We start from the raw sequence: 144,179 nt of genomic DNA on the forward strand, positions 1-144,179 counted from the left end.
AGAAAACATCGGTAAAGGTCTTTAGATATCATGCAATCATTCTAAAATACAAACTCAAGTTAGATCAAGCTTTCAGACAAGGGTAGATGAATTATTCTTTGCTGACACCTAAATATTTTTTAGCTGTACAAGGTGTACTCTAAGTAATGTATTCAGTCACATTCATGGCTACTGAGACCAGCATGTCCTTGAGGTTAAACTGCAGCAATTGCAACTGTCAAGCTCTGTTAAAAATTCATTGTATTGATTTGTCTGACAGCAAAGACCCTCTGGTGCCTTCTAAATGCTACTTTAGTATTTGTTCAATAAGTCACAACATTGCATTTGAAGGAAGATAATCATTCAATTCCTCTTATTTTGCTCGAATTGTATATGGAGACTGGATTGATCAATAGATCATTTTCCTCAGGGGACGATCCCTGCATTTGAGTTAAACTAATGAAAGCTGTCGTTTGTAAATGGCGACAAATTCAAAATCCAGGCCATAGCACATTAGTGTTATGTAATAAGCACAATAGTGGCATCAACTAATCCAATTATGTCCACTTTAAAAAATAACATATACAACCATTCTACTGTGTTGAGATTTAGAAGGCATCATGGCAAGGATTATGCAATCACTCTCTGTACAGCCTTTAAATCCTTGAGTTATTGATATTGGACAAAGTAGGTGGACTTCATCAATATGTGTGCCAATATAGTCACCACTACTGAACTGTTGGTATACACCAAAAATGAGGAATGGGGTTGTTTATTGATTACATGACAAATAGCAACCTGTATTATCCTGTGTTTTTATGAAATATCATTCGACCTGATGTACTAAACTTAAGATTTTACATTGGTTTTGTTTGAAATTAACATCTGATGTAATCAGTGGTGAAGTTACCAGTGTTGAATCAAAACTATATGCAGTTTACAGCCCATGATACAAAAGACTGTACCTAGACTGTACATTTTGTAGGTTGCGAAAAGTGGAGCCAATATTGACGTGCCCTCAAACTGACTACTCATTAATGGCCACAAGAGGACCATTCCAAAAGTTGCAAAAATATGTGATTACATTTAAACTTGTCAAAAAATAAACTTCCTCGCCCCTGATTCATTTCTTTAATGTATTGTAAGTTAATCTTTTTCAATACAGTATGATGTTTTCGTTTAATACATAAAAGAAGTCATGCAGGGCACGATTAACTGGTATGAATGAGATTCTACCACATTGACCAACAACATTACTGTTCAGTGTTCGGTTTCTTCTAAAAGATCTGGGTAAGATAAGGGCAGTTTCCAGGTCTGAAAACTATTAAAGGCAAAAGGTACAAGCTGTAGACTTAGGCTTCAAAACAATACGAACAAATGGGTGATGTCACAGTTTCTACATTTAGCTAGTGTAGCTAAACATGCTGCATATATCATCCTATACCCTGGCTCCTTTTAAAGGGTGATTAGTAATGGCTGCCAGAATAAGTGAAGTTTCATACATTAACTGGACAATTAATACAATATTTTTTTTCTCTTTCCTTTGCTTGAAAGCAATCAAAAGGAGAGAAAACAGTTAAATAAGTAGCAAGGTTTTAGGTTATAATTAGTATGTGTATCAATCGGTATTCTTCTCAAAAGGTCCATCAAAAATACCAGGCTGCAGCCTTCATTTTTCCCTCAGAGTTCTTCCATCTATGTTATCAAATCCATACAACGTTCATATTATAACAGTCAGGGAGAGCCATTAGAATTTTCTCTGCTGCCACTGCTCTCAGCTGACTGACTGGGTGGAAACATTGGAGTGTCGTGGTGATTATCTTTGCTTTGCACTTGTCTGTTGTCAAGGTGACTCAATTTTCCCCGTCCCCTGTCGTGGTAAGTATCAATAACTGGCACCAGTCCATTGGCCATGCCCTGGCTACTTATTTTGGTTAGTCTGTCCTCATGGTGCCTTGTTTTAACCGGCCTCTGTCTGTCATCTTTGTGATTGTTTTTCATTGGTGCAGGTCCGTTATCATGGAAACCTGTTCGTATTGGCACTGGTCCATTGTCTATGTGACTGGCTTTGACTGGCATCAGCCTGTTGACCTGATACTTGTTGCAGATGGAGATCTTATTGGCCTGCAGTGAGCGTGTGTAACGTGAAAACCAGTCCCTCTCAAATGAAGCCCGTAGCTGATCCACCACCGTAGAGTTTCTCTCCTCGACACCCTCAGGCTGACTGATCACCAGGCCAACTCCTGCATTAAAGGCAAACTCATTCCCCACCCAGTCAAGGTTACCTGTCAGCACACAGAGTGATTTTAAGATAAAGTGATCACATCACATGTCATCATTAACTTCAGATAAAACAAAAGAACACACCGACTGACTGAATAACACATTTTTTAAAATAACCATATGCAGTGGCGACTTGTCATTAGGGGCAGGTTGGGCACAGCCCCACCTATTAGAGTCAGAAAGAACTGTGCAAACAAATCAAGTTATCATTATTTGTTACATATTATGTCATAAGGTATTAGATATGATAATCAGGTTCGTCATTTGCGTCGGATTATTTCTATTTTATTTAATTTTTAACTAAAAATAAAGTTTAAATACTACTATGTGTCTGCAGTCGAACTACGCTGGCCGGAGGGGCAAACTCGGCATGCGAGTGTTTGTCTATGTAATTTAAATCTGATTAAAAATATGACAAGTGGGGCTCACAGCTCGTAGCCCCACTGAAACGTCATGCGTTCTTTTAGATTTGATTGGCTGATTATTCAGAAGGGACCGGTTGATTGGCTGTCTGTCTGTGACTGTATCGATGAGTTAGTCCGCAAGCGGGAGGATTTAAAAGCTAGCGAAGTTGTGAAGATAAATAAAGTGGATTTCTTATTGGAGCACAGTTTTGAAACCGTGAATTAGCAGGAGGAGTTGGAGGTAAAGTGCAATGAGCATTCCAACCGATGGATATTGTCATCCCCCACACTGCCGGTAAAACAAATTGCGGATTTAATCTGGATTGGTTCTCAAAGAAAAAGTGGCTAACAGTTTGCACCGAGAAGAAGGCCGTATTTGCTATTCGGCGAGGATGGGCTTCAACGATTTGAAACATCTTTCTGAAAGGATCTCAAAACATGAGAGCAGCGGGAGTCAGTTGGACTGTGTGGTGAAACTGGGATTACTTGGAACAGTAAATGTGGCCACTCAAATTGACAGCGTTGACAGACGTTACAGGCGATCCATTGAACAGCATAACGACAGGTGGAGGAGAACAGGTGTGTGCTCATTCGGATAATCACATGTATTAAACTTTGTAGAAAATGCAAAACGGCATTGCGGGGCCATGACGAGTTGGCGGACAGGCATTGCCGTTGTTGTTTTTTTTGAGACCATGAGTGAGGGTTATTGGAGGCTTCAGAGGCAGTATGACGCTCAGCCCATCTTCAAAGGGACATTTAGCACCATTCAAAACAAACTGTTTTTGTTTGTGGAAAAACAGGGAGGAGATAGTCAAACAAATGGGCGAGACATCCTTTGTCGCTGTACAGACTGAAGAGACAACTGATGAGAGAGTGTTTGTGTCAGAGAAAAAGTGTGTATATGAGGGTGTGTGTGAGAGAGTGTGTTGTTTGTGTATGTTTGTAAAATTTGACAAGGCACTCTGCATAGTATTTTTTTTAAACCATAAATGACCTCTTGACATTTGTAAAATTAAAAAAAAGGGGCATCAGTCCCTAGAGTACTGTCAATTACCTTGTTTATCCTATCATAAAGGGATTGTGCCCCACCAATTTTTCACACACAGAAACACCACTGACCACATGGTATAGCTTCAGAAATGTAATAAATCAAGACTACTCTGCTCTGTGAAGTTCCTTGTTTTAAAGGAGATACAATTTTATATAGGAATCACTGACCATTGCTCTGTTCACTCTTTGAGTGAAAGATGAATTGATCGATACCACTTTCATGTCTTTACTTCAAGTACATAGCTGCAGAAGCGAATAGCTTAGCTAAGCAGAAAAACTTAAAGCAATTGAAAACAGCCAGCTTTGCTTTCTCCATACTTCAAGAAGTATGACTATCAGCACTTTGAAAGGGCACTAATGATTACCTTGTTTCTTGAACAACCAGTCCATAAAACTACACTTTTTGACCAACTTGAATCATGCAAAAATACAAACCTGCAAAGCTACTTATTTGCTTGAAATTTATTTGACTCTAGTGCTCAAAGCCATACCTACATGTGCCACAAAAATAACATTCTATCCCTACACCATTTTGCAAAAGCACTGCTGCTGCATCTTGGGCTATCGATGCCCGACCCAAGAAGGCAAGCTGGTACAAGCAGCAGCTTAACAAACGTTTTTTCAAATTGCCTTATGTCAATCAGAAGTCATTTTCTTATTAAGTAATCTTCTTAGTAGTATCTTCTGGGCAACTGCAGTTTTTCAGGGATTCTTTGTTGCTCATTTTATGATGAGTAGCATTGCTATTGTTGTTATTGTAATATTTTGTGATCCATTTTGACCTTGTTTTGTGAAAGTTCCTCTTCCAAATAAACTTTACTGACATTAACTTTACTTGAACACAACAAATGGAACTTTTTACAACTTCTGAGATGCTTCCAGACTTTATGTCCAGATAAGCTAAACCTATTCTTGGCTTTTACTCTGAACTTTAAGCACACAAAAGTGTTATCGATCTTTGTGTCTCACTCTCCTAAAGAGGTAGCTGTATTTCCAAATACCCCGAACTGTTCTTTTATATTAACACAGGAAACAATAATAAATACTTGTCAATGAGCTCACCTAAATAAATGGCCCGCTCTGTGACCATAAACCTGTTGTGGTTTATTCCCTGGAGACTGCCATCCCTCTGCTCCCTGGGGCTGAAGAACTTCTACAAACACACACACACACACACGCTTTGAACAATGAATAAGTGTATCTGCATAGGATAAGTGATAGTACACAGTGGCCTTGTCCTTACAGCTTCAAGTGAGCAGTTGGCCTGCTCCATGCACAAACTCCTCAGGGACCATATGAAGTTGAAAGTAAGTGGATGAGTCTTTTCCCAGCAACTTATCAGCAGACGAACGCGTACCTTCCTCAGGATCAGAGCCTCTCGGATAAGGCTGTCGATACGAGACCAGTACCTTGACATAGATGCACACAAACGTGGGAACACAGCCAGATGGACACACAGGCAAACTGAGTTCAAATACTTGAACCAAAGTCACCGATCTAAGATGATAAAGGCTGGTCAAGTCATTCCAAAGAAAGAAACAGCATTAGGTTGATGCTAACCTGTGAGCATTGCTGCTCAGGAGGGGCATGTAGTCAATGATTGAGATATATATGAAATGGCGAGCCTCCTGTATGACTCTGGAAATGGCTTCAAGATCGCTGCTGCGATCTTTTGGGATGAAAACATCTGGGGAGCTCTGTCATCAGAAAGGGAATGAAGACAATTAGGATGTGTTGTTGGGTTATTACGGGATATTCAATGCCATGATGACAGTTTACACCTCTCTAAGGAAACACAAATGGTCAGAGCATTGAAAATATACACCTTCATTTACACAATTCTCAAAATAACAAGTGAACAGAAGAATTAGATTTCATAGTTGTCTCGTACATAGATGTCACTTAAAAGCCTTGACGATTCAGCTTTAAAGCTCCTGTGAGAATCCTTTGGCTTGTGTTGATTTTGGGGACCCCAGTTGACAGATAATATTTCTGGTTTTGTCCCGTACACGTGCATGTAGTGTTTTATCCTGCTTTTTTTTTTATTAACAGTCATCATGACTCTGTGCCATGGAAAGTGTAAACAAAGGCGGTTTCTGCCGAGTGCTATTAATCACTTTGTTTGACACCTACGCTGCAGCAGCACTTTCAGGCATTTATAATAACATTATAGAAATATTCTATATATCATAGCTTATGTTGCTTCTCTTGTTTGCTTTTGTAGCAAAGGAAGAGACATCAAGATTCATTTCAGTCTGTTTCCTAACTGGCATATTCGAAGCACCTGCTCTAAATTTGTGTTTTGCATCAATAAGAATCTTTTAGAGATGGACAGATCAACCTTATTTTCAGTTTTCTGCTGCACTTACAACAACATCACTATCACTCAACTGCAGGAAGAAGACACCACTGAAAGACACAATGTCCTGAGGAATGTTTGGATAAAAGAGTTACTGAAATGATCCATCTAAATGGTGATGGCCGCACTTAAATGTTTGACATACCCTTCTTATTAAAACGGAATATCTGTGTCTAAATTAAGCAGATTGTCACAGCTCTGGCTGTGATCCTGTTGCCCTGTGTATTCCTGGTTCCCTTGTGTCTCCTCCCCATGTGTCTATCTGCGTGTGTCTCTGGAGGGTTTGGCTTCTTCAAAAAAAAAGCGCCTGGAGACTACTCACACCTGAAACTCATCTTCTCATCTGCCTCAGTACAAAACCCTCGTTTGAACTCGACTCATCGATAGAGGGCTCTGTCTACTAAAGTGGTAGCTATGATCGGCTGCTCTTGACATTTGTTAGTTTACTTCCAGTGTCTTTTTCAGTGAGTCTTAACAGATTTTTTATTTTGTTGTCCGGTGTCATCTCCTCCTGTTTGCTGTACCTTCAAACAACTCAACTTATTCTCTGTCTGCCTACGGCACCAGATTAGATTTATCAGTCTCCTCCACTCAGTCTTTATACTAGCCAGCCAGTCAGCCATCCATACCAAGCCTTGTAATGAAACCTCAAACCCTTCAATTTTGCTGTATTGTCTGCTTTAGGGTCTAGACCGTAACACTGATACTGTATTCTCTGTCTGATGTCAAACTCAGCAGGCATTTTGACTGATTTCATACTTTCACACAGGAAAACAAACTGTGTCTACAGATTGTATTTCTAATAGCTCATAGTCCATGCTCTCAAAACGCTCTGAACAACTCACCTCCTACAATGAAGCAGTCTTTTTTGTTTGCAATACTACAGTGACATTTTTTTAATGCACCAAAAGTCCAATGTTACTATGTTATCGACGATATTTGATCTGAGTCATCCACAATCTTTCTTTCCATTGACTGAATGCAATAGAGTCAACCATTGAACGTTTGCTGCATAGACATAATAAGCTACATATGTGTATGATGGTTTTCTTGTCATAGTTTCAATAAACCCTGACATTTTATTCAAACTTAAAGGGAATGAAGAGAAAGGGAGAAAAAAAAGATTGGCAGGTGTTTCCTTGGGATTCTGTAAAGTAAGAATGATGCTGTAACTGTGACTCACAGAGACGTAGGCTTGGGCTTTTGTACTGTTCAGAGTGAGCTCCAGTGGTTCATCCCTGTTGAAGAGGGCAAAGAGCCGCTTGGACCAGAAGGAGGGGATGAAGTCTCTGTACTGGAGCCCCCAGTACAGACTGAACACTTTGTGGAGGTCCAGAGCCAGACAGCTGCAGTTATACACCAACACACCTAGCTCCTTCCTCTGGAGAACAAAATCTGTGTTAGACGACCAAAGTACCTGGAAACAACCAACGTTTACACCAACGATTGTAAACAAAAAAACAAAAACAAAAATCTTTAAAATGTTTTTGTAAAAGAATAATTACATTTCCTATTGAATACATAGTGCCCTGTATGTATTTACTCTTTCAATACTCATATTTCATACACCAAAAAAAGCCTTTTCCCATGTCAGGCCAAACTGTCCACAAGTGTCATCCAATCACAGACCATCATCTATCACCAAATCAACAGATGGAAGTAAGAAGACGCTGTAGTGGTTGCTCTCTTTGTTTTCAATCTTCTTTATTTGCTCGGTGCTGATTTTTCATTTCCAAGAGGCACTCTTCAAACTTCAGTTCTCAGCTTGTGCTTTCTAAATTGTCTTCTTTCTCTCTTTTACTCCCAAATGTATTCTCTTCCTACAATGTTTACAGGATAAAAGTCTTTCTCATAGAGCATACAGGAGATCACTATTTACTGGAGTCAAATTTAACACAATTCTTTCCTCTAAAAACAAACAGGCCATATATAAATGTGCAACTATTTTTACATTAATACTATGAAAACAAACACACATCTGGCCTACAGTAAAGACTGCACACTGAATGTAGGGATTCAAACGTGTACATTTAAATAAGTTACACGTTTATAGAGGCATTAAATATGTGTCCTCATATGAATGAACAATGGTGACCACCTTGAGATCATTGTAATTCATCCTCCTAAATCAAGGCCCCGTAAAAACTTTGTGTGAGCACCACAGATGAAGCTGCCTAACAAAGGGTGCCATGCTTTAATGAACCATGCAGGTAGCTCAGCTTTGAAGAGAAAGATGAAAGAATGGCCACTGTCTATTTTTGGATGTCAGATCACCTTACATGCCCCAACAAAAGACCTTCACCTTGCCCCTTCATCCTTTTTCTACAACTTAGAGAAGAACACAATATTGTCATGGAACATGTGCACAGATCTAGTTTCACGAAGTGTGTTGCAGTAAGACTCATAACTTGTTCACAGGTGTGTAAATATGTAACTCTTTTTTTGGCTTCTATTTTTCAGGAGATAAAAGACTTAACACTTTTTCAATGAACACAAAGGCTTAATCTTTTAAACCTGTATGTAAATCCATGTTAGTGAGCAGTTCTTTGTTAAAAATAATCCATTTCTATGACAGGTCTGGCATATTAACATGATGTTAAACAGGTATGCCTATACACAGATGTGTTCATTGATGGTCAAAATGAAATACAACTTTAAACATGCCGTATTGTCTACAATGCCATGGCTTGGCTACAGGTTGCCTGGGTTTATTTGTTGGGTTGGATGTACTGCCAAATCTTTGAAAAGAACAGTGGAGATGACTTTTGGTATTGAAATGACCATCGAATTCAAGGGCAAAAGCCCTGCTGGATGTTCCTGTGGTCAGCATGCCAATACATAAAACCAGAAAAACCTTCGACTTCTGTGGCTCAGTGTTTTATGATGCTGCAAGTTTTGACCAGCTCGAGCATGTGTGATAATCATAATGTAAAATTGTTAAGATTGAATATATATTCTATTGACATTCTTCACAAAAATGGCCCAGAATCTGTACCAGTTTAAAATCATCAAACACTTTTCACGAGGAGATACAGAACTTATTATTTGATTACATCTCATTTAAATCAGTGAGATACAACACATTTGTCTCTTCAAGTGTTATTTATAAATGTGAAGATTCACATAATTCAGGTTGCATTTACGAGCATGACATGTTTTCTTGCCTCTTCCAAAGCCTTGTTTATGTCTATAAGACAGAGTAGATGGCAGGAAATGTGTGCTGTGTGTGCTGTGATTTGTTTGATGGATCTTACATACCGTGGCGAGAGACCTCCAGTCCATGCTGCTGCTGCCGATGTAGATATGTCTCCTGTCGACAACCCAGAAAGAGGAGAGGAGGTGGCCTTTGGTCAGCGCTGTCATGTTCACATAGTGGATCTCAGCCTCTGGTAATAATGATTAAGTAAGGGAGAAACAGATTTAGGGTAAAATGAAGCAAGGGGAAAAAAAACATCAGGTAGTTACATGTGAGGGAAACAATAGAGATAAAGAGAGAGTTGGGTAAGGCAGAAACAGAATCAACAAAAAAAAGAAGATGGAACAATAAGGTATGCAACCAGAGAGTTAAGCTGCAGCATATTTGAACACATAAACACAGAATGTGTAACACAATGTGTGAGAGTGCGTGCTGACTGTATTTGGCGAGTGTGTCGAGCTCAGTGGAGTTGATCATTCCGCTGGAGATCTTCAGCTGAATCCCTTTAGCGTTCAGCCCCTGAAGTCTGGACAGCAGAGCTTTGCCCTGCGGGTAGACACATCAAAAAAACCTCTGCAGTCACATCAAACCTATTCACTGTACATTTTCATTAATACTGTGGCAACATCAGCAAACATTCACGTGCTTTATTTGTGATGCATTGTCCAGAGATCCTTTGTGCGCAGTCAGCAATAGTTTTGGTTTTGATCAAGTATTCATGCCGAAGAGATAAGTAGTGGTGATACCCAAATGGGAATGGGGTCAAATTAGCTTCATTTAAATATCCAGAAAATCTTTTTTGCAATAGGCATATAACTTCATACATACCTGTAGCAGGAGACATTGATTTATGTATAATGTCAGCTAAAAAGTTTAAAGAATTAACAATTTAAATTGACACATCCAAATAGGGGTAGTCCATTGATTTTACAAATCAAGGGATTTTGACATTTTGTCATCAAATTCAGTTTGACTGTTTACGTTGCCCTGACCAAAAAAATATTTTCAAGTTTTTAGGTATGATCACATTATCTAAGGCACCCAGAGACATGCACTGCTAAGACAAGTGTGTATAATATTTTGCTACTCTCTTGATAAGGTGTCACTTTTTCGTAGCAGAGCTTCAGGTTGTTCTTCTCTGCCCCGAGGCTTCTGAAAGGAGTGATTAATTTCCAATTAACTGTCGTGTGTGTGTGTGTGTGTGTGTGTGTGTGTGTGTGTGTGTGTGTGTGTGTGTGTGTGTGTGTGTGTGTGTGTGTGTGTGTGTGTGTGTGTGTGTGTGTGTGTGTGTGTGTGTGTGTGTGTGTGTGTGTGTGTGAGCTCTCCAGGCTACTGTCAATAACCAACCATCAGTTTAAATCCTAAATAAATAGCTCACTTCAAATAGCCTGACAATAGTGCAGAATAGCTCTTTACCCACAAGTTGCCCCATTTAGCTGACACAGAATATTCACACAGCAAACCATTTAATCTTGAATTTCCCTTTGAAGATATAATTAATAAAATAAACTGTAGCTGTGCATTTAAAAGTCAAAGCTAAAGCTGCACAGCTTATGCAAATAATGTACATGTAGTTTACTTTGGACTTCATTTATTTTTTACAGCTGAAGTTGCTGGGTAATTTTCAGATTATTTTTCTCTCAGGAGACCATAACACATTTCGCCTTTCTTTTTATCATTAAAAGGAGAGAAATAGGCCAGTTCAGAAAGATTTATAAAAGAGGACACACATTAAAATAGTAGAATAGACAAAAAGTTTGAATGAACATCACAACTTCTTAGTCTCTGTTGGCTTGCTCTGATTTTACCTGTCTGGCAGCGGGCTGGAAGCTGGATTCATAATCGGAGGAGTTAAGAAGCCACAGCGGCGAAACTATCTCTACAGCCCGGATGGCGTTGTCCAGTAGGCTGAACAGACCCGTTGAAAGAGGGAGGTAGGATGTAGAATTGTCAAAGAAGGAGATGTCATCTGGGATGTTTTCAACAAGCACTGCCCTGTGAGAGGTAATGAGGAGAGAGAAAGAAGCTATGCCATTAGCTATGTCATTAAGCTTTGCCAAAAAGAAATTATAATGACACAAGACAAAAGAAATTAATGTAAGTTTCACAGTCTTTCACAAAGCAATTATGTTTGTATTAGTGGCAACATTATAATGAGTTTGGGTGATGCACCTTAAATGTAGTGTTGCTAACAGTACCATATTTCTTTGGATAATTAGGATAGTTTGCTTGATGAGAGTTATTACAATTTCTTGACCATATAGACTGCATCAAGGATTATTAGATCTTGAACAGGATAAACTATAGGTTGTTTTTAAAAAGCTGGCAGCATGGTAGAATCAGTTATAGTCAGTGAAAAATGTCTCATTTTGGCTGCATTCCTGTTGTTATCTCAAACACACTACTCCCTATGGTGGAGCATCGTAATGAAGTCATCAGCAGTCAAGAGTCATAAATGTATGTGTACATAAATGTATATGAAGCAGGACACATAAATAAGACGGAACCAATATTACAAGTCATACTGCATTCACATGCTGCTAAGATGGTTACAAATATTGTACAAAGAACATGGCTTACATTTATTTATTTAAAACAAAACGTGATGGCTGTTTCAACCATTTGTGTTTTTGTTTATTTTCTCATTTCTCAAGACGTGGTGCTAGACATGAATATTTCATTAATAGCATTGAAGGAAAGAACAGGCAACTTTTTTTGATCCGGTAGATGTCGCACTTGAGTGCCAGCATGAAGCCAAAACAAAGTCCGCCACACTGAATCCATATGCTCTCCTATAGTGACGCACCTCCAACCCCTATCCACTCACGTTTGCACAAAACGTAAACACTATCAGACATCACGGCAAGCGCAACTTCTGTGTCTCACACATTGTAGACAGTCATGACTTAGAAAGAGGACATTGTGGACTTCAGCTTTATTAGTAAATGTTGCACATTCTTCCTTAAAAATAGTAAAAACATTGCTTCACTTGTCTTGCAGTATGGGTTAATTCTTTCAAAGAACTTCGAGGTTAGTTTATGAGGACAGCGTAAAGCAATTACGTCCTAATCTCAAATGACAAATTACATGAAAAAAAAAAACATTCGAATGCACAAAGCATGAACCAATAAAAGGTTTCTGACAATCATCTCAGTATTTACTTTCATCTGCCATGGTTCTTTATGAAATGTGACAAGTCAAGTATCAACATTTATATCGTCTTTGCTGCTCAACAGGGTGGTTCATTGAAATGTTTCCTGAATATTCCAACACCACAAGAATGCAGGATTATATCCAGATGATGTAGTGAAGAATACATTAACTATTAAACTACTCTGCTTTAAATTGCAGACTAGTCAGGTACAGTAGCTCTTTAGGTCCAGACTGGGAGTTTATGTATGTAAGGTAAAGTATTGCATCACAATGTTTTGTATAATTCACCATCAATCTCCCCGCCAATTTATCTGGCTAAGAATGACTCTGAGCTAGTGATAATATATATATCGCTTTTTCCATTGTTTTACCCTCACCAGGAAGCCTGAAAATAACATGGGGCGTAACCACTAGAGTCAACAGATTAAAGTAGCCTAGATCTGCAGCCACACAGAACAACAAGGCTGGTACGAGGCTCCAGCACTCACAGCACACTCTCTCTGCATAATACTGTAGCTTCAACACTGATTCCTGTCAACTGGATTTTCAGTTGAGGGAGGTTGTTCAGTGAGGGTGACCAGCTTAGATTCAATATCTGCAGCTCCTCTGAGTTTGATTAAGTCTTTGGGAAAAAATATCATCCACGATAATGCAGAACAACTTCTGTACAAGGATTTATTGACTTCTAATCAAGGGGATGACTTTACAATTAACAGAAGAGCATGGGCTAAAGGTTGCTTTCAATAAGTCAATCAATTCACCAAATTGTAATTTTATATGTCATGACAATAATATATATAATAATAATAACTAACATTTGATGATAATATATGATGGGCAATATTCTGAGACAAGGGAGTATAAACTTGGGGCATCAAGTCTCCTGGCAGTCTTAGCCTATATAGTAATACACTAGGGGTCGGTCCAAGACTGAGCCAGCACTTACTATAAGCTTCATCAAAAAGGCATTAAGCATTCTATTACTGTAAAAGTAGGGAGGGGTTCTGCCTCCCGGACCCTGACTTCTTCGGTGATTTCAAAGAAGTGGGGCTAAAGGCTCTACATCCCGTACTACTTTTAGAAACTTTAGTCACCACAAAAAAAGCCCACGTTCTGCATGTGCAGTGTTTTAGTAGGATGACAGGGCACTGTGAGCTCTTGAAGAAATGGTGGTGTATTACCATACCTCCTTTGAAAAAGAGGTTTTTAACCTCAGTGGGACTTTTCCTCGATAAATAAAGGGAAAAAAGGACAGGAGTGATGTGGTCTATTGAGGGTCCTCTTTTCATCCCATGTCAGAGTGTGTGTTATCTGCACCGCCAGGAACGTTGTGCTGCTTACTCTCTTCACTGCTGTGCCATTGATGAGGAGTGGTGTGGGCTTCTGCAACAGTCAACCAGATGTTTTGTCGCGGATGAGGCCCACTGCTGTTGTGTCGTCCATGAAGTTAACGATGTGGTTGGTGGTGGACCTGGCTCTCATGAGTATCCGGGCAACTGAGTTCTGGACCAGTTAAAGTTTACAGAATAGCTTGAGAGGTAGACCGGAGAGGAGTTGCAGTAGTCTATACGGAAGGCGACCAGGGTATTGACAAGGATGGCGATGCTATTGGGTGTGAAGAGATAGTTGTAGACGGTTAATGTTGTGCAGGTCGAAATCTGCTGACCCGAGTGATATCACTGATATGCGCTTCGAAAGGACAGAGTGCAACTGAGGATGACACCCAGGCTCTTTACTTGGGGGGAGGAAGGGACTGTGGACTGTGTCGATTTTTATTGCAGAGATATCAGACTTGGCCAGAGTGAATTTGGATCCATCCAGGAGAACTTCAGTTTTGTTGCTATTGATTTATAGAAAATTACGAGAGAACCAGGACTTAACTTTTTTTTTTTTTTAAATTATATCTTTATTTCGAATGGACAGAAAATGACCACACATCAAGCATACATATCAACAAAGGTAATGACAGATGTCCATCCGGTTTTTGTTTTAAAGTACAATAGAAAAGGGAAGAACAAAAAAAAAAAGAGAGAAAACATGAAACCAAGAACAGAAACCAGGTGAGGGGGGGTCACCCGCCGCCGCCATCAAAAAGAGAGACATCGAAAGACATTCACGGAAATAAACATAAGATAGTGATACCAGTGATATTAGAAAAAGTCTGCTCTCTCGGGGGTAATAAAGACAATCCAGTTATTCCAGATCCGATAGAATTTGTCCCTTTGAATTTTTAGTTGATAGGATAGTTTTTCCATCTTAAATATTTCAAGAGTTACTCCAAACCAATCCTTAATAGAAGGTAGAGTCGGACTCAACCATCTTCTCGTAATCGTTTTTTTGCTTGCCACCAAAAGTAACTGTAATAGTTTTATTTCACTCCTGCGTTCCAAAAAAGAGACGCGACCCAGATACAGGACCTCGAAGCTCAGAGGAACTTGAGTGTTAAAAACCTTACTTAGAGATGTCTGAATACCCCTCCAGAAGACACCTAGTTTGGGACAATCCCAAAAGATGTGGTAATGATTAGCCACAGTCGAGCCACATTGTCTCCAGCATGGCACATGTTCCCCTTTATACCTCTCCTGATGTGGTGTCCTGAAAAACCTAATAATATTTTTCCAACAATGTTCCCTCCAGCTCATGGAGCTGGATGTTGACCACTGAAAGGACCATATATCGCCCCACGCCTCCTCAGATATCTGGGTCCCAGATTCTCTTTCCCATTTACCTTTAATGTAAAAAGTATTCTTATTACCAGCATGGGACAGAGCAGTATAGAGCTTTGAAATCGAGTTAGAAGGGGTCATGGTTAATGCATTCTTTACAATGTGAAAAAATTCTGATTCAACAGCTGAGAGGTTGACCAATTTACATTCATGGACAATATATGATCGTAACTGCAGGTATCTGTGGAAATCGTTCTGCGACAGGCCATGTTTGTCCTTCAGGGTCTCGAAGCTGTGCACAGTGTTTTTCTGAGTGAGTGAAAGGAGAGTAGTGAGACCATGGACCGACCATGATTTAAAGCTAGAGTCGTGTCTGTTAGGGAGAAAATCTGAATCATGCGCGAACCATCTGAAAGATCTCAACATTTTATATATATCACAAGTATTTATCACTTTCTGCCAGACTTGAAGAGTATGATTCACCCAAGGATTCCCCAATCCTTCCAAGCGAGCCATAAGACCCCTATCCGCTATCACTGCTTGGATGGGAAACTGTTTAGATAGGCTGGACTCCAGTTCCTTCCATCTAGCTATATATGTGTCATCACACCAGTATAGGAGGGGAGCTATTTGTGAAGCATAATAATAATTCCTTAGACAGGGGAGACCTAACCCTCCACTTTCCTTGGCCAGTTGAAGGGTGGTATATTTAATCCTTGGTTTCCGGCCCTGCCAGACAAATCTGGAGATCCATTTGTCCCACTCACTGAATTGATTATCAGACACCTCCACAGGCAAGTTCCTAAAAAGGTAAAGTAAACGGGGGAGCACATTCATCTTAACTGCACTTATCCTAGAGCTAAGGCTCAAAAAAGGGACCAAGTTCCATCTGTGTAAATCTGCTTTTATACTTGAGGATATTGGCTCATAGTTTGCCCGGAAGAGCACTGAAAGGTCTCGTGTCAGGTGGACACCCAAATACTTAATACTCTCGTTTTCCCAGTTTACTTTAAATTTCTCACGTAAATTCGCAGAGGCCACATAGTTAAGAGTCATCACCTGAGTTTTTAAAATGTTAACTTTATAGCCAGATAACCTGCCAAAATCAGTCAAAGTAGACATCAATTCTGTGAATGACTTCTCCGGTTCCCCCAGACAGACCAACACATCATCCGCAAACATTGCTACTTTATGCTCTATTCCTGACATAGTAATGCCCTTGATATTTCGGTTTTGTCTAATTAATTGGCCTAGTGTTTCAATAAATAAATCAAAGAGGAGTGGCGAGATTGCGCACCCCTGCCTGCATCCCCGATTCAGAGCAAAAGCTCCAGAAAGATCACCATTTACCTTGATGCGGGCCGAGGGTCTGTCATATAACGCCTGGATTACTTTAATAAACTTCACCTGAAAACCAAACTTCCCCAGTACCTTATACAAAAAAGCCCATCTAACAGAGTCGAAAGCCTTTTCGGCATCCAGACTCCCTATAATTGATTGAGGCCCCTCTATATGAATTTGACTTAAAATGTGTAGTACTCTCCTAATATTGTCTGACGTCTGTCTCTGATGAATAAAACCAGTCTGGTCCAAATCGATGAGAACAGGCAGCAGCTTCTCCAGTCTGCGGGCAAAAACAGAGGTGAACAGTTTATAATCCAAATTGAGGACACTAATTGGCCGGTAATTCCCACATTCTCGCCTATCTTTACCCTCCTTAGGGATAACAGAGATCGTTGCCTCCCTCCAGGAGGGTGGGATTTCTCCCTCCTGAAGGATGTGATTAAACGCTCTAAGTAATAGTGGGACTAGTTCTAACCTCAAGCAGCGGTACCATTGAGCATTATACCCATCTGGCCCAACTGCCTTCCCCAACTTCAGTCTGGTGATAGCAGCGTTAATTTCCTCAGCTGAGATTGGTTTTATTAAATTCTCATTCTGAGATTCTGAGAGTGAAGGTAAATCAAGGGAGCTAAGAAAGGTATCAATGCAATGTTCCTCAGAGGCACTAGGTTGTGAGTACAGATCCCTGAAGAAAACCTCAAAACATTCCTGGATCTTTTCCAATTTAGTTTCCATGACATTAGTTTTAGGATTCCTGATTTTGTGTATTGTACTTTCCTCCTGTTGTTTACGTAGTTTGTACGCCAGATATTTTGCTGATTTCCCTCCTATCTCATAATATTTTTGTCTCAGGAAGGTTAAGTTCTTCTGGGCCTCCTGTGTGTAAATATCATTAATTTCACCCTGTAATTTCCTAATCTCCTGCTTAATAGCGGTGCTTGGGTTGTCAACATCTGCTTGTTGCTTCAGCTTTAAATTTGACTGAAGCTCAGCTAGTTTTTGCCCTTTGATTCTCTTCAGGTAGGAGGTAGTGGAGATCAATTTACCCCTCATTACAGCTTTAAGCGTATCCCATAGTATAGTCGGTGACACCTCCCCTGTGTCGTTAATTTCTAAAACCTCTTTAATGTCTTCCTTTATTTTAGATACTATGGCAGGGTCATTGAGTATATGCGAGTTGAGTTTCCACAGAGTATTTCGATTTTTCCTTGCCACCTGCAGAGAGACATATATGGGGCTATGATCAGAGAGATCCCTTGTTAGTATGTCACAGTCTCTAATCCTAAATCTATCCACAGTAAACATAAAAAAGTAATCCAGTCTAGCATAGACTTTAAATGAGCTTGAATAGTGTGTGTATCCTTTGATAGATGGGTACCGCTCTCTCCATATGTCTATTATCCCCATTTCCACCATATAGGAGTTTATTTTCTTCAAGAGTGGGTTAGTCTGAGTCGTTGGATTAGAGGAGTCTAGTTTGGGAACAAGCCTAAAGTTGAAATCCCCCCCACAGATGACCGTGCCCGGAGAGTCCAACATCAGATCAAAAATGTTCCTATAGAAAACCCAGTCACTCCCAGGCGGGGCATACACATTTAATATTGTGATTTCAGACCCCTCTATCTTGCCCGTTATCCTAATAAATCTGCCCTCATCATCACTGACTTCTGAGATATGTTCGTAGTTAAGTGCACCAGAGATAAGCGTAGCCACACCCCTTTTATGTTTAGATTTGACGGATGAGGAAAAAACGTGTCTAAAACCTTTCCTTTTCAACCTCAGATGGTCCGCTCGTGTGTCTCTTGAAGTAAGGCAATGTGAGCTTTTTCTTTCTTTAGTTTAGACAGTATCTTACTCATCTTTACCACATTCAAGACCCCATTCACATTAAAAGAAATTATTTTCACTGGCTCACTCTGCATGTCGTTGTATTAACTGAGCACACCACAACCCGGCAGCGGCAGGCAGACCCCCCTCGGAACAATAACAAGTACCATGAATAGAAAACAAACAAAAATAGTTGGTACATAACTGAAGCATGAACACTCCTAGCCACACTTCCAGCAGTGGACCACTTCCACTGCTTCCCTTTGTCCTTGAAGGAATACCCCTATTTACTCCCTGAGGTAGGGGGCCTTCCACTGTGATGGCGCCCTTAGAAAAGAGAATCCCCACCCATTTTAACTCGACAACCGTTGCATCTCACCATGTCGTCCAGAACATAACATCATATCAGTTCTCTTCCCGTCTATATACTTGCAGCCTCTCCTTGTAGCCTGCAGCTCCCTGGTTCTGCCGCGGCCGCCGACCCCCGACCCGACTCCAAGACGACCATCTCTGTAGTTTCTCTCTAAGAGTAGCCGGTGGTTTAATCACAGTCACCGGGAACCCCCGACTCGCCAGGTCCGCTGTCGCTTCCTCCACCGAGTTGTAGGTTTTCGCTCCATCCTCATAGAACACCTTCAGACGAGCTGGATAGAGGGTCCGGAACCGCAGATTCTTGTCCTTCAGGATCCTCCGTGCATCTGCATACTCTTTCCCCATAGCCATGATCTCCGGAGGGTAGTCATGGTCAACATTTATTTTATTATAGTTCCACATAAAACCTTTTTTCTGCCACGCGAGCCTCAGCACTTCTTCTTTGACTGTAAAGCACAGAAATTTTACCAGGATCGATCTGGGCTGGGACCCGACTGGAGGGGGAGATGATAGTGCTCTATGTGCCCTCTGGATCTGTAGTGCTGTTGAAGGGGGGATGTTGAGATTCTCCCGAAGTATTTTCTCCACAAAGTGGGTCATGGTTTGTGAGCTCGATTCCGCTCCTTCCGGGACCCCGTACAGTCTGAGTGACTCCTTTCTTGAGTAGGCCTCCAGTGATGCCAGTTTAAAGTTCAGTTTTTCTTGCGATGTTACAAGCTCAGAAACTATTTCGTCAGTTGTTTGCAGCTGATCTTCATGCACAGCAACCCTGGTTTCTATCTCGTTGAGCCTGGCGTTTGTTTTGTCCAGCTCACCTCTAATGACCTGCAGTTGTGACTTTGTGTCTTTTCGGAATTCTTTCACCTCTCTTCCAACTCCTCTTAGCTCTGTCAGTATCAACGTCAAGCTTACCGGACCGTCCTCGTTCTCTGTACCGGTATCTTCAAAGCTCGGAGCGGGGGAAGCGCCGCGGCTAGCCCCGGGGGAGCTAGCGTTAGCTTCCTCCGTTAGCTGCATTTCCTCGTCTTCAGCATGCTCGAAAGCTGACTTTCTACCTCTTCTGTTCTTTTTGGACGTCATCTGAGCCCCTTTAACCTCGTTTTCAAGTATTTCGCTGGTCAGTTAATGCACTTTGGGGCAGTTTTAAGTACTTCTCGTCGAGAGCTCTCTTACTAAGTTGCCATCCCCTTGCGACCGGAACCGGAAGTCCCAGGACTTAACTTTAAGGAGAAGGTGGGTGCGCGGAGTTGGACTTGGAAGACAGGTAGAGCTGGGAGCCATTCGTGTAGCAATGAAAGTGAATACCAAATTCAATGCAGTGTCAGTGTGGAAACTATCGTGGGAGAAATATGATCTGTTTTCCTGTTTCATACCACTGATGTGCAGCAGCATTCTCAAACAACTTAAAATAATCAAGAGACTAATTTGAACAGTCTGGTGAAAGGACATTGCAATAAACCATTATGTATTAAGTTTTTATTTTTAAATGTATGGATGTAGGAAACAGAGCAGTCTGTGCTGGCAGACTCCCTGAGGAGGGCTCTGTGATACCAAACAGATCTAACCCTTGTACCAATCAAAGCACACGGTCAGCGTTAAGTGTGACAGCTTAGGGTCTTGCGAGTGTATGGCTCAAGGGCACAGCGGTGTAGGTGATAATGTAATGGCTTCACATAGAGAGACCCATTGTCAGCTCACAGCTTGAAAATATATTCCTGGCTGGAGTAAAGCAAAGTCAGGTTTTGGAAAGTGGCCAAGGGTCAGGCTGTAGGACTCAAGACTCTGTGATCACAACAAACTGGTTTATTGAAAAGGAAATGACAATCAATATGTTCACATAAGAAGAAATTGGTATAAGCATGTAAATATTAAGCTCTAAGCTTTGATGGATCTTCTTCTTGGGGTACTTCTTTTTTTTCAGTTGTGATGGAATTATTCAGAAGATGAATGTTGACATCACACAGCATGAAATCCCTTTTGTTCTTAAAAGTCAGGAAAAACTAGGACAGCTACAGCAAATACCTGACAATGAGGACAAACAAGGATGGATGGAAAAAAAACAGATAAAAGAGGAGGAGAAGTAATCTTATTTTGAAAGAAATCCTCTCAGTCAACTCTAATGGCTGCGAGTGATGATTGATGGTGATTGTGAGCAGATCAAACAGCCAGACAGGCTTCGGTATTAAAAGTGGAAAGGGGTAATTCTTGTCTGCAAGGGATGCATTGATTTATGCAGCCTGTGGACTCAAATGCCAAATCCCTGAATTGAAAAACATCTCTGCACTTATTGGCGTGTTACAGCAGCTGAAACCAAAATTGTGTAAACTTCCCATTGAGTGTATGCATACGTAACACAGCAAGACAGAAGATGTGTCTTAATGAGAATACCAAAGCTGGTGGAAGTCTTTAGGTTGAATAATTAGTGAACATTATAAGTAAACTATTGTAGCATAGTAATCAAATGGTTCCTGCTGTTTCTCAAACAAAGATATCAATTCAGTTTAGGTTTATAAACCTAAAAAAGCAGAATATTTTTATCATATCAATTTCATATATTTCTAATTTCCATAGTGATTGAAGGGATTGTATCATTGAAAGCCTGACTGCAAGTGTGGGACACTGTTAACATATACATTAACTGAACAGCTTCTCATCTTGGAGTTACTTAAATTGTCGATCAGTATTGATGAAATCCAGTGAGTCCAGATTTTATTTATAGAGCACATTTAAAACAACCTCAATTGAAATAGTTGCAAATGCTGTAAGTTGTCTCTCTGAGCAGAAAAAAACCCCTTCTGCAATATGATATTTGCCTCAAGATACTAATGTTAGCTACAGCTGCCGAGAGGCTGCTAGCTAGCAGAAGTTTTATGCTGTATTTTACCCAAGCTTAGCATCCTTCTCCCTATCAAGAAGGATGCTCCCTAGCGACCTTTTCTAGCTACTCCTGGGGGATTACGAAGCCAGATGGGATAGTTCTTTTCGATGCAACGGAGCAGTGACTCTGTCCTGATGTCTGAGTTCCTCACAGTATATCGCTATGGCTGAGCTCAGCCACCCTTCGGAGGAAATTCCTTTCAGCCACTTGTATCTGTGATCATATTCTTTACTACCCAAAGCTCACAAGTTTCAACCATAGTTGAGGGTTGGAGTGCAGATCGATTAGTAAAATGAAAGCTTTGAATGCCCCGTACAACACCTGCATTAGGCCTACGGCCAATACTGCGCAAATCAGTCAGTCATCATGATTCATTTTAGGGTTAAGATATTTAAATTCCTTCACCTGCTCAGCTGCAAAAAAAACCCTCCAAAGCCTGCTGGAGGTCCTTGCATGAAGAATACAACATAAACTGCATCATCTGCAAAAAGCAGAGAAGAAATTCTGAGGTCCTAAAACCAGAAACTCTTCTCCTTAAGGTTGTGCCTTGAGATCTTGTCCATGAAAATCCCAAACAGAGCAGATGACAGGGGACAACCAAGGAGGATCCCAACATGCAGTGGTTACTGATCTGACAATGTGCAGAGGATGCGGACACAGCTTCCTCTTTGGTCATACAGGGACCTGATAGCTTGTGGTAATGCCCTCAGCACCTGATATCCCTGCAGCACCACCAACTTGACCTCTCACAATAATAGGGCTTCTCCAAGTAACTAAAACAAATATAGATTGGAAGAGAATACTCGTATAATTCCCCAGAAGCCATATGAAGGTAAAAAGTTGGTCCACTGTCTCACATAGATTCAAAGTTAGGCCAGAGTCTCCTCTCCAGCAACCTGGAATAAACTTTGCTAGTGTGATACCCTGATAAATGGTCCCACAGAGCTTGTGTTCAAGGCACTATTCCGGAGTCAACCAAGACAGTTTGTTTGGTTAAATCTTTAGCCCACTGCATCAAACATTTCCTCCATGACGCCTGTAATTCTAATTTCAAGGCACAAGTAGTGCCTACACTGTCTCAAACAGTGAAATTACATACAGATTCCTAGGATACTGTGTGCCTGCTGTAGAGTAAAAGCCCAATGAGCCAGAGACAGCTCTTGACATCTGATATAAATTATCCACCCTCTCTTGAGCTGCCCTGAGCTCCTGGTGCACAGCAGCGAGGACATTAATATGGGGATCACAGGAGCTGCTACTGCTTTGCTTCCTGCATTTTAAAGAGACATATAAGCTAGCACCAACTAAACTAGCCAGCAAAAAGGTAGCTTGATATACAGTATATTTCTGGGATTACCGTTTGATGTCAATGTGAAGAGTAAGTATTTTGAATTAAGGTAAACAAAACCAACACAGTATCTGTGTTTCCAAAGTTCAGTATGACATATTGACAAATAGAGGTTAGCTGACGTATGCAATTATATTTACACTTGCTAATGTACATTTATGTTTTTGCTCTTTGACATGGAGCGTACTTTTTTAAGATTGTTTAATTATCAAATCTTACTTTTAAATCCCTGTACAACTTTAGATGTCATCTTAAGAACAGTGGTAGAAAACCAAACTGGAGTATACATTTTGAAAATTACATCTAGAGTACAACTTTTAACAAAGGGGGCATTTAAGTCACTTTTTAACAATTATGTCTGTTTGCTGCTGTTTGAACTTGACAAAAGTGATAAGAGTCATCCTGATATCTTCAAAATATTGATAGAAGAAGGAAATCACGGCTCTCAAAAATGTTTCTAAATGTTGGCACACTTAACAGCTGATGGTTCAGGAGGTGCAAAAAGCTTCACATCTGTCAGTGTGGTTCCCCGAAACACCTTTTCTGCCCTTTCACAAGACAACTGCGGATCAATACTAACATGCTTATCAGCCATCTGACACCAGGCAATTACACACTCCCACCAGGGATGAGCTGAGAGGGTTCAGGCAGCTTCAACTTTGCTTTAATAATTTCACAACAACAACCTGATGTAATCTTAATATGAATCATGTTACACTGCAATTGTTGCTTAAGCTGTTCATGCTTTGAGGGAAAATTTCAAATTAATTTTGTAATAGATGCAGAGTAGCATTAGGCCATCTAAGGTCTCCTGTTTCTGAAACTCAAGCATTAGCATTATTCAGTATGCTTAATTTATTTTTTAGGGAAATCTAAATAACAAAACAACCCTGTGTGTAATGTGTCTGAATAATAACAACACAAACAAATAAGATGCTGAGTTATTATCTTGGCTGTTAAAAGGTCCAGGAAGAGTAAAGACGGCAAAACAAGAAGAGATGGAGAGAAAATAAGTATTCATTATGGGGGAAGTCTTGGATTTTATGTATAAGTTATCACCATGTCATGAGGGCAGTCTATGTGCTTTCTTTGACGAATTACAAGCAAATAAAGGGAGTACTGACAAATCTCAATGCACCACGATATGAAAATGTCAAGCTCAATCATTCATCACTTTTCCAATTTTCTGCAGTCACTTGCTTGAAGTCATATTCTTCTAAGAAATCAGCAGTTATGTCAGACTTTTACACCTCATAGGTCACTCAAATGATGCATGTCAAAGTAAAATAGTGCCATTGAGATTATAGAATAAAAGTAGAAGTGCACAGTGGCACAGTGTCTTGAGTGACTGACTCTGAGTTATGCAACAAGATACAGTATCTCTTTCCTTTTGGTTAACCCTTTTTATGTGGCCTGCACAAAATGAGGAAATTCTTTGATGTGTTATTAATTTATTTGATTCTCCAATAATGATATTAAGTGAGGCAAACATTTATTAAAGTGTGTGTCTAAGCTTCAATTTACAGTTCTTGTTCTTATTTTCTATTCTACAAATGTAACTTAGTGCTGAGTAAGTGTGGTGCGCTAACACCAATAACTACTGTAATTCAGACTGTGTTCATGTACAGTACATTACACCACAATAATGATATCAGAATGCGTGCTGCTCCATCATCCTACTTTATCTTTTGTATCTAGTATAGATATATAGCTATAGATATAGATATAGCTCAAATTTACAACCTCTACTCTTCATTTCTCCTTCGGGGCAAAAGACCATCTGACCAGTGAGTGGAGGAGGGGAAGGCCTGTTAAAGTTTTTTGAGAAGTTGTTAAATGGCTGATTTGGAGGAGATGTGGGTTGTAGAAGATAGACACGCGCATAAAGAAAAGAGACAGGGAAGTAATTGAAGGCTGAATGGTAAATCTGATGATAAAACCTAATGGAGGGAGAACCAGTGGGAAGTGGAAAGCAGAGTGAACAGAGTGTGCTGCATCAGCCAATTTCCCTTTGGACCACCAGGATGTACTAGAGGGTTTTTTTGGGGGAAGCCATCCTCGGAGAGTTAAATAAATTCTTGAAACTTGGTAAAGTCTGATATAAGGTAACTTTCAGAAACGCTTTGTCATCATTTCAGGGCAACAGAGGAGGCTATAATAGGACCAGGTTGGGGGAACAGCTATTTGTAATGACTTGGTGCTTCTTGACACAGAGCATTGTTTGCTGTGTAAGATTACGATTTTGAAAACAATGCACGCTCTAAAAAATGCAAGAAATGCTACAGAATCTGCAGCCTCCACACTGGGGGTGGCTGTGGTTCAGAGGAAAGTGGGTCATTGTCTAATCTATAGAACAGCAGTTTGATTTCCTGTCTCCTGCAGCCACAAGTCTTAGTGTCCCTAGTCACAGCACAGAACCTCAAATTGCAACAAAAGCAAAGCCATCAGCATGTGAATGTGGGTGACTGTAATTGGATTAGTTCCTGATGCAGCTTGAAGTGTTGCTCAGCAGACTCGTATCAGTCTTTGTGTACATACTGTATGTGTATGCTTATCAGTGCATGAGATTGATCTCTATGCACTCCATTTATCATCAACAATGCTATTGATATCCTGTGTTATTATAAGCTGTTTATGATTCAAAACTAAGCTTAAGCAAAGTCAACTCACTTCTTAAGTAGGTGGAAATATCAACTTATGGAGGATTTTGGTAATAAGTTTGAATTCTCAATTCTTAGTTTCAATTATTCAACACCATACTGATGTGTAATTTTTTAAATCACTGATCCATTTAGAATAAAATACACATGACTACCTCCTAAATAACAATCAGGATAGAGGTGTAGCATTAAGTATCCCTTCCCAGCTGTTTTTTTTATTACCCCTATAGATAAAAAAACAAACAAACAAGATGGCAACATTTCACAATGGGCACATCACGGTGTCTTTACCAACATCTGTGGACACGAACAAATTAATCCTGGATTTTTTTTGGCAAATAACGTACATTTAAGATCATCTCTATGAGCTGCTGATTACTGGAGAATTACTTAATTCGGTTTATCTGTCATGCTTGCTTTTTTGACAGTTGCGAGATCCAAGAATCCTGTGTTTGCGTTTAAATGAATTCTCTGCGGTATTTAGCGTGTAAGAATCCTCCACAGTAACAGATCTGACCTGCCAGAACTTACTGTGAGTAATGAGAAGTCAGTTTGTTTGGGGTTGTCTTCTTCTTACCTGCAGTTCTTGCTACAGTTCTCCTCTGTGATCCCGTCTTCGTCTTCGCCCCAAACATCCACAGCGGAGAAAATCAACGCCACCAGTACAGCAAAGCAGCAAACCAGGGCAAAGATCACGATGCACTTTTGCTGAGACTGCAAAAGAAAGACGGAGAACAATATTGATTTTTAAGTTGGATTTTGTGTGTTTCAACACTATATTGTGAAAACAAGGCCAAAGTGCCCCAACCTTGGCTCCCATTAGCTTTGACAGATTTAATGCACAGCTCAGCAGGCCATAACATGATACAGAGGAGAAATTAACACAAACATGAGCAGAGGGTCGATGTTTGACCTTTCAAGATCAGGCTTTCATATACAGAACATGAAGCAGGAATGATAACAAGCTGAAGGAAAGACTGAGCAAAGAGAAGAACATCAAAGGAAACCAAAGTATACAAAATCAACCTCAAAACCAAAATATGCATTATTATAAGCAATCAGCATGGAATATTTGGTTTCGGTCCAAATAGAGAAATACAGTAGTTAGGATGAAGGAAGACACCGACATTTTGCAAAGGAAGCTATTTCATCTTTCCGCTGTGGGATTCTCTAATGGATCATGTCATGTGTATTTGCAAAAGCTGATTTCAAAGAAAATATTGTTTCTGTAAATCATCAGTCAAAGTTCCCCTTTGGGTGCAAAATGACTCTCCAATGTCCAATACTTTTGACAGGAGTGTGTTCCGGCTCCCTACTCAGGGAATTTCCCAGGGGATTCATGAACCTTTAGAAGACCCTTTAAGAAGGCAAAAGTAAATAATTGTGCAAAGGTCATTGTTGTTACACATTATGTGTATCAGTGTAGCAGGCGCCACTTTTGCCTTTACAGCACTTATACAAACCACTGCAGCATTTTAGTTTTCAATATGACAAATTTCAACTGTATGAATTTAAACAGAGAGACACTTTTAGTTCATCTCATCTTTGTGGATTTTGGTTTTCCTGTGTTTATTCTCTAAATACATCATGTATTGAGATATTGAGCTTATAAATATGGTTTATTTAAGGGCAACGTAAATCTGTCTCTAACATTTACAAAGAGCTTTGAGCCAAATCGTTCCTTATAAAACATTTATGATGTTCTTGAAATTGTGGGAAAACAAATTGAATATGTTATTTCCTTATGATTTTGAGAAAATGTCAATCATTTTATTTGCACATTGAAGTTAATCAATTTTTGTGCATCATACATTGTTTATGATTGTCTCTCTCAGGGCCATGGTGTAACATGCGATTATCAACTGACCTTCCTTGAAAAAAATGAACGATTATTACACCTCTGTGAGCGCGCAGAAGCGGTCGATGCTCTTGACTGTCATAATCTTTTTGAGGCAGTTATCTGAAGACTGGAGTTAATTTGTTGTGTGTTCAAGACAAAGAGATAATGAACCTTTGATGTGAAAGAAATGGTTGTTTCCTCTGATGACTTGTAATGTTTAACAGAGATCCAAAATGTTTCAGCTTACCACAAACGCTCAATACACCAATAACTGTTCAGTTATTGAACCTCACTGAAAGTTATTACATGATCCTGCAGACCGAACAAAAACACCAACTCAATTTCGAGTTTCTCCATAATAGTCCAATTAGGTCTAAAAACAAAAGTGTATGCAGGATACATAAATCAACATCTTGAAAATAAAGCGTTTAACATATCCATCCATCCATTATATAAACTGGTTGTCCAGTTTACGGTCGCAGGGGGGCCTCGGCTGATCCCAGCTGTCATTGGGCGAAAAGCAGAAGACACCTTGGACAGTTTGGCAGTCAATGTTTCTGCCCCCTGAGGACAAAGCAGTGTCTCCCTCAGTAGCAGTTTCAGGTATAAAAAATAACTATCTAAATAGGTCATTTTTAAGCTCGTGTTCTGGTTTGCTTTTATTGCTCATTTGGAGGCATCTGTATTTATTTCAGCATAAAACTCCTCACGGGAGCTTTAAAAAGACTCACATGAACTGAATAAAACATTATTAATTTCCTTTTTATGGCATATTAACATGTCTGCAGTGTAAAAGTTCTATTAACAGCTGCGCTTAAGAATTGAGACCTCAGTATTGATCTAGTCTCTTTTCTGAATTCATCATGATACGGGGCGGCAGTAGCTCAGTCTGTAGGGACTTGGGTTGGGAACCGGAGGGTCGCCGGTTCAAGTCCCGGCACGGACCAAGTCCGGAAACTGGTCTGGTAGCTGGAGAGGTGCCAGTCCATTTCCTGAGCACTGCCAAGGTGCCCCTGAGCAAGGCACCGAACCCCAAAACTGCTCTGGAGCGCTCGCTGTGGGCAGCCCCCTCACTCTGAGACCTCTCCATTAATGCATGTCACTAGAACCCTGTTTGTGCATGAGTGTGTATCTCGGCCTATGTGTGTGTTAGACAGAGTGTAAAAACCGAATTTCCCCTCGTGGGATTAATAAAGTGTAAATTATTATTATTATTATACCTGTAAATTCTATCAATGCTTTGTTGTGATCTTCTTCACGTGTCCTCTTGTTTTACTATTTCAAGGATATAAAAATTTTACTTTTTAACTTTTATAATATAATCCTATTATTGTTTTAATGCAGGACTGATTGTCACATCATATAGTATATGTACCTTTTACTACTTCAGTTCTTAATGTGTGCAATATAATAACCTGCAGAAGATAGATCCAGTTACTGGGAAAACGCCCACAGTAGTTGTTCAACTAAACCTTTTTTAAAAAATAATAAAAAATAACATGATCCCAGTTAAAACCGACAAAACTAATTACTCTTGAACAAAGCAGATCATTAGCACAGTCAGCTCTACCCCATTCATCATCCTCAGAGACAAATCTCATATCATACACCATCAACCTCATTGAGCTGAACAAGCACAAAGCCTTGAATATTTCATTGTGTTTATTGTTGCTTAAGAGACTTTTGCACAAATTCTCTCTTGTGGGAGTTAAATTAATCTGCCAACCAGTCAATAAAGGGTCCCCAGAGGACCAAAGAGACACTGGCAGAAACATTAAGCTTCACACAGCCATCTGGCTGAGTTGATGTCTGTTGGGGGAATAGGGTTTCTGTTTGCTGGCACTGTTGGTGGGTGGACTATTACACCTATTTGCTATCCACATTCACTTTCAGATGTCTGTGACTTGCAAAGGCTATCTCTAAGGTTAAATGAATGACCCTCCTGACTGAGGCAACTGATTCCCATTCAGAGACCTGATTGGGGAAAAAAAAAAAAAAAACAACCCCTCCCTCCCTCCATCCTCTGAACATCTGCAGCTGAAGAGCCCCTGGCTCTTCACTAAAGCTCACTCAGCAAACACTGCCTGGATAAACGGAGGTTAAATCAAATCCTCCACTCATCTGCTGGACCTTATTGCACAGAAATATGGAGGACGGTCTGCCAGACTCAAGCACCGCAAGCTCCTCATATTTCCAGTGCTCGTCTATTTCTTGCGTTCGCGTGTGATGAAGAGGTCAAGCCCAAAGTATGCAAAGTGGACAGTGTCATCTGACACTGGGGCAAAGTAAGGAATCAATACACCTTCAATAACAGGAAGCAGACTGCCTCATATATGAACTGTTGAAAGACTGGTATACTATATTAAGAGGATAATCAAGGCTTGACTGTTTTTCTTAGAAACGTATCCAATTTTTCTTCGCTGTTTCTAATAAGTTTCTACTCTCAAGAGGCATTGTGTCTAATCACAAATTAATTACTTTGGCATATGCTCAAAATTTCTGATTTTTTTTTCTCCAGAAGAAATGACAGCCTTGAGTGCAAATAGTAATCACAATTAAGAACTACTGCTTGTTGGCGCTTATAAAACCCCTGAAGAGTCCATCTGAAAAATGAGGACAAGGTGGATGGCATGGCACCAGACTGCCACACATACACAAGAAAATATTTAATCACTGTTACTGTCTCTTTTTGGCAATCATACTCTCTTTCCACACAAACATGCAGAACGAGGTGAAGGCCAGAAGGAGTGGATGTTTCTGATCAGAGGCAGAACTATTAAACTGTCTGCTCCCTCTTCTTAAATCCCTGATAAATCTCTAAGTTGTTCAGTCTGCCCTTTGCCATCTGCAGAAGTCGGCACAACCTACTCATCTAAATGTGAGATTTATCAGGCAATGCAGAAGTCATTTTGCTCCCAAGGCTTTAGAAGCACATTTAGGGAAATCGTAGTAGCGCCCACTGAGCAGCGGAATGACTTTCTCCATGGCATAGCTGGAGAAACGTATCAGTGCCCCAATTATCCTTTCATGAGTGTTTTGTCTTTGTCAAGGAACAAGGGGGACATGGAGTGGTATTGCTCAGAGGGAAAGAGACGTTTAAATCACACCAACTCTGGGAAAGCTATTTGAACAAAATATCCTCTAATTTGATTGCACTAGGAGCAGAAGGGTGGGTAGAGAGCAAGATAACTCAAGCCTATAGAGACAGAGGTCACAAAAGACAGACATGATTCATCAGCCAGTACAGAGAGGTGATTGCAGAGAGAGAAGGAAAAAAAAGAAAGAGAGAAGAAGCTGTTGAGTGTAACAGCTGATTGGGTGGAGACTCAAAATCAAACAGCCAATAGGAATATTTATACATTTAAAATGCAACATGGATTTTCTGCTTTTTCATGATGTTGTCAGGCTTGATTATTGAACTTTGACTAAACACCAAAATAGTTTGTAGTTCTTCAAATATCTTGTTGTAAAATTCACATGCCTGTGACTTTATGGCTTAACAACATGATTACTACTTTATTAATGTATCAAACTTAAAAGATACATTCAAATGTGCATTAATACCACGTTTAATCAAAATGCACCGCCAGGTATAACATGACAGAAAAATGGTACTGCATTAGATATTGAGGTTATCCTGGAAAACAAACAAATTACCGAACTTCAGTTTTGTTATTATTTTTATTCATTGTATGTTTTTGTCTATTTTTTTCTTTTTTTCCTCATTTTCATACAACTCCAGTGTGTTTTTTTTCTTTTTTGAGTAGAGAAGATGAAATGTGGACATAAATAAACTTCTCCTCCTTCTTCTTTTCATCACAGTGTTAACATTTTTTGTTTGCGATTGATTGATTAATACTTTCCCAATCAACCTTTTCGGTCACATATTGACATTATTGGCATCTACATTATGATGCAGCCAAAGCTCAGAAAAGCTGGTAAGCCGGCCCTCAAGTGGAGATCCCCAGACTGTCTATTGAAGGATACTGGTGACTTTGTTCTGAAGACTTAAAACTTGAAAGACTATACTACCTTTGATATTTGTATACTGCCATGTTAACAATGATTTTCACTGGGGAAGAAGTGAAGATCATTAGACAGTGGCTAACGTACACCATGAGCCCGCCAGAAAAAAATCAACCTACATTGATCAGCTGTGCTCTGACTCCACTTACTACATGCACAAAGGGATTGTAGTGGGGTCATAAATCTCCACCATTGCAACTGACTTGTGCAAGGAACCTTTTGTATTTTGTATACCTGTACATATCGTCACCTTGTATGCTGATCACAACTCTGTGCTTTCTGCTCAATTTAGGTGTGAAGTGTATATTGCTACTGTTGCCACCGTCTCTCTTGACTTGTGATGAGCAAAGTGTTCTAACCAAATTAAAAACAACACATATCCTGTTGTTGGCTCGTCCTTCAGTCAAAACAGATGGTCCACACAGCTGCTGCAAAGCTGACAACTCATAACCCTATACTTGTTACAGCATCAACATAATTAACCTTTAAGTGCGTTTGTTGCACTAAAAAACAAACTATTGCACAGATCCCAGTGCAGTTGGTATTAAAGCAACAATACAAATACATAATGAAAATTAAGGACACTTTGATGCATGTTTTTCTGGGTGTCTTCTAATTTTAGTTGTCTCAAAGTCAAAGTCATGCACTCTTTAATTAATGCTCCCCTGTCAGATTTGATTATACTGTGGTGTCTTTCCAGGAGGTGCAGTGGAGCACGAAGTGAAGCTTACCGTTTGTACTTTAGTCTATCAACACGTAAGCGCTAATCCTGTGAATACTGAGCCAAACAGAGATGATATGATGTCCCAATAAGATAGTTTTGGCACAACTACAATCATCCTCTGTGGGAGAAAACCTTTCATACGTCCAAAACATCAACAGCGATATATTGTATACACTTCTTTATGCGCCGCTCAACAGTCACATATGGAGACGTTGATTTATTCCTGTTTTGTTTTTTTTAGAATTATTTTTTATTAATTTCATGCTTTCCTTCATGGTCTGACAAGTGTTTACCAATTAAATTAACAATATAACATAACTTAGTTTACATGTGTCAAGTGGGAAATCAGGATCACATGAGATATTTTCATATCAACAAAAAAATACATAAATTGATAAGACAAAAAAACCCCCAACAAAAACATAAAATTAGATTAAGTACATATAATTAAATAAATATATAGACATTCATTCATTCATCTTACATACAACGCTGTTATTTTGTAACAGACGTGTTTAATTATGCTGTAAAGTTTTGGAGAGTTATCCTCAAAGGCCTCAAAGGTTTCTGCTGCTTGGTCAACAAAACTAATGCAAACATCCCTGTCTCACTTTTTAAAAAAAAAAAAAAAAAGCATTTGGTACCAAAAGAAGAAAGGTACTAAAAGATGCAGACTATTTTCACTCCACTTATCTGATCTTGTTGTGCATACTCTAGTGTGTATCTATTTATTGCAACTGCACAGTTTGTTCCTTCAGATGATGTTTCACTGCTGCTGAGCTTCACCGGGTTCTCACTGTCTCCTTTATACAAGGAACATGTCATTGTTCCATTCAACATGTCTGTTCTTCACAGCAGGGATATAGAAGAGCAAACTGCAGAGATTGGGATGCTGATTCACACACACTGTGCACAGTAAGCTACCTTACCTTCTGCAACAAGGTTTCCCATCGTCTAGTCTATTCATTGCAATGAAGCAACAAACACATGAATTAAATGGATGCAATAGGACTAAGTGAATCTCAACTCGCTAGACATTGCAGGAAACCACTTTCCAAGGTTTCTCAGTGAAGTGATTTTGGGTTCTACAATTAAAAATAAGTTTTTTTTATTCCTCACCAGTAAAATCATCTGCACAGCTGAGCCCACATCTCCTGAGATCAAGGCCACTTCTACCACAGCAACATCTACAGCTGCTGATTATTTGAAATGATGTAGTCATCCTTCAGGTGGCACATTCGGGCCTGACTATGGAATATTTTCCTTTTCATCAATTCTCTGTCTAACATTTTGTTACATTTTTAATATAGATAAACTCAATAATGACTTTTGATATAGCAAAGCATCATTCCAATTTTGCTTCTATAAGATTTATATCACTTTTATCTTTATGTGATGTCATGATGTGAAGGTTATTTACATGCAGCAGCTTTTGAGTGCCAGAGGTGCAGAGAAAGTGACAGAAATGGAGCAGATCAGACATTGCACTGACTGATTTCCAGGTGCTGAGGAGGCAGGTTTCGTTGGGTTTGTGTGGACAAGTGTGTGTGTGCTTTGATGCCGATGAGCAAAGTGCTGGGAGCGCAGTTCATTTCCAATAAACTGTCTGGTTGCACACTCCCTTACTTGTCACCTCTTTCTAGCTCTGTGTCATGAGTTGAGCCAGATTCTATAAAGTAATGCTCACCGTCGTCATACTTTGTTTACTGCCCGAGTCAGTGTCTGTGTCCTATCTCCTGTGTCTATTTCTGTCTCTGTTTTCACTCTCACCTTCCCCGATACGCTAACCTTTTCTGTTCAAGATATAAAAAGAGGCTTGTACACAGCAAAAGCAGGGATATGTTCATGTTGATTTTATTAGGTGGTGACATGATGTCCTCATGAGAGAAGTTGATTTTAGTTTCTCATCCTTAAAACAACATTGTTCAATTGGGAAATAGCCTATTGGCTTCTTGCACAGTATAAAGTACATACAGTATAGTGTACACTGAGATTACATTAGAGCAAACTCTTGAACCTTTGCCCCTTCTGTCTACATCTGTTTTCATGAAAAGAAGCTGTTCTGGCACATGGGTAGGATGAATTTACTATGAATTAGAAAAGAAAAGACATCCATCTTTATCAGAGTTCAAAGTCACAGATTTTTTTCCCCCCCAGACATCCTTAAAGTGTAACTGAGGTTCGATTGTCAGTCGAGTGTGTTCGGAGTGGATGGTCAATTTAAGCAAATGTTTCTGTGCAGGGGCTTAAAATGAAAGACGGAGCAACAGTCAAGACAAAACAAGTTGTCACATTGCTTTGAAAAGCTGACTGTGCACACAGGGGATGGACATAAAAAGCAACAGAGACTGACAGTAAAGTGGCAGCTGGAATGGACATTCTCACTGAATGACTTTGGTGCACCATGAAAAAAAATGTTTTTGTGAAATGTATTATGCGTTGCTCTTTTTACTTGCATGGTATTTGAGATATTCACCTTTCATAATGTTGTTTTTGTTAAGTTGAAGTAAGAAGAAGCCGAGTGAGAGTTAGAAAGTGATCAAATCAAAAAAAAAAAAGTTTTCTGTCTAAATACACTCATGGCGATGAGGATTAAAGGTCAAAACAAGCAGCTCACAGGCTAAATAATCTGCTCCAAGCTACTATAAGACCGGCCATAGAGCCGTTAAGCCTGATTAATGTCATCCATCATTGCTTCATCTGCTGTCACCACATTTGTTACAAGAAAATTGTGCAAGCTGTACATTATTGTACTTTTTTCCCACCTCATAAATACTAGGCAAAAAAACATGAGATAAGCAAAAATAAAATAAAACCTGGAGCTGTCTTTCTAAGAATGAACAGTGTGCAGAACCATTCCAGCCATCAAAGTCTGTCACCTCTGCTGCTGCCTGCTCCTCAAGTCTTATGGAAAGTGACACAGAGTGCTTCTCTCCAGAGAGACACTGTGCTCTTAGTTCGTCTCACTGTCTGCCTGTTCCAGTCTCCTGAGTGAAGTCAGGGCTCCAAGTGCTCTGCCAGCCGGATGTGCAGTCAAAATGATCTGCGCTTACTTAAACACAATCACAGCAGCTTGATCGGATGTTACTTCCTTAACAAGGGGCAAGCCTTATCACATAGAGAAGATCACATGCATTTGCGTTAACCAACAAGTTGTACAGTCAGTCAAAAAGAGAAAATGTTCCTGTATAACACTGTCCTTAGGGGAAATTCAAGAAAATCTTCTGCTAACAAGAACAGCAACTGTGGTAAACAAAGTAATAAGAAAAGAAAAACAGCCTATTTCATGACATTCCAAAGATGTCTTTTACTAATATGAACTACCCTTCTATTCAACTGATTTTTTTACATGTAGTGTAACATTATGTTATTTAAATAAGCAGAAAGAGCATTTATCTATCTAATGTCCTTTCTTGGAGTTTTACCTTTTTCCAGATAAATGTTTTGGCTATATGTTTTCCTGCAGGGAGGAAAAAGAGGAGACTTCTAGCGAATCATGAAAATATTAAACGCGAAGTTGTGAGTTTATGTCTATAGTAGGCAACATGTGTTACTTTTGGAAAGACCCAAGCTAGCCAGTGACAATAAACTGTCCTTTTAAACCTGCAGCTATATGCCTAGATATGTCTACACAATGTTTATCTGCCTGTATATGCCATATATTTATAGGGAAAAAGAGCCTGGCTAAATGCCACCGTTCATCCATCTGAATTTGGTTTTAATCTATACAACATAATTGGAGCTGATCGATTGGAGCAGGAACATCATCCATCTCAACGACAGGTACAGAAGAACAAGGGTATGATCTGTAGGGCTGAAGGGATACATTGGACATTTAACATTGAAGTCCCTGAGACAAACAAGGACAACAAAACCACTGTTGAAAACAGGCAACAAACTAGTCACATATGAACAAGTTACACTCTTTTACATGACATAATAAGAGTTAAAATGTGTTTATAGAGACTTATCTAATATTAGACAAATTAAGTTCAGTTAAATTGTAAGAAAATTCTTCATTCTCTTTGTATCTCAGTTTTGGTTTCTATACAAACACAATTATCATCCTATTTGTTGGTAAATTATCCACTATGTTCACTATAGATTTTTATGTAATTATTTACTTTATTTTCATATTTTTGACACTTCAGGTTTGCAGGCAGCAAAAACAGTGTTTTCAAAGCATTTCCTCTCACAGCAGCTTCCTACTACAGCTGTTTAAAAAATAAAAAGCTTTGAGAATCAGCCACTCATACTAGACCAAAGCTGCATTACAGATAATTCCCTACCGTAAACAATTTGCTGTAACTTGAAACTTCTTGCATTGTCTGGTACAGTGATTGAATTGTTGCAGGAGTCCACTAAAACAACAACAACCCAACAGCTACAATAACACATTTACTTCTTGGAGGTGAACCTGTTATTTTCCCTGCTGTGTACAGAATCTGTGCCCCTTAATCTAATTCAAGTGACAAATAGCTTTATAAATAAATTGACTGTCACAGAATCGGTTTTGTCCATAGGTGCTTGGTCATGTGAGTCTTATAAACGAAGTTGCTCTGTAATAAATTGGTTCAATGTCAATTAAAGACTGCTCCTCTGTAGAGGCGAAAGGCAAGCCCATCCATCACCTCTGCAGGCAGTCTGGTGACGAGCAAGCTTGAGCGAGGCAGCACCAGCAGCTCCAATCTCCCAGATTTACTCTTACAGTTGTGCACCCTTACACCTACACTCAAAAAAAACCACCTCATCAATTCCCTTCACTTGGGTACTATGCTCTCGTCTCTCAATGTGTCCTTATTTGCATCAATCTATATGGGATCTTTACTGGATCTTTTTCCCTTAACCATTCAAAAGGTTAACGATTGTATTTTGACAAGAGAGGCAGGGATACAGTATTTGTGTATCTTGTGTGTAATATGTGTAGGAACTCACTGAACAGATGACAATTGTAATTTATGAATTCATTTCAAGCACACTGGTGGAGGTGTGTCGAGGCTGACAGTTAGTTTGGAGCAGAGAGAAATGGATGTCTGAAGTACCGACAGACACAACGTGACAAACGGTGACTGATGAACCTCTGTGTTCAGAGAACGATGTGGAAACGTTTGTATCCCAGCCAATCAAGACTGATTAATGTGTGTGATGAGTGATTTAGAACACACTGTGAGAACGTAGATGCAGCTGACATGTTCCTTCTTGGGTCTCGTGTGATGATATATAACTGATACTGACAATGTAAATCATCAATTCAGAATCAGAATCAGTTTCATGGCCAGGTATGTTTAACACACAAGCAATTTAACTTCGGTAGACTGTGCTCTTTCTGTACAATGTAAACATTGAAACTAACAATTAGCTAAAAATATAAACAATTCATTAAAGACTAATATATACAAAGCTAAATAAAAAGCATGATGAAGTAAACTCTAAATGGAGAATTCTGACCCACAAGTCATTTCTATATATTTTACAATCCAAGAGTTGGCCCACAAAGCCTCTTATTTTGAAAGGCTAGATAATGCAATGCAGTCAGTACGATCCTCCTGCAGAGTAGCTTTTGGGTTGACCTTTTCCCTGACCTTTTTGATAACTGATTTTAACTGTGTGTGTGGGTGCGTGTGCGTGTGCGCGTGCGCGTGCGCGAGAGAGAGACAGACGGGGGCTGCAGAGATGGAGAAAACCTTGAAAGTGATTTACAAAGTAAAGGCTCCAAGTTTGACATGATGAATTATAAAGTAGCATTTAACTGAAAAAAGTGACACTTTGCTTGAGAAAGTCCGGTGACCGGAGAGAATTACAGCCTTGTGCTTGGTTTCAGCTCATAAATTCTCATGTGATGAGAAACAGTGGAGGCAATTTAGTTGTTATGTGTTTTCCTTATGTCCCTAAGTGAGCCATTGTTGAGCTGAAAAATACAAACACATTGAGGGCAAATCTAAGAACTGGCTCAGGGTCACACTTTGTTAATGCTCTTCAGATGCCCTCCACTCAAGAACATTTGAGTGAAACATGTTATAAATCATTTTAACAAATCATTAGGACTAATAATTCACATTCCTGCAGCCAAAGTGTTTTGTAGATAATTTAATCTTTTTTTTATTATAAGGACCGTTTCTTCTGTAGGAATGATCTCAACGTAAAACAACATAATAGAGTATCTGGATAACTGTTTGTTAAAACTCTTTGAGTGCGACTTGCATAAACGACACTGAATTGGGGTGTTGACCAACCTCTTGCAATGTTTATGTTCTGTACTTATTCAGAGAAAGCTAACTGTTTGCATTGGTAGATGGACTGGATGTTATTTCCTTAACAAGGGGCAAGCCTTATTAAATCGAGAAGATACGTTTATGATGATTGTCTATTGTCCAAGTAGACCACTGGACTTCCAGACAAAAGCAGCTGGCCATGCAGTACGTTTCTCAGAGCTAAAACATGAACAACAGCTGATGATACTCTTGGAAGAGTATGAAATGTTAAGACTACAAAGGAAATCCAGTTGACTTATTACAGAGTCCAGCATGTTGGCTGACGGCCCTTTTTCCATCTCTGGTTAATTTAAAAATAAAAAATAAAAGTCCAGATTCTAGGCCTCTTGTCAGTATAGTGGCTAGAAACCCAGACCTACATATCTTTGAAGATTTTCCACAATCAGTCTGTGGGACGGCTCTGTCAAGTGTTTTGGTTTTCTGATCTCTTGTTGATTACTGTAGAACAGTCATTCTTTACAATAAACCCTCACATCTATTCGTGTTAACCAACAAGATGTACAGTAAATCAAAAAGAGAAAATGTTCCTGTATAAAACTGTCCTGAGGGGAAATTCAATCAATTCTTCCGCTAACAAGAACAGCAACTGTGGTTTAAAAAAAAAAAAAGTAATGTGAAAAGAAAAGAAGCCTATTTTCTGACATTCCTAAAGATGTATTTTACTTTGTGAACTTCCCTTCTATTCAACTGCTTTTTTTGATTTTATTTTTTTAATTTTTAGTGTTACTTATTAAAAAAAACTAACTTGCATGGTTACAAGACTGCAGGGTTACCGTGTAAGAAAAAAATGCATCAAAGAGAATCTCATTTCAATAAACTAAACTTAAAATATCTCCTTAATGACACTTTCTTCTTCTGCTACTGACCTTTACTTTCCATGACAATGTTGCACAATCTGATCTGGGCCGTTACTTCTTTTCACAAGTTGTCCTGCTTCTTACAAGGAGTATGTAAGACTCCTTTTTACATAAGTTACAATGTCAGCCACTGTGATGCACTACATGTACTTTCTCTTCGCTCTCCCTCTCTGTCTCCTTCCTTTGTGAAGCAGCTGTTCCAATCAATGCCAGCCATGCTCTTAAAATCAATAAGTCAATTATAGTCCCATTAAAATGACATACGAGTCCTACAGGCCATGATGAGACCCGAGCCCACACCAACCCAATCATAGCTCCACTCAGTCAAACCCTGTCAGAGACTTCCTCTTGGTCCAGCACTTGGTTGCTTAAGACACATAGCAGCACAGCATTCATTATCTGAGCTAAATATGCCTTTCTCAGCTCTTATACAACAAGGATTTTGATTTATGCACAAGATTAAGTCATGCGAAGGCCTTTTGTTTCTTTTTTGCTGGGTCGACAATAATAAGAAAAGAAACATGTATCATGAAGTTATCCTCTTTGTTTACTTCGTCCTATTAGAATATGCCTTTAAAAAAACGTATCCCAAACAGCATCCTAAGGGTTAGTTGTTAAACTGTGTTATAGAACAGAGAATATACAAAACAAAAACAAAAAAGTTGCTGGTGTATCTAAATGGTTGACATTGGTGATGCCCCATTGTTTTGTTTTTTTTGTTTTTTTTCCCCAGATTGATTTATTTTTGACTTTAGAAAAACAGCAGTTTAACCGGAAACCGTTGTGTTCTTGTCTTTAAAAGTATTTTTTTCTGTGGGATACTTTTCTGAAGATGCAAAAGATTCGTCTGTGCTGTATGTTTAACATGGAGCATATTTGACAAATAAAGCCTACCTACCTAAATTGATACAATTGTTACAAAAGTAATAATATTTCCTGTATTGAGTTGATTAAGTCTCTTGGGTTTGAGATCTTATTAGTTTTTACATTGGGTGCTGTGAATGATGGCTGTGACTTGAGGGTAGAGATGTTGTGAATTTGAACTTTGATGAAAACAACTTTTTTTCTCTGGTTTCATCTCATATTCAACTTTTATTTCCAAAAAAATAAGCAGTTTAGTTTCTTTGTTTAATGATCGTATACTGTTATTTTGAGATTTATTTGATCTTGAAGAGCAACTCTTAAAGATAAGACAAATACACATTTTAGCACTTACAGCTTAGTTCAGCTTCCCTGTCGTCACACACATTCACACAAAAACACACAGACTCTATTTCTCCTACTCTATTTACAATTGTTAAGCTTTCAAAATAGAACCGATACTCCTAACTACAGATAACATGTTCCTGATATCACATTCACACTGCTGCTGTAACGATACACAAGATTTTGTTGACTACAGTACTCTAGGCTTCACTGTGTCCTCATCTTACTGAAAAGCAGATGTTTCTGCAGACCCCTGCGTTTTTCTCCACACTTCCGACCAAGAGCTCTCATTTCCTGCCACTGCTCTTCTCTGCAGATCCATAACAGCAAATGTATCCTTTTGCCATTGGTCACGTAACAACCAAATAAACATCACAGCTTGTGTGTGTGTGTGTGTGTGTGTGTGTGTGTGTGTGTGTGTGTGTGTGTGTGTGTGTGTGTGTGTGTGTGTGTGTGTGTGTGTGTGTGTGTGTGTGTGTGTGTGTGTGACTGTATTTGTTTTGGTGGAATAAGCAGGATGTTCAATTACACTTGCTCAGCTGGTTTATACAGTGTATAGTATCTACCCTCTCACTCTCACTCTCTCTCTCTCTCTCTCTCTCACACACACACACACACACACGTACACACGTGCATGTATCCTTGCCAGAACTGTTTCATTAAAGCTCTGCCAGTAGAGCTGCTCAGGCTTGATCCCTCAACAAGCTACAGGCTTCACAAAATTACCACGAGGGCAGGGAACAAAGCCAGAGAGAGGCAGATGATCGTACACGGACTCAAATTAAAGGCCCAGGTCCTTATCTCTACTGATCAACACAAATATGTTCAGATCTTTACTGATCTGCAACAGGCTCATGCTTGTTAAATCTTACTTCTTAAGAAGCATTCACTGAAAAGCAGATGTGTCTAAATTCTCTGTATAACAATGCACATTAACATTTAATCAGCTGTCAGACCATAGCTGATGGGGTCTGGCATTGTATTACTGCATTAGATATGGTCCACACTGCACTGTCAGAAACATAGAGGAGGACCCAAGTGTAGAAACTGAATAATGTATTTCACAAAAAAAGCAAAATAGATATGTATATATGACTATAAATATGTCCAAGTATCAATCAAGATACAAGGAAATGTCCAACTGAGAAAACACAAGGAGAAGTTTCAGGCATTTCATATGATAAACTTACAACAAGCGTTAAGGAACACTGAGACTAAATAGACTCATGGGTCATCAGAGACATGTGAGACGAACAGCACAAGTGAAGACAACCAGGGCAATCCAACACAAAACACAGAGCACCAGAGAAGAACGAGACAAAATTAAACAAGGAATGAAATCTAATCTCTGAAAATATAAAACTGAACAAGACCAAATCATGACACACACATACAGATGTTTTTCATACAGATGTTTCCTTTTTTATGTATGAACCTAAAACCTATACTGAAATGAGATTGGACAAATCAAAAAACTAAACTCAAAAACCCTTTCCTAACCAAATAACTTGTATCTCTATACTCTTTGTGTTAAAAAGTATTGTTTAGGAGGAAAATATTCAACTGAGATTATAACAATATTTATGTTATATTAAAATCGACACCAACTGCAGTGACAGATAAACATGAAACAAGCAAACTCAGCTCTGTCACTACACTTTAACTCAAGAAAGAACAACACTAGTATTTTCTGCTGCTTCAAAGTCAGAGTTGGTTGTTTTTTTTATTGCTGAATAAAGCTATCACCTTGGGGACAGAGAGATGAACCGTTCTCCAGAAGGTGCTTCTGAGCAATATCTGCAGTGCAGCCATAATAAAGCTGAGCCACAAATCTTCACTGTGACCTTTTCAGAGCCGTGTGGCCAGTTTACCTTTTCATGATGCAGAAGTTTGTGAAGTACAGCTGTCTTTGCTCTGCATGTAAGCTTGTGACCTTTGAGCATCTATAATTAATTACAATGCTTTTCTTAAAACCTATATATGAAAATAGGTCAGTTGAGGAGAACAAGTTGTTTGTTTGGTTAGTAGATCACATGTCTGTGCATGTCAACCCTGTTTTTTTACCCATATTTATCAATTGAAAGTATCTGTGAAAGAAATGAGACGCTTTAAATGATTCGATCAGGATTCATCGCAAGGCATTACATAAAAAAAATTACAAACAGTATGTATTTGGCCATGACCAAAATAGTAAAAAATAAAATAGTTGATCATAGTTGTGTTTTTTTCCTTATGAAATTCAAAACTACAAAGGTGCCATCATCACAAAATAAATTGTACATCATTCATTTAGCAAATCATCAACTTGCTGCAATATGCAATTTCATTTACATATTTAACAGAAATGTTCACTATGGCAAACAATATTTCTGCAGAGCATTAGCACATTAGAATTGTAGTAATGAACATGTATGCATGCTGACATTTTTTAAAATCTAAAAACACAGAGGGGCTCACATGGCTGCATGCTCTTCTGTACGCATTTTATTGACCTGTTACCATGAGATAAACAAATGAACAGGCATTTTGAATAACCCTCCTGTTATGTTCATTTGTCAGGAAAAGCAATGGTGCTCCCGGGTCAATTTGCATGTTTAATTATCCAAAAAGATGTCTAAAACCAAAAAACTCCTAACAAGCAGTGTGAATATTTCTTTACTAACTCCATTACTAATTATACTATCAATATTTAGTGTAATGGTGTTCCTTACCTCTAACAGGTAATGGTTCAATTAGGATAATACACTCATTTTTCATGAAAAAAAACCAAAATGTTTAAACAGTTTTTAATGTTTCACTAGATGATTACTTTTGAAAGATTAACATATAAAACACCATAGTTTTACATAACGTTGAAATTTTGTTTTACATACATGCACTGTAAACCATAAAAAAGTATGTTCTGTTAAACCATTTCTGGTTTTAGCTCGGTGTATGAATTGTACAGTTTGTATTTTGTGTGTGGCCATAATAGCCCGTCATCCCTGTGTGCCTCCTCTCCCTCATGATCTGCTGGGTGTGCTGAAGCTCCCATTAATGATCTGGCACTTCAGGTCATTTAGTGATGGTGCTAATGCCAGAACAGGAAGAAAGCTTCAAATCCTTTGAGTCCTGGCTTTTCAGCACTGATAATTAAACTACAACATTAAACTTGCTTCTCATCTGCAGTTCTGTTAACCCCATCCAGCTGACTACTTGTGTTCAAATAAGTCAAAAACAGAATACAGAAAAAGTGATTGATAATCTCTTTGTAAAGTCAAATTAGCATGGCTTTTGAGTGCACAGTGACAAGAGCTTAATGAAAATTGATGCAGAGTGAAACTATTGAGTCATGAAATGACTGAGATGAGCCTTCACACTTTAGTTGTTCAAAACACTGAATTATCAACAACATGAACAACTGAAGAGCCTGTGCACACTGAATAACAAGTACAACCATGAACAATCTCCACTCTTTACACATAAGAGCTGGATTTACTGCTGTGAATAAAGTACACCAGAAGACTCACAACAATGCCATCCGTCACTAAGGAAACAGCTATTAAACAACATTATTGTACTGATACTTATAACCAAATGGAAATTTCACCCTCTGCTCTCCTCTCCTCTCCTCTCCTCTCCTCTCCTCTCCTCTTCTCCCCTCTCCTCTCCTCTCCTCTCCTCTCCTCTCCTCTCCTCTCCTCCAATGCAATAAAGGTCCATCCATAATTAATGCTCTGATATATCAGACTGTGCGTTCTCTGTTAAGATCTTGTAATGTTCTGAGAGGTGTCATTTGTTTTGGCTAGTTAAAACCTTGTTAGCACAGAATGATGGATAATGTGTCTGTTCGGGTGATCGTAAGTGTGCGTTGGTGTTTGCGCGTCCAATCACTAAGGAAAGGAGGAAGGAGCTGCTGGCATGGCATGCTGCATGGAAGAAAAAAAAAACAGTATTCTTGTGTTTCATTTTTCCTTACTCAACCATATTAAATGCACCACTCACACACAAATGGGTTGTGACTTTCATATTAATATTTCACAATAAAGAACCACATGCTTCTCTGCTTTTGGTCATGATGCATTAAAGGTAGGCTTTTAATCTTGGTATCTTGAGAAGAACTCTAGTAAAAAATAAAAAAAAAAAGTGCCCTCTGGCTTTAGAGTTTTTAGACTTTAATAAAATCGGTGCAAGATTAAAATAACACCAGACTGAAGAGTGTGTCTCGGTACATTTTTTGTGAGTCTTTGATCCAAGTAAGAATCATTGTCTCTCATGTGACACTTAACTTTAGCTTTCCACCTGCCACGTGAGTACACTGCTTAACTGAGCTTTCTGAGAGTGATGTTTTAATAGTACATAAAAAAGCAAAATAGAGGTGGTGGACAATACTGTGTTATACTGATGGTTGTTCCAAAAAGGAAAAGTAACAAACATGATTGCAGCATTGTTAAGAATAAAATGAGTTAAGTAGACTTGCATCGAAGTCAGGTTTAGTTAGTAATCTGAATTTTAGTCAAAGACACAATGACCTGACAGAGTCAGCAAACTATGTTTTCAATTGTTAACAAAAAAAGACTACTATTAAGTGTTTGAGTACAGGGGTAGACCAGAGTCAGATTTGGTCCAAGGATTTTCTATTATTTCCTCACAAAGCTTGTCAATAGCACACCTCTGGCTGCAAAAGAAATAAATCATGTTGCACTGCATCAAGCTTCTGTGATGTTACCTTGACACAATATCACACTTTAAACAGCTTTCAGAGGGACAACCAAGGCAGCACAAAACATGTTTATGGACATCGACTGGATAGTGCGGCTTCATTTTTAAACTTTTTTTTTTTTTGCTTTTCTTTTCAGAGAGTTTCTGTGAAAATGAAAATCACTCTTCTACAGCTCAACCAAGTTTCCAGCATACACATAAATTAGCAGTGTGGACTCTGTCCTTATGTAACAGGAACAGGGAGATATATATATATTCTGAAATATAACTATACATTTGTATATCTATTTTGTAGAGTGTGTTATTGTGATACATTCAGGTATCTCCATGGGCACACTAAAATTATATGCCATTTAAAAAAAAAAAAAAAAACATTTATATCCCTGTGTAAATACAAACATTTCAAGCAGAAATACAACAATACTAGTACACATGCCCACTCAGTTATCTCTCCAAATGCTACAAAATCCTTCACAGTTTTTATAGTATTAAAAAAGTTAATTGCAGATACATGTACCTATGTGCATTATGATGTGAATAATAATCCAGTCAAACTAGAAAATAAGAGCTTTGCATTCAGTTAAAAAATACTTTTCTGCTTCAGTACCTGTACTTAATTATGTACATCTATGTGACCTATTTTTGAAGAAATGTGTCCGAGGGTTAACACGCTGACTTTGGATCTGTCCCATTGTCTTTCACTATCACGCAGGATTCAACACTTTGGTTTTCATGGACATCATTTCAGGTGTTTTGGGCACCATTGTCTGCTGGCTCTTTGCAACATGGTCTGATGACTCCGTGGTCTTTTTGTGTGTTTGCACTCTTGTATGTGTGCCTGTGTATTGATGCAGAACTGTGAATCTATGTACCCAGCATACTGATGCTGGCTGTGAGCAGAATTATGAAAGACTCTCTTTACTCTCTGCCACAACACCTTTCCTCTCTGCTTTTCTTTGCCTGTCTTTTTTGACTCTCCCTCCTTTTCAATCACTACACATCCCCCACGTCTCCTCATCTCCTCCTCAAAGATGCACATTCTGAGTGTCAGACGTGGCCAGGGTGAAAGAGGGACGGCAATGAAAATGAAACGACGAGTTGCATTAAAAAGGAAACCTTTACATTCTCTGTAAAGAGGTTGGGATCATTTGAAGCTCTTCAATATCGTGTTGTCACACATACAGGGAAAAAAAATCAAAGTGCAACATGGTTACACAGCTGCCCTGTTTTGTGGACTCACAGTGAGTCACTCTTAAACATAAAACAGGAACTCAGACTCTTTTTTTCTCATCTTCTTTTCATTTGATTTGTGATGAAGTTTGCGATCACGTCACCCCTTCAATGTTCAGTTAAAGAGACATTTCACTATTTTGTAGAGTCTGTTATTGTATTCAGTGTAACAAAACGTCGTCGTTTCTAACAGTAGATTGTAAAGTCAATTAAATCCAAACTATGAAAATTGTAAAACTTGTTTTAATCATTCTGCTGCAATTTAAAAAAAAAAATTCTGCAACTTGTCAGCCAAATCACATTCCTTCTAATTAAAAATGACATGTCTGTACGATCACAGTTTGCTTTGAACTATTAATGAATGATGAATTGTAGCTTCCAGTATCACTAATTACGAGTCTTGCCTATAACTGTATGTGTTTGTGATTAAATGTCATTATTCCCATTTCAAAAAAAGTAGTCAATGATAGAAGGACACATCCATGTTTAAAAGTCTTGCTTGCTCTGCGGAGCATCAAAGATGAACATCAAAAGGTTCAGTATTCATGTTGATACGCTGCACTAATACTAGGTTTGCTTGAAGGTTTGGCGCATGCAGTTTTTACCTGAGGGCATGTTTATGGAGTGCACAGCGGTCACAATAAAAAAAAAAAAAGTTTACATTCACTCAATGAGTCAATGAGCCACACTGCACATGTGCACATGCACGAGATACACGCAGGAACCTAGTTCTGAGCTACTGCTTTTATACAAACATCAGCATAACCGTTTAAAGAGGAGACACCAAAAACATGATCCTGATGCTTACAAGCAAGATGCAGTTGGAACACCTCAAGTACAGCTGTCTGTGAATCAGACACTATATGCAACACAGCTTCTCTGCACACACTTACTCATCACTAAGCTGTGATCAACTTATGCTCAGAACACCCTGCACTCACTGTGAGAAACATTATCAGTGTCTCATTAGCAGAACACATCGTGAGCACAACAGAGTCAGATGGACAGATAGTTTGATGGCTACAGTCATACAATAAAATGAAAGCAAGGGACATGATTCCAATTCTTAACCATGCTTTACACACACATAGGAAAAAAAATGTATTCATAGCAAGTAAAGCTCACCTTCATGTTGTATCCCTCTATTGCGAATCCACTCTGAAGCACATGCTTTTTTCAGAACGTGTGTGAGGACAGAACAGAAAGAAAATGTTTGTGTGTGTATGCATGTGTGTATGCTGTCGCTCCCACTCTACCTCTGGAGTCACAAGAGAGGCAGAGGATTGGGTCCCTTTACGCAGCTAAAATGTATGGGTTGTAAATGCACTTGTGTGTGTGTGTAGCCCCACCTGCCTGTTTTTTTTTCAGTGAAAACTCTGAAAGAAAAGGACACACCTAAATCCTAACATGATGCTCTCTGCCTCCATGTATCACGCTCGCCTCTTGCTTCTCTCTCCTCTGTGTTTCCTGTCCTCCCTTCTCCCCTCAGTCTCACTTTCCTCCTCTCCTCTCGTCTCTCCATATCGTGTGTTCGTCCACTTCCTTCTAACTCTCTCCACCTCCCTCCCTCCCTCCCTTCCTCCCTCCCTCCCTCCCTCCCTCTTTCTCACCACACTCTACCTCTAATAGAAAGCTCACATTTCTCCGTTCTCTCATGTAGACACACAAAGAGGGAGGTTGGGGAAACAAGATAGATGTTCCTCCTTTCCCCCCTTTTTTCCACCGTCCATCAAACCCCCTTTTTTTCTCGTACACTCTCGCACCCTTGTGTTTACTTTCATATATCTTCCATTCATGGTTAAAAAACAGATACTACATACCTATTTTTTTGTGAACCAGTATTGGTCTATCTTATTCAGATATGGAATCAGAGATGCAAAAAATGTTCCGAATAACATCTCGTATTGATGAACAGTATGAATAACAGACTCTGAAAGTAAAAACACAATCATAATGTTATAAATGATGACAAACTCAAGGTTTATTATATAATCCTTTATCTACACCATTTTTTCTAATCACACATGGTGTAGTTATACGTATGCAAACACACACAAAACAATGTTCATGCCTTCTATGTCCTGTTTTGCATCATAGAGCTGCACAGAATGAGATGTTATACAAGAGTGAATCTCGTTCATTTCGAGTGAGTTCATAATATAAAGCAAATATGATGTTGTGTAATTATTGAATGCTTGCAATACATGTCTAAAGTGAACAATGGCAATGTTGTCAGCACTCTAACACTGCAGCTCCTGTTGGCATGCAGAGAAGAATAATGGTCAATCTTTTAACGTCAGTGTGCCCTGCAGCTATGCACTGACAAAGAATGGCCAAAAGAGGGTGCCATTAGACTTTACAGGTGTAAAGTCTAAACGAGAAGAGACGAAAAGAGAAGGAAAGAGATGAGATGAGACTAAAATCAGTCAATTTGTGTTGGCCCCCCCAAGAAAACACTTCACTGTCAGTCCTGATTTGAAATGTTATGAAATATCATTTCAAGGAATGATTATTAAAGTATTGGTAACCAAAGCTGTCACACAATGGTAGTAAAGTAAAACCCTAAAATATTTCCCTCTGAAATGATATGGAGTAGAGCAGTGGTTCCCTACCTTTTTTTTTTCTTGCTATCTAAATCTGACCTTCCTCAGGACCCATACTTCAAAAAGTGATATATTGCTGACAAAAATCGACACAAAATTTGTTTGTTTTCATTGATAAAGTCCCGACAGAATAGGCCTACATGCTTATTCCAAGAATAAACAAAGCCTCAAGCCAGCCTGAGATCTTAGGTGCTCCCAACAGGGGGCCTGAACTGCAGATGAAGAACCAATGGAGGAAGATAGAGGTGAGTAAGAAGATAACACTCTGATGATGTATGATTCTTATCTTTCTAAACTTCATTTAAGTACTTCAGGAAATGCATTTACTTACATCCAACATCCATCGGGATACTTTTGAGTTAAGATGCCTGGTAATACTTTGGCCATCGTGCAATGTTCTCACAATATTTTGCTGCTCTTCGTAGCATGTACAACATGAATAGAGGGAAGATAAAATTAAAACTCAAAGGTCTGTAGAGTAGTCTGAAGTTCTACCTTCAGAAGACAGTATGATAAGTGGAGAGCACAGAACAGAGAGGAATAATAAAAAAATAAAAACGTGCTATGAATTGAAGAGTATAAAACAAAGTAAAGAATCTTTGATTTTTAAAGGCCTAATAAATCCACTGACTTTTACAACCACCTAGTGTTGTACTACTATACTGTATTGGCAACCTAAGCATGTACATTAACAGCATTTACTGCAACTGTCTCTTATCCAGACAATGTTTATCTTCAGATTAAAGTTCTCTCTAAGATTGTACGTGTCATGCATTTTAAAGAGAGTCTTGTTTTCTGAAGATATTTTAAAGTTCCTTTGGTTGATAACAATTAAATGTAAAACACTTAGTTTTAGCTGACTCTGCAATAAATGAAACAAAGGTAGGCTTTACTTGGGCCCGTCTTAAGACTACAATGTTTGTGTATTTGTGTCTGAGAGTAAGAATTATTGGCTTAGGTCATTTCCCAGCCAGCCTTCAGGTACCACCTCCAGTATCCACCATGTCCTCAGGTAGCTCATGGGGAGCTGTCAGATTCTGGGCTTCATCACGGGTCAGGCTGCTGCCTCCCTCCGGTCATTGTCAGTGATCACTGCTTGAGGCTGGGCCGCATGCTGATGTGTATTACATATTCTGCATCTACCAGCTGTACTCTGTTTGGATGTTTTTTTTCTTTTTTTTTTGCAACATTCAGTCAAACACAACTTGTTTTATTTGATAAGCAAAAGCTCCAGAACTGCTTCTGGTATTTGTTTTCTTTCTCTGTTGTCATTAAAAGGACAACAAGATAAGCCAGAGCCTCGGTGATAAAAACTTACTGTGACTTTAACTAGGATCTATACAGTACTGTAGCATTAACAACATACTGTACACACATATGGTCGAGTCATCTTTAGCAGCATCTTTACTCATCTCCTGGTACTGTGTTAGTGATAGTCTAACCTTTTTCCCCCATGAATTGCAAAGAAGTGAGCACATTATGATATTCATTTCCTATCAATTCTGGTGTATAAGACTTAAGAAAGGACCTCTGCAAGTTTACGTTTCAAGGTATACTGTGGCCTTTAGTCTGACTTTTCACAGCAAAATTAAAGGGGAAGACCAAAAAGCTGAAAATAAAAAAAGGCATACATACGTATGTTAAAAATCCACTTCACAAATCACTGTGCATTTATGTTAAAAGCTGTGGAAAAAAATAATTTGGGATCTGTTGCAGTCCTGTTCTAAGTCTGTGTGTCTTGACATGTGCCATTACTAAGACAATTTCAGTTCTTGTGGGACTAACTGTCAGAAAGTGACAGCCTGGAAAAGAGTTCTAGCAGCACCAGCTGGTGATTTGTTTCAAGAAAACACAGGCAGATTTTAAACCATTTCACAGCAGGATCTCAGGGGTGTGAAGGTATACATTTTAATTGGAGTTATGGGACTGATGTGCAAGATGCAAAGTTATCAAAGATTTCTCACGTGTCATGTCTCCTCAAAGCATCACTTGTGCTTGTGTTTGAATCATCGCTTGAAAGAAAACATCATACACAATGTGAATAATAAATCAAACTCCCCATTTGTAGAGGAAGTAATGTTGCATCAGAAAGAAACTGGCCTGACTGCTAAGAAGCAAAGATTCTCTTTACATGAGTCATCACACATTCAGAACACAACTATACACTCATCAACCACATCAATATTAGATATTAGAGACCTAGTAATAAAAGCGCAGACTGATTAACGATCCCTCCATGCACATATGAAGATATTACATTCTGCAGCTCTGCTTCGTTCGCCTTAATGAACATATCAGAACAAGAAGCACTTACTCAGCGTCCAATATTAAATCTATTAAGACTGAATTTTTACCTAACTAGATGAAAAGCAGGCTAAATGGAATATTACATTTCATTAATAAATGCCAATCCTCTTTAAATCCTCAGTTGTGAGCTCAGTGCTGACAACATTTAAAGACCCACAGAGGTTCGCCCTTTTGAAGATGTAGCGATGACATCAAGTAGATATTTTTGCCTGCAGGTTTAAATCCCTCTGACATACTGATGACATAGATTCACAAAACAGGGAGCGCCCAAAGATCACACTTTTTCTCCTGAAATAACTATCCTGGAGACTGTGACGGGTTCAAATTACTTTGTCTAATTAGTTCACATCGTGAAAAGGCATGGGCATGGCATCAAATGGATTGTATTTATGAATCTGCTTTGTTATGTGGTGTTCTGTTGGTGTGTGTTAAACACAGATAGATATAAAAACAGAGAAAGAGAGAGGACAAGAGGGATAACATGTTTGCAGTCTATTAAGATGAAGACGGAAAAAAAACATCCAATTAAAGTAATGTCACACGAGAGAGCTAAAGTTCACATGTGGGAAACTGACAGGCAGCATGTATTGCATCCTGGGGAGATATGCAATTAGTAAGTGTTTAAACTGTGTTTAATATTACACGGAGACACGCCTTGTTTCATATGAGACAAAAACTCCATCCTCTCTTCATGGGGTCAAAAGAGTTTCATTGCAAAAACTGCGACAAAGATTTGTTTGAATACAAACATCATACAACAAGAGAACATTTATACACTCATCTTTATTGAAACCATTATCTGTTATACTTGTTGCCGGTTTGTGTGTGTGTAGGTCTGTGTGTGTGTGTGTAGGTGTTTATGTGTGTGAGAGAGAGGGAGAGAGAACATCAGTTTATTACTCTGAAAACATACTTTGTAATATTGATACAAGATATTGTACCTGCTATCACAACAACACAAATATTTTCAGCAATCAGAAGTAATATTTTATGCAGCCAATAGATGATATTCCCTGATACATCTGACAAACTTTGTCTGTTGTCTCTTTCATTTCATTATCCACTGAGTTCAAGATCACTGTCATGACTGGTGGAGAGAAATCATAACTTTGAAAGCTAATTGAAATATATTCTGATGATGCGGCATAGCACTCTTGATTTTTGATTACACACTAACAGGTGGATTAAAAGGGGGGCCATGTGTTTAAACTTCTTTAATTATGTTGTTTGGGGATAATAGTTTTAAACAGGTTTAAGGTTATTTTACTCGAGTATATACTTATATACTTATACTTGCTTGTAATGCTAATTGAATAGAAAACAAAATACATTTCAGATTAAGCCACAAAGCAATGGCATTACGAATAGTACGAGTGTTCCTCCCTGTGAAATGGTTCAGCTAATACACCTGTGTAGATGAACACTGAGTGAATATGCTTAATGTGTCCATATCACTATAGAGTCACACATTTTAGCAGCAAACATACCAGAGCGGGGAAAACCTTAATTAAAGCTCGCTTCTGGACACAGTGTTAAGTTGCTGTTTAAGTGAAGTGAAGCTGAACCTGAGCCAAGCTGTCACACAGAGAGCCAAACACAGTGAGCATCAATCTTATCGGTACTAGTATCGAACACAATGTGGAGCAGGAGATGGATGATGGTGAGCTCCAAGCCAAAGGCTCCAACATATACATATCCAGATTGGCTTCTCACTTTTAAATACAACCACGGAACCAAGGAACATACCCTTCAAATAGAATCAAAGCTATCTCTTAAAAGGACACTTTTAACATCTCTTCATATTTTTTCTACCTTCCCTCTATGGTTTCGTCCATCGTCCACAGAGGATTTCCTGACTAAATGGCATGACTGAACACCTTTAATTAGCCAATCAAACTCAAACACCAAACATGTTCTCTACAACAGATAAGTGTTCTGTTAGACAGACGTTATCTTCAGGTCGAACAGCAAACCATGCTACGTGTCTGATTGTCTTACTGAGAGATAAAAACTGTGTAACAGCACTGTGTAGACACTGTTTTATGTCTGAGATAAAACACTGAGAGACATCAATCTGCTGATAGCAGTCAGATTACACTCTATTAATAATAATGGGAATATTAAAGTTTAAAAACATATCTTTAATCTTTAGAGACAAATCTTGAGGCATTTTCTGATAATGTGTCTGAGCAGCAGAAGAGAACAGCCATGATGAAACTCAGCCTTAGTTTAGTTCAAAATAAATCTTCTTACATGGTTATTGGACCCATTTAAAGTTGTTTAATTTGTTTTTCATTGATGACTTTCAAGTTGTATGATTTGTTAAACAAAATTCTTAATACTTGATGACATACTGACAGAAAGAAAGCTGGATATAAGATGGTATACAACTTTCCAACATTTAAGCTATACAAATACTGTTAAACCACTGTAGGTAATAAGTATTTTCTTCTTTTTTTATACGATGGAAAAAATTCAGAGTCATGATTATTTTCTTCTTAGACATTTCTTCTTCTTATGTTTGCTCAAACTTGAATTTCCTTCGGGATCAATAAAGTATCTATCTATCAATTATTTGAAACATCACCTATTCTCATTTTCTAGGACTAAATGTAACACATTAGGAAAATAACCCACAGTGAAGTTAAGAGCTCCATGACAAAAGAGCAAGGTTTCTGTTGGACCTGAACTAAATACATTTTACTACTTTGGACCATTATCACCATCATCATTATCTTTATCATACTTCATTATTTCTATGACATCATCATGCTGTTTTAACGTCTGTTGTTATTCAGCAAAATAACTGTAAAACAATAATTAAACAGTTAACAGTTGACAAAGATCATCTGTTAATCAAAATGAGCGAAATTGGTTTCCATTAAGAGGAATAAAACTTCCTTTGCTCTCTTCTTTACATTTTTCATAAACATAGTCTTCATTAATAAACCACATACAAGATCTACTATACATCTCAGACTGGTATGTGTCCAAAAAAGAAAGCCTCAGGGGCCTGTGTATTTGTCCTCAGACCTGAGTCCATACATCAGAACAGACACCATGAAATTGGAAATGGAATCAGTGTGAGGAGCCAGCTCTACCCCTCAGCTGCCAACCCTTAAAACTCATCAGAGAGACTTCACAGACTTTGATTCGGACTAAATATCCTCACCTGGCAGTAAACTGCTGCATCATCCTGTTTTGAGCCCACCTGAAAGAGTCTACTGTTACAAACTCTGCATCCAGTAATTGCTTCATTAGAAGCTTGAAATGCTGATTTACTTTCTTCTGCACAATCTGCATTTTAAACTAAGCAGGTGAAATATGAGCTATCAGTAGTGACCAACAGGACAATGCTTACATAAAATAATGGACTATCCTTACAGTCATACCCCACAGACTGCTAATGTTATTGAAAGCACTTAGACGCACTTTTATAAAAGCAACCTCAGTGACCACACCGCACATGGTCTGAAAAGAATAAGTTAGCTTTCATGTAACAGGATGAAGGGAGGAACACAAGAAGCTACATGCTGATAAGTCTATCAGTGGGAGTCATCAGAACACTAAACTGACTGTCAGAGGGACTTAACGCTGTGGGTTCACACAAACTTTGATTAATTTGAATACAATTAAGTAAAAAACAACAACTTTCAAAATTAAAAATTTCATCACGACACCATTTTGGAGCAGTTCGATAAACACATTTCTAACATTTGATGGTTGCTTCCTCTTGGACTTGCCTCTTTGTCTGTCTGTCAGTAGTCCAACTACTAATGGGCTACTAAAGAGCTTTAATGGTTTGTTACTCGTCGATGGGATTCCAAGCATCCAGTGAGAATCATGTTTAATTTCTTGATGTCTGAATATTTTTTTTACTCTTTACCCTGGTGGATTTAAAGAGGTTAGGGACATATTTGACCAGATAAAAAAGATTAGGTAACACTAACTGGATTGCAGACTTCACTTCTTGGTCGAGTTAGCGTCCTATAATGAACAGTTCTACAATGTCTGAATTAGATTATATATCCTGGAAACTACTTGAAGTACATGTAATGCTTATTGTTTACAAAGCTGTGTTGTCCCTTTAAAGGAATATGTGCAGCAGATCTGTATATTTGGATTCCAAAAGAGGCCTACAGTATTTAAAGTGCAAGGGTTACAACATAGAAAATTTAACTGGTTCAACATGCTGATTTATTTTGTGGTGCTTGAGTTGAGGGAAACAAAGACCGTCTCTGAGTTTGACAAGTTCATTCTAAACCTTTTAATCGAATCCCTTTGCATCGGACAGATATACCCAGAGTGCCTGAAGTGCTCTGTTTCAGTGTCTCATCTCATTCTCCTCTTTCTTCTTCTTCTTACTCCCATTGATCAAAACTGTCAGCAGGTTGCTCTTTTGTTACTGGTCTGTCTGAGCAAAGTATTTCAAACGTAAAAATCACACTATTAAAAAGGTGTTACTGGAGAAGAAGGATACATTCAAACACAGAGATATTGCCAGCACATTATTAGATTTGGCTAATTTTGCTTTAAAATAAACACAATACTAATCTTGATAGTCCAATTCAAATATAACATGTCTCTGTCTGTTTAGTTTATTAAACCACAGAATCCCTCGTCTGTTAAGCCTAATTCTAATTCTTGGTCTGCAAAACAGTTAAAGTATGTGTGTTAAACTGGCGTTGTGCACTGTTTAGTGTGTGTGTGTGTGTGTGTATGTACGTGTGTGCGTGAAATAGGACAGGCTGATTCATCATCCTGTTTGGTTATGCAGACAGGCTTTGAAAGCATCTCTCTGGACATACTGTAGCACTGTTCCTCTCCAGCATCAAATATTCAACACACACATTTTCTAGTCCTTTCCCCGACGCTAAATCTCTGCACCTACAGGCTCTCTGGTGAATGTTACTGTTTACCTGCAGGTAGGAAGTCTCATAAGCACCTCAGAACTCCTTCGTATAGAAAACAAAAGTGAGTGTTGGATATCAAAAATAGAGCCAGTTTAGAGTGCAGACCTTAAACTTGATGCAACAGGAGAAAATCTCCAACAAAGTGCAAGTTTGAGAAACTGGTCTGAGATTCACAGTTTGAATCATTGTTTTAAACAGGTGTTACAGCTTACATCCATCATGACAGTTCGCTTGGGAATAAACAAATGTACTCTGTGGTAAGGCCACACCTTATGTACAATAACATCATTATCAATTAATTTCTGCTCTCGATTCAAGACTTTTTTTGTCCATAAAAGGTGACAACAAAATGAAGAATTGCAACCACTATACATTCAAGACTGAACTCTTCATAGCACAGAGAGAAGCTGTAAATTCTTCTGATAAGCTAATGTTTGACAAGTTAGCGTGGATTCATTATCTGTTTGTTGCTTCTGCTCTTTATACAAACCTGAATGTTATCAGGTATCTCAGGTGCTTTGAGGGCAATGTAAGCACTGATTTGCACATTTCATGTGTAATGCATTTAGAATACTTTGTTGAAAAGCAATCCAGCTTCAGGGCTAATATCCAAAACTTTATCGTCAACAGAAACAAATCCTGCTAGCAAATGAAAGTGCCAAAACTCCAGTAAAACACCCACAACCAAACTTTTGAAGGTTTCCAGAATGATGTCCTTGTATTCATGAGGTTATGTTTATATATATATATATACATATATACATACATACATACATACATACATACATACATACATACATACATACATACATACATACATACATACATACATACATGCATACACATACATGTGTAAATCTATATGTATTTTGTTTCTTAGCAGGCGGATCGAAGTCATGAAGAATATTAAAAGAGGGCCTTACTCATAAAAAAGCAATCATAACCAAAAATCCTTTTAAATTTTTTTGAATATTACAAGACATTTTGAAGACATGTTTGGCAAATGAATGAAGAATGGGCATATAAGCATAACTTTTATGTATGTATTTAAACTCAATGATTAAGGTTAAACATTGTAGCTCACTTCTTTTTGTCTCAGCCTTTCAGCCCTCTTAAATCATTTTCCAGACTCCCAAATTCAGAACTTACATGCTCCAGTTTTTCCCTCCTGCGAAGCCAAACGCTGGCTGAGTAGTCCTGCTGCCGCACTGTTGTTATAAGTGAACTGGCTGGCATTGTGCTGAACCCTAACCCAAGACCTCTCAGGTCATGGCCACCGATTGGTCCTCTGCTCCCCTGTAGGTCCATCGTTGTGAAGGAAGTTGCAATGGTACCGCAGTCTTGATGGAAAAACTGAATTCACTTGTTGATCATCTGTCAGTCTTCTATTCTGGGCTGCATTGAGTAGCTCAACTGTATCTTTTACTGTCTATGTGCATTGAACAAAAATGTATCCACTGATAAACCTCATTTGAAGAAACAGAAAGTACTGCTAGAACCATTTATCTCCAGCAAGTTGATTTAAGCCAAATCTTCAACTCTCCCAAAATCGGCCATTATCCACGAGATTACCCCGATTTCATTAATTCTCATCATACCTTATGTTTAAGAGCCTCTCTGTCTTCACCTCTACCAGAAAATGTCCACAGGTTATTGGAAATCCTCATCACATGCACCTCCACATAGAAGAGCTTCAACCTGTCAGAATAAGATCCATAAAAATTTGCCGACAGCATGGAGCTGCATAAAGCTGAGCGCTGACCGGTAAGTCTCAGCTCTCAGCTGCAGGAACTCTGATCAAGACTTATTACTGATTCAGGCATCCCCGGTGACTGAGAGCGTATGTGTGAGGAGGAAGAAGAGGAGAGGAGAGAAGGGAGGGGCAGAGGAACACGGAGAAAGAGGTAGAAGGAGAGAGGGCACATAATTGTGGTGATGCGGATGCAGCTTCACAGAGGGAGGAAAAAGAGACCCATGTGCATAACAGACACCAGTGGCCCCGATGACTGAGACAAAGGACACACCCATGATTTCATCTCTCCAGAAAGTTCTCCCTGTATGTCAGATACCCATTTGTTACCGCAAACACAGTCATGATCTCTTTTTCTTCGAACAACACTCAAATATGACCGTCAGTTTTTCCTCCTAATTCAAATGCGTTTCCCTCTTTTTGACCATGTGAACAGGAGGCTACACACATACAACTTGGGTGACACAAACTCACAGACCCACCTTGGCTTATCACAGCGGAGTGGTGCAATGAGGCAGCAGAACCTGTCTTCATTTTGTCTTGTCTTGCCAGAGAAGCAACAGAGCCTAAAAACTTTAATTGGCTTATAGCTGAGATCAAGGTAAACCCATACATGCTGCACACACACACACACACACACACACACACACACAAACACACACACACACACACACACACACACACACCATCTTAATGTTGAAATCATTAGTGGCATAGAGCCAGTGCACTTCTACTCTTTGAAATGGAAACAATCTGTTTTAATTGCATGCCTTGACTCAGCTACGTTTGCCGACAGCAGCAGCAGAGTGCCAACACACATCACATCCACTTATTATATGACAAATATGATTGATGCTCAAACTGTAATAGTAATATGTAAAGGAGAAAACTTTTATGCCATGTGGATATTCAGCTTAGAGGGTGCTTAAAAACTTCAATTCATTTCCATCAGTAACACAAACAGTGTCACTCATTTAAAAATATGTTTCTCCTGAATGGGTTAAGCACTTATATTGAAACATCTGCTACACAGAAAGACTCATCACTTATTTGAATATATACATATTATGTATATATATATACTTATATACTTATATACTTAAACTTATCAGAAAACATTATTAACATTCATACCTTCAAACTGGATGCTAAAGGTAAGTAACTGATTGTGATTGCATATTTGTGCATGCTAATTGTTGACTAAAATAAATGATGCTTTTGCAAATGATCATCCCTCAGCTAAATGAACCTGAATTATGGAATGGAAAGTTTCTTAGAGGAAACTAAAGGGAGCTCTAACCACTGATGCAAATGATCCAGGATTTAAATCTAACATCAATAAATAGAAAACTTGATTTAGTGTAAATTACTTTACTATTACCACACTCATTCCAAAAAATCTGACCGTACAAACCCTTATTTTTTTGTTATAAAGATCCTCTGGACAAAGTCTCTACCTTTGCATAAATATTGGGAAATATTGCTTTTCATACTTGTCTGCTCATTGGAGCAAAAAAAAAATCATATTTAATTTAAAGTAGTACACCTTCAATTGTTTTCAAGAGGCACATTATTTTTTAAATGACACTCCCCAATTGTGCTGAGTCATCATGCACCTATGTGACTAAGCTCTGACAATCTCAGACATTTTTTTAAACAAAGTTCCCTCTTCAGTCCTGCTGTTCGCCACATTTCTCTCTGCCAACAGAGTCTGTATCAGGGGCCATGAGAGAACACAAGCTGAATACTGAACACTGAGGTTAATGGGAGAACCGCACTGAACACGGGCCAACTCAGCTCACAAAAACATCTACAGTAAAAGGCTTTCAGATTTTAAGTAATGAAGAAACACATCATGTTGTACAGCAGATTTCAAATGTACTGGATAAATAAATAAAAATGTCTGATACAGTGCAGTATATCAGAATTATTGTTGAACTAAATGCTTCGGCAAGTTGCTATAAATCAGTTTAACCAGCAGAAAAAAACAGCACACAAAAAAGCATGAACAAAATCAGCAATGCATGTGCAGCATATAAAGTATGAAATCACAGGGATGGCCGTATCTTTGGCCACACAGGGTAACACTCGACATAATGCAGTACAGCCTTACCCATCAGAGCAAAGCATAGACCAGAGCCAACAGCACACTGTCAAAGCTGCAACCCTCCTTGCAGCAGAGCATATTATGAAACTATAACTCGCTGCGTTAAACACAATAGGCAGCAGAGGGGAATTTTCTCATATTAGACTCATTTATGAAAACTAACAAACAATAATGTGTTCCTGAATGAAGGGCATGAGGGCACAAACTTTACCTCTTTATTGTGCGACTCCTTGACCGATACAAGTCTAAGACAGACCAACCACTGCTTTTTTATGGATCAGTGACAACAGGCAAACAGCTTATAAGAGTATCATTATTATTTTTTTAAACCTACTAACAATATATAAATATATGACAATTCAATACAATATACAGCTAATGAAGCTGCTGGAGCTGGTGTGATTTACATCATTTAAATAAGATTAAATAAGAGAATTATCTGAAAAAACTTTTAAAAAATGTACTTCAACACAACCACAACACAAAACTAAGAAAGAATCTAAAAGCAAACCAGACAAATTACAAATACAGAAAAATACATAATATATAAATGTGATCTATCCTCACTAATAAAAGTCAAATTAAGGAATATTGCATCAATATTTCAGTTAGAGCTGAATGGACCATTAGTAAGACATGACCACAGCCTGCGCTCAATGGCTGCCTCAATGGTTAAGGTAGAAGGTGTGAAAACACAACTACTGTAAAGATTAATGTAATGTTTAATGACTGTTTTCATTATCAGAGATCTTCTGACTCACGTACAGACTTCATTGAGCGGAAAAAACTTCCACATATCTCAGTATGTTTCTCAATGAAAGAGTGTAAAATGTCAGACATCTTTTCAACTCAAGCTGAAAGTCAAAACACAAATCCACTTTCTGACAGACATTTTTGTTTAAATCGATAAGCACATCACTGTGATGACTGCCACATAAGCATCAGTGACCTTTCCTATACAGTGGCATCCAAAGATTAGTCAGCCAACGCCTCCGCCAGAATCAATACCCCCCCTGAACCCATCCAACACTTTGAAGATCAGACACCTTACCTCCATTGCTGCCTCCTGCTCTTGAACGCCTGCTGTCCAGACTCCAGAGGAGTGTGTGAGCAGTGTTTCATCTGCAAAGGCAAATGTTTTATCCCAGCTTCAACAGACTGTTAAAGACTTTGGACCCTAACAGGTGGGTCCTTTGATAACCCTGAAAATGGAAAGGTTAATGGACTTCCAGTCTTACAGAATGTAAGGATTAAATATTTTCAGGCCTCTAAAGTGACAAAAGAAACCATAAGTGTATAAGAAGAATTAAAGTATGTTCTGACAAGATTAATCTTTTAAAATTAGTCTGCAGAATAAAGATCTTTATGTGCGGCTCTGTCTTGCAGCCTGAGTCTGCCTGTCTCTTTCTATTCCTTGATTGGCAGTCACTCTCTTGTGCTTTGAAAAGTCTTTAATACTGCCTCCCTTCATATTTTTAATCGCCTTCTTGCCACCTGTGACTCTGTATCACTTGTTCCCACTTTCACAGTCTTTCTGTGAATACAACTTGTGACCAATCATGCCCGTTATGACACATAACATTAAGTTTAACTTGAAAGGCACACAATGTTTCAAATTCTACACTTCTGATCATTTTTCTGGGCAATAATGCTAGTCTCATTAGTTACTCTCTAATTCATCTGTCTTTCCTCCTCCAGCTGTGAGTTGTGGAAGTGATGGTTAGAAAAACAGTGTAAAACTTAACAGCTCTGATTAATGAGTTTCTTGTTGCCTCTGTGAAGCTCAGGCCTTATGTCTCTCTAATTATTTATCCCACTTCTTACTCGCAGTGTCGTTTTCTCTCGCAGTGTCGAATCAGATGTGCTCTCTAATGCCCAATCTCCAGCAACAGTAGAGGGGGGAAAAAAACGTCTTTACAATATAAGAAGGAAGACCAAGTTAATTGGCTTCCTCTCGGGCTGGAGGGTGATTAGCAGAAACTGTAGATTTAATGTTTGAAGAAAATTCTGCAGAGACATGTACACATATTTGAAGCGTGTAGCCTGTCCAATCAAAACAAGAAAAAGTGTTTGTTCTGAGATGCAATGTAGGATATATGTTATAGGCTATATTGTTTTTATTTTTTTGGTTGTCTTGTAGTTTATTGGAGGACTAAAAAAATACTGCCAGTGATGAGCCTATACATTACCATTAAAATGGAACAAGGAATTTGAGAGTAATTTAAGTGGAACTGTAAGAATTACATACCAGCGAGACCATGAAGTCCACGATGTCTTCTGGTTTTGGTTAATAAAATTATGACGGTTTGTCTGTTAAGCATAAACCTGAAGCAGTATCCACACTATCAATTAAGCTTGAAAGTCTTCGTACATACACAAATCAATTTTAAGTATCTTTGTCTTCATTTTTCCAGGTTAATAATGAAGACAAAAACCCCAGCTTGTAATAATAATTTGACAATTATTTCCTTATTAAATTTAATTTAATTAATTAATTTAATTAATTTAGTTTAAATGTATTAGATTAATGTTATTTAATTAATTCAATTTAAATGTATAAAATGAATGTAATAATAAAGCCCAGCTTGTACGTATGATGTGTAACCAACAGGGGGCAGTACAAATTCCTTTTTTTAACTAAACCAAACGTAAAAGAAGAAGAAGAGAGAGTTACCAACACAAGAGAGAACATGGGAAATGACAAGGTCGGTGTCATTTACCTTTTATTTTAACTTTCTATTGACCATTTTTACAGTTTCATGAGAACTCTTCCTTTGATCGATCAATGAGCATTAGATGCTTTCGATGTTAACGCTGGCTGATGAAGAACAGCTTGCAGGAAGTCGTGTTGAGTAGCTTAGCCGAGTTAGCTTGAAGCTAACTTGTTGTCGAGAATTTCTGATAGTTATCATAAGAGAGTCAAATCATTGTCACGTTTTTTCATAAAAAGATTTAAGTACTGTAAAGATTAAACTACTAAAAACAAAAACGAAAAAAAAAAACAGCGGCCAGCTGTTACATTTGTAACGTGATGTGAGGTAATGTTAGCTTGCGAGACAATAACTTTTTTATTCCTGCTGAGTTTAGACTTACTTATGTGTAGTGACCTGACCTTCACTACTTATGACATTATCATGTATCACCTCACTGTCATCAACTATCCAAAGAGGCCCCACGATAAGAGATAAAAGATAAACATTTGAACCTATCACAATAATAGCCCGTGCTATCATTTATAGCTATTACAGTTGTAATCTTATAATTGTAATTTCCCTGACTGAAATAATGAGTTGGCTAACACAGTGAGTGAGTGACCTGCCCCACTGTATTGATGTGTTCAACAACTAGCGTCATACATGTGTCATTGCATGTTCTTCATTTGAGAAACCCTCTTTAGTGACACTAACCTATTTGGTGTGTGTATGTGTGTACAGAATCCTCTGGGCCAGCTCAAAGACTTGGTGGAGCTCAAAGACCAGCTGGAAGACATCCAGAGACGGATGGAGGATGAGATACAAGCTGGGGTTCCTCCAGTAAGTCTTTCACAATGTAGTTATATATATATATATATATATATATATATATATATATATATATATATATATATATATATATATATATATATATAAACATCAACAGTTATCGTATACAACTGTTCGGACTACTAAGATCCATGACTAATCTCTACTGTCCTTTTCTCCTTAGGGTGGCAGTTTCCTCGCCTCTCCTTTCCTGAAGGGTTTTCTGGCCGGTTACGTCGTTGCTAGACTACGCTCCTCGGCACTGATGGGTGTTGTTGTTGGAACCTGTACAGGAATCTATGCCGCACAAAATTATGCTGTTCCCAACATTGAAAGCACAGTCAAAGACTACATAAGCAACCTGAGGGGAGGGAGCAAATAAAAAGAACGCAGGAAAACTTAAAGCGAAAACAAAGGAGGGGGAGAAAGAAAACGCTTCTGAAGAAGAGTGTGCTGATAACGCTGCATACGGGAACAGATATGTATTTCAAAGTTAAAACTTCTCATAAGTTATTGTCAACTTCCCCATAGATTATCATGTTGAAAGTATAGATTAATGTTAAAGTATTGGTTTGTCATTTTTTTTAAATTTCAGTCAGAGGAAATAACAATCTGAACACGTTTGTGTTTAGACTGGCTGTGTGGATAACACACAATTTTATAAAATGTATGTTAAAAGAAATACAATTTATATTCATGCCATCTTGGTCAATAATGGAAATTAAGACAAACTGCATCATTTATATCATCTTGCTAGCTGCAATAATCGATCTCTGACCTCCAATCTGAACCTGAAAATGTGTCGCTACATACATTGACCAACTAGTATCCTCATAGGCACTTTAGCTGTGTTAGCTGTGTTATCTTCCTGTAAAAAGGAGATAAAGAACAAAACACTTTTTTTTTGGCATCTCAGACAAATTGAGATTGTTGAGTTGCTCTAAGATGAGCTTGTTTTTCAGAGATTGCTTAGGAGGGTTGAAAAGTTTGGCACAACAAAAATGTTGCCAATGTGTAAAAGTATAGCATGTGAGGACATGTTGTCTTCTGCCCTCTAGTGGTCAGAAATCGGTTAAAGCAGTCGTAGCTAATTTGCTCAGGGTTTGATGGATCGTGTTTGAATTTGTCTCACCTTACATCCCATAGTGTTCTTCAGTGTAAAACCGGTCTGACTGGTACTGTACATTTTCCACATTGTTTGCAGGTGTCAGAGCAAAGTTCCTGGTGTTTTGTGATGTGTCTTTTCGGGCAGGACACACCCTCTCACCATGTTTCTCTAAGGTTACTTTGTATTTGATATTTTTCCTTTATATTTAAAGTCCTAATCCGTGTAGCAGTTCATAAAAAATAACTTACTTTACACATTTCAAAGAGCTTCATATTTATTATCATGAAGCTGGCAGCAAGAAAATCACACTCCGGTCCAAAATTCCAAGAAACTACTCCCAAAGTGTTTGTTGTATTTCTCCTTACAAACTCCTTCAGACTTCAAATGTATGCCAAAGTGGGATTTATATTTAAAAGGACTTTAGGATATATTGTTTAAATTGCATTTTGGAGTTTTTAACAGATTGCTTTAAGTGTGTCTGTGTACTTTTTTTGTGTGTAAAATGTACATTTAGAGTGCCTACTCTGGTTGGACTTGATAAAATCATCTCATGCCATGTGTTTAATAGCTTCATCTAATTGGATGAGGCTGCCTTTTTCATATGCTGGAAAACTAGTTGATCTTTTGCACTCTTGTTTTAGGGACTTTAAAGTATTCTTTTGCATCTTTTCATCCCTAGAAATATTCAAACATTTGAAAGACAAATGAGCAATATGATTCTTTTGCATATGCGTCGTGTTTTGTTGTGCATACTGAACAGAGATTTCTGTCTAAAGAATGGCTACATGTCAAAGTATGTCATATATGCCGCTGCTGTTAGACACTAGTGTTAAAGTGATGCACAGCACTGATCAATAGCTTATATTCAACAATAGAAGTATAATATCAGAAGACACATAAAGAAAATATTTCACAAAGCTATAGAGCTTCTGATTTTAAAAGAAATATTCTTATCGGAGGAAAGAAATATAAAACTGCACTAAGATATTTTTAAAATGAAAGCAACAGTACGTAACTGAGGTATTCCTTTGTTGCCAATAAAAAGATTGCACAATGTGTTTGTAATTTGTCAAACCTGTAACAGGTAGACAAAGCCATAAAGGGTATTTATGTTCAGATTTATCTTTTAATATTTACTTTGACTGGAAAGCATACTGGGAAACTTTTGAGTACTGTGGTTACTGGAACTCCAAATCAACGTGCCTATTGACAATCCTTCTCTTGTTGTCCCCGTTGTGCATGCTTCACATTTTCCTGTTTAGTTTTCTGTTTGTTTTTGCATGCCATCCTTCTTTTTATAAAGACAAATATAAACCCTGTATATAAAGACTGTTTGCTGTGTAATATAGAGGTTTACAGGTACATTCATGGGAGTTCATTTCACTCTCCAATGCTGTCGGGTTTTTTTCACATCAATGCAGAAACACTCAAAGTCCAACTTTTTAGCATTCAGCTTCACAGTTTGAAAATGTGATTGATGTTACTGAAAAAGAAAACAAACCCAAACTGTCTTTATATGGTTTATTTGGGTCTCTCAAATAAGTCAATAAAATACACTTGATTATTTCTGCTTTTCTAATTGTGTTTAATTCTCTTAAGGTTTGTTTTTTAACATGTTTCTAAATTCCTCACTTTAATGTACTGTAAAATTATCATCTGCCCACAATGTATTAAGTTACTGTTTTATTTGATTAAAAAAACAGAAAGAAACCCTCAAGTCAAAACACAAACCAGTTTAACACTTTCAACTTAATAAGCCATGTAAATTTAAAGCAAAAGTTATTAAATTTAAAGCAAAAGTTATATGTTGATAACTGCCATGTAAAACCTGATTAACCTATCTTCTACTATAAAAGGTTGGTGATTATAAGTTGCCAAAGTTGTAGCGATGTCATGATTAGAACTGCTGTTGAACCGTTGCTGGTCTCTGGAGGAGACTCCGTCAACTTTAATTATCCTGGAAATAGAAAGAAAAACACAAAGAGTTCATTTCTGTTTTTGCAGCATCACATTTCCATTTTAAAAGTGTTTAAATATTCACAGTATGAAACAATTACTTTGTTGTTTCACCGAATGAAACATTGGAGCAATAACAGAGCTATGTAATTAGAATCTTTATAAAGTACAGCTCGTGGATATTTGTAATTTTGATTTGGAAAATACAAAGTGAATCAAATGAGCCCTGCTGTGTGTGTACTCACCAAAGTTTTAGGCATCAACTTCAGGCAGAGAGAGCACTTTGTTTCGGCCGCCTACAAAGAGAAATGTGGTCTTCAGCAACATTTCATTTTCAACTTAAATACAAAATAATCTTTATTTGTATAACCAGGACTGTTTAAGTTCTTATTTAAGCCCTCCTACAGATGAATCTGAATGAAAGTATAAAAAGTAAAAGACAATTTAACATTTTGATTCAGAAAGTGGATCATTTTATTTACACTACATCAAAATTCTTTCATTGAAAAGTTACTGGGAAAAAAAGTTTTGAATTTGCACCAAACATAACTGTTTGTTAAAAATGTATATATTTGTTTTGATTTGACTTCATGACCATTTATTTTGTCTTACCAATGAGGTAGTTTGCACCACAGCGGGCCGGCCCTTTGTTCAAAGATCCAGGGATCTCATTGCCGCTAGCTGGGTTCACACACCAGCAGTTCGCCATGAAGCACTGCTGGGGGCGATAGAGACCGCGCTCATCACAGCTGGGTTTGAAACCTGGCACCAGTACAGGCTTCAAACCAGATGCCTCCATCTGGCACTCAGTCTGTGGGACTGAAAAAGAGAAAGAGAAAAAGGACATTCATCGACGTTTTATAGTAGATAGTAAGACGCTTGGAAAAATCGATGAAGATGATGTGCATCTTTAGTCAGAAATCGGATTCAAACATGTAAGCGTACAGTGAATATGTATAGTACATACCAGCTGTTCCTTGATCCTTGGTTGAAGTTTCCTGCAATTCATTAGTAAAAACAAAAAAGTAATGAATTCAACATCTTATAAGAATTCTTCAAGAATACCATGAAAAACATTCCGCTGGTAGAAAAGAGAAAGAGCATCAGTGTTGAGTTATAAAACAGTTATTTCTGCCTTTTTAATGTCTCAAAGTTACAAAAACTTTTCAAGAGAGCAATCATGAAACAGACGGTAACTTCACCTGATAAGAGGGAATCTACTTTAAATTCTTAGAAGCCCAGATTGTTATTTCAAGTACCATAAATGACAACAGTATGGAAACAGTTAGCAACAATAATCTGGGAGGATTATTTTTGGTTATTGCAAGACTGCCGGCTAAACTCTTCACAGGAGCTTAAAATAAACTTTAAAACTGGATATATTCTATATCTTCAAATTCAATTGAACACTATACTGCTATATTAAATCATATATGCTCATCAGTATCAGCATCTTTTTCAACTAATAACCAAAGCAATAGTATTGTCCTTTTTCATTCACTAAATGAGCAATACTTAGTCAAGGGATTTTCTAAAACAAGTTATCAACATAGGAATCTGTCCGTCTCTTTTACCTCGTCAATGGAGACATCCATCAGGTCAGACAGAGCATTCATGGGCATGTGCATCCTCATGGGAACTGAACCTACAGTCAAAAAGACAAACATGGTGTCAAAGGAAGGAAAAATTGTGCAAATGAAAATAATCCAAGTAAGATCTAAAACACTGATCAAAATGTAAAGTCAATGGAGACCAATACAACCTGTTCACTAGACACAGATTTCATTGCTCCTTTAAAACATTTGTTTCAGGTTATATTTACTGATAGTTTCCGTCTTATCCTTTCATCAGATTAACACAACTCCAATAAGAACTCGTATAAGTTGTTGTCCGCTGCAATATGGCAGGCTAATGAAGTTTATCTTTGCAGCAACAGACATTCTAGGAAATCCTATAGTGTTATCTGAATCAAGTTTATCCTCCTCACCAGATCTCCCCTTCATCAGCTGAGTCTGCATGTTCTTGTTCTGCTCCTCCAGAGATTTGATGTCGCTGCTCTGGCTGAGCAGGAAGTACGCAACCATTGCCTGGCCTGCAATCAGGATACAGGCTAACAGGGTTATACCGGCAACCTTATAGGCGCGGGATGGACGGCCACTGGAAAGCAAGGGGAGGAGGGAGGAGGTAGAGGGTTGAGGAGAAAGAGAGAATACAAATGTTTTCCATTGACATACTGAATGGGAATTAGAAGGAGGACAAATCGCAAGTGGGAAGCATTTACACTTTCTGAGGCTCAATATATATTAAAGGGTTGTATTAAAAAAATCAATATGGCAATATATTTTTATGTGCTCCTTGCAGATACATGTATTGATGCAGATGTTATAGAATCGATATGCCTACAAAGGTTTGAAAGACAATTGACCTAAAGTGCAGTTCATAATAACTCCATAGCCATAGCTCTGGGATAAACATATTTGCATGTATTTGTTGGATCTCTGTGTACCTGAATTGAATATTTTATAGTTGTAGGATCCTTCTGCCTCTGCTGTTATTCTCAACAATAAAGAACAGCTGTTGTAGTGAATTCTGTGTAGAACATGGTTATTATCCAAAATCAATGTACGTATATCACCATATGTTTCATATCGTGGCCTTTGTATTGTGTATGGTATTGTGGGGTTGTGGGAAATATCCAGCCATGATTTTTACCTTTCCTTGTATCTTCTTTCAATATACCGAAAGTTGAAAGAGTAGATACAAAGAGCAGGTTAGACTAGACTAGAGTTAGAGAGATTCGTGGTTGAGGAACTGAGAAATCTGAGCCATCAGCTAAGCGATGATGTCAGCTGTTGTCAAGCAGACATTTCAATGAAAGTTTAGGACTTGTCCCCTTCATTCTCTCGCTCTGACCTAGTATGAAAATGGACATTTTTTTAAAACAACTTAAATCACTTAAGCACTCATTTTCGATCCTTATCTTGACCTTAAATCGTGAATCAAGTCAGCACTGTTGTTTTAAGAAATAACAAAGGATTAAAATGGATTTGATGTTTACTCACAAAAAAACCCCCAAAATTATATAAAGACAGAAACTTTTAATATTCCGAAACATGACAACCTAAAGGACCTAGCTCTTGTGACAATTTTCATTTTCTAATTTTCCTTTTTTTTGGGTGTAACTTCCTGTTTTTTTTTTAGCCAATCATCACTCCACATTCATTTCTGATCTTTATGAGAAAAAAAAAAAACAGTCCTAATGTAAAAACAGTTTGGTACACAATCACAGTTTTGGTCAAAGAATTATTTTCAAGGGGCCAACTTTTAGAACATTTTTTGACAAATCCACTAACTTTTAAGACTTGATTTTTCTGGGATTAATGGAAATCAACAGTTGATAAGAGCTACAGAATATACATTAAACAAGTAAAGGGAAGCAATGTGCTGGGTATACTACCTGAATTATTATAAAGGAAATGTATAACAGCAAAAGAGTTAAGAAAACATGACTGATAACAGCAGGGGTTTGTTTTACTAAAGCAACAGACTTGCTGGGACCCCAAAATGATGGAATAAAAAACAAGTTTATATACACTTCTCACCCCTGTGCTGGTACATTGATGGCTGTCTGCTGGTTGGGAGCTCCAACGAGAGGCTGGTACTGAGTCTCTTGGTCAGACATCTTTCCAAAAGCACAAACTTGTAAACACAAATACAATAGCCAAAGTGTTTAAACACAACAAATATGACAGTGCTAGAAATATGACACTTGCATACTCAATGCACATATGAGCACACACACGAATAAAAAAATACCTTTTTCTTCAGCGTGGGTTACGAGCTGTTTCACAAGTATTAATGACAGAGTTCAGTCAGAGAGTAACCTTTAAGGTTGACAGAGACAGGAGGAACTGAAAGAAACATGCGGGGAAAACCCACACGGACAACAAATCCTTCTTAGACGGGACGTTTTTGAAAAGTTATTTTCTGATTGGTTCCTAATGATGACGCATCATCTGTTACCAGGAGAAGAGTTCAAATATATTCCGCAAAACCTTTTTTATTATTTATCACCGAGAATATTGTTTAAGGTGATTAACTTTGCTTATAATGTTTGATTTCCTGGAAAATCATATAGAGAATGTTCATTTTGTTTACGAAGCTAATCATTTCAATTGGAAAAACACATTAAATCTACATTATAACTACATTTAATGCTTTTTTAACCATAGGCTATAAAATAGGGGAAACATTTATTGAATATATAATCTCTATGATGTTTCAATTATTCATTTATGAAATTCTTGTAAACATGTAAAATTACCAATCATAAAAATACATTAACCACTGGCATTGATCTGAATTTATTCTATGACCTGCATTTCTTAAAATAAAGCTAGTGAAAATTGTTGCTGCATCACAATAATAATATTTCCAAATTAGCCTACATTGGAATCAGAATCTTCTTTTTGGACCAGTTATGCTTGCACATACAATGAATTTAACTTGTGTGAACTGTGCTCTCTTTGTACAAGAAGAAATCATTACACATATCAAACAATAAACCAACAGATCAACAAAGACTAATGTGTAAGACTAAAGAAAGACACTGGGAATGGAATTGCAAACTATAGCTTAAACCATACATGCTGTGTGGCATCAGTTTACTTGCTCTATTCTTGTCCCTATAGAACGGTTGTTATTTGTCATATTTGTAAGACTTTGGTTTAAAATATAGTTTATTAAGTGACATTTGATAAATTCTTGTTGAAAAATTATGAATTGGATTACACAACTTTTATAATCAGGCAGTGAATGTTTGTATCCTCTAGGGTAAACCACCCATATGTATTACACAGGGATTATCACTCAGATATATAGACCTACATGTGTTTTGACTTTAAAGTTTAAACTCTATTATAAATATTATAAGGCTGTGAAGCATTGATTTTTCTTAACAATTCTTGTGTGTCTTATTTATTTATTTAAGCTTTGAAATGATTCCCTAACAGGCAATGTATTACTGGACACATAGATTATAAATGAGGTAAACAAAGGTCATGTTTTTTTATTTTTTAAAAAGTGTTATTTTCGAGGAGATATAGAGAACAGCAATTGATTACATTTCCAAAAGTATTTATACATGTCTGCCATCATCAGGGTTGAATTGACATCCTCATGAAGTAGGCTAAAAACTCCCACTCTCACTTTTGATTACTGTCTCTAAAGTCTAGCTCACACAAGAGGACGGGGAGCTTTGTATGATACTGTAATTGTTCAACGGACTCAGTAAATTCCCCTTTAGCCGCCTCTCTGCTCTTGCTTCCTTATTACTACTCATACGTCAGACTTCCATTGAATCTTCTTTTGATGGACTATTTCTTCCAACTAAAATGGTTTGACATGGCTCAGTTATTTTTATATGCTTCATTTGCACTCCAGTCCAGTAGGTGGTGCTGCGGGCCTTATGCAATACCACATACATCGAAGAAGAAGCCTTTAAGCCTTTTGGGTGTTCTCATTGGTTGTACGAGTACTGTTGCAGGAAGCAGGTGTTCCTGCCTCACTTGTTACCGTCTCTTACTGCAAAGAATTTTAACAATTTAAAGGTAACAATAAATAACTATTTATTTGGGCGTAATGCTGTGTTTAAAATGGGTTTGTTTAAGGAAACGCACCGTGTATATCTGCTAGCTAACTTGTTTATCGTAGGCGCGCCAAATTTGAAATCAAGCTAACTTACTTTGTTGATGAAGAGTAGCTAGCAAGCGTTTGTTATTTAAACACATGATGTCGACTTCAAGCAATTAAACGTTGCTGCTTAACATTAGCACCCCTGCTTATTTGTAGCCTGTAACTACACACACCTTTCGTGAGTTTGGGCTGCGTGTAAGTAAAGGTAAACCACATAATGCTTACTGTACGTTGTATACAATTTAACATGCTGACTAATCATTATCATTAACAGGCCCTTTATCTAAACAGTGTGCTCTGCTGCTTCAAAGTACACAAGCCGATCTGACATCTTGTCTCACAGATGATGCGAAAATCCCGAAAAACAACTGCCAAGGCTGTCGAGTATAAAGACCCTTACTCCGACTTGTAAGTCTTTTTTTTTTTTTGCATGGATAGGTTTTTCTGGTGTTCAAGGTGATGTAAGACAATGCAGGTACATTAATTAGAAGCACTAGTCCATGCCTATGACATGTGTATAGACCAGGCACATCAGGGGAAACTATAGACAGACAAGCATGCTGATTTTGTACTTTGTTCCGACCCTCCCCTCAGGTCTTTCTCACAGACAAGCGATGAGGATGGTGAGGACTGGAGGCCACCTGAGCCCAAACCAAAAATGCCCCGCAAAACTGCCCCAGCAGCCGGGGAGAAGAAAGCATCTGCCAAGAGAAGTGCTAAACCAAAGGAGCCTAAAGAACCTAAAGTGCCTAAAGAACCCAAACTGCCTAAAGAACCCAAACTGCCTAAAGAACCCAAGCCAAGGGCACCACGCAAGCCTGCAGCAGAGCGGAAAACTAAGGCCACCAAAGTCCTTAAGGATTCTGGTGCATCTGGGTTAACTGGAACAAAGAGGAAATATATAGAAGATGGCAAAAATAAGGCAGGAGAAAAACTAGCAGATAGTCCACATGTACTGAGGGAGGAAGAGAGTGGGCCAAGTGTTGGAATAAAGGAGGAGGTAAGACTAATGGCTATTTGAATTAACGTTTACCCACACATACTCTTATTTGCTGTTTTTCCTTGTTGTCTGTCAGAAATACTTAAATAATTGTACCTGTAGTTTATTACTTAACTATAATTTCCGTTTCTACTTGAAATGTGCAGCAGAACAGCTGTAGTCATTCAGTAGACAAATTCAGTCTACTTTTTGTTGACATGTTCTTTTTATAAAACAAGTAAAACTCTCTTTTGTGGTTCTCAGTTGTTACGTCCTAACAAAGAACACATCATCACCAATAAATGTAAATTTATCAGTCCTTTTAAAGTTTGATCTTTCCATCTTTTTTTTTGTTTTTTTTTGTAGAGGTTGTCCTTTATCATGTCAGAAGCCCACCAGGCAGACCGATGGGCAGGTGAAGGGTCCTCACAAGCCGGGCTTATAGTGAAGAAAGAGGAAACGGAGGATTTCACTTTTGGTGAGCCCTGTCAAAAGAAACAGAAGACCAGTGGCACCATCGTCGGACAACCAGCTGCTTTACCCCTGTCACTGGCAAATGGTCTGAGGAATGAACTCAATATGAACTGGGACTTCATCGAGGTATTGTGTGATTCGTTGGTGTATTATATTTGAAAGTATGTGCCTATGTTTTTGTCAGATGGACGAGTGATTACATGAAAGGGATAGTTCTTATGCTTCACTGACATTTCATTTCTTTTTCAGTTCAGACCTCTAATAGAGTATTTAGCAAACTGTCCAGTCAGAGGAGATTTATGAGCAACATTTTTGTCTGTACAGAGGCCTTCCTCAGGTCTCTGACACTTTGTTTAAATTGATCTTTTTTTTTTTTTTTTTTAAGATTTATTTTAGGCGTTTTTATGCTTTTATTATAGAGGGAGGAAAGTGGATAGAGTCGGAAAGGGGGAGAGAGTGGGGAGAGACATGCGAGAAATGGGCCACAGGCCGGACGCGAACCCGGGCCGCCCGCGCGCGAGGACTGAGCCTCAATACGTGGGATCGCGCGCACTGCCGCTGCGCCACCGGCGACCCTACATTGATCTTTTATATCAAACTATCAGTTAAAAGACCAAGAGAAGGAGTTAATTGTTTAACAATAGTGGTACATAGTTGATTAATCAATTATTGGCACAATCCTTTTCACTAAAGTGAAGTCTACCTTATGTAACTAGGTGTCATGGGTATGCTAAGACTCGAAGCTTGAGAATGAATGGAAATATTTATCATGGTGAAAAGCCTCTTGCAATTGCTTTAATATCTTTTCAATATTTTAAACACTGACTTTTTCCACTGAAGTGTTTGTAAACCCTTTACTCGTGTTTGTGCATTGGAAGTTACTTCAAAGTTGTAGGTTTTACATTTTGATTTACGAAAGTACCGCTATCATATCACAAAGAATACCTTCTTCTTTTTGTAACGGTTGGCTTGTCTGATGTGTTTTGAAAGGTTCTTTTTAAATACCCATGTTTGTCCTTTCCCTCAGCTGCTGTCCACCCTTACATGTGTGGAGCGATGGGTGTGTGTAAATATCATTTCTCTGCTTCGTGAGGAAAACACAGTTCCATTCATGGTCCGTTACCGCAAAGACATGATAAACCACATGGATGCAGATGCTGTGCGAGATGTCCAGCTGGTTTATGAGGAGTTATGGTGGGAAAGAATCAAAAACATATTTGACTTTATTAGATGCATGCAGAGAGGCAATAGATTCATTTCCAGATTGCAGATTTGACATTGGCCACTAGATGGTGCTAGCAGTTAAGGTTTAAGGCCCATCACTGGTGGGTCATTTTTAAGGTGTACTGTACTTACCTTTGGTGTGTGTGGTTATAATTTTGCAGTGTCCACACATTTGGGCTTTCAGTTTTTGTATTTCTTGTACATTTGTGTTGCTTTAGCGCTCTAGCAAAGAAGACCCAGTCTGTGATTCAGACCCTGAAGAAGGACGGCATTTTGACTGCTGAGCTTGAACAGGAACTAAGGAGCTGCCGGTCATCTGATGAACTGGACCATGTGGTCAGAATCATGTATTTTATTCTAAAGTAATATATATCACCAACATGTACAGACTAGATGTCATTTTTTTCCCCCAATATATTTTATAACACCTGAGCCTTGCCAGTCATCTAAGACCAGGGCTTCTGTCTTTGTCTGCAGTATTCTCCTTATAAGAAAGGCAGTAAGCTGACGAAGGCTCGCAGGGCCAAAGCGCTCGGGCTTGAGGTGGCTGTCTCTACTCTGTTGGACTCTCCACACATGCTGGATTTAAGGGAATGGGTAAAGCCTGGCACTGAAGGTAAGATTGGAACACATGTACAAGTTCTAGCTCATGGTCAATGTAGGTTAGACTCTTAGCATTGATTTGAATGGTGAAAACAGATTTAGACGTATTCATGCATACGCTTTGCCACTTTTACTATCACAATTCTGTGTTTTTGTGTTTGTGACAGGGCTGTCATCAGTGGAAGAAGTGGCTACAGGTGTGGAGCATATCTTAGCTGACATGATAGCAAAAGACCCAGAGACACTCAGCTACATCAAAACACTGTAAGAACATCAGGTCAAACAAGACTATCTTTTAAATGATGCAATGATAACCCAATTAACAGGCTTCTGTCCTGCCCTCTGTGTCTCTTCTTTGTGTGTCAGGTGTGAAAACAGCTACGTGAACATCCAATCCTCCGTGTCCAAGTCGGCTTTAAAGGAGAGGGAGCAGGAGAAGGCCGTCCAGGGCCACCAGAAAGCAGCGGCCCAGCAAAACAAAAGCAAAGACATTGACAAGTTTCACCTCTACTTCGACTTCAACTGCAACATCCAGCGCATCCAGTCCCATCAGGTAGGAAGAGAGATTTTATGTTATTTTTTTATCAGCTTTATAGATTATTCTCAATACAGGAGTCACTAAATGCAGCCCCAAACATCAAAATCAGCTTTATTGGCCAGGTATGTTTAACACACAAGGAGACTGTGCTCTCTCTGTACAAATGTAATACTAACAATCAACTCAAAATATGAACAATTAATTAAAGACTAATATGTACAAGACTAAGTAAACATCTAAAACCGAAAATAAAATCTTAGGAGTCCAAAGTAACGAAACATGAGAACTACTTTTTATACAGCGAGTAAAAAGGAGGCTAAACTGTATTCACTTTGATGGTAAAGGAGGAAATGAAATTGAATTACAGATAACATTTCTTCTTCTTTAAATTTGTGTTCACTCTGATGGACAATTGATAATCCTGACTGAATCATCGTCTAACTTTTGAGTGTTTTCAAAAGCTTTACCCTTAAATAGATTCCTATTTATTTATTTCACTTCTCTGTAGCACTTTGAGATTCTCCAATGTAAAGTGCTCTACAAATAAAAGCATTAATATTCTTCTTCTTCTATACTATCTGCAGTTACTGTGAAAAAAGCCTTTACTAACTCTACATTTTATCTGGCTTGCCGGCTTTGATTAAGAGAGGAATGTTATCTATCTCTTTAAGTATCACTGGAATTTAGTGTAACTAGTTTCTGACTCACCTTTTTTTTTTTCTTGTCAGCCAGATACTAAACAATAAAAAGAGCCACATTTTACTTTATTTAGAAGAGAAGTTCCCAAACATAACAGTGCCAGAGATCAGATCAGGGACTCCTACCGTCCCAGGAGGTGGTTAAAACATATTTACTGCATTGTGTTCTTCTCATCTGGTACTTTCTCAACAACAAAAATAAAAGCACCCCATCGGTTATTGCTTGTGTCAGTTCTTGCTTCTGAATAGCCACGACTGTGTCGTTAGTGCCTCCATATTGATCCGACCTGTGCCCCGCTCTGCCTCCTCTGCTCCTCCTCTGTCCCTCAAGTGACTAGTGGGTTACTCAGAGTTGGTCCTGGGCCTCATGTGTCACCACAGCTTCTATCACCCGCTGCCTCTCTGCCACACCACACTCACTGGCAACCGCACTCTGCCCTGCAGTCATACAAGAACATACACATACATGCTTACGCACACACTTGCTCACACACAAGCCCACCCTGCAAGTCCCCTCATTCTCTCCTCTTAACATATGTGACATGTCCCCTGCCGACATGCCATTGGATTAGGAAGCTTTGATTGACAGGCGCTCTCTTGTAGTGACAGCTTCTGCTGCTGGGCCCACAGGCGGGCGGGAGGAGGATGGGGAGAAGGAGTGGGGGTGGAAAAGAGTGAACAGATGAGCGATGCTGAAGATTTGTACGTCACTTATCTCTCCTGCTCTGCCTCGCCGTCTCTTTTTCTGAGGAAAGCTCAGCCCTCCCATCCACTCCGCACCTCCTCTTTTCCCCCCTTGTGCTCTCAGTGTTTGAGTAGCTTTAATTCGATGACTCGCCTTTGTCATGAAGGGTTAATCCACAGACTGCTTTGACCCTGCGAGCTGTCAGATTCCGGCTAAAATGAACCTTTTCTAGCCGTCAAGTTGTCAGGAAGTGGGAGCAGGTGGGAGATGTGTTTTGACAGGAGGCATGTGTGTGAGCACACTCTCGCTCACTTGCTTTAGCACATTTCATTAAAGCGGCGTTTCTGGTTTGCTAAAGGAAAAGGATGGGGCAATGTATGAAGAGAGAGGCAGAGGGATGTTACAGTCGGTCCAGTGAACATGGGAATTTAATTATAGATGGGAACTAACAGCCTGTGGTTACCAATCGAAGAAACATTCATGACTTCAATATGTATAGTTTATATTTAATGTATGTAGCGTTTACTAAAGAGATACCCAGCAGGACATGACCTGTTTGTAGGGATACATGATCATTCAGTGTTTATCAGATGATTTGGGAGGGGACAGATTCTTTTTGCTTTTTTTTTTTGCTTTTTAAAAAAAAATATTTTCTGGGTTAAAAAAATGTCTCCGGAATATTAATTAGATATTAATATTAATTTTACAATCAAATAACATCAAGAGAAGCTGCGTTTTTGACCTGGAGTTGATGGTTGTACATACTTTAGTTGTTGTTGAGAAGTCTGTAAATGAAAGATCCTTTTATGCTTTTATAGAATAATGAGGATGTTTAATTTATTTTTACATGAAAAGAAATGGATTTTTTTGCCTTTCAGGACAGTTTGAGTTATAATCTGAGCTTTGTGGGGTTCTCGATAATGAAACGGATGAATCTTAATAAACCATCACACTTCCATAATGTGAGTTACAATAGCTCTGAAATGGTCACTAACATGTGGAACAAAGATTTTTTTCTTTAAAGCAAGAAAAGACGTACATTTAAATAGTTCTAAAGTTCAATGTTCAATTTAATTCCGTTTTTTTCTGTTAAGTTTATAATTCTGTTTTTCTACATCCTTTAATAAACTTACTTTTCTGATTCACATGATAAATACACCATTTCTTATTCAATTTGATATGTTAGTAGATGAATACCTCTGACTTAGGGTATTACTAACAATTACTCCATATAATGATAGTTTTTAAAAAACATTAAAAATGGGAATGAATCGTCTGCTCAGGAGACCCTCACAGATCTATGAATGTCTTGGATGCCGTCTATGGGAGCTGAGCTCCCATTGGCTCCCACATAACTTGAACCCTGCCGTTGAGAATACGCCATATAACACAACCAGCTGAGCTGATTAGCTCAGATTGAATTCTGTCAGCTTTAATTTGAGGGTACGGGCACATATTTACCTCATAGCTATAAGCAGCCGGTACGCTCTTGAAAATGCCAGGGCTGATTTGTCGACGGTGCAGTCGTGGATTTTTAATGCGATTTGCGTTGTGATCAAATGGTTGTTTAACGTTGTTGTCTGGGGCTTGCCTCCAGTGGAGCAATAATAGCAGAACTTTCTAATCAATAAAACACTTTTGATGGACAAGTGGAGAAACGCACTCACACTAGTTTGAGTGGTGTTCTCAAAGCTGTCAATGCCTGTAAAGGACATTAACTAAGTTTATATCTCAGGGAGTAATAGTGCAGTAAATAATTATCTCTATGAAGATCAATCATGTTAAATTATCCAAAGAATAAACAATGTGTTTACAACAACAGACTTTAGTTCTGGCTGTTAAACACCAAACTAACAGCTGATGATTTTTCCGTTTCCATAATAAGAGTCCCACTTACAAATATATTGTGTTGAATTCATGGTTGAAACTATTGTAAGGCATTTTTTTTACATTATGATAAGCTTCAACCAGAGGGTGGCAGTAGCTCAGTCTGTAGGCGCTTGAATTGGGACCCGGAGGGTCGTTGGTTGAAATTCTGATGCGGACCAAAAATATGTAAGTTGGTCTGGTAGCTGGAGAGGTTGCTAGACCTTCTGGAGTTCTGCTGAGGTTCCCTTGACCAAGGCACCGAATCTCCACTGGGTCGGGGAGGGGGGGGCTTCCAGTGGGGGCTGCCGCCGCCGCCGCCGCACTCTGACGTCTCTCCATCAACACATGTCCACATGTGTGTGATTCAGGCCTGTGTGTGTGAAGCACGTCTTTCTCCAGAATCCCCCCCCTCATGGATTAATAAAGTAAATAAAATTTAAAAAAAGAAGAAAAAAAATTCGAATTCATGCACTTCAGCCAGGTCAAGACGAGTGCTGGTCTGTTGTGAATCTGAATGTGTGTGTGTGTGTGTGTGTGTGTTAGTTTATCCTTGATATGTAGGGGGGATAGATGTGTTGATGATAGTATTCGTCCAAAGAAAGGCTGAGACAGCGATGGAGACAGAAAGAGAGAGGACAGTTGTTGGCTGACTGCCCTCCCTCGGGGGCTGGTTGAAGGATGAAGGGGCGTCTAGGAGAAGACATTCTGTCTGCTCTTGTCAGAGTTTGGCCAGTACTTGGCTATGTGTCACTACTGGCCCCATCTAACACACAAACGCATGCTTCTCCACGCTGTCTCACATCAGCCATCCTTTCGGATCACCCTCTGTCTCCCACCAGTCACCCAACCCGGGCGGAAACTGAGAGACGCACAGACGCACACCACGTTTAGCATCACCAGCGAGGAAAATGGCCAGCTGCAGTGGAAACTTACAAAAACAAAAAAACAGCACTGAAGCAGATTTTTTTGTTTTGTTATTTTTTGACCTCCTAGTTGCATTCACCACCATTTGGGTAGAAGTTGAGCGTTTGGGTATTAAATGAAAGAATGAATGAAAGCAGAGTGCTGAGTTATTATTTGTTTGTCTGCACTAGTGCTCCCATGCCTCACCTTGAAATACATGCGTACTATGGAAGGCTTGGTCTTGGAAAATGCTCTGCTACATCTAAAAGCTTCAATATATAAAGATGGACAGGAATAATTTCAGATTGTTTTTCACTGTTTGTCACATTTCATGCATACTTTCTATTCACTTTTTGTTCACGCGTGGTATTGTGAATTGATATTTCGGAGTTCTCAGTTTTTTTGCTGATTAAGTATTGAATCTTTTAAGTGATTATAGTCTCACTGAATTTATTTTCGTCACCAAATCTCTTTTTAGCCCCACATGCAAGTTTGCTTCTTAGAGGAAGTTTAGCAATCAGCCTGAAATGAAAATCACGTAATCCCGGTATGTCAAAGTTTTTTACAAACGCATTCATCTAAAAAATAAAATAAAATAAAATAAAAAAATAAAATCAGCTGTCAAACGCGGAGAAGTCCTGTTTAGTAATGTTGTTTTGTATTTACTCCTTTGATTTCACTTCCAGGCTTTCCCAGACAGTTCCAGTAAGAAGCGTCTCGCTCCCTTCCTTTCACAGCACGTTGAAGTTTGAAGCTTTGATGAAGATTGTTTGAGAAATCTCGTCACAGTCAAGAGAGGCAGCCCTTGGCAGAAACATGCCAAGCGAAGAGAAATTTAACTTTTAATCAAATTCAAGGAAGCCTGCTGCATTAATTCCTGCCTCTGCTGCGCCATTAGCTGTGTTTGGTATTTTTTTATTTTTTTTGTCTGTGTATGTGCGTGTTGACTGTGTCTGCAACACATCCGAAGGCGCTGCTGAGTGGTAATGGTTATGGCACCACGTGTGTGTGTGGGTGCGGGTGGGGGCAGGCCTTGCGGTCTCAGCGCTGATGGTGGCGTAGTGGTGGCATTTGTCAGCTTGCTTCTTCCGCTTGGTTTCCAGATTGACGTCTTGTTTCTTGGCCCTGTTTTGTGGCGGGATAAAGGTTCCCCACCGAAAAGGTCAGACACTTACTACTGTTTGCTTAACAGCATGTAACAGTTTCTCTGAGGGGGGGCAGCAGCAGTGCACAACACAACAGGCCTGGCCACAGGATAGACTGCTAGGCGTGTCACTTTTACACGCACGTGTGTGTGTGTGTGTGTGTGTGTGTGTGTGTGTGTGTGTGTGTGTGTGTGTGTGTGTGTGTGTGTGTGAGAGGAGTGAAGAGATTTACTTTTTTGTGCTTGTGTTTTGACGTTTGGTTGTTTGTGGCTTTTTACTCGTGTACGGTGTGTACACTTCAACACTAACTTAGCCCGATGTGTACGAGTTGCACAAAAAAAACTTGTGCCCCTTTACTTCTGAGGTGATTCCAAATGGAAAGAGCGATTCATCCATGAAATGAAGATTCCTCACAGTTAGATTTTTATGCTCGCAGTCACCAGGAGCTTTGTTGTTTACATTGTCACTGGGATCCTGTTTGTGCATGAGTGTGTATTTCTGCCTATGTGTGTTCATGTCCTTTACACAGAGTGTAAACTAAATGTCCCCTTGAGGGATCATTAAAGATCATTATAGATTATTATTATAATAAAATTTATTAAAATTTAACTGACATTTCATAGAATCAATAATACCATTCATATTTTAACTGAGGACCTAAAATTATACTCTTATTGAAATGGATGTTAAAGACCCTTATTTACTAATCTTTGTGAGTTACGGCTTCATGTCTGAGTGTTCTGCGTCTCGAGGGTCTAACATGTACTGCACAGTAAGAGGGTCTGTTTGACTTATCATATTAACCTGCTGTTTCTAAAGTTTTATTTATTTTTTTTTGCATTGACTTTTCTTTTGTGTTCTTGTTTTCATGTGACGTGTGCGTGTGTATGTGCTTGTGTGCTTGGACACTTGCGTGTGTGTGTGTGTGTCCACAGACCCTGGCTATTAACCGAGGGGAGAGTCTGAAGATTCTGACAGTGAAGGTGAACATCCCTGATCGTGTGAAGAGTGACTTCACCTGGTGGTGCATCAACACGAGGTAAAAACTATAATAATACACAAACACTGTTACCCTGCTGACAGGCCTACACACACACACACACACACACGGATGTATTGAATATGCCATTATGTGCTATTATAGATATACTGTATAGTCATCAAGTGTTATATTTTATTGTTTTATTGTTTGTTTTTCCCCCCTGTGGGTGCCGTAATCAAAAATATGAAGTTCTAAAACAACATTTTAAAGACTCATAACGGTGATAAGTCAAGCAAGAAATTCAAAGAGATTGAAAATATGAACAGAGCTTCGATTTGCACTCCTGCCTCAGTCGATGTGAACCACACTTGAATTTTCCTTTTGAATGAGAGATGACCGAAAAAAAATAAAAATAAAACGAGATACGTTTAATGATGCATTTGTAAAGTGGAACACAAATGAAAAGAGTAACATCATTTAAAAATGCTGACAGATGTACCCATCCATCTGGTTGATTCATTTGAAAGAAATGTTCTGTTTCTAAACCAAAAACAGTGTGGCTGCGTTCAATGTAGTAGAAAACCACACAGTGTGTAAAGCTATTCACATTTTGTATTCTATTTGTGTTTTTACATTTGTGTGGAATATTTGCTCTTTAAGTGAGAGTCAGTTTGTAATCAAGCTGTAGGCAGGTTTAATCTTAATGGCTGTATTTAGCAGCAGAAAAAAAGGCTCAAACTGTCTCGGCTCTTTTAATACAGGTGGAGGCCAAAGACGTTTGCAAGAGAAGAGCTAAATGCGATGATCAAGAATGCAGTGGAGGACTCTTACAAAAGGCTGATTCTGCCGTTCCTCACCAGGAGTTACAGGTATTTGAAGTGTGACTGCACATGTATAGAACCTCACTAACTTTGCACAGCTTCTTACCCACTTCTTTTGTGCTTCCCTCTTTTAAAAAAAAGGTATATTAATTAAACATGCCACTCCAACTCCTCTCTCTTACTTTCCCTCTCTTTAGGACCAAGCTCACAAGCGCAGCAGAGAAGGAGTCAATCGCCCTGTTTGTGAGGAACCTCCGGCAGCGGCTGTTGGTGTGTCCGGTCAGGGGCTGCGTCATCATGGGGGTGGACCCTGGCTTTAGACATGGCTGTAAGCTGGCCGTTCTCTCCCCGACTGGTAAGTGACCATGCAAATCATTATGTACATTTATGTTATACCTGCAAGCACTTGTTTATGATACAGGAACAGCTGGAGCAATAATTATTCTGATTTATTACCTTTTTTTTATTTTTTTATAGCAGAACCATTTTATTTTCCTAACTGTGTTTTTTTTGGAAGTGAAGTCACGTTTGGAGGTTTAAAAAAAGTTCTTATGCAAACACAAGGGCTCATTGACTTTAGTTTCACTTAGTTTGTCTCTCTGCTTTTTCCCATGCCAAACACTCCCACATGCTTCGGTTTCAGTGCTGTAAACAGTTTCGACATGGCAAAGAAATAAGATGTGAAACATCTCTTCGGCTACGCAGCGTTTACAATTAAAGCAGTTATGAAGCTAAGGATTCTCTCTATGATGCTGCCATGGAAACATCAACAACCAGTTACAACCCTGGTGTTTGAATGTGTAGTTAAGAGACTTTGTCTATTGGTATGACTTCCCCCCCTCTTGCCATCATATAAGACCTTTAATGTTGTATTTTCTGTCTCCTTGTGTTTGTTTCCTCTCTCTGCTCTCAGGTCAGATTCTGCATACTGATGTTGCGTACCTGCATAACTCAGGCCAGCACAGAGAAGCAGACAAACTGTGCCACCTTATGATGAAATACAGGTACTGCTGCTTTTCTTAACAAGCAACCACATGTACTGTTTCAGATGAGTTAAATGCAATGGCAGTTGATGTACGCCCTCCATCTACTTGTCTGTTTTTTGATGAATCATTGACCATTGATTATAAGGAGGGAACATGAATGGTATGGGTACACTTAATTGTAGATAATTGTGTTTCCTGTTTTGTACCTCATTGTCCCTTTCTTTAATTTCATTTTCTCTTTTGTCCACGCTAGCTGTACCAGGGTTGTCATTGGCAACGGGACAGCATGTCGAGAGACTGAGTCCTTTTTCGCTGACCTCATCTCCAGGCGCTGTTTTCACCCTCTCGACGTGTCCTACTGGTAAGGTTACTTCATCCAGTAAATAACAGAACACACTCCAGCTACCTGTTAGTAAAGAAAATAAACAGATGATGAGCTCGGCTGCCCTGAGAGATAAACTAAAATGGCATAATATAATGTGCACGTTGACATCTTTGGGTGTCCTTTAAGGAATTGTATACCAGCCCCTTTAAAGTAATATTTAACATATTAATATTAACTCTGTATTTGAGAATTAGTTTTCATCTTTTTTTGACTTTTTGTGTCACCACAGAGTTACAATACTCTGAAAGCTTGGTTTCAATCTTGCCAACAAACTGGAATTTTCCAAACAACTTAGTTTTGCTACAGCCGTGACCTCCAGAAATTGATGGCAGTGCAGACGTTCATAAAACGACAGTTAGTCAAGGTTTTCCTTCAGGGTGTCTCCAAGACATCCAGAAGTCTCATACACACCTCATTCAAAAAGGCCAGTTTCTACAGCAGACATGAACAAAAAACATTTTGGTCTATTTAGTTATAGTCCTCATCGATTTTTTTTTTTATAACTCCATCAGATTAGATTTTATGAAGGATGTGAGTTATGGATCGGCACATGTCTGAACATGTTGGGCGGGTGTCATGTAACAGTTTATAAAGAGACGTCGCTTCAGCTCTTAGACTGTATTAGGTCGACATAAAGTTAAGTTGAGACAACATTTCCAACATGGTGGTGAGTTTTGAGGACTTTTAAGAATATCTATTCCCACTGATATATTGACAAGTAACTTTTAGAAAGATATATAGTGAAAGAGATGCAGACAGGTGGGGCAGACAAAAAGATGGAGGACAAAAGACAAAAGGACAGAGTAGGGAAATGTGAGAGAGAGCTGCTTATAGATGGAGAGAAAAAAGAAATGGAATGGGTCCCCCAAGCGAATATTGTCTATTAAAGCCATCTGGTCCATGTTTCACTACGGTCCAATTAAAGAGACGTTTTGCGGTCCAAGTTGTGTCTTTAACCGGACTCAGTCCACACTTCAGAGTACAACAGCCCAAAACCTCGGTCCAAGCATAATAACCACTGGCCTCTTCGTCTCTTTCTCGCTCTGCTCCGCTTCATGTGTGTTTGTTGACTTGAGGTTAGCTTCAGTACCGCGGAGTAGAACGATGAAGAGCTGAGCTTCAGCGTGTGCGTGTGTGCGCGTGCGTGTGTGTGTGCGTGTGTGTGTGTGCATATTGAGACTTTTCTCTGTGTCTTTGGGTTCACATACACACGGATACTTCAGAGTCAGACTGTTGGTTGGGATAGCCCACCATTCTTTCTGTTTGCAAGAACTGAAACAGCTGAAGTGGAACAATCATTAAGTTCACTTGCATTTGATTTGATTCCAATTTAAAGACATTTTCTCCAACTTGAGTAGCCCAAAAAATTCAAAATGTCCCATCTCTCTGTTCATTCTGTTACTAGCGCTCACAGCATTTGGATGTATCACAACACGTAAGAGTTTAGGACCTGAGCTTGATGGGTTTTTTTTCTGAATGTTTTACCATCACCTGATTTTATTAACTGTAATTTTGCAGCATGCAACACGTGTGAGTGATCATGCCTTAAAACCGTTTGCAGAGCAGAGACGCGACCTTTTTAAGAGCAGAGATTTTATTTTGACGTTAGCCATAGAAATGTGGTTCCTGTTATCCAGATCATCTTGCCCTCGAGTCATTTAGTCGTACGTCTCACTTTGGTTTCTTTGGACCGAGAAAAGATGTGGGCTAGAAGGCATGTATTCCAAAGTGCAAGCTGTGTGTGTGTCTGTATTAAAATGTAAAGACACAGTCCTCTTTGCCTTGTTTCCACTCCTTCTCTACCTCTCTCCAACTATATTTTTTCTAATTCTTGTATTCCGAAATCTCCCGCCCCGTTTTGTTTCTTCCTTCTAAATTGCAGCATTTAGAGACACCTCAGACTTACATGTTAACTGTGATTCTCTCTGACTCCAGACACATCTTCTGATGAGATAAAAAAAAAAGAAGAATAATAAGGAACAAGTTTAATCACTCCATGATTCACAGCAATATGTGACTTTTAACCCTGCATTTCCCGTCATAAGGAAAAAAAACACTACATTTAAATTGCCCCCCCGGGGACAAATAAAGTTTTATGAATTGAATTGAACTCCATGTTTAATTTAGCTCTAATCAGAATTAGCAGATATATCATTATATTCTTTTAGAAATACCCAGATGTTTGGTAAATTAGTCTTTTATGGCTGATCCTGACTAAAACATCGTTTGAAAGATGATGCTGTGAGGGAAAGGGAGGGATGCTTGGCCCTGGAGGAGAGACTGTTGTTTCTAACTCTGAGGGTCTCACTCCCCTGCTGACTGACCCACGGCTGACCCTGAACCTGCCATTAGGACAACCTCATTACCACTACGACGAGGATGATGGCAATGACGGAGAATGGCTACGTAGCATCAGAAACAGCAGGGGGTCTCAGTACTTGCTGTGAATGTCCCCAGTACAATTAATTGACCCAGTTTTCGCTTTAATCCTTGACTCTGTGCATTTCCCTTTATGATGGAGTGTTTGTGGGCTGACGATGACCTCATACCCAAGCATCTTCAAGCAGTTTTTGATTGAGTCTTTCAGGCAGCCCGTGTGTGAAGGCAGCTGGCTCAGCTTTGATGATGAAAAACCACCAAGCCAACAAACGGCATTCTTACACTGCGAAGACGAGCTGAATGCTGTCATACCTCTTTGATCGTATTTAAACATCTCTACCTATACATCCATATGTCTTTGTCGTCCTACAGGCCTACAAATTAAGCAAGATCCTCCTGTTTCTTTATTGTGTTATTTGACCAGATTGCACCAAAGTTCCGATTTTCCGAGTGCCTAGTTTTGTAGGATGACCCATTAAAATCAGGGTGTCACACCTCACACTGGCCCTTTTTGAAAGGTGAGATTCAGGAAGAGATCGAAGTTCAGTGATGAAGACAGCGATCAGGCTTGGAAAAATGAACAAGATCACCATGTAAGGCTTTAAAAACGAGAAACACAATGTCAAAATTGATTCTAAGAGTAACCAGGAAAAGTCCGCATGAATCGGAGGTATATTTTCTGAAGGGGCCTTTGAAGGAATACAAATTAAAAAAAAAAATTAAATGTTGAAAGTGCAGAGATGACCCAAATAATTTAATCAATGTTTTAATAATGGTTTTATAATGTTAATTATTACACTGTCATCCAGACATGAGGAACTAGAACCAGCACAAATAAAACGAGCAACAATTTATTCACTATCCAAAATCGACCATGTGACATCACCCAGTATAAAACAGTGTTGACTTTTTACAGATCTAACATGGTGTGGATTATACTGCGTGTGTGTCTGTGTGCATCTCGTACACAGACAGTACATGTATAGGTAAAATGGACTGTCCTCTCCTCTCAGCCTTATCACTGCAGTAGTTCATTAAAGACCTCGGCCTCATTTGCACCATCTGCTTCCTGTCTCCCTGTGAGCCTTCATTGTGTCACCACCCCCACCCTCTTCTTCTCCACCCGCCTGTCTCGCGCTCTCTGTCCTTATGCCTCAATGCTCAGCTGGAATGACAGCCAGAAATGGCAGCCTGCAGGACATCCTTACTTGTATTTGTGTGTGTGTGTGTACGTAGTTTTTAATGCCCTAGTCCCTAGCCCTAGTTTCAGTAGACTCATCGTACTCACTGAGTCACCTCCTCTGTTTTGAAAGGAGTGTGGCCTTTTCCAAAGCAGCCAAAGAAAAGCACACAGCCCTGTATTCATTTTCGAATGCAGTTAAAGGTAATACATGTTATATGGATTCATATTTTCTGTCATCCAGTATACGAGGTAATGGTAGGCTAGAGAATTTAAGTTAAAAAAAATCATGCATTGACTAGTAATGGATTAGCATCCTCACTACTTACTGTTAGCTCACATTATTAAACTGATGGACGTTTGGCGGCTCCATCTATCATCTTAACTGATCAGGCCTTTTTAATTCGCAGTGATGAATGAGTTTCTCTGGGACTTTAATATATGTACTGATTATATCAACACAGGCCCTGGTTGGTTCTTAATTGTCATTTAAAATGTGTCAAATTGATTTTGTAATAACATGGATGTTCTTATAATTGGCCTAAACAAATGATAGTCAGCTCATTTATTGATAGTTCTTCTTCACAGGTGACATTTTTATTTGAGTTTGCGGGGGGGAAAATAAATCCAATAGAAATGTCTTCCTGCTGCCAGCTGAGTGTAGTCAGTGTTACCATGGTATGAAGTTTGACAGCTTTCTAACTGGATCACGTGTAATTCTCCTTCATCTCCACGAAACGTTTGTCTCTGCTAAGTGGGGAATAAATCACCAGATTCGACTCTTCATCCTCTATTAGATTTGCTAAAACATAACCTTTACATGATTAAGCTTGAACAATGCCTCTGCGAATGACCAGACTCCTGCAGGACATTATACAGCATGAGGTATTATTTATCTGACAAGGTTTGTCTGTGCCTGTGAGGGCCCCCACTGAATGCACAGTGCCTTATTTGACATACAGCTGTGTCCCAATAATTCAAAGACCTCCTGCTGGACGTCAGTTTGTGATGTCATTTTTTGGGGTAAAACTCCACATTTATAGCCGAAACATCTTCTACAGGCGGACACGGAACGACCTTGTCTACCATTGTGCTCAGACTGTGTTTTGATCATTATTTCATACCAACATATGTTTATGCACATTAGTCCTGAAGCAGCGCACACAGCCGTCGTTGCTTGACACAAAACAACTGACCCAAACCGTTGAGTTTTGTATTCAAACGCTGACATTGCTGCAAACAGATCAAAGTTCAGCTTCCATTTCTAAAGTGCATCTTAACCTCTCGGCCGTCTGCGCCAAAACAATATTGCATTTTTAAAATAATATGACATTATTCAGGATTAACGGTTAAAGGAATAAACTGATATCAACATAACTTGATATCGGTTTATTCTCTTAGTAACAAACTGAAGTTGAAATGGTTTGTTTTTGAAAGATCTAAATTGCACACAGTTATTTATTTATTTTTTTTTATGTTTCTGAAAACCGTTCAAAAGAAAGTGTCTGTACGTAGTGTTTGGAGTTAGTTGAAAGACATTTTAACAAGGTTGCAGCGTGGTTCAAAGACAAAATGTAATTAGATTTTTCTGTTTTGTCATGTATGGGAAAAAAATGAAGATAAAGTTGACTTTGACTTTTTTTTTTTCACATATCCTAATCAGCCTTTGACTTGAATACTTTTTGTCAGAGACGAGTGAAAGCTTCTTTGATTTTTTTTTGATTTTTTTTGTCTGGCTAAAACTTAACCTCTATTTGCTTTGACAAAGCATTGATTGAGGTATAATGCATTTGAATAATTCAGTATGCATGTTTCAGGCTGTGTGCATGACAGATGACAAGTTGACAGCTTTTGGTCGCAACACGCTGATGTTAATGATATCAGAGGGCAAGAACATGTTGGGTAAGGTTACAGAGATCTTTGGGCAGTGATGATGATGATACACACACACACACACACACACACACACACGGAGACCGCAGCTCCAGGCGAACAAAAACGACATCCAATTTCTTGACCACTTGCTCTTTCACTCCTGAAGGCAGTGAGATGACTGACCCTGGTACTGCTCTTCATAAACACACAAACATCCTTCAGGGTCTCAATGTCAGCGCTCCTGTCTGCCTTGAATGGAGAACTTCATGTACACATTCACTGATACAAACTTCTTATTTTTAATGGCCTACATGAAACACAGCAGGTAAATCACTTTTGCCATAGTTGTGAAGTCTGTTCATTGATGCTCTCCTGTTCGTTTGAAGCCGTACTCTAAGAGTCTCTTCCCCGTGCTAGTCATGGTTCTCTCCTTGACTCGTCCATAGTTCATCAGTTGTCCGAAAGCAATAAAGGCTTTTGCAGTGGGACATTTACTTCGATAGCCAACAGTGTGCGCCTGCACTGACACACAGACATGCATCTACAATAAGTCCTTGACCGTCTCGCCCCGCAGCCCACTCCTGGTGGGATGAGATCATTATTACTGGCTCGCTGATGGACCTGGAGGACAGTGGTGTGGACTGTATTTGTGACTGTGTGTGTGTATCCCCTGTCATGTCCTGTGTCCAGGCATGCTCCCAGGGCCAGGCTGAGTGAGTGATGAACATACAGTGGCAGGCCCAGCAATGACTGAGTGAGTTCCAGGCACTCAGGCCTCACTGGAGCTTTGAAGGTTGGGAAGAAGGGGGGGGGGGGGGGGGGGGGGGGGGCTGTATGCCAATTCAAAACCCATAGGTACAAGAAAAGGTTTAGTATTTGACTTGATACGTTAAGGGTAGAGGAAGGCAGAACTTTTTCAATCTAAACCATATGTATAATAAACATCAAGGAAAGGAAGAATAGGATGAAAATAATGAATGAATGCACATCTTTGACAACTGTGGCCTCCTTTACTTTGTTCCATATCATTTTATTTCTTCCTTCCATCCTTATTTTTTTTAATCCTTTCCTCATTTCAATTTATTTTTCCCTTTTAAACCATCTAACAGAGAGATAAATTAGATAATTAGATTTAAATGTCTTGTCAACACACCTTAATGCAACATAGAAGTGTCATTTTCTTGAAGAGGCTCAAAAGAAGCATTCCCTTGCAAACCTCAAACTGGTTTATTACAACCATGGTTTTATTGCAAATAAGTCTTGACACGTACTGGCATATTTTTACTTTTGTGTGGAGCTCGCAGTGGCTTAAGATCTTTGGCATTCGCAGGTGGTGGACGGTGAATATCTGCAAGCGTCATCCGTATCACCCACAGCTCCCTTTCTCCTCCCACCATGCCTCACTGGTGGTCAGCCTCTGTCTCATCTCCTGCCCCTCCTTCCTACCGCCCTCGATGCCATCCTCCCCCTAGGGTCCCACTGTTCCCTGGGATGGTCCTGCCTTTGACGAACATGTGTGATGAGTCAGTGTGACATGCCATGTGTGTACTTGCGATTTGGGTCCTGCGTGCGCGCATACGGGTGTGTATGCGTTTTTGCGTGACAGAAGTGCAGGCCGTTCCTTGCGACCAGATTGACATGAGTGTCTGTGAGGCTTTGCTCTTTTCAGACGTGCCTCACACTGGCAGTTGGAGTTTATGTGTGTGTGCGAGTGCCTGCCTGCCTTCTAGCGCCTCGCTGGAGACTGACGGCCCCTGACACCTGCCATTTGGACGCTTTTCTCTGTGAAAAATGTCATCGTCTTCAGACCCGATGTGTGTGTGTGTGTGTGTGTGTGTCTCTGCGTGTGTGTGTGTCTCTGTGGGACTTAGACATAGTGCACCCCTCAATTTGTCTCCCTGGGGTTAAGCTTTGCAGCTGACTGAACAATGGACCCAAGCTGTTTGAGCAGCCCAGACAGAGAAACTTATGTGTGTGTGTGTGTGTGCGTGTGTTTTTTTTTTTTCCAGTATGAATATATTTTGGGCATGTAACATGTGACCATCACAGCTCCATTTAAAGCTGTAGAATGAGGCCATTCCAAGTATTTTGAACATGAACTAAGTTGGGGGGGAAAAAAGCAGATGAGAGATGAAGCCATTATCGCGTGACATCATACAGTGCAGGTTTTGTTAATGCTGTATCCTACCTCAACAGGTAAATGTTCAGTACCCGCTGAGCTCCTCCATGCCTTTGTTGTAATGTCGTACAGGTTACACTCCACACCTGACGACAAAAGCCCAGACCACTCCACCCTTACATTGACATAATCCTTCAACGTAGGCTCGCACACTTGGTTTTTAGGAAGCTTACCTGTTTATCCCAAATAATGGATGGATGAAGTGATGTTGATCAAAAGAAAGGAACAATCTCTTTAACCTTTTTAGACATTAAAAAAAGCAGATATTTGTTGTTGAAGCTTCTTCAGTGTCAGGGGATCTGCATGTTTAATTGTGAAAGAAAAGTAAATGCAGTGAAGGCATCACTTTACTGGAGGTGGATCTTTTCAATGACATTTTATTCAACCTTGTCGTCATTTTAGATTGATCAGCTTAAGGTTTAAAACTTCTTTAGAATAAAGAAACGTCTTTGAATCAGATCCTAATTAATAATATGTGCCTTTACAATGTTGTGGCATCCATCTATTGAAGAAAAGAAAAAAACATTTGTATATATGTTAGTGCTGATAAGTACTCTGTCATTGACGCATTAATATTGTCTCTCTTGGTGATCTGATTTGGTCCTCTTCTTTTCTGACTGATCTGATGAGCTGTTTTCATTTAAATTAAGGCCGTGTGAGCCAGAAGGCTGTAATGAGGTATCAAAGTGTGTATCCATCTCTTCCTATGTAGGATATCTTAAGGGGCTGCAAGGGGCCCAGTCACAAAGTGTGTGTGTTTGTTGGCCCCCAGGGTGCGTCTCAAAGACAATCAGTAGAGGAAGAAATAGGGGAGCCGATTTGTGACTTTGCTCCAGGATGGGACGGAGCTCAAGGCGTGTGTGTGTGTGTGTGTGTGTGTGTGTGTGTGTGTGTGTGTGTGTGTGTGTGTGTGTGTGTGTGTGTGTGTGTGTGTGTGTGTGTGTGTGTGTGTGTGTGTGTGTGTGTGTGTGTGTGTGTGTGTGTGTGTGTGTGTGTGTGTGTGTGTGTGTGTGTGTGTGTGTGTGTGTGTGTGTGTGTGTGTGTGTGTGTGTGTGTGTGTGTGTGTGTGTGTGTGTGTGTGTGTGTGTGTGTGTGTGTGTGTGTGTGTGTGTGTGTGTGTGTGTGTGTGTGTGTGTGTGTGTGTGTGTGTGTGTGTGTGTGTGTGTGTGTGTGTGTGTGTGTGTGTGTGTGTGTGTGTGTGTGTGTGTGTGTGTGTGTGTGTGTGTGTGCATTTGAGGGAGCAAACGAGTGCAAATAAATGATTACCCTGCAGGGGCCCCAAGTCATCACTTTACACCAAGAGGCCATGATTGACTTTGTCTCTTTTAAGTGTGTGTGTGTCCACGCCTGGACCCTCCACCCACTGAGGCCAGAGAGCTGAAGAGCAGACAACCTTCTGCTGTCTGCCAGGCTGATGCCCTCACTATAGAGCAGCCATGGAGGCTGTGAGGGCTCAGAGCTGTATCCATGACAGTGCTGTTACCCAGCTGCCCCGGTGGCAGCCTTAATTAGGTTGGACATGATAGGGGCTGCTGGCCTCCCTCTATTAAATCCATATCCTTTGTTAATATGTCTGTTTTCTTTATTATTCCTTTCACCTCACTATAGCCTGCCAGAACATTTCTTTTCTCTTCCTTTTCTTTCTTACTTGAACAAAACCGTTCTTTTTTTTTTTTTCTTTCTTTTTTTTTTTTCTTTCTCTTGACCTCTATTGGTCACTGTCTTTAAATGAGGACAGAGCGTGTGGTAAGAGTTGTTGGTTTTGAGCTATTTTCCACAAAGTGTAATTGAAGGCCTAAAATGAGAAATCCATGAGATTTTGGTCGGCTTGGGTAATGCACTTAAAGGCAATTCCACTGAAATCACAAAATTCTGACATGATTCCAATACATTTGAAAATGTATTTCATGTGGACAAACTTTGCTCTCTCACTTGGCATGTGGAAATGTTTCCCATTGGCCTGCCTGTGAGACTATTCATGAATCAATACAGGTATGAAGCTCATGCTCTGCGGCGTGTTAAACAATCCGAAGACTTTAAAAACTGAGTTATTGTTAATATTCACTCTAATATTTTTGTCTTTACCACAGAATGAAAAAAATCTCATATTGTTCTCACTTTGTGCGCTCCTCATTCATTCTCTTACATTTTCCTGCTTTTTTTTCTCTCCCGGTCTTACTCAGCATTAATTAGTGTGTGCTTGTGTGTCTTTGTGTCTCTGTGTGCATGAGGCCGAGTGTGTCAACTTAATGACCAGCTCTGCTCTGACCTCGTTGAAGGTCATGTGCCAGTGCTCGTTAGCAGTGTCACCATGGCGATATGTCAGCTGTCAGCACGATGGATAGGGAGCTGACAAAAAGAACAGTGAGGCGGAGGAGCCGATGAATAGAGAGAGAGGGAGGGAGGACAAGTTCATTTAAATGTGATTCCCATCAGAAGGCCTCTGCCACTCCTCATTAACAAGATACTTGTAATTGGCAAGGTTGTGTGGCAAGGTCCAGGCATCTGTTGTGTGTGTGTGTGTGTTATTGTGTGTACCACAGAGGGCCTCATTCTCAGTTGTGGACGTTGGGGAGGTGCTGACCCTTTCTTCATATTGGTCAGCCCCGAGGAAAAAAAGCCCCCCCCCCCCCCTCCCTCCTCCAGTCATTCCTCTCTCTGTCTCTCCATCCACCCGAGAGAAAAGGAGGCCTAAACAACATGACAGCTTCTGTTGTATTTCCGTTGTATTATCTCGGGTATCAGTGGCTTTGTTGTACCTCTGTCCCGTCTGTTGTGTGATGGATGATAAGCGGCCTACTTTGGACTGAATACATTAACATGGGATCAAAAAGTATTCTTTCTTTCTGCGTTGAAAAAGTCATTTTTTTTAATCTATACTTAGCAAAAGTGAAATAGAAATAAAGACTGAAGTAAATCTTTGATTTATTGGACAGTTTTTTCAAGTATTAAGAAGAGGACGACTTTGTCAGCACTTATTCCAGTTATGATTATTTATAGTCCTTTTTAAATGAGTAATTTTGGTTTGTGATATACTACCTTGTACATTTTCCCCTGAAATAACCAACCGAAATGATCATTTAAATATTTTTTTCTAAAAGGATATATAAACAGAATATAATGGGAAATACATAAAACATGGATAAACAAAGTTATAGACAATACATTCTTATTATTCCTTTTTAAACAGTTTGTAGTACCATTATATGAGCTCTAGATGGCAGTAGTGTCACATCAATTGCATTCACCCTGACTTAAAGCCCTCTACTGTATCAAGTACACACTTACACCTCATACTTTCTGATCATATAGATGTTTTTTAAAATGTTGTTCAAAGGTGGTTATACTATTAACAATAGTTACATAAATAACATCTTTTATTCTTACTGTACTCCACATATAGGTCTCTTGGTTGTCCCATGAACTGTAGCAATACTGTTCTGTGTTTCAAGCAGTGATGAATGCTCAGCGTTTGTTTCCTTCATCACTTCTTGTCTCCTTTTCCTCCACTGCACAACCTGACTGTAGTTTCCTTTTCTTGAGCACTTATTTTTTTTCTACCAGTTTCTATGACTCTCAAACATTTCTTACACACACCTTTTTTTTTTCCCTCTTCCTGTTCGTTCCACAGTATAACCAACGAAGCGGGAGCGTCGATCTACAGTGTGAGTCCAGAGGCCGTCAAAGAGATGCCAGACTTGGACCCCAACATTCGGAGTGCAGGTATCCTCAGCGTTATAAATGTATCTCTCAGTGCTTTGAGATTGTATCATGACAAGGGTTGTGAAGGCATACATTTTTAATTTTTTTTCCAACTTGTTTTTTCAACAAAACTCCAAAAATTTAAATAACATGCCCATCAAAATCTCTGCACTCTAGATGACCTATTTCAATTGTTTGTTTTTTTCAACAAGCAATAAAAAACCCAGAAACAACATAAAGACGCAGAACTCTTGTCTGTTTACTAAGCTGAGATTTTTTTTATTTTTTTTTAATCGTAGCAGCAGTACTTTTAAATAACTTTAAGAAAGAAATTGAATTTAAATTCTTCTCGCTGCTGCTTTTTGGTTTAAAATGTAAATGCTTTAGAAATCGATGTCAACATAAATGATTGGTTCATATTTATCTGAATGCTTTTCTTTATTGATGAAAAAAGTGGCCCTGTGCAGTGATATGGAAACATTGAGGATGCATTGTGATACTGAATCGAAACCACGACGGTATAATCAAATTGAAATATGAAACCCAGTGAAGATGAACAGTCGTATCATTTCCACATTATCAGTGAATTTCTGCCATTGTGATCCTCAGTTTACGCTCCTTACACTCTCTTCATGTAACACTCACTCAGAGCCTATCCTATGCTCACTGTACATACTATATCATTTGGGAACAACGCGCAGCACAGTCTATGACAGAATAGCACACAGTTTAGTAGAACAAATGTTTCTAGCAGACTTCCTCTATGAAAGCCATAAATCAAACTGGATTATTCTTCACTAGTTTCCTGTGGTCAGCAGCACTGAGAGACATGGAGAGCCATATTTATACCTCTAATGAATGCCATGAGAAATCTGCAGTTCGGGTGGGTTTTAAAAGAGGGGGTGCTGGAAGTCGAAAGTCAGGATCGCTTTTTCTTTATATGGATTTCGAAGGACCTACAAGTCATGCTGCATCTCCTCATAAGTACAATTTTCTCACCTTTGAGTTTTCGCAACTAGATAAGTGAAGCCACATCGCTGCGGTCCCTGGATTTCACATTCTTCTCCTCCACCTGATTGATTGGCCTGTGTCTGATTGGGGCCTTCCTCTCGAGATGCTTTCTTCATTACTTCCCAGTTTTGTAGAGTCGCATTTGGCTCGCAATTTTCAATAAGTGCTGCAGAATTGTGCTGAATTCCATTTGCAAATTGGATCCTCTCAAGGAAAGGGAGAGAAGGGATAGTGTTAGAGACAGAATAGATTGGAGAGTTTTTGGAGGTGCACCGAGCAAGGCCGGGGTTGAAACTCCATCCCTGTCTAAATATTATCTCAGGCAGCAGCCTCCCACCACAGCCAGAGGAGAGGAGAGCCATTGATTCCAGACATGCTCCCTCTGTAACTCCCCATCCCTCTCTTTCTCTTTGTCTGTCCGTTCTACCTCAAAGATCCAAGTGAGATGCCTTTCATGCACACTTCTTTGCTGACTCTAAGAAACAGTTAAGGGATGAATTGCAGAGGAGCCAGTAACGGCTCTTGTGGAATTGTTGGTTTTAGCCGTAGACCGTGTAAGACAATGATTTAGTCTCAGTGGCATCACCAATTGGTTTCTGAAGAGTTTAAAAGCAGAACACAAGCAGTGGCCATGTTGGAAATGCAATCAATTTAGCAACGGGCAAAGAGGTAGCAGCAGCTACAACACATCCACCTGTCAGAAATGTCAGCCACCCAGAGGAGGGAAAGACACAGCTGCAGCAGAGCAAAAGTCGCACACTTTTAAATTCATGAATTGATTATTATCCGGGATCAGTAAATAATAGCGGACCCTGGAAATCAGCCAGTCTGTCCCTAGTAACATTTCTTACTTGTGCTGATTTTTTTTCCTGCATTTTTAGTATCGGACTGTGGTTTTATCGTTCAGTATAGATTAGAACCATGGTGCATTTATTTGCTGGCTGTTTCAGGTCATATTCCAAGTCTAACTTTTACTAAGTAGGATTAAAACACTTCTTATAAATGACATGAATGTGAACAGTGATGTGATTGTGTGCTATTCTTCCACTGTGTGCCTGTGTGTGTTTTGGGGAGGGTGATGTCATGTATTATAGTGTATATGTGAAAAAGGTTGTTTGTAATTTTTCTTCATGTCACTGGTTCCTGCCAGCCTATTCATAGAAAAGACATTTATGTGAAACGGCAGCACGCTGAAGCTGCACAGACTCCATCGTTAAGAGGCTGTGTCTGTGTGTATTTATTCATGCACATATTTAGACGGGTCTTGTTAGATTCTTTGACGAAGTTTAACGACAGGTGCTGAGACTCCAGTTGGAGGCCAGCTTTAATTGTTATTATTGGGGGTGGAGAATGACAATTAAGTCTGGCCTGCCCTTAGGCCAGTGCTGCAATATGCAGACAATTTGCATACTCAGTAATTATAAACAATATGCATTTGCATATTCAATAACTCTGATTCAGATAGCACGAGAAACACAAGCTGGAGAATCTCAGGAGACAACTCATTTCAAATCTGTCTCCATTCAGTGTCCATTGGAAGACGTGTCCAGGATCCACTGGCTGAGCTTGTAAAAATTGATCCAAAACACATCGGCATTGGAACATACCAGGTGAGAGTGTGTTTGTCTTTGTCTTTGTGGATCCTTCTTTTGGGTTAAAGATCCTCGTCCCCGGGGCGGTAGAACATCTGCTGTGAGTTAGACTGACGCAAAGAACCGAGTGTGTGTGTGCGCGCACGTGTGAGTGCGTGTATCATGATGATGGTATACAAATACATAAGCAATAAACCATGAGCCAAAAATATACCCCCCTCCCCCTCGTTTATTGTTATTGTAATGTATTTTTTTTCTCTTTCTCAAACAGCAAATGTGCATGAAAAGAGCACGTTTTCTTTCTTTTATTTTATCTTTACCATATAACCAGTGGGCACTCTTTAAGAGCTGGCTGACCAACAATATACCACGTTTACGTTACATAAATCAACATTCAACCACCATTCACCTAAACAGGAATTCTAATCAAGAAAGATGAAGAACATTGAAAGCCATTAAAACACATTGTAACCCCAACACGATTAAAGCCCCTGTGAGGAACTTTCCCTTTGTATCGACTCTGGGTCAAAACAGTGAACCCGTCTTTGCTGATCTTGTCCTTTACATCTACTGTATAACTTATTGTTGTTGTTTTTGAATACAAAAAAATACAAAAATCTGCTGTCCTTGAAAAAGATGGTTTCAGCCCTTTGTCCAACAGATACCCTGCAGCAGAGGTTTCAGGCATTAAAATGTGCAATTATGACCTTGCATGCTAGTGTCTATTATAAAGAGGCCTCAGTATTGAATTTGTTTCATAGTTCCTTAAAATTACTTTGAATTTAAATTTACTGCCATAGTCTTTTCACTAAGCTGTATGGACAGTCTGCTCTTGGCTGTCGTTGATTTTGACTTGTTTGACTTTTGAACTTATGAAATGAATGGAGAAATGAGCCAAACTTAAACAGGTTGAAAGAACAGAAACTAGCAGGGAAGCCGATAAACTCGACTGGGGCCTGTATCAACAAATGATGCTGATAGCTAATTTAATTACCGAAAACAGGCGTTACGTGAGTTTGGACATTTGTTTTTTCTTGTCTTCGTGCCGCTCCTTATTTTCAGTGCCAAAGCGTGTGTGCAGATGAAACAACAATTAGCTCAGTGTTGATTCAGTTCACTTCAAGTGTCTGCGCTGTGTACTGGTTTTATTGTTATGCACACTAACCCAGCTTTGAATGCAATAGTTCCCTGTAAATGTTAAGTTCTGAGCCAAAAAGGGAATTAGAAGATAGATGTATGAACAAAACAGAAAAAGTTAAGGATAAGGAAGTCAATAAAAAAAGGTCAAAGTTTCCTAATGGGCCGGTATCCAGTGTGACTGAATACCAGCAATACCACAACAGACAGTGATGCAGAGGTCAGTGCATTCAGATGATGGTAGAACACACATTATGTTAACATGAATAGTTTTTTGACTACGGGTAAAAATGTCAGGAGACAGATGGAGGTGGAGTTTGGCTTTTTGAACATGGGAAGGCCACGTCATAGTTTTGCATCAGTGACTATATTAACATACACTTTATTTGAGTTTGTGCTCGTTATTCTACACAGATGTTGAACTAGCTAATAAATATTCTTGTTGAAAATTGAAGAATGAACCGTTACGTTTAAAAGCAAATATAAAACCTGAATACTTCCAGTACATTGACTTTGACATCTCACACGTTTTAATGGTCACACACAATCCAATGTTTCTCCACACACAGACAATACCTGGGCGGGCCACCCAAGTACATTTATGGCTGCCCACGTATATTTCTGACCTGTTTTTATTTTTATAAAATTGAGCATGAGAAAGCTGGGGAGAGAGAGGTAGAGGGAGACTATCCAAAAGGGCTTGTTTGAGCAAACATTTTCTAAAAGTGGAGCAGCATAATTTTCCCCTCTTAAAGAGAAAAAGCTGTAGAAATGAGACAGTCTTGTTTTAACAAGTCAGAAAATCTGAACTCAAGTTGAAGTTTTTTGATAGTCGACAAATGCTTTAACGCCGAACCAACACATTCAGGATCAGTCTAACTGGAGGGATCGTTAAACATAATGATTATCCAACATTTAGAGGCCGACGCGGAGAGCACATTTTTTAAAATGAGAAGCAGAAGAGAGGAAGATGGGTTACACTAGGACAGCAGAGGGTGACAAAAGTCAATGGAAAAGGAACGACATGAGGGATTTTTCTGGTGAGGGAGAAAATGGAGATTTAAAAGAGAAAGCCGAGGTTCATCTTGTGCACGGGCTTGTGCTCATGCATGTGTGTCTTGAGTGTGCTAGGTCACAGGCCCGTGTCTCTCATCACATCCTGACTGGGCTCTCTGGGGTGCCTGGGGTTCTGCACCTCCCGCTCTCAGATCATGTGACTAGGTCAACAAATGACAATATAACCGTGTAAATAAACTCCGGGTGCTGACAGATATGAGATGGGACGTCACTCTGATCTGTGTGGCAGCTCCGGCAAACGTGCACATGCACACAACCTTTTTTTTTTAGAGTCTCAGTGTTTAATGTGTGCATGCATGAGTATGTGCTTTCTATCACGGGATCATGAAGGCATATGTAGGAGAAAAAAGTGTGAGAAAAGTGTGCTCAGGCATGTGGGTGTTGTCTTGCAAGTCCTTTTTTTTTTTTTTTTTTGCGTGATTTGTGGCGTTTTGAACTTTGTGAAAGTTTATTGCTGTTAGACCCAGCAAGCATAAGGGCAGATGTAACTCTAGACAGCTGGCACAGCATGCTCACTCCTTCTCTCTCCCTCTGCTGACTCAGTGAGTGACAGCTCGGAGAGAAGGGAGGAAATGAGCTGAGGGCTAAAAAAGTGAGGCCCGTTAAAATCCGATTGGACGTAACTATTGGTGTGGGAACACTGTTTTCACTGCAGCACCACGGGCTGACAGATTTTTCTGGATGCTGACTTCGCCAGACTAGACGTCGATTTGAGTGAAGAGCAAAAGTCATTAGTGTGTAAGTTGTTTAATAGAGCACCGTACATTGAAAATGCAAACATTAGTCTGAGAGGTTTGAGATTCACTGTGTTTCCTGTTCATAACTCTGACATGGACAAACATTTCCTTGTGCCTCAGGTTTTTTTTTTCTTCATGACACATTTAGTGGGTGTGGCTTTTGGACAGCTCCTTCTTCTGTCAATCAACCTCTTTTTTTGTTTCTATAGTATGTTGACAGCTGGGTAATTCCCAGGCCTGTAAAACTAACTGCTACTGGAAAATACACACGGACACACACACACACACACAGACACACACAGACACACACACACACACACAGACACAGACACACACTGCTGTGTAAGAAAACATTGCCTGTGAGCCGGATATTAAAGAAACTGTCACTCTTCCTCCCCCCCATCCCTCCATTTCTTTCACTTTATAATTTTGCCAGAATATTCACCTCTTGACCAACGACCCTTACAAAGTGCAATATTGTCGTCTTTGACATTCTATCGCTGTTTTCTGTATTACTTACCGTACAGTAACAGTAAGTGTCACTGAGTTTTAGATTTAACCTACAGCGAGGAGAGCAAGTGATGTAACTCTTCAAATGTTGCTGGCTGTGCTAACATTGCTATGGTGTGTGCGCTTGTGCATGCTTTTTTTCAACTCTCGACTGATAGTGCCTCGAGGGGAGGCAGGAGCAGACAGCGCTGGGAAAAGGAAGGAGAGTAAGAAATGGAGTGTTGACGGTGATTGATTGTTCCTGTCGAGGTGTTTTGAGGCATGAGAAAAACATGCTCTTAAAGACTTGGATCGGCGGCAGAAGCTGCCAAGTAATTGTCTCCTACTATTTTAATTATCTCCCTTTAGAGCTGTCACTGCCTTCGTCTGTGTCATTATGTGCCGAGTCATGCTGAGAGATGAGTCAAACTCTTATAGTTGCTGGAATAATTGATTTAAACAAGCTCACACTAATTCTTTACTTATTCAACAATTAACAAAAGAACTGCTGGCTGCTGTCATGTCAGACTGTTTACTCTCGCAGCATAACTTTACATTGAGTGACAATGATACTGTGGTAGAGTAAGTAAACAAACCTTAAATTAGTACCATCTTATACCGATGTGATTAGAGGTTTTATAGCAAAGAAAATGTCTGTTTGAGGCTTAATTATTAGTTTTTTAAAGAGAGTGTGTGTTTTACGGATGTTCTAAAATCAGCTGATCCTCTCCCAAACACATACACAGCCATGCACAACACTTGCCTTCAACACTTCACACACTTTGTGTGGCTTTAGTTGAGGAACAGGACAGTGGAAAGAGTCGAAGGTTGAAGTCGGGGAGAGAGAGACAGAAGCCGCTGCCCGCTGTGCCCCTTAAACACTTTACTTTTTATTTAATGAAACGAATGATGACACTTTTTGCCCAAACAGTCTTAATGTAACTATCTCAGTTCAACGTAAATAAATCATACTACTGTCATTTGCACTTCCTGTGACTGCCTCTGTTTTGATTTTCTCACGCTTCCTTTTGCGCTCCCTCAGGTTACGTATGTGCGATTGTTTTTGCAGGAAGTGGGGAGGTAGCCATTAGGCATACATGAAGGTGTGGGGAAAACATAAAACCATCTCCTTGCTGTCGTCTCACTTTCAGCTGCTGATTTATGACTGCATTTAACTACAGTATGAATGTATTCATACCTGCACACACACACATACATTTTCTAACCCTAGCTGTAATTCTTGGAAAGGTTTCCAGCAGGTTGAGTTTGGAGGTCTCACAGGTGTGATAGAAGCAGACTCCTTCACGGACTTTGCAGCCATGTTTCATGTCACAGCTGATGATGAAAGATTAACTGATGGACTTTGTTGATCTCAAACTAATAAAAAGGAATATTGAACCACACGACTTTCAGGTTGAAAAACGTGGTTGAGAAAGGCCTTCAAAATGGATTCAAACTCAATGATAAGCCGACCTGAGCTTCTATAGCGCTCTTCTTTTTTTGGTCTTTTTTTTTGTAGGCTACTATGTAAAGTGTCCATCAGTATTAACTCGTCTTATTCATACAGTGTCAGTAAATCCAGTTTTGGAGAGTAACATTTCAACAGCTTTAATCTTTTTAATCGGAGTCACAAACATTTGAAAGATTTTAAAAATGAAACAAACTCTTCGTTTCTCTCGGGTCGATTGTCGCGTCTGGTGATTTTAGGAGTTCAGATGACCTTCTCGATCAGTGTCGACTATCTTAGTCTGATGTCTTGCTTCACCCCCGGTATATCAGTGTAACAGTGTTTTGTCATATTAATCCTGAAGCCGCTGTGTGTGGGCAGATTTTTCATTCCTTCCTTGATTTTACAAAAAAGAAAGTCTTTTGAACATTGATTGCATTCTCCTCGTCGAGCAAAGTCATTGAATTTATAGCTCCGAATCACAGAGGAAGTTTCATTTCGTATAGAGGAGGTTGAGACTGTACTGCTTTATATTATTTGTTGAGGCCCAACAATTCCCACCATGAGCAAGCGTTTGGCAACATGGGGAGGAAAAACTCCTTTAACATGCAGAACCAGGTTCTGGGTGGGCGACCATCTGCTCCAGTAAAGCCAAGAAGTACTCAAATTGTAGGAGCAAAGGAAACTCATGAAAGTGCTGCTGGTTCCAAATGTTTTTCAGGTCACCAACCCAGGACATATGGTGCAGGCTATTCTTGGAATATGTTCAATGTTTGGCAAAGAAAATTTAACATGACTTGAAACTTAAGAATGTGTTTTGAATATTTATTGGATTAATGAATTAGTACCTTACATAAACCCTGTGGCTTTTAAGACATGGATTAGGACTCTTGTTGTCTGGTAGAAATATGACAGACATGTCAGTCCGGTATGGATCAGTACAGTTTGGTTTGGTTTGGTTCGGTAAAGCCTGATCCTGTTTGCCGATAGCCGCGTCAGCCACATAATAGTGTGACATCATAGCAGCGCGACACAGTGTAGTCCGATTAATATATTCAACACAGAAGAAAAACGCACCTCTGGCTTTATTGTTATTTAACACCCAGACTCTCATCGAGGCCTTTAGAGCACATGTTCCAAAGGACATTTGAATTTGTCTTTCTGAAACCAAAAAGATTAACAGTTTTTGTTTTCGGTGAAATGACGATAAAAAGCTCATTCTGTTTCAGTTCTTTCTCTTCTTCTCGCTGCTCGCCTTAATTCTGTGATTGACATGTGGTAATGCAGCAGCTTTTAAGTACTCAAGGTGCAGACAGAAGCACTTTGTTCTGTTGTATTGGTTGGCTGGTTTTAGCAGCTTTCCAGACAATCCAAATATGACCTTCACACCCAGGGATCCAGTTCATTGACTCTGGATGATTTTGAGGTTTCGGGGTCTCGGCATCAGGATGAAGGAATTGAGGGAGTGGAGTCACTTTGAATGGATGTCTTTAAGCTGTGTTCTGTGGAACACATTCGTTATGATACCTCATAAACCTGTAACAAACGGTTTCCTTCTAATGTACCCTTTTCTGTTTCGGCTCTCTCCTGTGCTCTAGTTCCTCTCGGGGTTTGTGGATGGATGAGGATGTCGGCACCTTATTCCACTGAATTGGGTTGCATAAACTATTTCTGAATGGAAAAATGTTCGTATTGCATTTTTTTATGTAATCACAATCAATGAGATGGAAAACTTGTGTGTGTTCAGCCCTTTAAACACAAGAGATGTTGATCTGTTGATCAACTAGCTATCCGCTGTATTCATACCATAGACTGTAAAAATAAGATTCATACCTTTAGCTCTTTAGAAGGTCAGTGAGCTAGGAGAAAGAAAGGCTGGACTGATGTATTACGATGTGATATGATACAATACGATGCACTTTATTGATAGACATCAGAGAGGACGCTCTTATGTTTACAGCTAAAGAGTCAACTGAAAGCTCAACACAACACTGATCGGCCATTTGTCTCTTCGGATGCACATTCGCCAGTTTAGCTCGTTTTAAAATGAACAAAAAAGGCAGAAGAGGAAGGAACAACAGGATACATGAAGGACACGACAGAAAAGATGTAAGAGCCCATGCTTCATTGGTGCACTACATGCCACTGTAAGCTGAGAAGAGCGCCACGAGGGCGTCGGACCCTCACAGTCTGGATTCTGTGTATGCATGTTTAATAGAGCAGAACTTGCACATTTTCTAAAACAGTTACTCTCCTGCTCTCCAACTCTGTCACACTAAATCACTGCCGCTGGAGCCACAGACGCTCTACTTTTTTTTTTGTGGTGTACAACAAGCCTTAACCTTCAAAAAAGAATGCCCTTTCCTTTTTCTGTCGTTTCTTGGGTTGTGGGTAGAGTTTTTATGATTTTGTTAATGTGTTTTACTGTTTTATAATTTGTGTTTTTCTATGTTGGCTTGTTATAATTGTGAAACATTTTGTGACTTGTTTTTGAAAAATTGCTCTCTAAAAAGAAATTAATAACTTAAAAAAAAAGAAGCAATTTCCAAGCAGAAAAATATATTTCCTTGTCATTTAAAACGCACACTTTTATTGAACTTTCAATACAGTTTTCACTGTTTCTCATTTGAGCACAGTTACGTTCAGTGATCAATGTGCTCCTCTGTGTTTGCATCGTCAGAAGCGTACATCCTCTCCTGCAGCTCCCACCTCTATAAGGTTTCAATAAGAATGTGAGATCACATTCGTTGAGACTGTCCTGCACACGTCCCACTTTCTCGTGTGAAAACATTCTCTGGTGTGATATTACAGGTGATTTCCTTCTTTTTTTTTTTTTTTTTTTTTTTTCCCCTCCCTTACTATCTCTGTCTCACAGCTTCATGAGTACACTCACCGGAAATCACAATCATGATTTATTCTACGGTAGTTTTATGGGAACTCTCTGATTAATAGGAAAGTTATGTTCTATTGTCTTCAGACTGTTGCACATCACAGGAGGGGTCACAAGAGTTCTTATTTGTCTCTCTTAATCTATCTCACACATGATACTATATCCTACTTTTTTTTTTATTTAGGTTAAGTTCAAACGGTTTCCTTGTATTGCAGTACTCCATTAGACTGTTAAACTTAATTAAAAAAAACAAATTACCCACCCATACATCCTTTTTTCCCCCGTGTATTCAGAAGTATTTCTGCACTGATGTGGTTTAAACTTTTCTTATATTTGTAAGTAAATGTGTTTATGTGTATATAGATAATGATCGGCACATGTTTTACACTTTATAAATCTGCTTTTATAAGACATGTACATCCATATAATACTCGTCAGTGTCAATAGTGTTTAAGCAGTGTTGTGTGAGTTCGGCGATTGTGAAAACAGAGATCTCGAGTGTTGAACTATTGACACAACGTGCTAAAATCTAACAAAATAAATGCCATACTTCAAAGCTAAGACGTTGGCACAGCGTCCATCTTGGCAATTAGAAAGTGACGAGTGAAAAGAGCTTGTCAATCATCCATATTTGCTCGTTCATAATTGTGCTCATAGTTAGGGTTAGGGTAAGTGTTGAAACGCCTCGCAGGTTGTTAGCGTTGTCAGTTCTCTTTCACGCTGATCACATGACTCTGTGGGTGATTCTATTGTACTATGAGCCGGTATGTCTCTCTATGTTGATGTAATCCCATTAAAGGGATAAATAATAGTGGTTGGATTTGCAGCAAAAGAAGGCCGTTTAGCTCGCTCTGGGCCTGACTGTCCTCGTGTGTCCTGATGGACTGTTGATGCTGACAGAGGAGGGTGTGTTTCCTCGCTGGCGTTATTGTCATCTGTTTACAAGACGGTGTTTGCTCATAGCTTGATCATGTTACAAAACAACCTATGCTAGTCTCAGTCATGTTTGCACGCTACACGTACACACACACAGCTAATACTCAAACAGTGGCTGAGGCATCTGTCTCTGAACTCCAGTTCTGTGCTGCAGCCCAGCGACTTCTGTGCGTCTGTCGCCTCCTAGATCTCCTGCTATTTCTTAAATTTCAATTTGAGATCATGTTTTGACCGTTTTGGTGAATGTTATTAGCGTTAGCTAGATGGATTTATGATATCTTCTTCATTTGGTCTATGGCCTCTCCTCTCCAATTTCCTTTCCATTAATTTAGTTATTGGCTGTCCTCTCTGTTCCTAATTAAGAAAAAGATTCCAGTCCCTTTGGAAAACACGTCCTGATTAATAGCTGAGAAGTGTGAAGAGTTCACTCTGAGGATCTTGATTGACAGCGAGCTTCACTAATGAGAAAACTGTGTGATCTGGAGGGAAAGATTTTTGATGGGCCAACCTAAACATTCTCTATCTCTCTGTTATTCCACTCCACGCTCCGTCCCTTCTTTATCAGCAACTCACTCCTTCTCTGTTTCCTTTTTTCTCTTTTTAGATTTAGACTTTACAGTTTTGCTACCTGTCAGTCGAACTCTCACGTTGTGTATGAGTTGCTATGAGGCTTTAGTTTAGTTTTTCTTTTCTTTTCTTTTTTTTTTCGAACTCTTTGAAGATAAACTTCTATTCAGGTTTTTTTTTGGTTTTTTTGTGGAAATGTTGTTCCTATTCTCGGAGATGAATTACTAAATAGAAACCATGTACTGTATTGAATACATTCACAGCATGGTAAGTATACTCATTGTAGATTGTTAAAGTCCACATTAAAACACAATGAGTTGCTTTAATTGGTTGAAAATTGGACTTACAGCATCACCAGTGCAAACTCCGTCTGCATCGTTGTATTCATGTTGTTGTGCTCGATGTGCTTTTCTGTAGCACGATGTGTCGGCCGGAGCTCTGAAGGCAGCGCTGGACGGTGTGGTGCAGGAATGTGTGAGCTTTGTGGGGGTGGACATCAACATCTGCTCTGAGATACTGATGAGGTAAGTGACACAAGCAAGTGTGCTCACACACACACACACACACACACACACACACACACACCACGTGCAAATCGTGCAACAAAGATGAAGCAGGCTTAGACCTTCTTGGCAGTCACAACGTGGCAGAGCTTCACTCACGCTTATGCAAACACAAACAAACACACAGACAAGCTGGCAGCGTTCAGATGAAACTCCTCCCTTATTTACTGCACCAACTGTGATCAACCAGTGGTATTAAATGAGCTAGACGCACACTTAACTCTGACACACATGGCACATATCCTTCTCGTACTCTGTATAGCTTTGGTAGTATAGTGTATGAATGAATATATACACACATTGCAGTGGATCCAAACTGTATAAAATGAGCTGGCATTAGCTGCAGGGCAGGCATCAGGTCATCTGTTTACCTGTCTGCTGTGCAAGTGAGCTTTTTCCATCCCTGCCAGAAGTCACCCTGCACACACTTACACACTTTAAGCACTCACAGACGTGTTGATGACCTAGGTATTATGTTGAGTGTTGACATTGCTGCGTGTTTCAGCAGGAGTGAGTCACTGTGAATGTTAACATGGTAGACCTAATTAAGTTTCAAATCACCTCTTTTCAGAGCCTGGCAGAAAAAAAAACGGGCCAAATTAAGTCACCAGATATTTAAGTGCCAGGTCAGGATCTGCACTACTGTCTTCGTCTGTTTTTATGGAGTGGAAATATTGTGAACGCCAATGTAAAGTAAAACTGATCTTTGTTTTTAAAGATACAAGATTTACTTCATTTTTACTTTGACATGAGCATACATCAAATCAGTCTTGCTACCTCTCAATCGAACTCACACGTTGTCTATAATTTTTTATCAGGCTTTAGTTTTTCTTTTTAAAAGTCTTTAAAGTTCTATTCAGGTTTTTGGGGAAATTGGGAAAGAGTTAAAATAAAAGTGCAGATCCACATGGTTTTCCTTGAATGTAACGTTTTACTTTATAGTTGAATCCAAAGTGAAGCTGATGTCTCAGGACTGAACAAGCACATACAACTGACGTTCATAACTCAATTCATGATGCGTGGCGTGTTTCCGTTGTTTCATCTCCTAGGCATGTCGCAGGTCTAAATGCTGGCAGGGCGAAGAATATTGCTGAATGGCGAGAGCAGAATGGTTCCTTCAACAACAGGGAGCAGCTCAAACTGGTCAAAGGCATGGGGCCCAAATCCTACCAGCAGTGTGCCGGCTTCATCAGAATCAACCCGCAGACCCTTCCCAGGTACACACCAGTACTCAAACTGTGCTCACATACATGGACACACCGAGGTTAGAGATCACATCAGAGGTGATTTAAAGAAGTGTATTTGTGTCATCCTGAGCAACGTTATGTTTGGATTGACTTCCTGTAGTGTTTTGACCGACCTGTTAATTTCAATCAATCAATCAATCAATCAATCAATCAATCAATCTTTATTTATATAGCGTCAATTCATAACAGGCGTTATCTCAAGACACTTTACAAAAGCTGGTAAAGGACCTTACTGTTTGTCTGTTAACATTAACAAAAGAGCAGGTAACAAGACCATGCTCATTGTTATGTTTACAAAAAGCAGGTAAAGGACCTTACTTATGGCTATATTACAAGAAAATAAAATACAATTTAAAATAGAGCCTCATTGACGCATCACTGTGCTGATATTATTGGTTACACTACTTGTAATAACAAAGCTCTCAGTGCTGTTAGTAGCACATTAAAGTAAATCCTCACTGTGTGATATTATGTCTGATATTCTCTACTTTACTTTGCTTTAGAAGCAATTTATTGACAACCACATTTGCAATGAATAATTTGTTTCACTTTGATATAACTTTCAGTATTGGTCCTGAATGTAGGGGCTTCTGGTTTACTATTCTTTTATAGAAACTGTAACTTTTTTTTTTCCCTCCCTCACAAAAACAGTGCCAAAGTCTCGCCTCATCCTGCAGCAGCAGCGTTAGCGAAACCAGCATCTAAGAAGGGCAAGGGAAAAGCTTGTGGGAACATACCAACCTGGTTGAACCCCCTGGACCAGACCTGCATACACCCCGAGTCCTACGAAGTGGCACAGAGGTACAGCGCACCAAAAAATGCACTTATTCAGCCGCCGACCCACTGGCCAGAGCATGTTCAGACTAAGAAGGAGTTGATTTTGACACCATCTCATATGGGGCTGGTTATAGTGGAGGAGGACTCTGATTTGATTTACACAGACATGGGATACAAGAGAGGAGACGTCAGCTTCCAATGTGTGTGTATGTCTGTTCGGCTGTGTGTGTGTCCTTGTGTGAGAGATGACTGTTTGCGCCGCCGCTGCTGATATCAAAAGCACATTGAACAACTGCCCGAGACTTGTATGTCCTGTCCTTGTGTGTGTGTGTGTGTTTGTGTGTGTGTGGTGTGAAGAGGGAGAAACGGACAGAAAAGGGAGGGAGGAGGGCCTCTCTCTCCTGCAGCTGTAGTCACTCAACTGTGTTTAGTCTACATAAGTTCTGACACTAGTGGCTCTAAGCATTGCTCCCCTCATGTCGATGCGCCTTTAGTGGCCTCTTGCATGCGTGTGGGTCGCTGTGTTCCTGTGCACATATATATATATGAAGAGATGTACTGCGAGATGCCACGAATGTCAACTGTGCTTTTGCAAATGTTTTCTACTTCAGCAAAGTGACAGTGTGTTTTCATTTCAACGGGATCTGCCTTACGTTTAGCGTACAGGGCTTGCTCCAAAAGCTTTTCAAGTTTGGGTCAAAAGCACAAGCAGCTACATTTCCTTCCCTTCCTCTCCTCTTTGTAGTCCTCTCTCCTTTTCCCAGTGATTACATTTATTCATGTTGTCATTCTTATCAGTCTAGTTTGTTTTCACAACTCCATAAGCTGACTCAATGCTGCTGTTATAATGGCGCCCATTAAAGAGACAAATTCATCTGTACTCACACCTGGCTGTGTTTGTGTGTGTTTTTATGTGCAGGTGTTGCTGCTGCAGTTTTTGTTTTCTATTGGTTAGAGCTGAAGGGTCAGAATAAGGTAATAAAAGGACACTTGTTATTATAATTATCAGATTGAATACAAATATCAGGACTCGAAAAAGCAGAATATCTATCTTCGTAAAAATTCAAGGCTTTTTAATCAGTCTCAATATTAAAGGCAGGGTCGGTCATTTTCGAAAAGTAGCACGATTTTGAAAGTAGCATTCCCTCAGTGCTCCTTTTACACAGACATTCTCGTGTTTTGGCATCGTTTATATCAAGATTAAAAGATCCCAGTAAGGAAACCATAGTAAACAATACGTGGCCCCGCCTTATTTAGAGTTTTGATGTCATTTCAGATGGAAAACTGTTTTCGAATCAGCGTTACACCTTTAATCCCTCGAGACACAGATGAGTCTGATATTGTATCGTATTTCAACGTGCAGGCCTCACTGGGATGCCTCGCTGCTCTTCTCACATCTCCACCTACGGGGGATGAAAACAGTTGGATGAAGCGAGGATTGTAGAGGAATGCTGTTTGTGTCTTTATGCTCTATGAGAAATATCAGGTTCATCACGTTAGAGAAACGGGATACTCCATTACTGCTCACAGCCCCCCCCCCCCCCCCCCCCGCCCCCCCCCTTTGTAAATGAATACAATGCACACACACACACATACACACACGCACACACACACACACACAGACGTACACAGTTTGTTCACCTTTGTTTCAAAAAGATGGTAAATGTTGGCTTAAAGATGAAAATATCCCTTACAGAGAGACATGACTGTAAATATCGTTGTAAATGGTGGACGACAATTTGACACTATCAACATATCAGTGAAACTATAATATATATAATACGTTGGTCTTTTCTTTGAAATGTATAGTATAGTCAGAAATGACACGGGGTGAATATTACTCTGATATGTAACAGTCGGGGCCCAATATTTCCATAATATGAGACAGAGTGGGTTTTTGCTGTGAGCCTGGATAAAATCTAGATCCCAGCCCACCCAACCATACTTTCACACACACACACACACACACACACACACACACACACACACACACACACACACACACACACACACACACACACACACACACACACACACACACACACACACACACACACACACACACACACACACACACACACACACACACACACACACACACACACACACACACACACACACTCTCTCTCTCACACTCTCTGTGTTGGTTGTAATTATTTGAGTATGCACCCAACAGTGGTGGAGGCCTCTGCACTCTTAGTGCCCCTTAAATACTAACATACACCCCTAGAAAAATGAGATGGGCAACACAAATACACACACACACACACCACACACACACACACACACACACACACACACACACACACACACACACACACACACACACACACCTGAAAGTAGACCACCACCCACCCAAACCATGTAAGAATACAGACTGCTATTAATCCTCCTCTCCTCTCTGTTTCTATATTTTATTTCTCTAGCAGAGGGAACTTATGTTAAGCGCCATAATCATAATTCCCCTGAAGTCGAAGTCGAATAATGCCCCAGTAGCGTTGTAGACTGTAAACTGTATGATGGGTAGAATAATATAATTGTCCCTAAAGCTGAATCTATCAACAGACTGGATAAAGATGCAGCATGTCACGGCCGTGGTTCCATTCTGACAGACAACACTGAGACGCTGTGTAGGCTGAGAAAATAGACACTTTAATGTTCTTTGTGGAGCCATTATATACTGTTCAACAGATGTCACAAATTCCTTCCCACTTTAGATACTTCTGTACATGGTCAGGAGAATCACATCACCTTTACCCTTACAATGTCAAACCTCTATTAGAAGAACAATTCCTCATTCCATTGTCAACTGAGGCCATACATTTATACTTTTAGAAAACCTTGAAAGACATTCTTCTCTTCAAATATGGTCATAGCTTCTCCAAATAGATCGTAGTCTGCTCACAGCAAAGTCACCTCTACAAAGTGTAACCAAACTGAACGTATTCACAGAAATTCGTACTATCACTGTACACACTTTGAATAACCTGTGTGTGTGTGTGTGTGTGTGTGTGTGTGTGTGTGTGTGTGTGTGTGTGTGTGTGTGTGTGTGTGTGTGTGTGTGTGTGTGTGTGTGTGTGTGTGTGTGTGTGTGTGTGTGTGTGTGTGTGTGTGTGTGTGTGTGTGTGTGTGTGTGTGTGTGTGTGTGTGTGTGTGTGTGTGTGTGTGTGTGTGTGTGTGTGTGTGTGTGTGTGTGTGTGTGTGTGTGTGTGTGTCATGTATCATATATAGCAAACAAATAACTCAGTCACCTGGAAGTCTCAGTGGCTTTTGCAAAATTTCCAGTCAAACAGCGCGTTTCCTTTCAATGTTTATAAGTAGGTTTAAGATGGAGAGATGAAACGTGTGAGACACTTTCTCTTGCCATACATCTGTAAGAAATACAAAACTGCTGCATTTTTATAAAAAATTTTTTTTACCCCAGCAGGTCCTGAAGATGATAACTCGTAAAGATTGTCTTGCATATTTTTTGGAGTACTTTTATAAACTCTGACAGTCACAAAAAGTCAGGAAATGTTCTGAGTAACAGCGAGGGAAGATGAATTAAAGGCTAGCAAAGATCCCAGGGTGGATTCAAACCATGTGGGCTATGTGATATCTGTTTTAGACCTCCTAGGCCACCAAGACACAAGTATTTCTTTTCCTGTTAAGAGATATATTGCTTGGAAAAATGAGAAGCTGAGGGAGACGCGGGAGAAAAGATCCTAGTGTAAGACAGGCATCCATTTTGGCCCAAAGGTGCTGTTTCACCACTAAGCCATTTCTGGCACAGACGTCCCTTCTATTTTACTCCAGTCCCACTTGCTGGTGTTGAGGGATTGATTCCGCTCGTCTCGCGTTTTTGGACGCTAGTCTGGGACTTTAGTGGCGGGGGGCCTCTCCTCTCACAGCTGTCTGATACATAGTTTGTACACAAGCCGTGTCTCATTACATCCGTACTGTCCCTGCTTCTGCCAAACGAGCATTTCTGAACAACATTTTTGTATGAATCAACTTAGTGTGAGCGTACGCTCCCGAATGTGTGTCCCCACCTGTCCTGTCCATCACTGGAGGGGGGCGGGCGGGGGACAGCTGCAGAGTCTATATGGCGTCAGGCTGCCAGTGAGCGACATCCATCATGGACGCTCTCCGGCTGGTTCGAACACATGCATGGAGGCAAGCGCATTCACATCTATCACCAGCTGCGGAGAGAGCCGACTGTAAATGATATGTAAATACTCACAACACTTTCCATCACCAGTTAGTTATAAGTCTCAGAGTGTAGACTAGCTAATTTATTTGGGTTTACATTTTTAGGCTCTGTGAATTATAAATGGTGTAGCTTGACTGAGCGTCTAGACATTTTGGAGGTGGGACTTCCTGCTAGAATAAAGTGACAGAAGGAGGTTTTTTTTTTTTTTTTTCCAGGCACTTGACGGATGAACGAACAGTCCAACCATTGCAAAGTGGAGGCAGTTTCATGAGAGAAGGTGTCAGGGCGTTTACAGCCCACTGTGGGTTTACCTGATTTAATAGGGGGTGAAATAACTGTGTGTATTTGTGCTTTTTCGAACAGAAAGCCGCACCTCGGCAGCTCATGGCTTGGGGTGTAATTACTCCCACACACCTCCTCCACCCCCCACCACCCCATTTCTATTTTAACTGCATTAGCGTAGCCTTTTCCTCAGTGCTTCTTATCATCTTTTACCTGACTCTTAAATGAAAAACATATGATTGAAAACCCGTTCTTATCAGTCTATAACAGAAGCCATTTTCATATCTGCAGCACTGAATGTTTCTTGGACATTTCTGGAATCTTCCTGAGGTGCTTGTTCACACATGCACCTCACAGCTGGAGACTATCCCTGTTGCATGGGAGGGGAGGGATCACAGAGGGCAAGAAGTGATGTTAAACGACCAACTTGGAAAACGAGAAGGCGGAGTGCGACGCTATAAAGACAACTTTTACCAATAAATGTTTTGTGTAGTCGGACGCATTCACAACATCAAGAAAGAGCGAACAAACTGGTGAACAGGAAACATTATGAAGCTGTTTCATTATGTGTAGAAGGATCTCAGGTTGTGTACTGATCACAGGATGGAGACACGCACTGTGTTCCAACATCAGCTCATCCTGACTTCAGGTGGAAAAGTTAATAGGGGGCTGTGAAGTAAAAATGTGGTTTAAGTGTGTGCAGCTCATCCCCAAAGATTTGTGTAGCTTTTCAGGATTTGTGTGCACGTGTCTAATGGTGCATGAGACTCATTACTGCATAAATATCTCAAAAATGATGCTTATTGGCTGTTATTAAGCGCATTGGATTTCCATATTCTGAATTGATATTTTTCACGTTTAAAAAAACTTCATCTCCATCCAGATTTCTTCTCCTCGTGGGTGGAGCCGCAGACCAGATTGGGAGTGCAGGCCTGCGGCACTGCGTGGAGAGCAAGGTCAGGACCAGCAGTGTGGAGGAACTTGCTAGGACAGTGGACACCACAACGGAGACCCTGAAACTCATCATCGATGGCCTCACACAGCCTCCGGGGTTTGACATCCGACAAAGTAAGACTCCTGCCACTCACTGCCTCGCCGAGATAATGATATCACTGTCTGCTAAACAGGAACAATGAGGACTAAAACCTTGAAGACAATTAAACACATCCTTTTTAATAACTAAAAGTAATCCAACTGAAGTAAAAGCAAACATAACTTTAGCTCATACCCCTCAGACTTCCATCTGTCCAAGAAATCTCCTCTAAACACAAATATTCAATTCCAAAATGTCATCATACACATATCTGAAACTTTGCACTCACAGTAATTTTCTCTTCTTTTCATACTTTTTTTTTTTTTTTTTTTTTTATAGTTCCAGATTGACTAATAGTTATTACAACTTGTCTGTGACTGGTTTTCTATTTAAAACACCGACTATCCTTGTGCATTTATTATAATCAGCATGTCTTGGCAGTGTAACTGGATCTGATAGTACGGTGGCTTCCTCCCCCGTATCCCAACAACACAAGCACTATGTTTCTCAGAGTGTGATGGGTCCAGCAGACTGTGTTTTTGGACAGAAAATCTTTACAGATACCCAAAGAGGTCTGTTTTCCCACTTAATTTTATACTCTTAAGTTCAGACACACAAACGCACACGGTCCAGTCGTTTGGACGTTCTTTGCAGTCGCTCAAATTTGCTTTATTCCACACCTGTGTTTCACTTTTTATCATCCCTTTCTGACTCAATATAGGAAAATGTGAAGTTGAAAAGTGATTGAAAACACACAGGAGTTTAGACAATAATTTTTTTTTTAAACCAGATCAGTTAATCAGCTCTTTCCAATTTGAAGGGCTTATACAACTCTTGTTGTTAAATCACCGAAGAGCAACAATACAAAAACAAAACGGAGCCCTCTGATAACTCATTATTTGAGGGGTCTATCAAATACAAGAAAAGGACTTGAAACCAGGCTTTCCGTATTCACATAGTTTGGTGTGAAGAGGAACAGTATCATGCCTGGTTTGCTAGTTAGAGCAGGCGAACTCTTCTTGAGATTAAAAAGAAGCTTTTTAAGGGTCATGCTCGGGTTGGCCCGATTTGGTTGCAGCACACTACGCTTCTCCTTCTCCATCTTCCAGTGCTCAGCTGAATAAACAGATGAGCCGAGGCTACCGCATGAAATCAGTGCTGAGCGGAGGATAATTGGGCCGGACTGTTTCCTGAGGCACGAGTCTTCCTTGTTTGTGTTAATGCTACAGAAAGGAAAATAGATATCTCATGAACAGGCCAAATGGAAAGAGAGCAGAATGCCGAGGAATTTGGAAGTATGTAGACACAAGTATCGGGTTGCTGCTGGAAATGTAATATCTGTTTGTCATTTCTGCCCCATCCCTTGCTCCCCTCCTCCTCAAAAACATCTGTGCCATCTGACACTCTTACCCGTTTGTCATAGATCCCTTCTCCTCACTTCCAATTTAGCCCCCCCCCCCCTCATCTTTTTGATATTCTCTCTCTTTTGATTCTCTCAGATTTTGGGCAGGCGGACTTTAAGCGGGGCATTGTGTCCATGAGTGATCTGCGGGTGGGTACAGTGCTGACTGGCCGGGTGGACAACACAACTCTTTTCGGGGCTTTTGTAGACATTGGTGTTGGTCGCTCGGGCCTCATCCACAAGAGCCGTATCACCATGGACAAACTTCCTGTCAGCCAGCGCAGGCGCAGCCTGGCTCTGGGACCTGGGGAACGGGTGGAGGTCCGGGTCCTGAATGTGGAACCTCAGAGGGGAAGGATCGGCTTGGACCTGATCAGGGTCCTGCAGTAGAAACTGACTCTGAATATTTCAGATTAAAAAAAAAACAAAGCTACTTCAAACAAATAACTTCACGACCGTGATTTTATGAACGCTTTGGCAAAAGACAAGAAATTTTAAGAGGCAACCTGTCAGGTATATGTATGACTGAAAAGATAATGCAGATCCTGCATTTATTAAAAGCAAAAGACCATTTGGTTATTAAAATAGGTCCACTGTGAACTGTTGTTACAAGTCCTGTGAAGTACAGTTAGTCTAAACTAACTAAAACAGACACTATTATTCCTCTAAAGTCATTGTCTTTATTTTTCTTTTTGTCATTACTTGATGTGCTATCTGCACACACTTTTGCCTTCTGATCGTCAGCGGAGGATTACATTGTTCTATAATTGAAACCATAATAACTTGCACTTTAGCTTGACACTTAAGCTGCTTTTGATTATTTTCTATGACCATAATAATATTTCAAGACATTTTATTTGTAATGTTCAAAAAAGTTTGTCAGGAAGAGTATTTTGTTTTTGTTAGTCAGAGCGCACTCTACTTTTGTTGTAACTTGGAAAAAAAAACAACAACAGATGGGATCAGTGTGTTTATCAAACAATGACCTGCTTCTTCTGTAAACGAAGATTTGAAATATGATACTTAAAAAAAATAAACGTTTCCTGTTCACGTTGCACTCTTGATGTACATTCAACCAAGATGACGATTTTCAGAAATGACATCAGTGTGATCCGATTTCTGTTTGATGGGCACGACGAGAATGAAGGTAGGACGGGTGTCATGATGAAGCAAGGAGCGCTTACAAATGTGAGAAATGGAAGAGTGATGGAGAAATGAAAAAGAAGAAGCCGGTGAGAGGCCAGGTTTTTCTTTTTGGATGACAGAAAAATGGTATAAGACAAAGTCGGCAAGGCGGGGGATGGGTGGAGACGGGGAGTAGAGGAGGAGGGAGCGTTTGTATCTCCCAGACTGCAGTCTAGCCTGAAGGCTTTTTAGGCATGGTCCCAGACACAATTATCCCAGGACACAAACACACTAATCAGCTGCTTCAAAATTAATCCCAGACTCCCCATCCACATTATCTATTTTTTTTTTATTTTTTTTTTTATGAAACTGGAATATACAAATAAATAAAAAAACAACATTCAACATAGAGCTGTGAGAAAGCCTGAGGTACCCTGTGCTAAACATTATACTGACTTCAGAATATCTAATCACTGTAAGTGCTGCAGCTCCACTCTCTTCCTTTGGGGGAACAAATAGAATATATTCTAGACACACAAATACAGAGATGTTTGATCAAAATGAATCAGAAGTGGCAGTTTGAATAATGATGAGCTGAGAGACTACACACAGACCAGATCTACTTTCTGTATTTCCTCATCGTTCATTTCCTGAAAGGAACTCCATCTCCCATTCTCTGTGCCGTTTTTTTATTTATTTGAAGTTAACTCAGTTTGTCCTTTTGAAAAAAAAAAAAGTTTCCCCTGTGTTTGTTTTTCGGACACACTTTATAATCCTTGAAGTCGACACAGCTTCTCTCAGCATCCGTCCAGCTCTTGGTAACTTTAATTTTCCTCCCTCCGCTAAACGTGAGCACACAGATGGGACAGTCTATCAGGCAGACAGCTACTTCTGCCCCTCAGAGTGTTTGTCAAACACTGACCAGTAATGAGCCGCTGTAAAGAAGAAGAGTGACTGCAGGAGTGTTTTTTTTATAGTTCACGGTAATCCATTGCTGCACCAGCTCAAAGCTGTTGTGTTATGAAGTGAGCTCAGGTGTGCTTAGATTTTCTTTGAAATGTGAGGAAAATTGACTGTTAGCTTCAACATCTTATCTACTTGATGCTTCTAAAAGTCAACCCGCCAATAAAAAAATAAACTAAGGTTGTCATGCAGGGCTCTCTTTTATCATCTTTTGTTCCAGGATCCAGCTGTGGAGTCACAGGTGGATAAAACATCATCTTGAAACTTTTTTTTTTCCACACAGTAGCAGATAGAAAAGTGCTCACAGCTAGCAACTCTACATCCTGTGATGCTAACGTGTGAGAAAAAGAATAGCTTTCTCTGTTGATCTCTGATTCCTTGGATCACCAGTCTGAAAAACATGAGTAGAATTCTTAAGCACTGCTAACAGCAAACAGCAACACAAACCTTATGTTTAATGTAAAAAAAAATAAATAATAATTGTGTGAAAGAAAAAATCCTATTCGGGCAATACAGTCAAAATCCTTATAACTCACTGTAAGCTGTACAAAAGGTACGATGAGGAGGTGGTACAACACTAAAATACTAAAGAATTAAGTTCTTACGCTTAAAAGGTTTAATTAAACTGGGCTGGATGAAAATTAACCATCTGTAACAAATAATGCTATTTTGATGGTATAATGACCATTCGAAGACAGAAGCATTTTGTACCCTTTCCTTTCACGTTAACCTCTCCTACAGGTGTGCCTGTCACCGCTTCAGAGACCACTCCACTACTACACCAAGGTAAGCCGGTCCACTACAGCATGCCTTGTAACACCAAATATTACCCGACACAGTGAGCAGACCAGCTTCCGTTCATTGTTTCAATCATGAAAGACTTTAAAGCAGAAATGCAGATTATTATTGAGAATTTTCTGCTTTTGTTTTGTCAAAGTTGTATAACAAGCTACTTTAAGTGGACTTTAAGTTGTCAGCAAATTAAAAAAAAAGTTATTGGTTTTCTTGAGCACTCGGATGGCTTTTTCTATTTTTTCAGTTTTTGACATTTTGAAAGATGATTATCATGAACGCTGCAGCTTTTGTATTTGATGGAATGAAAGATCAAGTAAAACACCAAGGACAATCTTTACTAAACTACTATCAATCAGTATTACACGTGTCATAATTTAGTTGTGACCGAGGAAAGATGACCATTAAACTCTCAACCAAGATTCACTTTTGAGTAACACAACACTTTCTCATAATCTAGATTTTTCCTGTGTGTTGACAAATTTCAGATAAGCAGATGGTGAGAAAGACTTTGACTCTTGTCATCACTGGTGAAAAGCAGGACTAAAGTCCAGGCGGGAGGTTGGAGGATAGATTGATGAATGGAGGGAGAAGCAGAGAGAGAGAGAGAGAGAGAAAGGGATGGAATGAGACAGGAAATGAAAGGCTTTCTCCGGTTTCACTCCCCGTGACCTCATCAGTGTGATCATGGGTTTTATGAGCTTTCCCTCTTGACGCCCACACACCACCTCACACGTGCCAGGACGCACACACGCACATGCACACTTTAGGCTGTATAATTCATTCACTGGCTTGGATACAAACACAGTACATGTGTTTTTGTCTCTCTGTCTGTTCTTTTTCTCACACTCTCTCTGTCAACCTTTCACATACTACATCAGCAAGACACTCACATTTTTTTTAAAGCCAGTAACACGAAAATACTGACAAAAAAATTGTCTTCATGAATGATGAATGCAAGTGACATAGACGGCTCCATGTATTTTAGAAAACATTAATACGCAAAGTTGATCAACTATAAGCCGTAACTTGAACATATCCTACAACCTCAGCTTGTTATAATAAAGTCTTTCTTGGCTTATGGAGGCTTCCCCTTAATTGTGCATGCATCTGATAAGCGGCAGGTAGGTAGTGACATTTTCTCTCGGAGGTAGAAGCTGCTCCTTTCCTCTCAAACATCCCTAGCGTAGATTTTGTCTCCTTCCCTCGAGTGTTCCTCTCCTCTCTTCTCCAGTTTATCTGTTTTGTTGATATTCAGATCCCAACTCTCCACAAACCATGTTTTAAAACTACGTCACTTAAAATCCCCAGTCCCCAGCAACTTCCACTTTCACTTATCTCCAAAGTGGATAATGCCTTCAGACTGTGTGTTTGTTTTAATCACTATTAAGTCGTTTTGTATGTGGAATGGAAACCATGGCGAGGGGAATCAGAGGAGAAGTTATGTCAAGAAAAAGTCCCCTAAGCAGTGATTCCTGCCTGAATAAATATTGTTCGAGGTACCAGGTGTGGCTATCCTATACACTTTGACACAGAATATAAGAAAGTAAAATTTCATTCTACTTACATAACCTTTTTTCAATTATAGTCGAGCACAGCAAAGGAAAAATAGCACAACCAAACTTTCCAGCTACAAGATCTGCCAGAGTCAACATACAGTAAAAGTGACCGCTACAATATGACTCGTTTACTTTATCCTATATCAATCATTTAAGACACACAAAGGACATCCCACAGTATGTATTAACAGGTTTTGTTTTTTGCATTGATTCAAAGTCATAAAAGAATTTATTAAGTGCAACACTTTCTGCTGACCAAGTGCAGGTCAGTAACAAAGACAGTGTTGTTCCTGTGGCTCAGCTCAATGCCTTCCAATTAAAATGTTTGTACTTAGGAGGAGGAGGAGGTTCGTGTTTATATATTGCACCCCCTTTTCAGTAACTTCATGACCACATCCAACAACTTTTTTAACCTGTTTTTTTACCGACACAGACTCGAACTTAAAGTTGTGCTAATGTTACAAAAATTAAACCTACTTAAAGCTCGGGTTTTAGATGGCATGGGCCGGTAACAACAGTAGAGCTGCATCAAATATGTAACTCAATGGAGTGTGGATAGATTATGCTAACATAGCAATAAGACCTGAGATAGCAGTCCGAATGGAAAAACAAAAAAGATTCAAGACAGAAACAAATTATAAATGTGTACAAAAGACATTGAGTAGTCTTTCACTTCTATCACAACCTCTGCATGCATCTGCTTCAAGGAGCAATTTGTAACTCTGACACGCATTGTTTGAAATTGGTACTGCAATCCAGATTCAAAACATTTCAGAGAGCTGCCTCTCATTTTATCATTTTATTGAGGATATCTTACATGTGTCTTTTCAAAAGGTTGGTATTGGTGCAGATACCAATCTGACTCATCGGATGCATCCCAAAACAAAACAAAAAAAGTCTAGCTGTGTGTTTTGTATGAAATAATTTGGATTCAGATGATGTGTAAATGTTTCCCTGTAAGATAACTTAAATTAAGAACTTATGGGAAACATCCTGCACATGTTGCTTATCTTGACATCACATCAAGTGATAATAATTAAAAGTTTTCATAGAAACAAGACCCAACAAAGTCTACCACTCATCCTGAACTCAGACAACACAAACAATACAGAAAAGTAAGTTAAACACATTCATATCTATATGCATGGCTCCCTCCAGAGAAGCTCAATGTGATCCGTTCAGGGACAACAAGGCCTCTTCCTGTTCCCAGGTCATGACCACGGTTGGTGGCTTTTAGTGATTGACAGCTGAGTGTTTTGGTTAGGCTGCCACCTCTGGGGATTTCCTATAAGCAAATCCTACAGCATATGCACATGCAGTTTAGAACACTGGTAAGACCTACAGACATATAGGCTCTGAAAACGTACACATTCACACACATACATGTAGACGTACTGTAGCGTTTACGCTGACACACATAGAGTTTATCTCATCAACACATCTCATGTACATCCCACAGGGAGCTCAGTCTGACACCACAGCAACACTGTGTTAGGCGGAGGAAGGAAGTGAGAACTTTAGGGGGAATTCACTTACACTGTAAAGTTATGGATATGTTGGAAAACTTCTTCTGTCTTAAATTGTTTCTTTTGGATTACATTGTTCCCTCATTTTATTGAAAGCTGGAAAAAAAAAAACATGAAACAGCAGTGTGCTTTAGCTGACTGCCACATTTTCATAATGGACAGCCAGAGGCCATGGAAATAAATGGTTATCTGGCCCATAAAAATGTGACTAATTTATGGATACATTAATTGCAATCTCCTTCAATCAAAAATTCTCAAAAAAAACTTCAAAACTTCTGCATCAAATCTATAGGGCTGTTAGCATTAACTAAGGTTTGAAACTAATGGATTTATTTTTTTTAAACGCACATTATTTTGTCCCGTTTGGTGCACTGTGGGTGAGCCCAAGTGTCTCCCTATAGTCAGAAGTGATGGAAAATAACGACATCATTAAATGCTTCATTTCGCTTAAGAAAAACTGACAGCTCAGTCCACGAATCAAAAGTAACATCTACTTAATGATATCAACATTTCACTGATGTTTCAGTTAATTGTTGATCCAGGGGTTTCCTGAACAAAAAAATCAAAATAAAAGCCTAACATTTTCTCATTCTTAAAAGGGAAATAATTCAAAGGAAATATATTGATCAATCACAATTAAAATGCTCATCTGACAGCCATACAGTATCTTAACGGCTCATGACGGAGCTGATTCACAGACAACTTTTGACTGTGTTTTTTGGATGTTTTGACCTTTATGTCAATCTCTCCTTGACAATAAGCAGCTGAAAATGAAATGATAAGAAAAACCGGGGAGAGAAGTTTGGCTACTCGTGAACGGTCATTTGTTTTCATTTAACAGAAAGAGTGAGCTTCTCATCCTATCTGTAATTTAACATGTACAGATCCCTGTATGTTGTTAGAGTTCCAGCTACTTACTGTACACACATAGATGGATAAATAACAGATTCTAGCAGTGCATTCATTGGTGTAGTGACAGACTAAAATACTTCTCTTTACATCTGTAAATCAACAGATCACTGCTGTAGTATTTTGGTGATAATGCCTTTAATTAAAGTCATAACCATTAGCAGTTTGGAGCAGTCAAGTTGCGGCTGTTAATGCAGCTGCTACTGTATGAGAGGCTGAGTAACATCTTTAGCCGGTGCAGAGACCCCTCAGGGCAAAGACAGGGTAAGCTAGCTGTGGCAGTTGTTTGTTTAGCTGTGTGTTTCAGCAAGCCATTAATACCAGAGACTAATAGTGCTGTCAGTAACATTAACACACATGGGAGCAATTTCCTTGACACAGATTACACATGGATTTACTCTACCAAAGTAGTGCTTCCTGAACATGGATTTAACCTGCAGTTAAAATCTTTGGGGTGTGGTGCACCTTTTAAGGAGCACAGATGATAAACCCAGTGAAAGTGAATTCCCAGTGGTTGTCCTTTAAATGCACCTGTAAGAGGAAGAAAACACTTAAGGAAAGCTCTAAAGAATATCCGATGGAAAACTTCTAATATAAATCCTGCAGTTTTATCAAATCCATGTTTCTAGTTAAAAGGAAAGATTTTTTTTTTCTTTCTTTCTTTCTTTTTTTTTTTTTTTTTAGAAAAAAGATACTATTTCCCATACTTCACAAGCCTCATGAATTATTTATAGATGACATCACCAGTTGCTATTCATCAAAAGGTCAATACATTCACAACATGTTCACTCAGCAGGCTAAATATATTCATATTTTACTGATATAAACATTCATCCAACTTGACATATGAAAACATTAACCAACCTTTGGTGATTTAAATCATGACTCTTCTACTTGTCCTTCATTCAAAACTAGTAACTGTTAGACAAAGACAAGAGGACATTTTAGTGTTCCTCAAAATATGCTTAAAACCCATCTCTCACAGTTACAACTCGGCGCAGAGCCAATCCCTTTCTGGTAATCTTTTAAATAATCATCCCCTGTTTTGTCCTTTAAAGTCAGATTAGTGTGTTTGTCTGCAAGAAGCCTGCAAAGGGAGTTCACTCAAACTGCTTCAACACCTCACCGGCAACATGGACAATTTGCTTGCCTTATTATTTTCTCCATCCATCATTGATTTCTGTGTCTTTATCTGCCCAGGAAACAAGATATGAGCTGTTTTCATCTATTTTACAGTTTGCCACCTGCAAAATCCTCCCCTCCATATTGAAGCACAACACAAAACACTCCCTCGCCAGTTAGGCTGTGTGTGAACCCACAGGGAAGACACCTATTGTCATCTGGTTGGAGATGTGTGTTGTGCCAGACACCCCACAGCCATTTCTGTATCAAAGCAGAATTCATCACAATGTGCAGCAAACTTGAAAATAGTCGGACAGGGAGAGAAAAATTCAATTTTTAACAATTTTTTGGTCATATCATTAATATATTTTGAAATACCCTAGATCCAATTATTTAATCAACTACATGGTTTCAAAGTAGAAGTCTTGCAGGTGTTTCACAAATCAACAACCTGGTGTATGTTTGAGTTGTATTAGAGCTTCATATTTCAGAATGATTCATATTTAAGCAGTCATACAAAAGGTTAATGGGGTTTTTTTAGGAATCAAATTGCTGTTTATTTTCTTTTTTTTTTTGCATCCTAAACTTATAGTTGCAGCTAGTTGCAGATCAAATGCACTGCCCAGAGGTGCAGTGTATTAAGCCATGCCCACACACCTCATCATCCACAACAGATGGGTAAAGTCCCTTGCAGTGGGTGCTGGGTGTTCCATTGCTGGAAGTTAATGTGCGTAGGTGGCGAGAAATCATGCTCTTGGTGCGTTGGACCAAATGCCTGCTTGTCTTTGGCAGGTGAAAAGAAGGGACTGATTGTTCTGAGTTTTTGAGTGAGTCGGTTTAAGGGGAAATAGTTGTGATGAAATTAATGTTGTAATGTACCTGATGTATTTTCTTTTCTTTTTGGAAAGAATGGCTTCAGTTAAAAAACAGTTTTCCAAATATTTGTGGTATACTACACCCGTGACAGTCCCAAATCCTGCCACCCATTTCTAGAGAGTGCATAAGCCGACCTCCTGTGAGTCAGAAAACGAGAGAAACATCGGTTAAAAGAATATTCCACAGATTTTCTTTAACTGTTTGCCCATGAGGCTATTTCCAGTTGCTTTTGTTTATTTTTCCCCCTTTTGGTCCCGGTGTAATGGTGGAGAAATATTGAACAATTTTATTTTCCCTCCGAGGAGAAATGGTGTTGAATGAATTTTCGGAGAAGAGAGCTATGCAGATGGATTTTCTTTCAAAGTAAATATTGAAATGTATACTGTATAGTTCACCAAGGAGGAAGGAGATGAGACTATTTTCAGAAGTAAATAAAATCACTAGCCTGTGATCTTCCTCAGCAATTCCTTCTGCCCTCCCACAGTGTTTCCCAGCCGGGCATGTCCTAGAATATGATACAGTGGTAAACAAGGGGAATATTGTCCAGTCATTTGGCTTGCATTATGTACAATATGATCAAACTTCATTGTTAGTCAAGTGAGTTTTCACAAGAGAAACCCCATTTCATTAAAATGAGTTGATGTTCACAGAAGGCAGAGGTAAACACGTCCTACATCTTCTCTTTTTTGGGGGGAACAATTGAAATCAGATTACTTTCTTACAAACTATGCTAGTTGGGTTGTTTGTTTCAGTACCACTGCCTTACTCATTTCCCCTTGGTTTTCAAGCATTTGTAAGATCCAAATACGTAAACCACAAGTCATTGCTCCCAATTGCCTTTGTTGTAAAATATGTATTTTCATCGAGGACCAAACTTTCTGAGCTGTTCTCTTTGTTTTCTGTCATTTTGCAGTCAAATGACTATCCATCTATTGTTGAAGGCTTATGTGTGTATTATATTTGCACTTTGAATTAATTTGACAAGAGTTCAAGACCATGTTTTCAGTTTACAGGTAGAGTCGGGGGAGCAGCAGTTAGTATGTATCATAACAATGAGTGTAACCAAGATGTGCTGCGCTGCTACAATTGGTCATTAAGTTTGTCCAGCTATAGCCCTTTGTTTTTATGTGTTTCTATATATGTTTTCCTCAGTGTGGTTATTGGATAGGCTGTACCTCAATCATGTGAAAAACACACCTTAAACATACTTTAAATATTTACACAGTAATACGAGCAATAAACCAAAATGCAAACCTTTTTTTTTCATAACAGTTATCAAAATAAATTCAACACAAGGTTTCCAACACAAACAGAATGTAATATTTGAACAGCATCGTGTGCAAATGCCTGAATTGTCCTTTCTTTATGTCGTTTTTTTTCTGAGACCGCTCCTGCCATCTTCTAAATAACCCATCAAGTTGAAAAGGGTAAAGATGTGTTATTGAAACACCGTTCACTGTTTTCATCGGCAATGTAGTTGCAAGAGCAAAGCACACTAACTTCTTCTTCAGTTTGATTCAAATATCAATCTTTAAACGAAAGATGGCTTCAGAATTAGGAGAAGAACATAACGTCCACCCCCCAATCCCCAGCTCACTCACATGTGGATTCATTCCAGTGAAACCTGAGAAGGTAATTAAACATAATGAAGATCTATGCAGAACCAAATCGCCTGTGAGAGCAGAGAGAGGGAGAGCCAGGAAGAGCCTCAGCCAGTCAGAAAGAGAGAGAGAGAGAGGTGTAGGTTCAGGAATTGTCTTGTTAGTGTGTTTGTGTGTGTCTATCTCAGCTGGCTGTGGAAAAACCCAATGGTTTGGTGTGGTTTCCTGGGAATACACTTCCTCTCGGTTCCATCTGTTCCACCACACTTCACCCAATCAATCGCTAACCTGATACTCATGCCGTTCTTCAAGCCAGCCAATTGCAGAAGCTGGTGGTAGTCATGTGGTACTCCAGAGACAGTTGGCAGCCCATTTGTAATGTACAGTTAACTGTATAATGATATTTCTACCCGCTGGATAACCGCTAGAGTTTCTGTGAGAGTGTGTGTGTGTACGTCTGTAATGATAGGTCCACTCTTGCATTCCTCAGGATCTCTCTGATGTTCTTTGACAGTTCACAGTGTGTGTGTGTGTGTGTGTGTGTGTGTGTGTGTGTGTGTGTGTGTGTGTGTGTGTGTGTGTGTGTGTGTGTGTGTGTGTGTGTGTGTGTGTGTGTGTGTGTGTGTGTGTGTGTGTGTGTGTGTGTGTGTGTGTGTGTGTGTGTGTGTGTGTGTGTGTGTGTGTTTGCACACAAGCTATATCACATTGCACTTCTTCCTTCACACCTCTTCCTAGCAGATAAACTATGTTGAGATATTCTACGAGCTGTGCTACAATGCTGCAGAGACAGATTGTTGATGGCTGCGAGGTCTCCCTCTGTAAGTAGGTTAAGGTGTGCAAAACTTTGCAGAAGTACAACCAGGGTAATCTGTTCATGGAACCAATGGTTGTTGCTCAGCTAGTTTGAGGACACAAAACCCAGATTAGGACATTCATTAAATATGTGTTCTTAATCTTTTGCTGATCAGCACATGGTCCACTGTTGATGGACTTGTTGACTGTTGCATACATTGAAAAGACCTTATGCACTTGCTCAAGTTGTTGCATAAACCAGAATCTTTACAGAATGTCTTTACAATGACACCAGGGCCATGTCCTTCTGTTGTACTTAAATGTAGTTCCAGTCGTCATTTCCAAGGCAAACAGGCTGTGATTGCACTGGAGGAGTGTGATCTTTTGTTAATGGTTTTCTAATGGTCTCAGTGACAGTTCTCAGACCTGCCAGTTGTAGACGGCTGTGGTGTGCTTTTAAAAGGCAGAACCACATAATTCGACCAATGTGGTGGTGAAAGGAGTGATGCAGTCAGGAGAAAGAGAAAATAAGCAAGTATGGGTGCTAAAAGGGGGAATGGAACAGTGAATGTAGAGAACACATAAAAAGATGGTGTGACACGAGAAGAGGGAAGTCGGTCATTTTCTTGACTTGGATTTTTATGAGAGAGCAGGTAATGGTATTGAAATATCCTGATGGTAATTCTATACTGTGTAAGTGCAAATGTCAAAAGTATTATTATTTTGAGTGGCTACGTTGAACACAATCTTAAACACTGCCTACCCTTATTCTAAAAAACAGGCTTTATATGAAAACAGATGGCCAAACTGAAAGCAAACACAACTACTTGTTGCAGGATCTTTCAATATTACATTGTTTTTTCAGTTAATGTTACAGGCTTGCTTCAATTTTACTTAGAATTCATTTGGGCAACAAAATGGTGGCTCCATTAAGTCAGGTACAGTAATAGTTCAAATAGATTAGTCCAATAAAGCAAAAAAAGTAATAGCCAGTGTCACGTTTGCTTCTTCTTAAAGTGTTTCATTTTATAGATTTGAACATTTCTGTTATTGCCTTAATTTAAACTATAAAAAACCCCCAACTTTTTAGTAAACGCTGTAAAGCTGATGCCAAAGGTTAACAAAATGTTCACCCATCAACAAAATGTACATAAAGTTTTCATTTCCAAATTGTACTACAGGTCTTTGAATATGGAGATGATAACTAAACAAAAATATAAAAATAATATTTTCTAAAGAAGATTTTCTGATTCTGAAATCTTCTTTAGAAAATATTATTTGTAAATTTTTGTTTAGTTATCATATATATATATATATATATTATCATTATTATTATTATTATTTTTACACGCACACATTTAAGTCTGAACAGTCTGTTGCTAGTGGAAGCATATCGTCATTGTACTGTCTTTGCCAGGTAAACACCTCTTTGTGTCTATTTTCAGTACCAACACAGGTTTTTAGGGCACAGGGAGTTTATCTCAGCTGAGTATCAAGCGACTCCTCAGACATGAAAATGATTGTTTAGACAGGCATTGAAATGACTCTATTTTAGTGTGCATGTGTGAGGACATGGGGGAAATAGATTTTCTTGCACCAGTGGTATTTATGATGGGCGAGTTAAGAGGCGAGAGAAAGAGAGGGTTGAAAAGAGAGTGATGAATGAGAAGCAGTTTTAGTCATCACGCTCTATCTCCTGAGCCTCTTTGTGTGCTGTGGTCGGTTCATCCAGTGCCAAGTAGGAATGAGGAGGAGGGTGTGTGTGTGTCTTTGAAAGTGCCTCTAGTAATGGACTTCTTTGTGTGTGTCTGTGTGTGTGTGTGTGTGTGTGTGTGTGTGTGTGTGTGTGTGTGTGTGTGTGTGTGTACTTGTGTGGTATTGCTCAAGGAGAACCGCTTAGAGAGGACAGGCCAGTCATGGAAGGACTGCCAGAGTCCTGCACAGCAACACACACTCCCAACAAGAACAATCATTATTAATGCTGTAGTGAGAGGCCATCCTGATGTGGGGCCAATTTAGACCACCACTACAAATAAATCTATCCCAGAAGTCTGTGCTTCTGTCCTGCCAGCTGGCAGGTAGTGTGTGAGGCGTCACAGCGAAGACAGAAATCCAGCAGTTTCCTTTTTCCTTCTCTCATTTGTGCCTAAGGCCTCAATTATTCTTATTTATAAAAGTCGACACCTTTATTTAGTGTATTTAATTAACTTTAGTGAACTATTCCAAATCACAGAGTTCTGAATGTTAGATACATAGTTACATTCATACATTTGTTTTCATAGCTATTGCAATCATGTTGATGAATTCTAACATTCTACTCACCCTACACTGACATTTGAGAATAAAAATAAATAAATTGCACTGACAAGATGCACTGATATAATGATGAGACATGCTGCAAACAGGCTATTCATTTTCATCATGTAATCTTATTGATTTCATTTGGACGTAGAGCTAAAAACAAAAGTTAGCACACCCAGAGAAGCTGCCAGACGCAGAAAGGAGTAACTGAGGCAAAATGAACTGTTGTTGATAAATCACGTATTGTAACGTGGTTAAAATTAGAGCTCTTTCACAATCTCGGTTTGTCATAACAGTTCCTGCATTAAGGTTGTTTTTGCTGATACTGTAGGATAGGGATCAAGGTAAGGGGTCTAATGCTTCTAGGTTCAACACTGCTAACACTAACGTTTGACTGATCGGAAAGGATTATTAAAGATCATAGAGAGCACACTTACTGTATCAGCCGTCCAATGCATATGATACCCAAAATATGTTGACAGAATAAACACAAAAGAAATCATTTAATTTTTTTGGATCTGTCCCTAATCTGTCATCACAACTGGTTCCTGATACATTCTAAAGATGCCTGGAAAAAACTGTAAATCTAAAAGTTAACCACCTCTCTTAAGCCAAGCTAAAAAAAAAAAGTGCATTACAACAAGTTTAAATAAGATGAGTCCTTCAAGGTTTGCCAAAACAAAATACTTTCCCTGCAGGAAACACCACATACATGTATGCAGAAATTAAAAAGATATGAAGGTAAAACTTAAAGAATAGTAAACCCATCATCTGTTCATGCTTCTGTCCCTGTGTGAGCACAGTGCCTGAGCTTACCACCTTTCTGTTTTTGGAAAACAGAAACACTAAGGCACTCTCTAACTAATTATGTTAGTAGTTGAGAAAAAGTGAGCTCAAACTTGGCTTGTAAAATTCATGATGGATAGTGCGCTCAGTATTCCAGAGTAAAGTTCATAATATTTACCCAGATACCACAGGAAATGAATGGCTTGGAGTACAGCCGTCTCAATTTACACATTTTTCAGACCTCATTTTTGGCACTTTAAGTTAAATGGTTGAGAACATTATCCCTGTCTCTTTTTGTTTTAGTTAATCGTAGCTCATACGCTGCGTACTTTAACCAGAGTGCCAGGACTATCTGACTGGCCTCAAGACAGCAACACACACACACACACACACACACACACACCTGCACAGTCACTCTGGGTTAGACTGCAATACCAGCCGTTAAGCCCACTCGAACTTCATGCAAAATATGCAAGGAGGCAGGCAGGCACTTGGGTAAAGTCCAAATGAAAAATTGAGGTGATTTCAGTGTGTGATAGCACTACTGGACTCTTTTTTTAAATATTTTAATTTGTTTTTTATACTCTTTAAATGAGCTGTCTTTTCAGGCATTATTTCCTGATGATTTTCTCCATGGGCAATATAGATCCTCAGCTGATGATACACTCAGCACTTCATTCATTATACCCAGCAGTCATCTGTGTACTCAGCCATACTGCACACACATGCACTGAAACATTTAGATTGGATTGGTAACATGACATTCAAAAAGCCACAGGACGAAGCTGTGTAGTTACAGTTGCGCACACTTTATTCATCATATCATTCAACCTTCACGCATTTGTTAATGAATATTGTCTGACCCCCCTCCCCCCTTCTTGCTCCTCTAGTTTTTATCTAAAAGAAAATTTAAGACAAACTTTGTGCCAATCATTCATACAGTAAATGAACGATGATGACTCAGCACCTAAGGATAACATATTATGTTTTTTTTCTGAGGCATAAAATCCTGCAAAATCTGACATGGCGGCTTTAATAGCCAAAGATAACAATGTAGATTATACTAAATTTAATGAAATCAGTAAATTGCCTTGACTTCGACTTAGCCAAACACTGAAGTTATATCAGAGTATTTCTCAGGAAGTTAAAGAAGGCTTTACAACATAGTGTCTGTACTGTGTGTGTTTGCCACATGAGAAACAAACAGGAGGCAACAACAGCTTAACGTGTCAAAATTGAGCTAGCATGTTCTCAAAGAAAGGAACAATTATCTCACACTGAATGCACCCTAATGTCAAGCGATAAACTGTACAGTATAAACACAGTCTACAAACACAGAGGGATCTTTTGACAGGTCACCCAAAGCTGAAGTGAAAAGAAGATACAGGATTGTTGAAATTCAGAGAAACAACTGGATCACTATGAAGACTATTCAGTTTTCACATCCACCACTTATCGAGCCAGGCTTATGTGTGAATTTGTGCTTTCTTTTAAAATTACATACATAGATATATAAATATATAAAAGTCATGAAACCTCTTTTCTGACCACATATCGAGTTCTGCAGGTCACTCAATCTTTCGTAAACAGTAGTGATCTCTGTTATGTCCAAATGTCCTTCATTTAAGCCGATTTTTACTGTCATTTCCCCTTACTGAAAGCAGACAGATTTTTTTTTTACTCTCTGACTGACTGAGGGGGTGTGGTCCGGTGGAAAGGTGACATTAGTGCATTCAAGTATACCTTATTACCTGGTATCTATTTTAAATGATAGATACAGCAGTACCACATCTGATCTGATCAAATGATACATTGACATTTAGGGAGTTTAAAGAGATTTATTGGCAGGTGGAGTTGTGCTTGTGGAGGCACGAGGAGTTGCGGCCTGTGTTGTGGCCCCCTGAGGCTGAGATTTTAGTCTGCCTCCCTCTGTTGGCTTTTTCACCTGGGAAAGGAAGCTTCACTGTAATTGAAACTCCAATACCTCGGGCTCACACACACACACACACACACACACACACACACACACACACACACACACACACAATCCCACAGACTTACAGTGGCAGACATAAAGACACAAAACACGGTCTGCTAAACTCTTTTGCAAATGTGTGCACTTAGGATTCTGTGTCTATGTTATTGTTGTAATATTCTAAAGCTTTGCATTTCTTTATTAGTTTAATTTATTTGCGTAGGGGGCGCTGGTGGCGCAGTAGTTAGTGCGCATGTCCCCATGTATCAAGGCTATACCATATATGTGTATGCTATAGTCACGAGGTCGGCCCAGGCTCATGTCCAGCCTCTCCCGCATGTCGATCATCATTCTCTCACCTCCCGATTTCCGTCTCTATCCACTATCCTACCTCTATAATAAAGGCACAAAAATGCCAAAAATAAATCTAAAAAAAAAAAAAAAAAACAGTATTTGAGTAACTCCATCCTTTGTATTTATTTTTATTCATTATTATCCAGGTTCGTGTAGTAGCATGTATAACACTGTCTTTGTGTAACTCTTGCACAACTTTGCATCAGTGTTTATATGCTGTGCTGTCAGGTGGCAGAATGAGCCTTAAGCTGCATTACAAGGAAATGAGAGCGGGGAGGGGCAGGCAGGAGATGAATGACGGGGTCGAGATGGAAACTTGAGAGGGTCAGACCTCACCTGGAGGCGGAGCTGGCTCACCTTGAGGTTATGAGCTGTCAATCAGTGCAGGAGCACGCGTGTTGTTCCCAGGACCTTTAGCTCAGGTGAGACTGAGAAGACTAGTGAGAGAGACAGGGAGAAACAGCAAGAGAAACATATTACTTAATAGTCTGAGTTGTTTTTTTGGTGAAAAGCATTTCTGGGACTGCACTTTTTTTTAAACCCAATTGTGTCAGTTAAATCAGTAAATGCACTAATGTAAGTGGAGGTTATGATGGAGATACGTTTGCATGCAACCAAATCAGGATCATCGTCGTATTTTATTGATCTCACTGGAAGATTATACACTTTTAGTTTACTTAGAATAGAAAAGAATAAAAATTAGTTGTACAGAGGGAGTTTTAAAGTTGCAGGCCACATAATGACCTCCTGTGGCGATCAGTGTTGAGAAAAAGCTCTCTTTCCTATATTCTGCTCTGGATCAGGCTTATGTACTGATTTCAGGGAAGTTCAGTGTCCTTTGTTGTGTGTTCTAGCATGAGGGGTTATGACTGTCACTTCCTTCCTCATAATTGTCGTAATCTCTTCTGATCACATTACCTTGACCATTGCCTGTTTTTTTTTAATTCACTGTTTAGACATTTATGTCTGTTTTTTATTTATTCTATTGCATTTTTCCATCAACATATATTCCCCCAAAGTGTTTTCGTCTGCACCGCACATCAATGAAAAAGTAAGGAATGACCTTTTTCTGAACTTAAAGCTCTTGCGAGGTGTTGGTTTATTTCCTCTGAATGAGCTACAAGAGTGAACAAGACCAAAGTCAACAAATAAATAAATTGCTGATGAAACAGCCTTTTGATTTTGATTTTTTTCACAACAAAGATTCAAAGAGTTGGTGATATATTTAACTGTTTAAAGAAAGAAGCAGTCTCAGATTTTTGGTCACAAAAAAAAAAGAGCTTACAAATGCTCAGGACAAAAATCAGTGAAGAGATAAAGAGGCACCGCGTGAGATGACCTCACGGGCGCTTTGATCACTTGTGTGCATGTTTATTCCACTAGTCATTCCTTTACAGTATTTGTTCAGACTCTGATTACAACGGCCTCTGCCTCATTCTCCTGGACGTCACAGAAGTGAAACCTGACCTCAGCCATCTGGGTGTTTGTTTCACCTTTATTATCACAGAAGTGTCGCATCCTTCCCTCCATCCTTCCAGCTTCTTCCGTCTTTTTATAGTGTGCTGCATAGAGCTGCAGAGATGAGCGGGGTTAGATGAGGATGAAGATATTAAAAATGCATGAGTGTATACAGTGTGTAGTTAGTCTGTGACACAGACAGACAAGTCATAAGTTCCACTGTCTTGAGGTGGTGTAACGGGGAAATCTGTTTAGAACACCGTAGTTTATTTAAGTTCTAACACCAATATCTAACACACGAGTCAGGATGAAGATATAATGCTTCATCGATGTTTTCCTGCCCCTATTTAAGAATTTCGCAAAAAAACACCCTCCCCAATTATTGTTGTATTCTATCAATTCAGTACAAATGGAAACACAGTCAATCAGAGTCATGCATTATTATCGCCTGTATTTAAAGTTGGTTCATTCCTGCAGTGTCAGTCAAAGTAATCCAAGAGGATATCAGTCTTCCCAGTGGGGATTAAAAGTGTAAAACTTTATGTAATTGTTAACATCCTTAACACGAGGTTACCGTTTGTGTTTACTGCATGTGCTGTCCCAATCTTGTATTCATGTGCTTGTCTGTGCACAAGTGTGTGCAGTATGTGTAAGTACACAGATGACAGATGACTTCTGGGTATAATGAATGAAGTGCTGAGTGTATTTCCCTCCTGGGTTTCCCTAAAGGGGGTAATGTGGGGGAAAATGGTTCATACAAACATCCACAAGTAACACACACTCATACACGTATACCCCTCTTATATACGCCTCGTCTCCCCTCCTGTCCCCCACTGACATTCCTTTTCTCCCCAGCGAGGGGAACCAATAGTTGGCCTCCTCCGTTGACTCCCTCCCCAAGCTCTCACTTGGACCCCTGCTCACTTAGCACCTCCCCGTTCCAAGCCCTTCTCCTCTTGCCATCATAGGTCCCAGAAATTGGACTCTCTAACCCCAAAACAGAAGGTTTTTTAGGGGCAAAGGCGAGGGGATAGAAGCTCTTACTGAGTAAGGGACCCAGCCCGTGTTAGCTTACACAAGGGGGACTTCCAGAAAACTCCAGGGACACAACGAAGATGTTGGAATTAAGTTATTTTTTCCCTTCAGATATGTAAACTTGTATCTCAACTTTTTTTAATTAATACTTATACTGGTTGATAAAGATTTTGGCAGGATAGAAAACGTGGTTTCTAGACGTATTTGTTCTCATTCAGAATGTTTCCCGCAATTGGTTCCTCCCACTGCAGATCTCATTTTCTTCATCTTCTTGCTCACATAAATCTGTCTTTTTTTTTTTCACAATGAAGTCGAGAATACAGAGGGCATTGTTTTCTCCGTATTTGTGTCAGTGTGTGTTAGTGTGTGCGTGTGAGTGTTTGTGTGTGTGTGTGTGTGTGTGTGTCAGCTTTCCTGTAAAGTTGTTGGGACATGACAGTCCTGGCAGATTCTCCAGTTCTTGTTGGATGAACTCTCTGTGACTCTCCTCTGTCACTACTCAAGTAGCGTACACACACGCGCACACACACACACACACACACCCCAGACCACATCAGTGAGGAAGTGAGACAGTGTGTCTGTGTAATGACAATGTTCTTTGTTCCTTCAAAAACGTATGTCTGAACATGAAAATGAGGAAAACATTGTAGGTCGCTGACATTAACCTATGTTGTCTCACCAGTTTGTCTATCTAATTAACTAAGAAGATCTCCATCATTGTTTCTGGCAGTGTGTCAGTGAGAGTGTCAAAGGGAGGTTGTGTAAGAGTGTCAAGTGCGCTCAAAGGTTACAGATGTTATGCAAACACAGTTTTTTTTTTTTTTTCATAAAGGTAATTAAGTGTGTATTTTCCCAGGAGTAATGGTTTTGAGTGTTGGATTTATGGTGTGTTGTTGTGTGAAGATGTTTTGTTTCTTGCACCCTGGGTTCATATAGCATCAACTGGAGTTGCACATAGTTTGGCTAATTTCACTGCCTCCACCAGGAAGTGTGTCTGAAATAAATGTACTGCTGATTCCAATTATACCTAAAGCTGATGCTCTGGAACAGGTTTTCTCTAATGGATACCAACAACCTGTGTTTTTTTTTTTCTTCCCTGCAAGTGACACATCAGCTCTAATCTTGCTTACTATTACAAAATAAACAAATATGGTTATTTATTGCATACAGTGTATAAGATTCATATGGATGACAAATAACCATATTCATCACCAGACATCTTTTCATAGTAATGCTCTCTGACACTATTAAAGCAATCAACTTTGAAACTGCTTCTTCACTGTGAAGCTGAGACAACAACAAAAAGAAAAAGAAGAAGAAAAAGTTTACATTCATGCATATTTTTTGTTATTCAGGGCAGGTGTTGTTTTCAAATGTAACAGGAATCTGATTCCGATTCTGGAGGTACACATTTGTTGTAAACTGGATTTTGTTTTTGCACACTTTGTAACCGAGGTTACTTATTCCCATTAAGATAAGATAAGATAAGATAATCAGTCAGTTGGTGGAAATTCGTCCTTTGCCTCATGTAAGTCCAACAGACAATCTCATGGTCTATTTTGAAAACGTCATCCAGCAGCTAGTTTAAAATATCAGAAACCAAAGACAATGTTTCCATAGTGCAACCGCTGTAAGTTAACGTAAAAAAAAAGACTAGCTGGAAAATACGTTAAGCTAGCATCAAGCTTCTCTTTAAAACAATACTAAGAAGGGCTTCAGAAAACAGGTATTGAAACCATTTTCTGGCACATTCTCAACAAAATGAATCGCTTTTCTCTTTTAGCCACCTTGTGCTCAGCTGTTCACACATTTAATCTCGGCAGGCCTAAACCACTTCATCATGCTAAGTCTACCACTTTCAAACACACAGTCATATTTAGAAAACCGTTGGCTGTGACAGGTTCACTCCCAACAAAGGGGTTGATCGTCAGCACTCACACACATTCACAGAAACAGAGATTGACCTGCCCTGCAGTGTTAGAGAGCAGCTTATTATGAAAAAGCATTTTCTACATTCCAGCTCTGTCACCTAAAACCTGCTGTTTACCATTTAGTTCTGTGGGAGCTGTCCATCCAACCACTCACTGTGCCTGTGTGTGTGTGTTAACTGTTGGTAGGCCTATCTAATCTGGCTGTGAGTGAACTTGTCAAGACTTTGCTTCGTTGTGTGTATTAGTGTGTACTTCTTGGAAGTATGTGACAGGCTGTCATGTTATCCAGGTGCTTCTGCTAAGCTTAGTGTTGACACAATCAGCAGGAGATGCATGCTGGGTTATGAAGAAAAGGTGGAAAAAAGGAAGAAAATCTGGGCCTATCATTTGTGTTTTTGAATTGATTATGTCAGCTAATATTTTACACACATTGACTTCTTTACTCAAACATTTATAAACAAATGTAATTTGGCTTAAAAGCACCAACTTGACATGTTTTGAGTCCCATTTAACCTGGTTATCTATAAACACTATTTTAAGACTAAAAGACTTGGGAGTCCCTCAGTATAGCAAAATTCAAGACATGATAGGATTACATTACATTAAATATGAAACAAAGAGGAAGGGTGGCCCACCATAACGATAATCCCACGATACCGCAATAGTGTGATTATTGATGTATTGTTACAGAAGTAGTTCTAATCTTTGTATTCTATTTGGTTGCAGTTTCACTTCTTATCATCCTTTATCTCTTAAGGCCCGGACACCCCAAGGACATCGTCGGCCGTCGGTCTTAGTTAGACCACTGGTGCACGGTCGTCGTAGTCCTTGCGGTGTTTTCTCGTGCACCTTTTTGGCCCTGACATGAGGCGACACCACAGGCGGCCTTATATTCGTTTAACTTCTGGCTGGTATTATGCTGCTGTCTTCTTATTTCTTTAACCTGCTGTCAGCTTCTTCTTTTGCCAATTAACTCCAATTCAAATTTGTCCCTTTATACTACTCCTATTCAATTTTTGTCTCACATGAGTCAATTTGACAAAATATTGCTTGATCGATATTTTTCCTCCCACTTGTGTCTCATAGGAAATCTGCGGCATAAGACGACTTTTCAGATCATAACAAGGTCTGCGTAAAGGTCTACTTAGGAATTGCTGATTGTCAATATTGTAACGAGGTACATTATTTCCAATTAACTTGGAAGTAACTGTGCAATCCAATGAAGAATCCAGGAAATTCAGAATGAAACAATAGGTTCAGTCATAGCATTTGTGAATGTGACTTGTCTGCTGAAAAGGAAGGTAGGAGGCAAACATGGAAGTCGCAGACAAAGGATGCAGGTGTCACAGACGGGGGGGAAATATAAGGTTTCAGAGTCAAAGTCATGTATCCCTACTATGACCTCACTTTTCAGTTCACAACCTTTGAACCTGGCCTTGAGGAAGTGAGTCGCACCTGTTCCAAAATTGAAAAGTTCTCATAGTCCTCTGACATGTGCCTGCCAAAGTTCTCTCACCTGAACTCGCTTTCTTCTCACTTGTAGCTCTTCGTCCACATCTTTTTATTTATATCTACTGACGCGCTTGTATTTCCGACCTCATGAACAAATGAACCATTGCTGCACAATAAAACAGTTACAACTTTAACCCATGCAGGGCCTGAAAGACGCAAAATAAGAGGCATCAGCCCGCAAGTAAACGTCATGTTGCAAAGCTGCTGATCCTGTCACATGTTTCTGTGTTGGCTGTAAATCAATCATGTGTTTATTGTTTTGATTTATTGAAGTCAAAAGGGCAAATGCAGCCTTAGGGAAGGTGTGTGGGAAAGGAAGCCATACAATCCTTTGTGTCACATCATCAATTCATGAGGGAAAGCTTATCTTCTTCTGTAGCAATCAAGTGTTTGATACAGTGACTGAACGGATGTATGGGATGAAACGAAACCCACTAATTAATGTTTCAAGTTTTTGTTTTCAGGTCGTCTTTCCTATATCATATGTCTCTAAAACACACACACCGATGACTTAGAATGCATTTGAAAACAACTGTGCCTATTACTGTTACTACTGTAGCATGCATTTTTAGCGTTGCATTAACACTACGAGATTTGGCTCTTTAGGGTTTTCACAATACCAGAATTTTCTTGAATCGTTTTTGATAGCACAGCATTAAAAATATACGCCCTGCGCACCCAATATCGAGTAATTCCTTATTTTTATTTTTCAAAAAATTGCACTGAACTTTGTCACACAATTTTAAGCATGTGTAGTCTCTGATGCATTTTCACTGCTGACTGACATTATTTGTGCAATTTAAATGTGATCTAATCTCGTGCAAAAAAAAAATAAAAAATAGCAGGAAGTAGCACAATGGTTAAGGTTCATGTGTAGTCCTAGTGCTGGTACTTACAAAGACATGTTGACTACATCTTCCACAGCTGTTTAGTTTCCCAATGTTTTTATTTTTGTCCTTGTTTATCAGTTAATCAGTGCTTATTGCATATGACTTGGGACTCGAGCAGTGAATTCTACTCTTTAAAAGCAGTTAATCCTCACTCCCACATTACGTGTGTCTTTGTTCAATGTAACAGGTGTGAAAAGGTCACAGAGTGAGCTCAAAGGTGAGCGAGAGGTAGGAGCCAACTGAAGGGTGAGAAACAGAGGCTCACAGTGGAAGTTGCTGTTCCTATGCCCCAGGGCTGTGTGTATGTGTGTGTGCGTGCGCATGTGTGCATGAGTGTGTGCGCGTGTGTGTGCGTGTGTGTGTGCGCCCAGGGCAGAGTATTAGTAACAGGATATGACTGCAGTAGAAATCTGGAAACTTGTACCTCCTTATCTAGAGGGCAAGTGAGTCTGTGTGTCGTTTTTCTCATACATACCTGATCATGACGATAACATCCACCCTCTGTGTGTGTGAGAAGTCTCAACTTTCTGTAAAGTCCCTCTGATATGGCTCACAGGCAGGGCGAGACAAGGATTGAACTCCTTTATTATTATTTTTTTTTTTAGCTCTCCTCACCATAAACATAAGAAAGAAGCACTGATTGTATTGTATCTGCAAGGCACAGTGTTATACAGGCCAGAGTTTACAATCCTTCTTTGCTAAATATATTCGTACAGTAGTTGGCTATTTTTGTTAAATTTCTAACTGCACAGAAAATATTCCATCTTTATGGTGTCTTTTGTTCAAACGTGCTCTGATATCCTTGGTGGAAGAATTCCACTGTGACGAGGTTCATAAATCTTTTTTGCACATAGAATACTTAATTTTCGACTTAACTGGAAACGCACATAACATTTACTGACGGTTGTTCGACTCCTCTATGTAGCCTTGTGCCCTCTTTCAGCGAGTTACTATGGTAACTTTTTCCCCCTATTATCAACAATTTTACAGTATGTCGCATTAAAATCCATCAACACACAAGTACACAGTCAGCAAAGTGTATTCCTTCCATCCATGTACTTTATTAGGTGTAACTCTTTAGCTGGAGGTAGGACAGTGGATAGAGGCAACAATTGGGGAGAGAGAGTGTGGGATTTGAACCCTATAGCCTCAATACAGGAGCTGATCAAATAACTGTATTATATTCTATATACACCAATCACAGTCCAAAAGGCAGACAACTTTCTGTTTTAAATGTATATGTGATGTAAGCCCAGACATGCACATGGAGTGAGAAAAAAGTTGTCGTCTACATTACCTAAGATTAGAAACAGGTCAGTGATACACCAGTGGGTGTGATTTACAGTAGGAATGTAATTTGAGAAGTCATTTAATAAATATTGTTTGGTATCAACTGTTCTAATTAACGTCATAAATCAGGCCGCTGTCATGGTGCCACACAATGGGGCGAGCATGATGCAACATGCCAAGTTGTGAGAGCCTATTTATTTATGCATTAGTGTACCTGATATGTGTTTTTTAATGTCCTCCACAAGTGATCTAAGTTGTAAATACATACACAGATCTCATACCGGGTTTTACAGTATCTTAACTTTTGCAGAAAGTACAGTTTAGGGGTAATTGTGTTCCAAATCAGAGAGATGGTTTCCTATTTTCCTCCTCCAAGGTAGGAGGCAAACATTTTTTTTTTTTAAACTCAACACTCTCACTCACCCACCCATCTCCCCCTCCCTTCCCCCATCCACTGCCATCGCTTCCCCTTTTCTCCCCTGTGTTTTTAGGGAGTTTTAGGTTCTGCCTGTTTTTTTTCCTGTCTTCCTGTAAAGGTAAGACGATCCATCCTCTTTTTTCTCTGAACAATGCTTAGGGACGGATTGAGCTGATGCAGGAGGAGAGAGCAGGACAGACTAAGACAGAGATGTATATATTGTGATATGTGATAGAGTCAGTCAAGATCACAGTGAATACCGATTAATAGGCTTCATTCTGACACACTTTTCCGAAATAGTAATCCTTTTGTGTCTTACACATTCTCTGATTTTATTTTCTGAACATCCTCGATCAGTTTTTTTCTTTCTCTCTGATTTTCATGCACTCATTCTTTTCTTTATTTCCTTTAACCATTTTTTTCCATGCATCTTTTTCTTGCTTTGTATTTGATGCTTGACATTTACTACTCCAATATGTTGTAATCTGTCTAAAAACAGAATCTAAAATTTAAAAACTTTGAAAAAAAATAAAATAAAATAGATTGATAATGATTCTCTCTCTATTTTGGTCTGTTTGTATTTGATTAAGCTCAGGAGTTTGATCGTACCGGCCCAGCAGAGGCTCCTCTCGGACGCCCCATGGACCTTTGCTGCATGTCTTTCCACTCTCTCTTGCCACTATTTCCTGTCTCTCTCTAATGTCCTATCAACAAAGTCATAAAACCTGCCATGCAGAATGGGCTTTATGCTGAAGGATCAATTATAACATTGTTTGGAGTTCTTTAATACATGTGACAGGGTGACGTTTAAGAATTTAATATGGATCACCGTGGCTTTTTTTTTCTTCACCATTGCTTGTAGGTGTTTAGTTGCATAACGGTCATATTTGATTCACATCAATGCTTACATGAGCCATCAAGGCATCATAGTGAAGTACTGTTCTTTTCTTACATTGTATGCTGAGCACACAACACCTCCTACCATTTTCCCTCGTCACTATGGCACCATGCCCCTGATGGGGAGAAACTCTGCAGGAGGTACAGAGCGTCCTAGGCGGTGTGAAGGTGTGAGGAACATGATGTCCATTGTTGTGTTTGTGTAGGTCATTCCAGATGTGTTTGTTCACCACCTTATTTGCCTCTATGAAGGTTTATTCTCTGATGGGCCCACTGCCCAACAGAAATGTAGTTTTGCTTATGTAAATTATGTAATCTGAATATGCCTGTCGTTTGGGTTTATAGCAGTGTGTGTTTTGGGAGAGGGGACAGACAGTCACTTCATGGCCATTTCCCTGCATACAGTACATATCCAGATGCTATTAAGCAGCCATGGTTTAAACCCAGTCGATATCCGCGGGGTCACAAGAGCTCTTTTCAAACTCCATTCACCATCAGACATTCAGCATTTTATGGAGGGCTTAATTCAAATCCCTTTCATGCTTTTGAATGCCTTTCAGCCCCCTTTCATGTGGTGAGTGTAGAGAATGAGAGAGACTGTCAGACTACCTGTCTTTTGTGAGTAACACTGTCTGCAGCCTGGCAGCTCATCAGTGTGTCTGCAGGTCAAGTTATGTAATAGTAATCTTAATATGTTTTGTTGACCTTCTTGTTCACCTTCTTGTAACACCCTACATTGTAGGG

At 39.4% G+C, this 144,179-nt stretch overlaps 4 protein-coding genes across 7 annotated transcripts; 2 read left to right on the forward strand and 2 right to left on the reverse strand.

Annotated features, from left to right (window-relative positions):
* Positions 1-992: 992 nt before the first annotated feature.
* On the reverse strand, positions 993-61,186 carry LOC306836455 (inactive phospholipase D5). Of its 4 annotated transcripts, XM_079363530.1 has the most exons (11): positions 57,800-57,987; positions 57,351-57,614; positions 26,100-26,236; positions 11,083-11,269; positions 9,712-9,820; positions 9,337-9,464; positions 7,262-7,459; positions 5,280-5,416; positions 4,963-5,128; positions 4,782-4,872; positions 993-2,264 (listed from the first exon to the last, which is right to left on the reverse strand). In XM_079363530.1, exons 2-11 carry the CDS (start codon positions 57,507-57,509, stop codon positions 1,714-1,716), a joined length of 1,863 nt encoding a protein of 620 aa, XP_079219656.1. In that variant the 5' UTR covers positions 57,510-57,614; positions 57,800-57,987; the 3' UTR covers positions 993-1,713. The 4 variants fall into 4 exon arrangements, with proteins under 4 accessions (XP_079219656.1, XP_079219659.1, XP_079219657.1 ...); XM_079363533.1 differs by lacking the exons at positions 57,351-57,614; positions 57,800-57,987 and adding an exon at positions 61,110-61,186; XM_079363531.1 differs by lacking the exon at positions 57,800-57,987 and having other exon boundaries at positions 57,351-57,764.
* A 1,486-nt stretch (positions 61,187-62,672) lies between these two features.
* On the forward strand, positions 62,673-66,253 carry LOC306835559 (SLC35A4 upstream microprotein-like). The gene is made up of 3 exons (XM_079362175.1): positions 62,673-62,763; positions 63,493-63,591; positions 63,764-66,253. The coding sequence occupies exons 1-3, from the start codon at positions 62,749-62,751 to the stop codon at positions 63,959-63,961; spliced, it is 312 nt and encodes a 103-aa protein (XP_079218301.1). The 5' UTR covers positions 62,673-62,748; the 3' UTR covers positions 63,962-66,253.
* On the reverse strand, positions 66,195-70,601 carry cd74b (CD74 molecule, major histocompatibility complex, class II invariant chain b). The gene is made up of 8 exons (XM_079362174.1): positions 70,460-70,601; positions 70,246-70,342; positions 68,631-68,800; positions 68,218-68,288; positions 67,611-67,641; positions 67,256-67,462; positions 66,889-66,939; positions 66,195-66,644 (listed from the first exon to the last, which is right to left on the reverse strand). Exons 2-7 carry the CDS (start codon positions 70,323-70,325, stop codon positions 66,896-66,898), a joined length of 603 nt encoding a protein of 200 aa, XP_079218300.1. The 5' UTR covers positions 70,326-70,342; positions 70,460-70,601; the 3' UTR covers positions 66,195-66,644; positions 66,889-66,895.
* Positions 70,602-72,128: 1,527 nt separating this feature from the next.
* Positions 72,129-118,378, forward strand: srbd1 (S1 RNA binding domain 1). Its single transcript, XM_079362234.1, has 21 exons — positions 72,129-72,252; positions 72,681-72,745; positions 72,932-73,337; positions 73,683-73,916; positions 74,818-74,984; positions 75,233-75,350; positions 75,492-75,630; positions 75,785-75,881; positions 75,984-76,170; positions 82,391-82,494; positions 83,199-83,306; positions 83,456-83,613; positions 84,172-84,262; positions 84,498-84,605; positions 95,874-95,965; positions 98,483-98,565; positions 108,245-108,351; positions 109,440-109,607; positions 110,289-110,438; positions 115,772-115,956; positions 117,421-118,378. The coding sequence occupies exons 2-21, from the start codon at positions 72,681-72,683 to the stop codon at positions 117,711-117,713; spliced, it is 3,060 nt and encodes a 1,019-aa protein (XP_079218360.1). The 5' UTR covers positions 72,129-72,252; the 3' UTR covers positions 117,714-118,378.
* Positions 118,379-144,179: the final 25,801 nt, after the last annotated feature.

This window comes from Symphodus melops (genome assembly GCF_947650265.1).
Source record: "Symphodus melops genome assembly, chromosome: 15".
NCBI lineage: Eukaryota > Metazoa > Chordata > Actinopteri > Labriformes > Labridae > Symphodus > Symphodus melops.

Excerpts from the sequence above, each read along its gene's own strand:
- LOC306835559 (XM_079362175.1), top strand. Across the intron at positions 63,592-63,763 it reads TACAAGCTGGGGTTCCTCCA|GGTGGCAGTTTCCTCGCCTC; the intron begins GTAAGTCTTTCA and ends TTTTCTCCTTAG.
- cd74b (XM_079362174.1), bottom strand. The coding sequence starts at position 70,325 with ATGTCTGACCAAGAGACTCAGTACCAGCCTCTCGTTGGAGCTCCCAAC. Across the intron at positions 68,801-70,245 it reads ATCAATGTACCAGCACAGGG|TGGCCGTCCATCCCGCGCCT; the intron begins GTGAGAAGTGTA and ends CTTGCTTTCCAG. Across the intron at positions 68,289-68,630 it reads GCTGATGAAGGGGAGATCTG|GTTCAGTTCCCATGAGGATG; the intron begins GTGAGGAGGATA and ends TTTTGACTGTAG.
- srbd1 (XM_079362234.1), top strand. The coding sequence starts at position 72,681 with ATGATGCGAAAATCCCGAAAAACAACTGCCAAGGCTGTCGAGTATAAA. Across the intron at positions 75,631-75,784 it reads GGTAAAGCCTGGCACTGAAG|GGCTGTCATCAGTGGAAGAA; the intron begins GTAAGATTGGAA and ends TGTTTGTGACAG. Across the intron at positions 98,566-108,244 it reads TCGGCATTGGAACATACCAG|CACGATGTGTCGGCCGGAGC; the intron begins GTGAGAGTGTGT and ends GCTTTTCTGTAG.
- LOC306836455 (XM_079363530.1), bottom strand. The coding sequence starts at position 57,509 with ATGGACCTACAGGGGAGCAGAGGACCAATCGGTGGCCATGACCTGAGA. Across the intron at positions 11,270-26,099 it reads AACTGTAGCAAGAACTGCAG|GGCAGTGCTTGTTGAAAACA; the intron begins GTAAGAAGAAGA and ends TACCTCTCACAG. Across the intron at positions 9,821-11,082 it reads TCCAGCCCGCTGCCAGACAG|GGCAAAGCTCTGCTGTCCAG; the intron begins GTAAAATCAGAG and ends GTCTACCCGCAG.